The 132,462-nt window shown below is 41.9% G+C and overlaps 1 protein-coding gene across 2 annotated transcripts; it reads left to right on the top strand.

Moving 5' to 3' along the window:
* Positions 1-39,536: 39,536 nt before the first annotated feature.
* On the top strand, positions 39,537-121,459 carry NCALD (neurocalcin delta). 2 transcript variants are annotated; one of them, XM_084619576.1, is made up of 4 exons: positions 39,537-39,636; positions 99,201-99,600; positions 111,116-111,221; positions 115,814-121,459. In XM_084619576.1, the coding sequence occupies exons 2-4, from the start codon at positions 99,223-99,225 to the stop codon at positions 115,909-115,911; spliced, it is 582 nt and encodes a 193-aa protein (XP_084475702.1). In that variant the 5' UTR covers positions 39,537-39,636; positions 99,201-99,222; the 3' UTR covers positions 115,912-121,459. The 2 variants fall into 2 exon arrangements, with proteins under 2 accessions (XP_084475702.1, XP_084475701.1); XM_084619575.1 differs by lacking the exon at positions 39,537-39,636 and adding an exon at positions 40,438-40,832.
* Positions 121,460-132,462: the final 11,003 nt, after the last annotated feature.

Raw genomic sequence — 132,462 nt, forward strand, 5'->3', positions numbered from 1 at the left:
TCATTGTGATATGAAAAATAAGGAAATCAGAAAAATATTCTGACTTATTGTGATTTATTAATATCATGATAAAATCAATTATTCCTTTTAATGGCATTTGCTGTAGGAAGGATTATTTTTAAATGAATTAATAAACTAACCCATTTCATCAGCTAACTTGGCAAACAAGATATGGGGAGTTAGCTTTTCCAAATGCCATTTACAGGGACAGCTCCCAACCCTGAAATCCTTGAGTAGTCCCAGGAGTAATCCAATTGACTATAATACTGTATATCATCATGTATCTTGTCAAACACTAAAGGCAAAGAATAAGTCTCTTCATAAACTATTCACTGCAGCCTGAGATCAACCCCAGAAAAAATGTAAATGATGTTTTAATTCTTTAGCCAATTTTATGGAAAGCAAAAAACAAACTGTCTGGGTATCTAACTTACGAGAAGTTCCTACCCATGCTCAAAACTTGAACTATCCTGCCTCTTATTAGCTAACCTGATGCACCAGAGAGCAAGTCAAATGTATTGAAAGTGACCATAATACAGACAAAAGCTCCAGTCAAGATTGAGCCCTCATGTTGGGGACTGTCCAAACGTAGTGGAAGAGACAGTCCCAAGGACTCTAGCTGGTTTGTAGAGCAGGATCTCCAATGGCCTTTGCAGATGATGCAAACAGGCAAATGGAAGTTGCTTGTTGCAAAGGTAACCTTACTAGTGGAGAGAGATGGTAGAAAAACAACTGGAGGTAAAGGCAGCCCATAAAAATATAGCTTGCAGGCTTGGATTTCCTGCTGGGGGCTTTGATACCATGTTGGTGGGCCCTATGCAAAACCTTGAGATGGATAGATCTGGAACATCCATTCATTGCATGACCTTTGAGCCATGGAATCAAGTTAACATGAAAGTGATAACTTGAATATTGAGGCACATGTCCCCTCATCTTAGAATTGCTGTAGCAAATTCTCCACATTCTACAAACTTGTATCTTCTGAACACAAGCTTCACTAACCTGTGTGACCAAGCATATTGTATATTGACTCATGGTTCATAAACCTAGTGAAGAAGGTTCTCAGGGGGAGAATGGGAACAGAGCCTGATGTACTCCGATTCCTGAAGTAGTTCTCCAGGTCAGAGTTGAGACAGGTTGTTCCAGGATGTGCTGCTGCCTGTATTTGTGCCTGCCCTTTGAATGAACAGAGACCTGCAATCTCCAGCACAGCACGACATGCTCTTTAAAATGTACTTTTAAAAAAAGACCTTGCAAAGGGGCAAAGAGTCTTGCTTGGATCATTGCTGTGTTTGGGGAGAACCCCGCAGAATAGGATCCATATTGCACCATGGGAGAAAAAAATAGTAAATGAGAACACAGGACTCTTCTACAACTCACAATGGAAGCTGTCAGCTAAGGTGCTTCCAAAGGGGCTGCTCTTGCTGCTCCTGAGGTCAGACAATATATGTGTGTGTCTTTTATAAGCCCCCTCATGGAGGAATTAGCAGAAAAGCTTCTGAACTTTTGCTCAGACTTTGCTTTGAGGAAGTAATCTTTGTTAAAGTGGCTGCCCTACCACTGCTCACTTCTTCATTTAAAAATATGCATCTGAGTGGGCCGAATAATGTTGGCAGATTCTGGCAGGTTGCAGAAAAGTTGTCAAACAAGATCTGCTTTCCTTCCAGATAAAACTTTTGCTAGCAATTAGTGGATATAACCATGTTTGCAGCTCTCATAATGAGTTGTTGATCTGCTGTACATAAGAAAACCTTTACCACCCAGATATGTTTACAGAAATACAACTCATTAACAAATATCCTTGTTGCGATGGGAGTGAAATTGCTACTTGGGAATGCATGAGATTTAAACCTGGGAATGCATAACATTTTGTTTTGTTTTGATTCTGGATCCGGGAAGTTTAAATCTCACATTTAAATGGAAACAAGAGAGGAAGAGTGATTTCACTCAAATTTCTTTAGGCTTGCTGCCGTACCACTATATGCTGTAATTCCATTAACTTTCACAAATTAAACAGCGTTGTGCTGAATGGGAGACCTGCAAGGGTATTTGTACACAACAAAGAAAAACCTGCAGCTGGCCCATGCCATCTGACTTGGGCTTGCGGGGGTGTTTCATTGCTGTGTAGACTTCCAAGTGTGATGGGATCCCTGGGGTGCAGCGTGGAACTGTGGGACTGCTGTGCCCCCTTAACTCTCCAACCTGGGCTGTCTCTCACAATGCTTTGCTAGTGATAAGCAGCAAACCCCTCCGGGCGCTGTTATCACTCGGCACAACCGTGTGTGGAGCCCCCACCCAGTTAGATTGCATGAATACTCCCAGAACCACTCATGAATCACACAGAGAAAGGCACCAGCCAAATCCCCCCAGCTCCCAGCCTTGTGCCTCAGGAATATACCGTCTTGCACTGCTCAAGACCCTTTCTTGAGCAATGCAAGTTTATTAATTGGTTCACCACTTCATCAATGGAAAGTGGATATACACCAGCCTTTGTAAACCTGAGCAGATTTACCAAGCACTTCAGGCAAACTCACTGGTAAAGATAAACAGTCAAACAAGGTTATTGATTACAAAAGATAGATTTTAAGTGATTATAAGTGATAGGCAAAAAGTAAGATTTAATACCAAAGAAAACAAAATAAGCACACAATCTGAATCTTAAACCTGTAAGACACTAGGCAGAATTTAGATCAAGCAGTTTTCTCACCCCACTGGATGTTACAGTTCATAATACACAGATTTTTCCTTTGAAACCTGGACCAGTCTCCTCTGTTGGAGTCTTCAGTCTTCTGAGCATCCTTGTTGCTTGCAGCATAGGTGGGGGCAGGAGAAAAGGCAAAACATGGGGCCACTGTGTTCTGTTTTATACCCTTAGTCCATGTGCTTGGAGCCAGGCATGTCTGGTGGGCATTGCTGAGTCACAATGTGAAGCAATACCCCCGATGTGTCTCCTGTGAGTGAATCATTGAATTGTAACTCCTCTGCTGGAGAATGGCCGGTGATGTCTGTTTAGCACCCATCCGGGCATTGGTTACCTCTCTTGTTGTTGTCTCTGGAGAGTTAGTATCTGGGTGCTTCCCAAATCCACTGCATATTTTGGTGACAGTCATACAACACAATTCTCATAACATCATATGCAGTAATGATATACATATTTAGATGGAACCATGGGTTTCAGCAGATCATAACCTTTCCCCTGATACTTTACATGGCATGCTTTATATGCAATATCACAATTATATATAGATGAGGAACATGGGGGTTACCAGGCACTCCCCCAAGGTATAGAGTATCACACCAGGCTTGGGCTGGAGCCCAAGCTGTGGGACCATCCTGCTCTGCAGGGTCCTTGAGACCAGGCGCCACCCTAAGCGTGGAAGTCTACACGGCAATGAAATAGTCCCACAGCCCGAGCCTGAGCTGGCTGGCAGGGGCCAGCTACAGGTTTTTCTTTGCTGTGTAGATGTATGCCAAGAAACATTTAGGTACTGCAGAAAAAGGTGATGGCAACACAGTAAGATGTCATACTTCCCTGTGAGTAGGTATGGAATGAGTCCCAACATGCTTTTAATGGGTACTGTGCTGCTGGAGATGCTGTTTTTTTGGATGATATATAAAGCTGAGGCCCTGAACATTCGTGGCCATTGAAGAACTTTTTTGTGCAAGCTGGAATGTTTAATCTTTGTGTCCTGGCCAAATTCTGATTTGGTTGGTTATGTAAGCAGAGTCAGGATGAGCTCCACCCTGACACCTGATGGTGAGGTGTGGCAAGTTGTGGAAAAGAATTTCAGGGGCTGATCTCATTTGCATAGGCACACCCACCCCACCGAGAATGAGGCCATAGCTGCCCAAATGGTCACTTTGGCTGCTGTGGGATCCCCAGTGTCTCTGTTATTGGGGCAGGAAGAATAAATTGTTATTACCCTGATTATGGGAACTGTGCTTGGAACTGTACTTGACCTTTTGTTATGATGGAGGGACTCGCCATCAACTAAGTAGCACTCGCTAGGCAAGGGTCATGGGTTCCAAAACTCTGTGAATTGAGAAAGGCTGGGGACAGATATTAATACTTGGTAGTATGGGCCCCCTGGTGAGGGCCTTACATGCTAATTGCACTTCCTCCTCTCTCCACAGTGGAATATCAGAGCTAATTTTGATTCTGTTAGGAGTCTAGTTACAGGCTGCTGAGCTCACTTTGGGCTAATGGTGTATTAGTGCTGGGGCTCCCCTACTACAAGCTGAATTCACCAAAGAGCTGAACTGACTAAGAGCTGAAATCACTGAGTGTTGTGTTAAGTAGTGGGGGAGCCTGAAGTTATATTGTGGAGCAGTTTGTGGGACGGCTGGAGCGCCTTGTGGACTGGCTGGTGGAGCAGTTCATGGGACAGCGGGAGCTGCTTGTGGGCCGCGGAGCGGAGCTGAGTGAAGCAGTTCGTGGGGCGGCTTGTGGAGTGGAGCGAAGCCCTATGGAGCTGCGGGGTGGTCAGCTTCAGATCATGGAAGGTGCCCCCATTACCTCTCTCTCTCCCCCCCATCTCCACTCAGGTTGGAAGGTAAAGCTCTGCAGATAAACTTTCGAACTCTGGGGCTGCCCTGACCAGGGACAGAGACTTTTGGGTCATTGGACTTTTGGGACTTTGGGTGATTTGGGGTTGCTGGACTCAAGAACCAAAGGGAAAGAGCATGCCCCAATTTGCTTGGGGTGGGTTTTTGCTCATGGGTTTGGTTATGAATCCTGTTGGTGGTGTTTCCCCAACATAATGCCACATTGTTTCTCTCTGTTATTAAAAGGCTTTTTGCTACACTCAGACTCTGTGGTTGCGAGAGGGGAAGTATTGCCTCTTGGAGGCGCCCAGCGGGGGTGGTATATATTTGTCCCAAGTCACTGGGTGGGGTCTCAAGCTGGTTTTGCATTGTGTTACTGGAATGGATCCCCTAGATACTGAACCCGGCCCTTGTTGCTGCCAACTCTGACGGGCAGAAGGGTTACATTTTTATTTTCTCTACCTAAATCCACCTTGCAGTTTAAGTTGGATACTTCACTGCTTGTGTTAAAATTGTTGTGTATTGTTACTGTGCTATTAGGACCAGGGAAATGTGGGTGCTCAGCACCTCTTAGAATTGGGTGCATAAACAGCTGTCATGTTCTTCCCAAGAGGTGGTTGTGTATCTTACCGATGGCTGAACTAGTGCCTCTCATATTCTTTAACTGCCTCACAGGGAGGCTGTGAACCTTAATTAATTAATCTGTTGTTTTTAAAAGCACTGTAAGATCCTTTAAAACAGTGGTTTTCAGCCTGTGATCTGCGGACCCCTGGGGGTTCACAGACTATGTCTAAGGGGTCTATGAAAGGTTCTTGCATAGAACAGTGGTTTCCAACCTGTGGTCTGCAGGCGAAGATTTCCAAAGGGGTCCGCACCTCCATTCAAAACTTTTTAGGGATCCGCAAATGAAAAAAGGTTGAAGATCACTACTCTGAAAGTGCAAAGTGTTATTGTTTATTGAGGTTGCCCTTTCAAGAGAAAATGGAATGAGAAGAAAAATAATTTCTTTTTGCATAATTACCTCAAACTTGTGACTTTCCACTGTACCTCATTCATTATTTATGTTTAATATATTGACATGATGTGTTTATTTTGTTCAGGTATTTATTTTGGAAAGAGCTCTATTTGCATTTCTCTCTTAATATGAAGTACACATATGGTGATATTTGCTTTGCTGGGCTTGATTCATTTCTCCTACCTCTCCCTCACCCCTTCCCTAATGCCTTCACTTCTACTGAAACATACTCTGAACTTTGACAATTCCAAATGCTCCTTTTCAGTTTCAGTCCAGGTCAGCTCTGGCCAGCTCTTGTTCCTTTTGTTCAAGCAATGGCCTTTCACACCAGAGAATGTTTCTATTTAAATAGTGGCTGACACAATCTTTTAAAACACCTCTAATATTAGTCCCCCTGTCTATCTCCTGTCATTTATACTAGAGAGGAGCAGATGTTATATCCTTCACATTTAGAACATCTGAACTGTTCTCTCTCAGAAGGCCTTTCTTTTGCCTTCTTCTGGTATGTCTTGTATGGTAACCTGAGGTCATCTGGGAATCTCCCATGATATTGAGGCTGTGAGGCCGTAAACCCTGAATAGGCTTTTTCTGTATTTCATGCTGGGTTGGTGGAAAAGTAGTTAATTAGGATACTTTTAGGTCTTGTCTGGAAAGTTAGGTCGATGGGACGTAATTGTCTCTGCAGGAGAGAAGAGCCAGCTGATTATTCCACAATATGTTGCTCCATTTCTGCCTGTTAGTAAGTAGAATGATCTTCTCATGCTACACATCAGCTGTATTTTGGCTTGCAACAAGTCTTCTACCAAGATGTCTCCCACCAAGAACACACATGTGACATTTTCCCAGGTAATGGGAAATGAATATTCATTTAGCTTTGTTGTTTGGATGAGCTCTTTGAGCTCTCTCTCTCTTTGTGACACCTGTCTTTGGCTATACACAGTTATTAAATTGTAAATGGCATACACCTTAATTGAATATAAACTGTTGCGCGGTTTCTATGCATTTTCATCCTTGGAATTTTTTTCCTTCTTGGTTCCTTGGCCACTGTGTGCTCTACACTTCACATTTTACCTCGCACATGAGGTTAAGATTCCTTTTGATTTTAAAATGTACTCTGCTTTTTAAAACTGTTTATATTTAAGGCACTAAATCCTTAACAGCTGGTCATCTGTGGGTAGCACAGAGTGCTTCAGAATAAACTGGTGTGACGCTCAGGAATTGCACTGTGATATTTGCATCCTGACTATTCAGGATACAATGATGAAAGCCAAACATAATAACAACAGCAATGAGCACTTATATGGTATAAACAGAACTCCCTTAGTACAAAAGGCTACAGCATTCTTGTTGGCAGAGAGAGAGCAGTGGTAGAGGTGAAGGAGCTGGTAGCTATAGGAAGGAGGCAGCAGCCACTGTGAGTGGTGGGAGACCAGGGTAGCATGGTGTTCTGCTCTTAGCCTCATGCTTCTTTGTGGTGGAGTTTTAACAATGGGCACCTGTGAGCCTCTGTAAGTACCTCTCTGCTGCCACCTGCTCTGTCCAACCCCTTCTTTCCTCCACCACATCCCTTACTCCAGTATTATGGCTGCCAAAACTATGGGTTTCCTCCAAAGATGGGGTTTTCCAACCTTCCTTTGGGTCTACAGAGAAAACTCATCAATCTACAGAAGAATCCCCACTGATTGGCTGTCATCCCCATTGTCTGAAATCCTGGGAAAGGCAGCCAATCAGAGCTGCAGTTGGCAGAGCTCCTGCCCCCTCTTCTCCCTTCTCTCCCTCCCTCCAGCACAGGGCTGGAGTACACCTGTGCAGCCAGTGCTGGCTCTGCAGCAATCTCTGTCCACCTCTCGGGGGATGTCCACACTACAAGTGCTACAGTAGCATGGCTACGCCGCTGTAGTGTAGACACTTGCTACAGCAGTGAAAGGGTTTTTTTTGTCACTGTAATAATCCATCCCCTTGAGAAGCAGTAGCTAGTTCGATAGAAGAATTGCTCCATTGAGTTGTCTTTCAGGTGTGTGAATATTTCACACCCCTTAATAATGTGGCTCAGTTGACCTAAGTTTTAGGTGTAGACGGTGACTCTGTTCTTGCCCCACCTTTGACACTTGGAAAAGGGATGAGGATCCTGCATTGCTGCTGCCCCCTCCCTGGCCTGGGAAGGAGAGGATCCTCCTGCTTCCTCCTCCTCTCTGGCTGGACTTCTAAGAGTGAGGTGGGCTGGTAAAACATAAATGTCTGGGGGAGTGTGTGTGTGCAGATGTGTGAGAGAGACACACACACATACATCATGGAGACACTGTGGAGGGAGGTTGTGCTAAAAATGAAATGCCTGGGAAAGATATCTGCATGTGAGGTGTGACTTTCTTGAGGGGCTGTTGGGCTGGTGGTGCTTGAAGAGAAAACAGAAAAGAAAAGCCAGAGCAGGTGAGTAAGTGAGTGCTGGAAAAAAAAATGCAGGAGGGAACAATTAAATGCTGGTATCTCACTCTGTTGTCCTACCCTGCTCTATCACCCCTTCTGGTTTTATATACGGATATTTATGCAATTTTGTGCTCAGTTGTGAAAATTTGTACAAGTTTGCATATCTACTGGGATTAGGTTTGATGATGTTGGAATTTAGGCAGTACTGTTGTAATTTTGTTCAGTAATGAAAGAGTTAACTGATACTCATACCACCACATTATACATATGTGGAAACTGATGCACAGACTGCCAATTTCTGCCCCAGGCAAGCTGGCACAACTCCTATTGACTTCACTCTCATTGTGCGTACTTACTCTGGAACTGAATTTTGTCCAGAGGGGCTACGTGACTTGCTCAAAGTCACACTCCAAGTCAGCAATAGAACTGGGATTAGAACTAGGGCTGTTGATTAATCACAGTTAACTCACGTGATTAACTCAAAAACATTAACTGTGATTAAAAAAATTAATTGTGATTAATTGTACTGTTAAACAATAGAATACCTATTGAAATTTATTAAATATTTTTGTATGTTTTTCTACATTTTCAAATATATTGATTTCTGTTACAATACAAAATACAAAGTGTACATTGCTCACTTTATATTATTTTTTATTACAAATATTTGCACTGTAAAATAATAAACAAAATCAACCTTCTGCTGGTGGCATCTGACTCAGATGATGAAAATGAACATGCATCGGTCTGTTCGGCTTTGGATTATCGAACAGAACCCGTCATCAGCATGGAATGGTGGTTGAAGCAAGAAGGAACGTATGAATTTTTAGCACATCTGGCACGTAAATATCTTGTGACACCAGCTACAACAGTGCCATGCAAACACCTGTTCTCACTTTCAGGTGACATTGTAAATAAGAAGTGGGCACCATTATCTCCTGCAAATGTAACTAAACTTGTTTGTCTGAGCAATTGGCTGAAGTCAGACTGAGTGGACTTGTTGGCTCTACAATTTTACATTGTTTTATTTTTGAATCCAGTTATTTTTTTGTACATAATTCGACATTTGTAAGTTCAACTTTCATGATAAAGAGATTGCACTACAGTACTTTTATTAGGTGAATTGAAATATACTATTTCTTTTGTTTTTTACAGTGCAACTATTTGTTTTAAAAAATAAATAGGAAGTGAGCACTGTACACTTTGTATTCTGAGTTGTAATTGAAATCAATATATTTGAAAATGTAGAAAACATCCAACAATATTTAAATAAGTGGTATTCTACTATTAACAGTGCGATTAATTGTGCGATTAATTGCAATTTAATTTTTTTAATCACGTGATTAATTGTGATTAATTTTTAATTGCTTGACAGCCCTAATTAGAACCCCTCCCAGGGTTTGAAGTATGACTTCTGAAATGTCACCACAATGATGGTTGTGTTATTGACATTCAACCTTCCAGATATAATTATGCGTTCTGGCAATGCCACTGCAGCAGTTCTGAATTGTCTTGTTACTTCTCTCCTTACAGTGTGCTCTGATACACAGAAATGACATTATTACTGTATGACAAAAAACAACAAATCCTACTTATTGCTTTTCCTAAACTGTAAAAATGTCATCAACCCAGAGATTCTCCATATTAAACCCATGCTATCAGAATGTTAAGAATCTTGCATATTGTGAACCATTTTTGTTGACAGGGCACCTTAAAACTCTTTAATTCAATATTGCCATTCTGCTCATGAAGAACACAGGAGCAGAGCTTTCCAAATTTGCATTCATAGAATAGAATATCAGGGTTGGAAGGGACATCAGGAGGTCATCTAGTCCAACCCCCTGCTCAAAGCTGGACCAATCCCCAACTAAATCATCCCAGCCAGGGCTTTGTCAAGCCTGACCTTAAAAACTTATAACGAAGGAGATTCCACCACCTCCCTAGGTAACGCATTCCAGTGTTTCACCACCCTCCTAGTGAAAAAGTTTTTCCTAATATCCAACCTAAACCTCCCCCACTGCAACTTGAGACCATTACTCCTCGTTCTGTCATCCGCTACCACTGAGAACAGTATAGATCCATCCTCTTTGGACCCCCCTTTCAGGTAGTTGAAAGCAGCTATCAAATCCCTCCTCGTTCTTCTCTTATGCAGACTAAACAATCCCAGTTCCTTCAGGCTCTCCTCATAAGTCATGTGTTCCAGTCCCCTAATCATTTTTGTTGCCCTCCACTGGAATCTTTCCAATTTTTCTGCATCCTTCTTGAAGTGTGTGGCCCAAAACTGGACACAGTACTCCAGATGAGGCCTCACCAATGTTGAATAGAGGGGAACGATCACGTCCCTCGATCTGCTGGCAATGCCCAACATCCCAAAATGTCATTGGCCTTCTTGGCAATAACGGCACACTGCTGACTCATATCCAGCTTCTTGTCCACTGTAACCCCTAGGTCCTTTTCCGCAGAACTGCTGCCAAGCCATTCAGTCCCTAGCATGGGATTCTTCCGTCCTAAGTGCAGGACTCTGCACTTGTCCTTGTTGAACCTCATGAGATTTCTTTTGGCCCAATCCTCTAATTGTCTAGGGCCCTCTGTATCCTATCCCTACCCTCCAACGTATCTACCTCTCCTCCCAGTTTAGTGTCATCTGCAAACTTGCTGAGGGTGCAATCCACACCATCCTCCGGATCATTTATGAAGATATTGAACAAAACCGGCCTGAGGACCGACCCTTGGGGCACTCCACTTGATACCGGCTGCCAACTAGACATGGAGCCATTGATCACTACCTGTTGAGCCCGACAATCTAGCTAGCTTTCTATCCACCTTATAGTCCAGTCATCCAGCCCATACTTCTTTAACTTGCTGGCAAGAATACTGTGGGAGACCGTGTCAAAAGATTTGCTAAAGTCAAGGAACAACACGTCCACTGCTTTCCCCTCATCCACAGAGACAGTTATCGCGTCATAGAAGGCAATTAGATTAGTCAGGCATGACTTGCCCTTGGTGAATCAATACTGACTGTTCCCGATCATTTTCCTCTCCTCTAAGTGCTTCAGAATTGATTCCTTGAGGACCTGCTCCATGATTTTTCCAGGGACTGAGGTGAGGCTGACTGGCCTGTAGTTCCCAGGATCCTCCTTCTTCCCTCTTTTAAAGATGCGCCTTTTTCCAGTCGTCCGGGACCTCCCCCGATCACCATGAGTTTTCAAAGATAATTGCCAATGGCTCTGCAATCACATCCGTCAACTCCTTTAGCACTCTCGGATGCAGCACATCTGGCCCCATGGACCTGTGCTTGTCCAGCTTTTCTAAAAGTCCCGAACGACTTCTTTCTTCACAGAGGGCTGGTCACCTCCTCCCCATGCTGTGATGCCCAGTGCAGCAGTCTGGGAGCTGACCTTGTTCGTGAAGACAGAGGCAAAAAAAGCATTGAGTACATTAGCTTTTTCCACATCCTCTGTCACTAAGTTGCCGGCCTCATTCAGTAAGGGGCCCACACTTTCCTTGACTTTCTTCTTGTTGCTAACATAGCTGAAGAAACCCTTCTTGTTACTCTTAACATCTCTTGCTAGCTGCACCTTCAGGTGTGATTTGGCCTTCCTGATTTCACTCCTGCATGCCCGAGCAATATTTTTATACTCTTCCCTGGTCATTTGTCCAATCTTCCACTTCTTGTAAGCTTCTTTTTTGTGTTTAAGATCAGCAAGGGTTTCACTGTTAAGCCAAGCTGGTCATCTGCCATATTTACTATTCTTTCTACACATTGGGATGGTTTGTCCCTGTAACCTCAATGAGGATTCTTTAAAATACAGCCAACATCTCCCTCTCCCCCGGTCCTTGTCAGCTTAGATAAGTAACAGTGAAGCTAGTGTCTAACAAATATGTGGGTGGCAAGGCCAATGTTTGAAAATTATACAGTAGGTCAGAAAATAAAGATAAGGCATCCGTTTTTTAGTAGCCTTATCTACAAGAGAGGAGCAAGATGTGTTTATATAATATTGTGTCCATTGTTATGTTCATTCTATGCCTTATTTTTGTGAAGAGTTCACAGGTCTTGTTGACTACTTTGGAACGAGGGCCTGCTGTTGCACAGGTGCCCAAAGTATTGGTTATAGATGCGGAGATAAAGGAAGAAGGAGGCACGCCTTGGGGCCCTATTTTACCCCGGTGTGTTCACTACTTCCCACCACCCAACACAGATGTAATGAGGTTAAGTGGTGTCCGTATAAAATAAGTAAGAACTACTAATTATTCCTCAAGAAAGGCCTTTAATGATTTTTTACTATAATAACAACATAAACAAAACAAGAAAAGGAAAACCAAAGACTGGCACTGAATAAGAATTAATACAAAAGGCAGATTATATTGAAGACAAGCGCAAGTACATGTAATATTGTGGACCATTTGCGAGTTTCTGCACAGTTTCTACATATGCTGGTCCTGGCAGGTCATAATAAAAGCCCCAAAGACAAGCATAAGTAAAGCTATTATTCACCAGCTCTATATTCCTGGTGACAAACTATTTCAAAGGCAACATAAAGCTGATGAATGACAGCACTACATGCATCCGCTCGGACTACTTAAAAGAGAAGCACAAATACATGCAAAGCTATTATGCATCAGCCACCTACTATTGATTTTATACTACAGTATTGATACAAATATGATCAATTTGGCTCGAGCAACCAGACTTCTTTACTCCATAGACTTACCCTGCATTCGTCTGAAAATACGTTACCCTTCAGTCAGTCATTTTCCGCACTGGCCAGGTACAGGCAGTTGAGAAGTGCACGTCCCTTCGGTTCAGGGGGTGTGGGTCAGGTTTACCGAAAACACACACACAGAGTCCCGTGCCTTCATTCTTTTTATCTAATCTGATGTCCATGTTTTAGAACAGACCAACCAATCAGGGTGGGCCACATTCTTTATGTGGTTGCCCTAGTTGTATAATTGATGCGTATTTAATTTTTATGTCCAATTGTTAGTTGTTCATATAATTAAGACCTATTTATTTTCGGTAGCCAATTAGATTTTGAATGTGGATAATTTGGGGTTAATAAGTACATAGGAGTCAGCATAAATTGTTATCTGGTTGCAGTGCGTCCTGACCGCAAGCTTAAGCTTTGTTTTTGCAAGGCTTACATTTTAAAATATACGAAATTTTGAGGCCTAACATTTACAATACTTCTATTTCATTCAAGCTTGACAAGACAGTTGCTCAATTTATTCACAATAGAGTCCTAAAAATTAGCCTACAGTTGCCCTTCAGAGTGAAGACAAAGTGGATACACTGCAGGTGTATTAATGCTGGTGAAGCCAACGAAGCAATTTCTGTAAGGAACCACATTTTAAAAGTACAACCACATTTTATGGTTGGAAACATTTATATTTGATTTGAAAATAACGATTTCCTATCAAATCTGGAAAGCCAAGAAAGATAAAGTTTTTCTAATATGTAAATATATATTCAAATTAGTTGTGGGTCCAAACTCCTGGCCATTAGTCTTTCTGTCCCATAGTGTGGACACCTTTGTATTAGTAGTAGTGTAATTATTTTGTGATGAAGCTTCTTGGCATCTGACTGTGGGCTGCCTCCTGCCATATCTAGGCTGACCAATCTGTTCCTTGTTCAAAAACCGTTGTGTTTTAAACAACCAACTAGTATTTCCCCTGTAGTCTCCTCATCAACCTGTCATCTATAAGACAATTGCCATTAGATGGACTTTCACTACCCCTCCCCTTCCCTTCTGCTTCTCCTAGGAGACTATGCACTTTACTTCTGGAATCCTCTGGAGCTCAAGTGGTTTGGAAAAGAGTCTTCTTTTTGCCCTAAACTAAGTCTCCCATGTGGCCCTCAGACTGACCAGCTCCTTCACTTTTTGCCTCTCAGTAGAAAACTGATGGTCAAGTCTTTTAAAATGAGGCAAGAGAATGGAGACACTGAAACCAGACACCAGTTTATACATCATTATACTATAAACAGTTAAAGTAAAATGTCAAAATCCACTGGAGAACATTAAATGTCAGTTATGAAGCACAAAGTAGTTATTTCTACTTTTCAAAGCGTTTAAAATCTATTTGGGTACGTTAATGGTGAACTACAATCTGATAAACCGTGAACATCCTTAAATAATCTCAACCAAGCTGTTTCCAAACTAGAGCAGTGCCAAATTCACATGAAATATTTTTTCATTTTTTATAGCTTTGAGCTCTTTCCAATTTCTGTCTTTTTTTACATTTTTGACCAATTGATGATTTTTGTCATTTAAAACTTTAGCAAACTCATTTCCTCATAGGTCAGATGAGCTATTGTTTCATTTAGAAACAGGCAAAATTTTGTTCAACATTTTCAGATTCAGTATGTTAGCAAAAATTTATCTGAAATTGGACACATTTTTGAGTTCATTAAAAAATGAAAACATTTTCAGTAGTTTTTCATTTTCTTAGAAATATTTTCCACACCTCTGTTTCAAATATTGTACTTATTAGTCCCTCAGGACCTGATCCAACTCCTATTAATGTCAATAGAAAGACTGGCATTGACTTCAGTGAGAGTTCTCTGAATTCCTAAAATACTGTATCATTTTGTTTGACTTGTATGACATTTTTTTAAAAACCTACTCTGATTAGTATTACACTGGCTTGGGCCCATTCTTGGTTATTTGATTCTTCCATAATGATAGTTTCTCATCCATGACTACCAAAATAAAAATAACAAATATGAAGCACAGGCAGACAATTTTACAGTCCAGTTGGCAGACCCACTAAAAGATTCTGTTATGAGCATCAAAAATATCCATGTACATCAGTGATTAAGTAGATCAAAGATGTTTACTGGAGACAAGTGTCTTGAGCAGCAGTTGACAGTGTATAGGCAGAACCATGAGCTAGCAAATGCCAAATACAGGATCTAAAAGGATGTTAAGTCTTTCCTGAAGAGCAGCAAATGTGTGAAAGTGTAGCTCCTCTGTTACTGGCTTTAAATAATATTTTATCACAGCCCTAGTGCTAGACTATATTTAGTTTTGCTTGAATTTTTCTTAATTTTTCTTAAGCTGTGACTGATTTCTAAGTTTTCCTGTAATTTGGCGGAAAACTTCACATTTTGCATTAAAAAGTAAAATAGAGAGCACATTGTTCTGCATCACAACTTGATGATTGTAATGCAAAAACCTTTTACATTTTATGGAGTGTAAAGGTCAGTTTGTTGTTTTTACCATCTTCAGAAGATCCCAGTGATAAAACTAGAGTGTGTTGCACATGTATCTGATGCCAGGGCACTGGCTGTTACCTTTTTGAGTAACTGTACCAGTTTGCCACACAAAGACGTAGGCGTATGAACTAGCAATCTCCCAGTTTTTTTCCAGCCAGTCACCACTTCCAGTTCCTGCATTATAGTGATAAAACTGTGATCCATGTTCTGTGCTGAGCCCAGGTATGTTGCTGCTGTCCACCTCCCATTCTGGTGTACACACTAGTGGTGCACTGCTTATTTGCAGCACTTCAAATTTGTAACATGATATCTCCTTTTAAATCTTTTACCCTTCTAGTGTTTGCTACTCTCTGATAGACTCTCCTTAAAAGGGACTGTAGGTTCAGTTTAGCATCCAAAATAATAAGAATATAATTAACAATAATAAAAATAATACTTTTATACAGTGAAACTCAGATTCTAATCTAAACCATATATGTAAATCTTTTAGGCCTCCCATTCCACAAACATTTTTGTATATGGTTTAACTTTAAGCAAGTGAGTGATTAAATTGAATTCAATAGACAGTTTGTTCTTAAAGATGAGCATGTGCATAAGTATTTGCAGGATGAGTGCCTATGTCTACAAAATTAGCCATAAATTCTCATGAAAGGAGGTTTTGGAGTTTGTCTTTCAAATACATTCTGTTACCATTTGGCCTGGGAATCCAACAAGAGCAGCCTTCTCTTATAGCATTTTGGTGCTTTTGGTCAATGTGGAATCAGGTTGTGCAGAACGTGGCAAAAATGAATAGTGATCACATTTTAAAACTTTTTTAAAAATCAACACATTTTCTGGTCCTTAATTGGCTCAGTTGCCTTTGGGTTGGTTAGATTTTGGGCAAAGGCTCAGGTCCTGTAAAGTCTTGCCTGCACTAACACTAATAAGATCTAATAACATCAATTTGAAAAATTAGCCATCCCAGGAAGAATAAGAGGTACCTTGGGATGGGTAATATTCCCCTTCATCAACAGGATTGCTTCAAGGATGGGGAAGGAGACAGCCCTCCTAAAGGATAAGAATATACATGTGATAGAATATCGCTATATCAAGCATTCTTCATGGCTTAGTCTCCAAAAGTGCAAAACAATTTTCCAGTAAAACTTTTCAGTGATAACTTCTTTATGGAGGCAATCCCTTCAGTAGGAGTATTTCAATGTTTGATGGATCCTCAGGGCTTGGGATTTCTCCAAGGCAATGCCCTTTTTTGGTGTGGGAGAATGTTTCACGGACAGCATCTGAAAAAAGTTAACCCTTTGTTTAAGGACCTTCTACGTGTAGCAATATAAGAAATAATGTACCAGAACAGATGTGATGTCTCAGAGCTTAAAGCAATAATACAACCGCAGGGTCAAGAATTTAGCAAGATTCAAAGAGGGATTGGACATTTTTATGACTAAGAAAAGAATAACCATAGTTATAATAGTAAATATTTTTTAAAGGTTAGGAAGGGATATAAAACCTCATGCTTTAGGGCTTACGCAATCTCTGACTATTAGGTCAGGTCTACGCTACAAAGTTTTGTCAAAATAGCGATGTCCGTGAAGGATGGGGGGAAAAAACATAGCTAAAAAAACCCATAGCTATGCCAGCAAAACCCCCAGTGTTGAAGCAGCTATGCCAACAGAAGAGCGCTTCTGTTGTCATGGCTAATATCATTTGTGGAGATGGTGCTACTGTACCAGCAGGAAAACTTTTTCTGTTGGAATAGACTGTCTCTACACTAGGGGACTTGAGTGGAACAGCTATACCTGAATACCTGCAAAGCACTTGTAGTGTAGACAAGAACTGAGGGGTAAAGGAACTTTTAGGGGCTTGGGGCTTCTTAGGGGTTTCCTGGGAGGCAGACTATGCCACATCTGCTTACTGCAGGGGGTCTTGTACTTTCTTTTGAATATCTGCTGCTGGAATGGTAGGCCCATGAGTCTGATCCAGCTTGACAATTCCTTTTGTCCAGATTTTGCCACCCTTACACATGCTGAGTGGTCCTTAATCCATAAATTTCCCAAGTGGTTTCAATGGAATTGTTTGAGGTGTAAGATAGCGTGAATAAGGATAGCAGAATGTGGCAAATAATGTCTAGAAGGTATAGTAAGTATGGGACATAGTAAAATAATATAACAGCATACTGCTATATTGCCAGGGGGCATGGGTAAATAATTGGTATGAATGCCATGAAATTGGTACAGACTAATTTGACTAGTACTTCTCCCTATTCCCCCAGTCCAACATCTGTCCCAAGCTTTGGTGACCTTTTATGTATTTGTGGAAAGCAGGTCATTTCCAGTTGTTAAAAGTCTGCTCATAAACACTGACCATATAAAGAGATCTCTCATAAATAACTCTGGTCCTTTACTACTAACCTCTAAAATTAACTAATTAACTAATTAACTAATTTTTGTTGCCATAAGGAAGGGTTATTGGATCCTTTAGAATAGTCTTGTCTCTGTCCCATAATTCTCTCAATTAATTATTGATTACAGCTGGACAAGCTGCATTGTTCAGGGAAACTTAGTAAGTGAAGGAATTAACTGTGCATGTTGAAGATACTTCAGACATAGTGACAGTGTTAGAGCTACATTACATTCTTCTATATTCATGTAATAGTGTCTCTGGTGGTATCACCAATCAAAGTAACTATACAATTTAATACTGTACTATAGTCTCTCCTGTACTGCTATAAAAGTCATTTGCATTATAACAGGCAGCACAACTGGCAATGGAGTAGGAACTTTAGCACCCCCAAACTGAACCATTTTTTTTCTACTCAGACTTTGTGAGGTGTAATACACTCTGAATCCGTTAATGGCCTGGTTTTGATCCTGCTTACATGTTTTACACACCTGTGAAATACTGACTTTTGTCGAGTTACTCCTTATTGGAAGTAATGTAAGTGAGATCAGAATCAGGCTCTAAATTGCATATGTTTATTTTTAAAAGTTGAATGGTTATGATGCAAAAAATAAAACACAGTGATTATATATAAGGATCCTTAGCTCTTTCCAGTCTTCCTAATACACCAGGTAGGATAAAAACTGTAACTTCAGATGTGAAATTAAACAGCTTGTTTAGCACAGAAATAATAGGAGCTAATCTTCTAAACAACACTACAAACGAGAATGCCCTCTGAGCTAGATCAAAGCACTTTCTCTGTTAATGTTTTTAAAACAGGCTAACTGGGCATGATGTATGTCAGTTTCAAGCTATTGCAGCTGCAGGGAGGGTTTGTAATGAACACAAAAGAAGAGCTCCAGCATCAGTCTTTCAGAGTCTGCAGGCCTGGAGTTCTGTTATAACTGTGACCTGTTTTTATTTTCTGGCATGGCCTTTCATTAAAATGGCAGTTGCAGGAACTGCTTCTTTGGCTGATAATGTTTTACCTTCCAATAGTTGTTCTAGCAATGCAATGCAATACAATATAATGCAAACCTCACTTCCATTTAGAAGTGAAGGTAACAAGCCCTCCTCAAAAGAAAGAGCAAAGTCTGAGGCCAAAACACCCACAAAATGGATGTGGTTAACCTGGTAAAGTTGCTGTAAGAACAATCAATTACTCATTTAGCCCAACCCACAACAATATAACCTTATTTACAACGTGTTTTGCTCTTTCAGAGTCCCATAAGATTAAAGGACCTGTTCCTGCGAGATGCTGAGGAGTCTAAACTCCCACTGGCTTCGGTAGAAAGGCCCCATACCTTGCAGGATGAGGTCTGAATGTTGCTATGTTCAATACAAAAAAGAATATTTCTCCAAGACTAATACACGACTGGATTCAGTGCCACCACTGGCACCTAGCGGTGCGGCTTCTAGAGAGCTGTACTTTTGTGTAGCAGAACTCTCAAGAGTGCAGGAGGTGGTTATATTGTCTTCCAGTCTCCTCTGGGGCTCAATCCCCGCATCAGCACAGCTGGCCTAATGGGCACAAGGACAGTAAAAAATGGTACCCTATGTATATACAGGAGCGAATCTGGCCTGGACATCATTCGTAGCATTGCAGGCTATAAAATACTCCGAGAAGTGGAATAATGTTGTTGTTCTAAACATCCTGACTTGTGCCATTGTTCTTACACTGATGCCCAGAATGTGCTAGGTTCCTAGGAAGAGGCTGTCCCTGCCCTGCTGAAGAGCTGATGTTCTAAGTAGACACGAGCTGGAATAGCCACACACACTGAGGCAGTGTTAAAAGTATTGTGGCTTCCTTATTGTCGTTGGCAAGTCAAGGTCACAGAACTCTTCTCTGCTAACCCATTTACACCATCCACTGTGTTGCCCGCCATATCACCCAGTCTATTGCTAAAGTGAAGAGGATTGGTGATGATTCACCCCCTTGTCTACTTTCAGTCACAGTATGAAACCTCTGACCCAGGCCTGTATCCGATCTCTCTGCACATCTACTTCCAACATGTAAACTCCTTATGCTGGTCAGTTTGTCTGGTATCTGGTATCCCTTCTAACAGCAGTCCCCGGGTTCTCTGGGTGGACACCATTGAATGCTTTCTTAAAGTTGATTAAGATGGGTTTTTGCCACACAGTAGATTTTTTGATGATCTGTCAAAGATTAAATACAGCATACTCCTGTTTATCTGAAACCCTGTTATCCTGCCCTCTATATTATCCGACTCTCTTCCTTGTCTCCCATGTATCTCCTGCTGGAGGATGAGGAAGGGATTCGGATAATGTGGATGTTTGGATAATAGAAGAGAGATCACTGTTCCAAGACTGTGAGGAGAAGGAGCCCCCAGCTGTGGAAGAGGCCACCTTGGTGCTGAATGGCTTCTGCAGCCATGAAGGGGGCCTCTGAAGCCCCACTGTCGTGTGTGTGAGTGAGTGGGGCCCCGACAGCGGGGCCAGTGACTTCTGATTCCTGAAGGTGCAGGAAAGGCTGCAGTCCTGGCTGGGCAGAGCAGAGTCCTGGCCAGGGTCTCTGCTCTGCCCCACCAGGACCACAGCCTCCCCCGCTCACCTCATGCCTGCAAATATGTGGCATCACCACCCCTGCAGCAGTGCAGGGAGCCTTTTGCAGCCCCACTGTTGCAGCCTAATGGTTAGGTCAATGTGTCCCAGCTCTCCCCGTCTCCGGAGTCCCTCACCAATAATCACTCCAATGCTATGGCGGTCCACCTTTCAGTAGGTAGCAACTCGGCCCTCTGGCCAGATGTCCAGTTGAGTTAGCCCCCTTTTCTTTGAGTCCAACAAAATATATACAGCTCAACAGTCCCACAAAAGAAAGAGTCTTCAGCCCCCTCCAGTCCCTGAGGGATGGCACACTCTTGACTCGGGACTTACAATGCCTCTATCCTCTCCTCCTCAGTGGGGAGATGTAGGAGGAAGAGTTTTATGCCCCTTCCACAACAGGGAGGTTGGTAAGGGAACCTGGGCCCTCCCGCTCTATTGGGCTCTAGCCCAGGGCCCAACAAGAGGCAGTGATAGCAAACACCCTGGAGTGTTTTGGGGCTGCCTTTCTGGGCCACTTCCTACCACTTTCTTCCCCACAAGGCCTCAAAGTCCTTCCATTAAAGTGCAACAGAAAATAGCAAAAACAACTGAATCTTCTGCCCATTTGGGGCTCAGCTGGTAACCGTCTCCTTTGCAGGTTTGCCCCAGCTTCAAAATGGCCCAGGTTCCTGGGTTTCCCACCCACTGCTCAAAGCTGTCATGCTATCCCTCTCCCCAGGGTTTCGGGCAGGCTCCTGATAGGCCCCTGTCTCCAGTCAAGCTCCCAGCTCAGGGCTCAGTCTCTCAGCCCAAGAGAGAAAGCTCCCAGCTACCTCTCACCTGGGTCTCTTCCCTGGCCCCTCCTCTAGGGCCTGGGAAAGCTGCCACTTGCAAATCCCTCCCATGCAGTAAGGACTTCTGCTGTGCCCTTACTTAGGAGCTCTCAAGTTAGGTCTATCCTCCTGTCCTGTCTGCCCCCTTCTGAGTGGTCTTGGTTCCCTTTCAAGCTTCTCCTGCAGGAGGACCAGCTCTGCAGTGCAGTGGAGCATAGTCACCTGGGGCAGAACTGCTCCTTAACCCCTTCTGTCTCAGTGTAGGTTTTATACACCCCATCACAGAGGCCTTTGATGGCTGCTCTAATTTCATTGGGTGTTATCAGTCCATCTTCTATTTTTAACTTTGCTTTTACTAAGAATGACACGGAATAGAAAGATTGCCCATACATCAGAGGTAGAACAAGAAGTAAAAATTGGACTGCAAGTAAATGCAGAGAAAACCAAAATTATGAAGGTAGGAAACTGGACATAAGCTGCAAAGTTGTACGTGGATGGAAAAGAAATTGAACAGGTAGAAGAGTTCTGCTGCCTGTGGAGAGTGATGACATTTGATGGTGGCTGTGATAAAAATATTCAGACGAGATTAGGAAAAGCAAACACCAAGTCTGAAAGTATGAACAGCATGTGGTCAAACCACACCAACCTAAGGGTCAGATTATACCATGTGATTGTACTGAGCCCACTACTGTATGGAACAGAGACTTAGCTGATGACAGTGGCTAACAACAACAACAAAATTATTGGAGGCTGCCCATCGCAGATAGCCGAAGAAGACGCTACACATTTCATGGAAGGACAAAATAATAAATGTGAGATTAAGAGAGCTGACAGAGCACTATGTGTTAGAAAATATCATCAAAATTTTCTATTGTAGGTGGGGGGTTGTATCCGTTAATATTAGTTGTTTGTGTTAAGCTTTTAAGTAGTTGCAGTGAATATTATACCATCTGCAAACATGCATTTGATTTAAATGACAAACTGCATCTATTCTGCTTGTGTTCTCTTGCCATCTCAATATTTTAAGGTTTTGCTGCTGGGTCTGCAGTATATAATTTTTAAAAAAAAGAGTTTGAATGGGCTAATTTGGCTGAATTATCCTCAAATGAGCTTGAACTGCATTTCTTAAATCATTTTAATTTGTTTGCAAATGAATTTTAAATAGAATTTTGCTACCATTAACACAGGTAAGTCCTATAGTCATTTGGCCACGCTGGCTAACAGGCTGAGGTTCTACAATACAATACATTATGAGTGGAGGAATAGCTCATTTTTAAACTCCAGTTTCTTGTAGCTGGGCAAATTGTATGGCCAAACTCTTGCCTTTGTAAATAGATGGCTAGGTTAACATTTTACAGCGTTTCAATTTTATTGGCCACACTTAATGGCAGATACCAAAGAGCACATTTTTTTGTGCAGTAGTTTTTCTTTAATAGTGAGTTTGCTTTGACAGCCAACCAGACACTGTGACAATCCTCATTGATCCTAAAGACTGGTTTAGACAGTATTCCCTTAGTATGTTTTCAGTGTGGATCTTTGTTTTTAATTGCTTCTCTGTTTAGTTGGCCATAAACAGAGAAGCAGTTAAATAATGCATAAATATGATAATTGTCTTTATTCTTTCCTATTAGGCTGCGTACCATAATATAAATAGCTGTATAAGATTTCCTGCTTGCTTTGCAGTGTCCAGGATGGCATTGACTCATTTTTGCTCTATGTGCTATTTGGATACAGTTTACTGTATACCTTCAGCCTCCCTATTTTATTTGTTCTTGTTCCATATTAATTGTTGCTAATCATCCAAAGATCCCAATATTTTTTCCTCTTAGCAACATGAAACTCTCTCTCTCTATCTATCACTGGATACATTTTCCAGCATGAACTTTCCAGTGGGTGAATCCAGTCTCATTCTATAGTGTTGTGTTGTTGCATTACCTAGTTATATGTTGCCCTGCAGAATATTAAAGAGTGCAATTTACCAACCTGGCCTTTTATGGATTTGTGTTTTCCTCCCTTTTCCAGAACAGAAGTAGAGTACAGTAAACAAAAGAGGAACTATTCAAGAGGCAGCGTATAGCAGGCGGTATGTACATAAGAAAACTTATGTTCTCTCTTGAATGAATTAGGGTAGACTATAGATTAGGGGTGGGCAAACTTCCATGTCTGGGAATAGACATCGTATGGCGGGCCATGAATGCTCAGAAAATTTGGGTTGGGGTGCAGGAGGAGGTGAGGGCTCTGGTTGGGGGTGTGGGCTCTGGGGTGGGGCCAGAAATGAGGAGTTCAGGGTGCAGGAGGGGGCTCTGGGCTGAGGTGGGAGGGTGGGGTGCAGGGGGGAAGGGGGAGGGCTCCAGCTGGGGATGAGTAGTTTGGGGTGTAGGAGGGTGCTCTGGGCTGGGACCAAGGGGTTCAGAGAGTGGGAGAGGGATCAGGGCTGGCGCAGGAGGTTGGGAGGGGTGAGGGCTCCAGCTAGGGATGCAGACTATGGAGTGGGGCTGGGGATGAGAGGTTTGGGATGCAGGAGGGTGCTCCTGGCTGGAATCGAGGGCTTTGGAAGGGGGATCAGGTCTGGGGCAGGGGATTGGGGTGCAGGGAGAGGCTCAGGGGTGCAGGCTCTGGACGGCGCTTACCTCAAGCGTCTCATGGAAGCAGCGGCATGTCTCTTCTCTGGCTTCTATGTGGAGGCACAGCCAGGCAGCTCTGCATGCTGTCCTGTCCACAGGCACCGCCCCTGCAGTTCCCATTGGCTGTGGTTCCTGGCCAATGGGAGCTTCGGGGGTGGAGCTTGGGGAGGTGGCAGCATGCAGAGCGGAGGCCCCTGGCTGCCCCTACGTGTAGGAGGCAGAGGGGGGCCATGCCGCTGCTTCCGGGAGCCATGTGGAGCAGCCTTCAACCCTGCTCCCTGGCTGGAGCTCTGGAGTATGGCGAAATCATCTGTAGTTTTCACCTGCAGTTGGGAGATGAAGGATCTCTGTTGTGATTGACTGGGTAGTATTATTGTGACAAAGGATACAAAAGTACTTGATGCAATCAGGCCCCCTTTTAATCTGTGTATGGAATAGTTTGTAGTTCCCAGTTAAATTCAGGTAAAAGAGAAATAAATATTACTTGTGTATACATTATTTATATATTAAATATTACAAAGTCAGTGCCAGCTGCCAGCTGTCTTTCATTTATCTTTGGCGAGCTCCAAGGCCCACAGACGTTAATAGAAAGACTACTATTGACCTCTCTGGCTGTAACAATGGGCACTTAGCGTCATTTAGGCATTGAATTCAATTGAACTATTCACAGAGTAAAGTTAAGCATGTGCATAAGTGTTTGCAGGATTGGAGAGTTGTGTTGTGTATATCTCTGCCTATGAATTGCTGCCTGAGGCAAACAAATCATAATTCTATTCCTTTTTTTAGGGGATTGATGATAAAAAGTGGTACAAAATATCACCCCATTGAGAGCTTTAATGCAGATCTGTGTATTTATACAATCCAGATTAAGAGTTTGGCAAAGTGTGAGAGGGGATCATGATAGTCCCTATTGTCTCCTAAACTTTTTTCAGGGGTAGGGTAGGAAAAGAAAGAGAGTCAATTTTTTTTGTTTTCTTTCTCTGTGGGGCAATGCTGTTTGTTTTATGCTGCAAATGCATGGGGATGTAGTCGTTGCTAATATTGTAGTAGTGACTAATGTAAGTCTCAGTGTCAAGGCAATGCAGGATGTGTAGGTTCTACTATGAAAACAGCCCCTGTGCTTGGATTTATGCAGGTAAAACACATTCATGGTATGGATATCTAAAAATCAGTGTTTTGAAGCGTGTGAAAAGATGGATATGCACGTTTAGAGAATGACTTAAGGCTTCTTTGGTCTATGGCAACTGAGGCTGTTACAAATAAAGACTGTAACAGTTCATCTTCTGCAGATTTGTAAAAAGGTAATAATAGAAACTTACTTGTCAAAGAAAGTGGTTATTTTCACCTGTTTTCATATATGACCAGATCCTGCTGTCCTTACCTCCTATTGAAGTCAGTAGGAGTTTCGCCTGTGTCAAGCCAGCAGGATCAGCCCCATGATGGCTAAACCCATAGAAATTACTCCTACCGTACATTTTAAAAAAACTTTCACTCTAATTTAGCAACTTTTGAGTATTGGAGGGAGAGAAAGATGGAAAGAGCTTATTACCAAAGAATGGGGAAAGTTGTCTGGTCTAAGCCAGAAAACAGATGCCAAAAGTGCTGTCATACTGTCTTTTCTGCGAAGACTGACACTATGAGACCTTTCTCTATTATCTCTGGAGGAAAAAGTTAATGAAGCATCTCCCAGAAATATGGCGTAACAATGTGTACTAGAACAGCACATTCCCATGTCAAGAATGAAACTATGAAGCACCCTCTCAGATGAGCCATTCTTTTTATTCTGGTCTGAATTGTGCTTGTCCTGTAATAAAAGGGAAGGCAATCAACTAACTCTGGCAATTTAATCTGACAATTATAATTTATCCATCCAACCATGTGAGGCACAAATTAGCTGCTGGTGGTGAGTTGGACAATGATTTAAAGGCAAGAAATACAGAGATTCCATGTTCAGTACAAGCAGGGAAAGGAAATTGTGTTGGTTGTTTATTGTGTCCAAATTCAGTACAGATGGTATTTTTTCCTCAGCTAAATAATGCCTTAGGAGGAACATTGAAAGTGAGGGAAGAAGGAGGAGTGACAGTCAACAGTGTGTGGACGATTAGCCCATTTCCTCATTCTGGGGGCTCCCCGGATGTTCACACATCATACTGTATATTTCTGTGATGGTAACTCCAAAAAGTATAGAACCATCTAGAGATGATTGGCTGAAATGCTTGCCCATGTACTAGTTCAACTAGGTTCAACTAGTTCAATGGCATAGGCATTTCAAACAATGGGGCCCAATGTTACAGGTAAAAATGAAGCATTGATAAACAGTACCCAGAATGCTAACTGTGAATAATTTCCTCTGTCACATGGAGCAGCCACGTCACTGACTGTACAAGGAAGTTTGGGTCAGGTACGCTCAGTATTTGTCTTGTAGACATTTCTGTTTGTATGAGAATGCACCCTTACTAACAGCTCTACATTTCTTATATTTACTAAAGCACTGAAATCAGGTGACATTTTAAAACAAACTGTGTGAATCCTGTGATTAGCTTTTCATGCTTTGTATGGTTACTAGGGGTTTGTCTCTCTGAGATGGTTTCTGTATCTTATTTCCACCAGTTAAGGGTGTGGAAATATGCTGCAATTGGCCACCCATGAACGAGTTGCAAAATACTACAGTCATTTACAAAGGAAAACAGTTTCCCATTGCCAAAAGCTAATCTGCCTTTAAGTGCTTCAGTGTAATGGAAAGAATTGTGCCAGAATCAAGAAGATTCCAAGAGGGGAAAAAATAATGCAACAGACTGGTTTCTGAATGTGGACGATGAAACATAATGTCAAATATGCTGTCATCTCATTTTTCAAAAATAAAACAGGCTACTCATCATGAGCCAGTTCATGTAACAATGACATTGAGTGTTGCTTATATGAGAGGTCTCAATGCTGGCAAAAAAAAAACCCTCTCAAAAAACAAAAGAGAAAAACCCCTAGTATTAATTAGCTATTATAATATTAAGTAACAGCAGTTATTTGAATAAGATAAACTCCACAAGAGTAGACAACAGCAGCCTCAGAAAACTTCCAGCGCTGTTCCATATACCTTTATTTATAAGTGGAGACTTGCAGTGAGCAAGTTTTGAGCTAAGGATTATTTAAGTGTTGTCATCCACCTTAAAATCAAGCTCCTGTGTGATTTTTTGACCCTAATATATATTTGGAATGGTGTGTCACATTCTGGGGAGCATTCGAGACTAGTAAGGGGTTGTGTCACCACCTGCGCTGCAACTGTGGGTCCTTCACAATGTTTTGCTGCTGTAGCTCCCAACCTGGGCCCCTCACAAACATCCAAACAGCATGCAGAGCACACCCTGAGTGTCTGTGTATAGCTGTAGCCTGCCAGCAACACTCCAGTCACACTCTGGCTTCCACCAGCCTGGGTTACCACTTGCAGGGTGATCCCAACACACTCCCAGTCCTGAATTTTTCCAAAATGTGTGTTCTGCGCTGTCCAGATGTTAGAGGTCCATTGCCCTTGTAAGGGGTCAATCCATATTCAACCATTTGCTTTTTAACTGCAGTTACCCAAACACTGGATCAGTTTTGATTACAGAATAAAACAAGTTTATTTAACAAAGAGAGATTTTGCGTGAGTACACGTACAAGATATTAAAGTCAGAAATGGTTACAATAAAAATAGAGAGAAAATGCTTTCTGGTAACTAAAACTTAATAAACTAGACTCTGTTTAAGGTAGAATCCTTACCACATGTTCCCAGCAATAGGGCTGACCAAATTCTCACCTCAGAACTCCTCCCAAAGTCTGATTCCTTTGTTGTCTTAGGTGAAAGAGAATGAGAGAAATAGGGAGAGAAAGAAAGAGAATACCTGGGGGATTTTGCCCCTCCCTTTTATAGTCCAGACACCCTTTGAAATGCATTTTACTGAGGGTTATCCCTTGATAAAGGTCCTTCCAGCTGTGAGGATGGAGACATGGAGTCTCATGGTGAAAGGGGTTCCGTGTTGTTGGTTGTTAAAATGCATATCGATCTGTTCCTGCCACCCTTTGCTGCCAAAGAATTCCCACCTAACCGGTGATTGCCAATCAGCTTTGATGACACCTGGCTAGAGGCAGCGGCTTGTTCTTTGTTTTTGAGAAAGAAATTCACCCCCTCCCCAGACCTGTCTGGTAAACACATTTCAGTCATAATTTCAGCTTACGTTCAACATGTTGCTTACACAGATTTCACTATGATATTATTGACCAGTGAGTTATTAGTTTTCAAATGATACCTCACAAGGCATATTTTGTATAAAGATTATTACAATAGTGTGTAGGGTACGAATACCGGGATACATTCAGACACTGGGTGCGGGGGGGTTGGTTTAGGGTGATTGGGTCTTGGTTTTGTTTTGGTTTGTTTTTTTTATTTGGGGGTTTCTTATTTCCCCCCCTCTTCTTTTTACCCACCCTTTTTCAGTGACAAAATGGAAAAAAGAAAAAGAGGGAATAGAAATAAAGAGGGAAAATGCAGGGGTGGGGGATGGAGGGGAAGGAAAAACAAAAGTTTTCAAAAATAAAAATGCTTGCAACCCAGAAGTTGTGATTTTAAAAAATTATGAAAAATTTTGAATAAACAAAAGTTGTTCCTGTTCAAAACTTTGGAACTAAAATATTCTGTGTTTTGTTTTGTTTTTTCAATGAGCTCTTGTTATAAGCAGCACCTGAGATCATTGTAACTGAAGGAGATTTGAGAGAAAAATGCCTATTTTGTTTTTTTCTTTCTTTGGTGTACTTGATGGCACTTTGTGTATAGTCGGTTTCCACTGTAGTTGTCAGTCAGTAAGGCTCTGATCCTGCAAATACTTAAGTGTACCTGTTTAACTGTACTCACCTGAGAAGTCCCAATGGGAATAAGGTTATCCATGTGCTTAGGTGATTGCAGGATCAAGATCCTAGTTTTCCCTGCTGTTTATGTGGGTCTTCCACACAGTAAAAGGAGAGAAAAATATTTAGAAAATTGGAAAATATGATTGTAAAACCACAAAAATATTAGCAGGAGGACTCAGGGACAAGTGTAGTACCTGAAACTACTTGTAACACAATATAAGTAATTAATTAGCTATGGCCCTTGTATATATTACCCTTAAGGATATCCAAATTTAACACTGAATTAAGTATTTTGGATAATGCTATAGGATTTACTGATGGGGTTAATAAATTATGGCATTTTTCCAGCAATTAGCACTAAGGTTTTTCATCTGTTGTAAATATTAACAGTGTGTCCTGGTATTACAGTGACAGCAGTGTGGAATTCATGCAAGAGCGCTTTCCAGTTCAGCACAGCTGCTACTGCTCCAGGGCCAATTCCTAGAGACAGGGCTCTGTAATGAGCTACTCTGGGGAGCAGGACTGGGGAGGAAAGAATTCTCACTCCCCTGGCCTCAGAGCAATAGCAGAGCCTCTTCTAAGATGTCACTGCAGCTTCAGAGCTGTAGAAGCCACGCAGCTTGTATTTGCCTAGAGTATTTGCAAAGCCACAGACCTACTGTCCCTCTCCTGTCTTGCTCTTCAAAATACATGTATACTGGGGGGCAGAGACCACCGTGGAGCAGAGCATCATGGGAGGAGGCCCCCAAAACCTATTCCTTCTCCCCAATTTCTGCAGTGTAACTGCATCATTTCCATGTATAGACGTGAGGGCAGGATTTGGTACTTAGTGATAAGCTGGTGGAGTTTGTATTTTCATATCCCAGTACAGGTCTCAGCTGCGGGGCTGGAATTAAAATTAAAACTATTGCTGCGATATTTTTAAAACCTAACTGAGGAACACAATTCATCTATCAAAAAAATCTCGCTATTTAAATATAAGGAATCAGATTCATCCCTGTAACTATAGTGCAATCAGTAGGCTAAATTCATGAAAACAAATAAACCAAATACGCCAAAGCATAAAGAATGAAGGATAATGTACACCAAGACTATTAGACTGAAAGAGGGAAACAGCAAAGCAGTAAATATCACTTACATTTGAGTGTGTGCTGTGACCTGTTCTGCATGATTCAGAGAGAAAACTCACTGTTTTTTTCACCTGGAGTACCCTGCTTCAGAGCATAGACACTGAATTGTGCCATACAAATACACTAACTTTTGAACTGTGCTTACAGTACCACAGCCAGGTGCAAGACAAAACCTGCACATATTTTGGCTATTGTGCAGACCCCAGTTTGTCCCAGTCTGTTCACATAAATCAACAGCCCTAAAGGTAGGTGATGACAAAATTTTAGAATTATTCTTGTTAATCAAATAATCCCTTCTGTGAGACATTGCGTCAAAGCAGTTTATAGGTCTGCTGGAGTTTCTGGAGGTCTCTACAATTCCCTTATAACACATATTAGAGAACTTTATCTTGGGAATTAATACTAGGTGTTATTGCTCATACTATAAACCTTATATTTGCTGGGTCTTCTCACTGCTTGAAAAGACAACTTTGATTACAGCTTTTGGGTTTTTTTATGGAGCTATCTGACCATTCTGTAATTAAGAGTACAAATTGTTGATTCTTGAGAACTGAATCATTATTGCTCCTTGAGAACAGAAATTACTGGTGCTAACGGCTATAACAAAAATGGAGAGCTTGGGATTTTCTTATAATGCTGCATTCATGAGAAACCATCTTCCACCTGATTTGACTTGAACAATAATTCTTTCACTAGCTCATCATTTGTGCATAGGAAGTAGTGAACCACTTTTGTTTTATGGTTTTCATTTCAAAACCTCCGCTGCTTGTAATGCCTCTTAGCTGTTTAAAAAATAAAATGTCTTTTCCCATGGGTTTTGTCCATCCTATTTGTCAGAGAGAGCAGAAGTTAACATGACTACATTTGCTGAGCTCTGTCTCAGTCTCTCTTTCGGTATCTACTTTATTGGTGCCAATAGGAACAGAAACAGCTCTTTTAAATACAAAGCTAAACGTGTTGGTTTTGATATGTTACCATTTTCGTTTTGTTTGCTTTTGTTTGCAACAGAATTGTGGATATTTTAAAAAGGACTTTAAATATGTAAGAACTTCCATGACAATTTTTAGATGTCGTTATAGTGTAAAAAAAAGCGGGGGAGAGGGTTTTCAGATCCTTATCTGGTGTGAATTGTTGTAAAAGTTGCTATGCTGGTTTACACTGGCCTTCTGTATGTACAAATGTCATCTTGTGCAGCATGCCTGCACCCTGTAAGTATTCTACTTAGCTTATGGCCAAAATAAAATGGATCTATTGTTAGCACTGCAAAGCCAGTAAAGCGATGGGAGAATGAACTGGATTCTATTCCTCCTCCTGTACCATCAACAATCAGCAAAGCTCTGGTTGCAGAATCTTATTACTGGTGGTGATGATATAAAAGGCAGAAAGAACACAGATCACAAGGTGAGTTTACAGCACCAGAAGTTAGAAAATTAATTAATGCAGTTGCAAGTGGAGGACGTTTGAAATGGAGTCTCTGCACTGTGTTCAGCCAGGATCTTTGGCGACAGAAGCAAGCAGAGACTTTCTAGTGATGCTCTGTCCTTCTGCTCTTGGAGTTCAATGTGTAGAAAAGACCTCTCTAACACCCAGGATCTTATCAGGCACGAGATGGCTGATCTAGCTTGCATTAATGATTCCTGGTGGATGATACAGCAGGCCCGATTCAGTTCATCACAAATCAAGGAACGATGGATTATTGGATGTTTTTCTAAAAGATCTGCTCTGGGAATTATTTTGGGGAAGTTCTATGGCCTGTGTTCCACAGTAGATCAGACTAGATGATCACAGTGGTCCCTTCTGGCCTTGGAATCAATCTATGGCTCTGAGAGGAGATGTGTTGTAACGATTACATAAGAACGGCCATACTGGGTCAGACCAAAGGTCCATCTAGCCCAGTATCCTGTCTTCCAACAGTGGCCAATGCCAGGTGCCCCAGATGGAATGAACAGAACAGGTAATCATCAAGTGAACCATCTCCTGTTGCCCATTCTCAGCTTCTGGTGCACAGAGGCAAGGGATACCATCCCTGCCCATCCTGGCTAATAGCCATTGATGGACCTATCCTCCATGAACTTATCTAGCCATTCTTTTTGCATCACATCTCCAGTAAGTAGGAGATCTCCAATCCCAAAATCCCTTCCTAGAACTGAGCAGCCATACACCACTGATCCTGGTGTCATCTCTCCTTGTTAACTTATGGTACAGGAATCTGCTGATGCAACAGACTCTGTACTACTATTCCAGCAAAGAGAAGAGCACCAAGGCCTCTAATTTGGTTTTGAGATGGTTGGGTCTTCCTTCCCTTCCTCCTAATTGTGGAAGGCTAGATTTCTTTACCTCAACATGCTAGCTTCATCCCTGTCCCTGCATTCTCCCCAGCTGTCATCAGAACCCCACACCTGTTCCTGTTGGGAGGTCAGGGAGCTGATATTCCCAGGGAACGAATTGTCACAAATGACAATCAGACTGGGAAGAGTCATGGACATTTCCCCAGGGAGCTGGATAGGTTGGGAGTCCAAGGAATTGCTCTGCAGTTACATTGAATGTGTGAGGAGGTAGAGCTCGAGTCTTGCAGTAGCATCTGGGGTTGTTCAGTCTGGAAGCCTCTGACTGAGAGTCTCTGCGTCTCCAGGCGTCTTACATGAAAGAGCTGGAATATAAGGCAGCAAGAGCTGCTAGCACAGAACTAATGTGCATATAGTTATTTCCAAGGGTTACAGTGGGTGGAGTTGCATAGCATTGCAGACCTGGCCTGGACAATAGAGGGAGAGCTCTGCGTCAGCTCTCAGAAGATTGGTTGCTTTTGGGATAGCATTTACATTTCAGCAAATTATTTATGCCCTAAAATTTTGTTGTGAGTAATCAACTTCTATTGCATGGACTGTCTAGCTTCTTAGATTAGTGTCTATCCCTATAGTTTCTGATCACCTGGCATTTCTGGAGGCCACCTTAAGCCCCGGCTAATTCCTTTGTTTCCTTTTAACATCCCCAAAGCCCTACTCTCTTTTTTCTTGTCACTACAACTTTCTTTCATTTTCTCCTAGATACTACAGTTAATAGCCCACTCTAAATTCCAAGAAGGAAAAGGATGTTATGGTGGAATTAAGGCTGTATCAATAACATAAGGGTAAAAACCATTACAAGGTTGTTGTAATTATCCCAAAACCACGTTCAGGAAATTTAGTTACGGTTACAATTAAAAGGAAGCCAAATGTGTTAAGGTATGGAAATGCACAGGTAAAGCATCCAAACAACCTTCTGCCCTGTAATGACACCCAGCAACAAGGATATGCCTTTGATTAAGGCATCATAGTGTTTGTGGTGCCAGGATAAATTAACCTGTTTTTTTTTTTTCCATTTTTCCCCTGTTGGTGTGTCTCTTGCTGCGTAGCACCCAGCTGCTGCTATGTTGACCTTATGAGCAAAACTAATTTGGAGTTTGGGATTTTACCATGTAAAAGTTAAAATAGTAAGTCAGGGGAATGATAACTTTTCTATCAGTATTTGCAAGTAGATATGCTCTGCGCCCTCCAAAGGGTGAATGCTGTTGCTTTCCTTTTCTGTATGTTTTACTGATTTCAAGCTTGTCAGTGCTGCTGGAAAACGGTTTTGAATTACATTTAAGCACTGGGGAGAAGCGAAGCTTTCAGTCACATTATTCTGTGGAGAAGCTCTTTTCCAGTCATTGTTGGAGGCAGGCCTGACAGGATTTCAGCTGAGCCCTGTAAAATAGAAAGGTTGACTTTTAGGCTTCTCTTAATTTCTGTGGCGGACTGTCCCTGTCCCCCGCACCCCTCACACTTTTATATATCTTTGAGCTGATTGGAAAAGAATTATAATATTCACATGCATATAATTAGCATATCCTAATAAACAATATCCATATTTACAGAACTTTGCTATAGGCTGCCGTTCCCCCTTTCTGAATATCCGCAGAAGGAATAAATTTTAAAAAGGAGTGGGAATGGGTGGGGAGGGTTCATTTTACATTAGAAGAGCAAGATTCAGTGGAGACATATCAGTTGGGCAGGAGACAGAAAAATAGAGCTTAAGTGGAACTTAAAGGCAGTCTAGGCCTTGTGCTGGCCTTCTGTACACACGTGAATTTCACCTGAAGGCAGTGGCTGTAGCTGCTGTTACTATAAAGACCTGTGTTGCTTGGTACGTAGATTAAATTGTCGTTGCCCAAACAAAAAGCGTAGATATGATTACAATAAAATGAGGAGTCTGCAATGGAATTTTTCAAAGATAAGAGTTTGTTTAAACATAATGATCTACTTTCATCTAGTCAAACATTGTTACACCCAATTTGTGTTTTTGGTTGGAATCACTGCAACTAATGCTTCGATGCCCATTAATGACAGGCACTCCCAGTGCTCACTGTGTCTACACTAGCACTTTTGTCGGTAAAACTTATGTTGCTCAGGGGTGTGAAAAAAGCACACCCCTGGCCTAATGCACATTTAATTATTTCACACACAGTGGAACAGCTTTAACAGGAGAGGATTTTGTGTGGAGTTGGGAGGGCACTGCCACTGTTCTATCAAGAAATAGCATAGGCACCTGGGAAGAGAGAGTCCCCAGTGGAAATAGTTGCCTCCTTCCAGCGGGGAGTTAAGTGCCTAATTTCCCTGATGGCTGGGAAGGTGCACAAGACACAGCCCTTTTGTCAGCATCAGCTATGGGCTAATGTAGGCAGCTCCCTGCCTAGTGTGCTAGCTTTTGTGGACCCCACTCTGAGGTGCTCCATATCAGGCAGTAGAGGGATTGAACTCATGTCTCCCACATCCCAGGTGAGTGCCCTCATCACCGGGCTAAAGATTATAAGGGTAGTAGCTGCCCCTCCTCAGACATTTTGTGTGGAATTAAATGTGCTCTGAGAACACCTACTGGATTGGGCTCTGCAGGCAAAATGGGCAGGGCAATGCCTACTCTGAGGATCCTGCTGGGTCTTAGGTATGAGATAGGTGCCGAGCTGCTGGTCAGGACTGAGGCAACCATACTCATGCTCAGCAGCTGAAATTTAGGCACCGTGGGGACTTTAACAGCTGAAAATTTAACACTTAGGAACTTTAGGCACTTCCAGGATTAGGTTAGTTGAATGCCAGTAGTGCCTAAATGTTGGATTTAGGTCCTAAAGTGGCAGTTAGGTAGCTAAGTCCCTTTGTGAATCTATCCCCAGGCCAGTGAGAGCTTACTTTCCACAAGAGCGATTCCAAACAAGACTAGTTCTCATCAACCATTTTCAAGCTTACCTAAAAACATCAGTGAGAACATGTCTCAGACTTCTAGGTCACGTGGCCTCCTGCACTTATGTCACCCAGCATGCCAGACTTCATCTACACTGCATGCAAAGATGGTTGAAATCAGTGTAACTACCCATTAGACACTGAAAGGATATGGAGGTAACAGTCCCTCAAAAAGTCCTCTCTTCATTAAACTGGGACAGAACCACTGCAGGTGTGCAACCAAGTACCTTTTGGTGTTCCTCTATCTATCCAGACTTTGGTGATAGACATCTCCATTCTGGCATGGGGGCTCATTTAGATTACCTTCAAATTCAGGACCCATGATCCCCTCAAGAAGTTCACCTCCATCTTAGAACTTGAAGCCATTCACCTGGAGTGCCAACTTTCCTACCTCCACTTTAGGGATCCACAAGATAAAAGTCTGACAGACAACACCACAGCTATGCATTATGACAGCAAGCAAGGGGGGAAGCAATATTATCCCCATTCTGTCAGGATTAGAAACTATGCGGCTGTGGAATTGATTCATTCCAAACCAATTCACACTGGTGGTTCTGCACCTTCCCAGCCTTCAGAACAACTTGTCAGATCAATTTAGCATGCAGTTCTCCAACTCAGTGCTACAGAACATCTTTCACAAGTGGGAATTCACAGAAATAGATTTGTTTGCCGCAGACCAGAACAACAAATATCAGATGCTCTGTTCCAGAGGGGGCTCCAGTCCAGGCTCCCTGATAGATGCCTTTCTGATCCCCTGGACACCACGACTGATATATGCCTTTACACTGACTCTCATGATAACAAGGACACTGAAGCAACATGCAGGACTGATGATTCTGATAGCCCCAGCATGAGCTAGGCAGTTTGGATACTCAGATCTGATGACCCTTGCAATACAGCCCCCCATCACCCTTTTGGCTGAAGCTGACAAAGTCTCACAGAACAACAGTCAGATCCTACGCTCGGACCCAGCTTCATTACAGCTGACAGCCTGGATCTTGGCTGGATGATGCCCACCAAAAGAAGCTGTTCAACAGAGGTTCAGAGCATTCTGCTCCAAAGCAGGAAACCTTCAACCAGAGTTACTTACAAAGCTAAATGGAAGAAGTTTTCTATTTGGGCATCTCTGCACCAGTTTTCTCCCGTGACATCACCAGTTTCAGCAATATTGGACTATTTGCTAGCCCTGAAACATTCTGGGCTTTCCATCAGCTCCATAAGGATCCATCTAGCATCACCCTCCTATCTAGGAGCATACAATGGCAAGATTCCTTAAGGTTCTCGTACAAATTTTTGACTTACTTTGGGAGTCCCTTCCTGCTTGGGACCTCGATATACTTTCAGGGTGATGGGTCCCCACTTTGAGCCCTTAGCACCCTATTCATTGTACCACCCATCAGTGAAGACTGCCTTTCTGGTAGCCATTACATCAGCTCAAAGGGCAGGTGAGATTCAGGCCTTCATGGCAGGTCTTCCTTATAAATAGATTTGGCAGAATTATTATTTTTTTAATATAATTTCAGTGGATGTAATTGATGTTTATTTTAAGCCTTTTTTAAGATTTTTATATATTTTTAAATTTTCACAGTTGTGGGAAATTATGGTGGTAGAAGTCAGACATTTATTTAATGACAGACATTGAGATTTAAAGTTTAATAAACTGTTAAAACACAAGTGGTCAGCATCACCTATAAAAAGCAAATGTACACAAAATATATAATACACAATTAAATATCCTTAAATCAACAAATCATCAACCAATCATACCTACTTTTACTATTCATTTGCTAGTCCATTTTTAATAAGCCTAATTCAGAAATCCAAATCACTAGATTTTCACTCTAAGAAGTTCTTATGAAGAATTTTTCTTACCTTGCCTATTTGTAAATTTTGATTGCTGTCAATGGAAATATTTTTTCATGGATTTGTGTGTGTACAATGAAATTGATGTTTACTGATGTTTATCAATAAAAATCTAACCCTTCCTAGCCCATTTATAACTGTTTCATAAGGACAGAGTCACTCTTAGGCCTCCCCCACACTCCCCCTAGTTTCTGCCCGAGGTTGTCTCAGTTCCATATCAGTCAATCCATCACCTCCCAATTTTCTTTCCCAAACCTTGTTCAACCCCCGGGGCAGCTAAACTTCAACCACTAGATGCAGTGGGGGCACTTTCTTTTTATGTCAAGACAACAAAATCATATAGGAACATGCTCAGACTATTCAGGGCTTTTGCTGATAGAATTAAAGAACAACCTCTATCTTCCACGTCTCAGACGACAATGCCACGTGATGATTGGAGAAGTGTATCGGCTGCCACTGAACATGGTGCGAGGAACGCCAGGACTGGGAGTCCTAGTGCCAGAGGTGAAGAACACGGAGCACACAATCATCACTCCAAGAACTAGAACCATGCTGGAGAGGATGCTGAAGGATACCATCTGCTGCCACTACGTGAAAAACCTGAAACGGAAGCTGGACCAGAGCAAGGCCTTTGCGGTGATGTGCAAGTGGGATGCCAGCAACCACTTCCTCCCTGGGTGCAGCTTCACCCAATTTGCTGACTGGAGATTCATCCACTGGCCCCGGCTCAACTGTGTCCCGCTGAACGGAGCCGTCCGCCACGGGAATTGGGACAAGCGATACAGGAAGTGTAGCTATGCCAACAAGATGCTACCCCACGTCCTGTGTAGCTGCAAGGCCCATTCCAGAGCCTAGGAGCTGCGGTACAACGCCATCCAAGATCACCTAGTCAGAGCCATCCCGCCACCCATGGGAAAGGTGGCTGTGAGCTCCACCATCCCCAGAACGGACAGCCAACTGCGACCGGACATCGTCACCACCAACAAGGAACGGAAGAAGATCATCATGGTGGACGTCACAGTTCCCTTTGAAAACAGGACCCCGGCTTACCATGACACCTGATCTTGAAAGCTGGAGAAATATGCCCCTCTGGCCGCCACCTTGAGAGCTAGGGGCAAGAGATTCAAACTCACGTTCTGATCGTTGATGCCCTGGGCAAATGGGGCCCCAATAACAAGCAAGTGTTGAGAGAATGTGGAATCGGTCAACACTACACTCGGCTGATGTGGCAACTCATAGTGTCAGGTGCCATCAGGTGGTCAAGGGACATCTACATAGAACACATCACTGGATATCGACAATACCAGGAGAGATGAGCTGGAGTGCTGATGAGAAGGGAAATTGGAAAGTAACTGAAATACTTCTCTGATGGATTATATCTACTAAGGGACAACCTATCCTAAATGCTCAGTTACTGAGGGACAATCTATACTCATTCCTATATTTGCTTTCTACAACTAACTTTCTGTATAACTTTTCATGAGTGATGTACCCGAGTATTCAGATTCTAATTCCCAAACTGTATTGTTAAATTTATTCACCTAAATTGGGGTTATTGCAGATTATCTACTATATGTAGTTTAGGGCTTTTAAACCAGATTTTGTACTTTTGGATAATCTAAACACTACACCCAGATGTACAGACACTCTTTTCTTAACCTGTGTATTATATAATTTTAACATTAGTTTTTTAAAAAAAATTTACATCTGAGCACCTGTCTTTTTTCTATTTATCCTCACCCCCATGAGATAGGGAAGTGCTCTTATCTCATTTTACAGGTGAGGAACTGAGGGAGAGAGAAACTAAATTACTTGCCTAAGATCATGTAGGAAAAGGTGGAGAAACCCCCCCCCCCCGAATTTTGGTCCCCTTAGCACCAGGGAGCACCTTGATACTGGATCAGCCTCATCTCCTGGTGCTGGTAGTGGCTAATGGTAGCTGCTGAAAAGGAAGGCAATATCTCCTTGAGAAGGCACCTAGTAGTTGTGCCATACTGTTGTTCTTGGCAAGGGATTCTTCTCTAGCTGGTGCAGGCAATGATTGTATGCCCTGAAGCATGAAATTTGATTACTCACTGTTATCTCAGCTTCAATCGCTATTGCACAAATATTTCTGGTAGTGAAATTATTTGGGTGTATTTTAAATCTAACCACAGTATTTGAATAGCTGATAACCTCTTCCAGAAGAGAACTTAATACGTTCACTAAAAACTGAATAAAATAGTTGGTTTTGGGTTTTTTTTTTTATGTTCTAAAGATTAGTGTCCTTTAATTTTATCAAGTTGTCTTGTTCTGTAACAGAGTGAAAAGGAGGGCTGGTCAGTTTTCAACAGTCCCTTCATAACTCTTTTTACTTCAGTCATCTCCCCTCTAGCTCTCCTCTTTCCCATACTAAACCTTTTGTAGTCTCTCCCTTACATGGATGAAAGCCTTTCCGCTAATGCTCTTTGTTATCCTTTCCTAGGTCTCTTCCATTTCTGCTATAGCTTTCTTAATGTGAGGTGGCTAAAACTAACTTCAGAGGGACTTCCATTGTTTGATTTGCTGTCACCATTCTGTAGGATATTGTGTCCCCAATTATGATCATGCAGCCCGTGTGTATGTGGGTTTTTGTTTGTTTGTCTTAATCTGCTCTTCTGCACTGACTGTCATCTGCCTTTATTCAGATGAGCATAAAAATAATTTCCAGTTAGAACCCCTCTTTCTCCTTGTCACTTAGGAAAGGTGAAATTCTCCCACCCTGCCCCCTTCTGCAGCAGCTACAAAGCTCTGGATGTGTGGCAATGTATAGACAGAAGGAAAGTGGCAATTTGACTAAAAGAGCTGATTTAGGTCCTCTAAAGTTCCAAGAAAATCGGCGTCTGGTGCTGTATCTAGGGCGCTAGAAGGTGGGTAAAGACTGGATCCGTGTTTGTAAGGTTTTTATTTTATTTTTTGGCAGTTTTCTTCCCACGACATATCTATCCAGAGCAGCAGGAAAAATACAGGCTTTCTTTTCTCTAAACAATGTGCTTGGAGCAGGATGGCGGGGGGAGGGTCCCCAAGTCATTCGGATGTCAGCGGGGAGCGTAGCTGGGGTCCTACAGCTGGTCTCGTTCAGGCTCCGCACAATGTTGCTTAGCCACGCTGCCGTGCGTGGTCTGCCTCGGCGCGGGGCTCCGCCGGCCGCGTTCCGCTTCACCGCGGAGCTGGGCTCCCCGAGGCCGCTGACGCCCGGCAGCGCCGCGGCCAGGGCGGGCTCCAGGCAGCCGCCTTCCAAGCAGGTGCACGGGGCGGCCGTGAGCCCCGGGGGCGTTTCCGCAGCGGCGGCACTTCTGCGGCAGCCTCTCTCTCTCCCCCCCGCCGCTGGCGGGGGCGGCAAGCCGGCGCGCTGCTTGGGGCGGCAGAAAGGGTAGAGCCGGCCCTGGCCGGGGCTGTCAGTAACCGCGCCGCCGCGTGCGCTTTCCCGCTATGTTCGTTTCACACCCCCACCCCCGTGGTGCAAAGCCCGGTGCGGGCGTTGTTCGGGCCGGTGACTGTGCAGGGCAGCCTGCAGGCCAGCCGCCCAGACGTGCTGTGAGGGCGGCTGCTGGTTCCTTGGCGGCGGGGGTGGAGCGGGGCTTTTTTCATCGGACTGCTGACGGGCATCGAAGCGAAGTTTGGGGAGGAGGGCTTTATTTTCTTCTATTATTCTTTTTTTTCCCCTGAAGTGCCTTTTCCTAAAGGGACATGAGCAAAAACAGCCCCGAGCAACGACTCCTCCTCCTCCTCCTCCTCCTCCTAGCGAACTGAAGCGAGCTCGTGGTGTTCGGGTTGTCAGGGAGCCCGTGATGGTTCAAATGTGCACGCAGTATGACAGATGACCTATTGGAATAATTTCAGAGCCGTGCTGTGGTTGCTACGACAACCACTGCTCTCTTGGCTTTCATCTGGCCATGTGACAGTGACTTTGACGTCAGCTGGAGGCAGAGTCTGTGGTTTAGTCCACACAGCCAAAGGCTTGTGAGAATCTAGTGGATGCTGGACTTATCCCCCTTGCTGCTGCTGCTGTTTCCCAGGGGCTGCCAGGGCATGGACTACTAACGCCTTGCATTTCTAAAATCAGGTATTATAATATATATTATTATACAACACGCTTGTATAATATATATATATATATTTTTTAAAGTGTGTTGTGGTTGGGGTTTTTTTTTTTTTTTGCTGGTTTGTTTTGGCTGCAAGTTTGCCTTGATGAGCAACTACAGACAACTGCAGAGCAGCTTCCAGCTACTAATTCTGTGTGCAGACAGCAAAGCAAAGTTAAATTTGGATTAATGGTCCGTGAAGGGAAAATAAAATATAGTAAGTAGTTCTTGCTTGACACTTTAAACCACTACATAACAATATAGAGGAACATCAGCAAAATATTCCGTCTTGGTTACACAAAAATAATTTTGTTAGGAATTTTGTTGGTTTAGGCATCAGTACAGTTTTGTGTATTGTTGGAACGTTTTAAAATTGCTGTCTTGTTCAGATTAAACTGAGAATCTATTTTCTTTTTTTAATTCCCGATGTGTTTAACAAGCCAACAATAGACACTGATAGGAACATTATTCTACCAGACTCCAAAAGTTCTCTGTTAAATCATCTGTGTTCATGCATGCTCCTAGCACATGCTGCAATCATATAATGTTAAAGCCTTTTATCAGAGACGTGGGGCATGTGATAGATTGACTGTATTATGTTTACGGAGGAATGGGTCAACAGCTTCCTGAGAAATAATCTGAAATATGCCAAGATACTAAGATAAGTGTAATGTATGCTCCTACCCCTTTTCTTCCCTACACACGAGCTATTCTAACCACTCTTTATCCCACAAAGAGAAACAGAAAAGATTAGCTTAAAAAAAAAGAGTTGTAGGATGAACAATGCAGTACTAGTTGAAAAGTAAAATGCTACATTGGCTTTTTTTTTTCCTGAAACTTTTTTTTTTAAATTACGTTTCTTGAAAGGAAGTTGTTACCAAGAGCAGAATTCATCACTTCTTAAAGTTGTAAATCTTTGGCTACATTAGTGTGTGGGTACATTTATATTATTAATTCTAAGAATAGATCACAGATGAAGCCGTGTGTGTTCTTTCCTGGAAAAAATATATTTGATAATTCTAGCATGTCTATGTGCCACCATTTCCCTGTTCCCGAGCTAACAATAAAACCTTTAAACTTTGATCATTTTTTTTTAAACCTGCCCCTCTGCTGAAGCACTCAAGGAGCTGCGCAACAATTTAAAATGCAATGCAGTAAGAAAGATAACTATATAGAAACATATATAGATGCATCTGATGAAGTGAGCTGTAGCTCACGAAAGCTTATGCTCAAATAAATTGGTTAGTCTCTAAGGTGCCACAAGTACTCCTTTTCTTTTTGCGAATACAGACTAACACGGCTGCTACTCTGAAACCTATAAAGAAACAGATACATATTCAAGTATGGTGGCATTAATAATTGTTTTTAAAAGTGAACCAATAGATATTAAGACTGAAAGCACCTCTGAAAAGAATAGTCTAGAATAAATTTGCTTAAACAGAACGCCAGAAATAAATGCATCTAAAATCTTAAAACAGTTGTACTTGGTATTAAATCTATACTTTGGAGTTTAAATCTTCTGCAAAAATTCTATATTTTTAAACTACATTTAAAAAAAAATTTCACCTAATGGTAAAGCATCAGATTTTATGTACACTCTATTTTTTTATTTAGGTAAATTTAATTAAGATCTATAATGTTGCAACTACTTTGAAATACTATATGGTTAATATATTCTTATTAACGTCATGATCATTTAAAATCTTACATGAAAGTTTGTTCGTCCTTGGAGTGGAGACTTTCTAATACCACTCTTATCCACACTGCATAGTTACTCTGCCTGTTGTCCTGTTTCATTAGACTGTGCACCCCATACACAGGTGAGCCATTTGGACTACTATTATGAGTAATTGCTCACCATATATCCATGTATGAAGAGAGATTACAGAAATCTGGCTCACTGAAATCAAGGAGATTTATTCATTGAGTAAGGTACTACACAACAAGTAGTGGCAGAATCTAGCCCTAAATATTTAATAAAAGGCATATATGTTGACTCATTTATAGTGACCAGGTCAGAATCTGAAAGCAATTATATACACCAGTCAATTACTTACTTGCATTGAGTAGGACAACAAATTATTTGTATTCACATTTTCAGGATCCGTCCCATGTATGTAAACTATTATCTACCAAGCTTTGTGTATTGTTTCACTAGTGCCATACCATGAGTGCAGAGGCACAATCACATTAATTTATAGCATGAATAAAATTTCCCATAGATTATATTGTGCTTAATATCATTATAAATGCCTGCTTAGTGGGAAATAATTCATATGGTGGTTGCCACATGAATTATTCATGGATCTATTTTAAAATTATTTTAATTAACGGCACATCAATTCCATCTTTTAAAGATATGTTTTACTTTAGCAATAATAACCAAGTCTTAATAAAAGGATTAGATTGATCTGTGGAAGGAAGACAAACAGTTCCCCATTTGACCAAAATGGTTCTAGCAATATTATTACAGAAGGTGTGAAATACAAGAGTATTGATTAAACTGAGTGAACCAAGTGTTGTCCAACTCTGCAAGGCGATGAGAGCTATTGTCTCTCATCGACTTCAGTGGGATCTAAAGACACTCAGTCCTTCTCAGCATTGGGTCTTATATGAACTTCAGAAGAATGCCTTGTTTTTATCTACTATTAAGAATCCAACAGTGAGGAAGTTGGTTGTTTGATAGACCAACCTTGAGTTCAGAATGCAGAAACTGTGGGAAATGCACACATCCTTGCTTCATGTGAAATGAGGAAGATGGCTAGTGATAAAGGTCCCTAATGCTGTGCACAGCTCCCAGGGACAGAGTATTTTAAATCTGGTTAATCCTGTATGTTATGAAGCATTTTTCTGACTAACACTTGATTTATCTTCTGTGTTTGTGACGTTAACAAGATGGCATAATTTAGAATTTGATTTCTCAATCTATGTGATAATCCCATACACCATACCCACAGGGGGAAAAAATATTCAGGCTTCCCCTTCCTGTATAGGAGGGTGGTTGAGAACCCACAATTTAGATCACTTCTCCGTGTTCTGTCCTTTGCACACATCAGGAGACTATTCCTTTTTACAGTCTTGTCTCTTTATCCATAAAGAAGGGTGAACTGATTGGTAATTACTGTAGAATCAGAGTACTTCACCTTAAGGGAGATGTTGGCTAAAAATGGAATATAAAGCTCATTGCAAAACAGGATTCAACTTGTAAAATTAAACACCATGCTCAAATTGTTGATACATTACTCTAGAAATAACTTTATTGTTTTAGTGACTGTACCTTGAGCTGTGTGAGTTGATGGACAATGACAATCTAAAAATAGGCTAGAAAGATAAGTCAATTCTTGCCAATACAATCTAAGCCACTTTTTTAATAAAAGCTTTCTACTTGCAATACTCTGAATCTTCTTATATGGATTTGAAAACCTTTCAAGAGTGCCAATTCTGCTTGCATTTTAAGGGCCCAATGTTCCACTCTGTTACACCACCGTAAAACCAGTGTAACTGTGTTGTAGTCAGTGGAATCACACCACGGGAAAACCAGTAAAGCACCAGGCCCTTAAATCACATTTTTTGCAGAAGTTAGTTTCAACCCTGTTAAAAGTAACTAAATCGTGATAGGTTTCAGAGTAACAGCCGTGTTAGTCTGTGTTCGCAAAAAGAAAAGGAGTACTTGTGGCACCTTAGAGACTAACCAATTTATTTGAGCATAAGCTTTTGTGAGATACAGCTCACTTCATCGGATGCATACTGTGCATAAATCATGATAATATCTCTCACCCACATTAACAACAAAGAGTTAAAGTGACAACTGAGTAACAATGGAGATTTAAGTGAGCTGTAGCTCACGAAAGCTTATGCTCAAATAAATTTATTAGTCTCTAAGGTGCCACAAGTACTCCATTTCTTTTTAGTGGAGATTTAGCCTTTTAATCAACAGTATCCATATCTAGTTGGCAGCCGGTATCAAGTGGGCCGGTTTTGTTCAATATCTTCATAAATGATCTGGAGGATGGTGTGGATTGCACTCTCAGCAAATTTGCAGATGATACTAAACTGGGAGGAGTGGTAGATACGCTGGAGGGGAGGGATAGGATACAGAAAGACCTAGACAAATTGGAGGATTGGGCCAAAAGAAATCTGATGAGGTTCAATAAGGATAAGTGCAGGGTCCTGCACTTAGGACGGAAGAACCCAATGCACAGCTACAGACTAGGGACCGAATGGCTAGGCAGCAATTCTGCGGAAAAGGACCTAGGGGTGACAGTGGACGAGAAGCTGGATATGAGTCAGCAGGGTGCCCTTGTTGCCAAGAAGGCCAATGGCATTTTGGGATGTATAAGTAGGGGCATAGCGAGCAGATCGAGGGACGTGATCGTTCCCCTCTATTCGACATTGGTGAGGCCTCATCTGGAGTACTGTGTCCAGTTTTGGGCCCCACACTTCAAGAAGGATGTGGATAAATTGGAGAGAGTCCAGCGAAGGGCAACAAAAATGATTAGGGGACTGGAACACATGAGTTATGAGGAGAGGCTGAGGGAGCTGGGATTGTTTAGCCTGCAGAAGAGAAGAATGAGGGGGGATTTGATAGCTGCTTTCAACTACCTGAAAGGGGGTTCCAAAGAGGATGGCTCTAGACTGTTCTCAATGGTAGCAGATGACAGAATGAGGAGTAATGGTCTCAAGTTGCAGTGGGGGAGGTTTAGATTGGATATTAGGAAAAACTTTTTCACTAAGAGGGTGGTGAAACACTGGAATGCGTTACCTAGGGAGGTGGTAGAATCTCCTTCCTTAGAGGTTTTTAAGGTCAGGCTTGACAAAGCCCTGGCTGGGATGATTTAACTGGGAATTGGTCCTGCTTTGAGCAGGGGGTTGGACTAGATGACCTTCTGGGGTCCCTTCCAACCCTGATATTCTGTGATTCTATGATTCTAGTTGCTTTTTTAACTAAACCCAGATGCCATGCATATGATATTGGGAAGGCAAAGTAAATGATTACTCCATGATTTGTACCAAGTTCAAGTAGAAAAGCCAAACTCTGGAATGTTTTTGGTATTCACATTTCAAAAGGAACCATTTGCAGCAAGCTGAAATCTGTGCAGACAACTATAGTCAGATAACAGTTAAAAATAGTGTATTTTTGGCTCTACTCTTACTGCTGTTAAATTTAAATTCTTAAATAGCAGGGAGTAAGAGTTGAGGTTTGAGAAACAGTAATTTTGTGATTATTTTACAAGGATTGAATTGTTCTGTCATCAAATTTGCATTTCAGTCAGCATTACAGTATGAAAGTATAATTAGAAACTGCAGCTCAAATCACTGAATGCAACATTTTCCCAAAGGGAGCACAGAAAAGAAGCTGCTCTTGTTAAAACTGGAGCTGATGGTGAAATCCTATATTTGGAAAATATGAACATATAGTTGTAGAGTTCCTTTAATTTCTGTGGTCTCAACTCTCCTTTTGACTTTCTGCTGAACTTCATTTTTTGGTGAGATTCACTTCCACAAAAACATTTAATCATTTAAAGCAAAAGTGCCCAGTACCTGTTCTGTAGGATTTCAGCGTGACACTGCTATGAGTTACTGAATATTTTTCAACCACAAAATGACATTGAGATAACGTTACGAATCTGACTTACACCCAGAAAAGCCAGGAAGCTTGTCACTTGGACTGAAACGTTGCCTTTAATCTGCCCCAGCGGCAATGCCATAAAATGATCCAATGTCAGGAATCCCCAGCAACATCTGGTCTCAGTGGGATGAGTAAAGGATGGAGTTCCAGGTTTTATTCAGTAGTTGTTTGCTTCTGGAAGTTTAAGACTTAGTAGTACGTGTTCACAATGTAATTGCGTGAGTCTCACTGATTTCAATCCCTGAAGTTATTGAAACTTCTTGTTGTTTTTAAAATTGTGCTGGTATTGACTGGAAATACTAGAAAAGTATTAACTGGAAAAATATGCATCTTTGAAATACTAAAGGTTCAGGGTATCTTTAGATCTGGATTCATGTTGATAGATACCCTCTGAGTTTACTCAGCTCATCCCTTTGGAGTGTGCTTCAAGGAACAAATCCTGCCCACCACTTTAGGTATACGGCAGAACCAGAGCAGTCTCACTCCCTAGAGGATGGGGTTCAGGAAATGGGGAACACATTCAGTGCACAGACACTCTGCACACACCACTCACCGGTGTGTCACAGAAACTCCCTGTCCTCCACCAGAGGGAGCTTTAAAAATGGGGCACGGGTGGGACAGAAGAATAGAAAAGGTTCCTGTGGATCTGTGACAGTGCAGATAATGGGCAAACTTGCTATATTTGCCTGTGTTGAGCCCGGTTACGGGTGACACTAGTGCAGCTATAGAGTGTTCTGAGGAATAGGATTCTGCACCTGTGACAGCCCTGGGACACCTTTCCACCATGACTGTCCATATACTTCTGCTTGGCACAGGGGAGAGAATTTGCATCAGGGTTACTATTTAGAGAAGTGCACGTACCATTATCTGGATCTATTTCATTATATTTAATAAGTAATCACAGCATACACCACAGTGTGTACTGGGAAAGAGTTTTCATTACAGGTAAATGACCCTTCCCGCTGTCAAGGCTTCATGATTGTGGTGCACAGAGGGGACTGAGAATGCATGCAGGTTGCACAGCCCCTTTTTGTCTACTCTGTTAGTCTGGCATAGACGGGAACGCTCATTGGGCCTGAATTTATGTGGATTTGGATAGGGGATGCAGCAGGAGCAGCTGTCACTATTCCAGCCCATCGAGAAGTTCACTTTGAATATGCATGGAATTATAGGGGTGCCAATTTTAATTGGCTGTATTCCTGGAGCTTTTATCACATAACATCTTTGATTCCTGGAGACTCCAGGACAATCCTGGAGCTTGGCAACAGTAAACCAGATTCAGTCTGTGGTTAAAAACCTTTGACACAGTCATTAGGCCTACTTGGTATGTGCTTTTAAATGTCCGTAACTGCTGTTCAATTTTTTTAAATCACAGCATAGTTACACTGGGTAAAATTTTAGTGGGCCTTAGGCACTTTTGAAAACTGTACCTGCTGTGTTTACTAGGGTGTGCTATGGGCCTGCTGAACCCCATGTAGAGAACAAAACTGTTTGAAAAATACGGAAAACAAAAGGCTTCTGAAATTAGTAAACATTTGTAACTTTTGCTGACCTTTAAAAATAGCTTAAAAAATTGGTTTGTCTTTTCGAAGATACGTAACATAGAAATGCTAGAAGTTTTTCTGGGGCTGAAGAAAAACACAAGCAGGTGCTGCTGAAGAATCAAGAGTTTGTTCTTAAGGGCTTCAAGGTGGCTCTCATAAAAGAGTAGAGTTTGAAAGAACACAAGATTAAGTGTCCGTGAGCTTTTGTTAGACAAGTATATAAGATAATTTAAGTGCTAGCACTTGTGTTCCAAAGAATTTTAAAGCAGAAACATTTCAAAATAAATCTCGGCTAGATTCTTCATTCATAGGGTTCCCTCAACCAATGAAGGCAGTAGAATGAAGCAGCTTTTCCTAGTTAATTGAGGGCTCATTTGTAACTCTTACAAAGTTGCTAAAACACAGTGGGCAGGTCTCACTTGAAGTGTCTAACTTAAAGGCACACTCGTAGTCATTTGAGCTGTGACGCAATCCTGAAAATGTTTCATTCCAAAATATTCTGTTTGAGTTTATGTTGTATGAATATTCCTGATGGCCAACTCCAAGATGGGGGACGCCGCGGGAGGGGAATGAACTTGAAGCTGTTTATTTCTACAACTCATTTATGCCTGTTTTCACAGCGTTATTCTTTTGTATAGAATGGTAGCACGATTGAAGAATTCTCTCTAGCTTTGCCATATTAGTAAACACAGGTCCAATTAAAGCAATTATAATTCAGCAGAGATGTCTGCAGTCTTCTGTATATGTCTGTCAAGTTTTCTAATCACAACTGTTTTATGTGTGCGTTTATATATAAACCCACATGGACCCTGCTAATGTATTGACAGTTAAGGGTTCATTTGCATCCTCGTAGAACTTTCCCATGTGTATCTGGGCTGTGGTGCATGAGAGCAGAGTATGACATTGTAACTGGCTTGGAATGAATCTTGAAACCCGTCTTTGGTCTACTCCTTGCTTGTGTGTCATCATGTAGGTCTGATCTTAAGAGGTGCTGAGAACCCTCAATGCCCACTGACCTCAGCCAAGTGCTAAGAATGTCACAATATTATAAAAACTTGCTGTTTCATTCTGGTATGCTGGAGGGCTTTCATATCTGAAAATCCAAAACTATGTGGCAGAGTGAGTAGTGTTTCATAGCACACTGTATGTTCCATCCCCTCTAATTCTGACATATTTGATAGGATTGTTCAATTCTTGGATTATCCAATAATTGAGCTGAATAGCAAATCATTCAGCAGAAAGTCCTTGCAGCAGACAGTATCAAAAGCTGATTATCCACCAGGAGCCCCCAAGTCTTTTTCAGAGTCACTGCTTCCTAGAATAGAGTCCTCTGTACTGCAAGTCTGGCCTACATTGTTTGTTCCTGATGTATATATTTATAGTTAGCTGTATTAAAACACATTTGCTTGTTCCCAGTTTGCCAAATGATTCAGATAGCTCTGTGTCAGTGACCTGTCCCCTTCGTTGTTTACCACTTCCCCAATTTTTATGTCATCTACAAACTTTATTAGTGATTTTGTTTTCTGCCAGGTCATTGATAAAAAATGTTCCATAGTGCATGGCCAAGAATTGATCCTGGCAGGATCCCACTAGATACACACCTGCTTGAAGATGATTCCCTGTTTACAGTAATGTTTTAAGACCTGTCAGCTAGCCAGTTTTTAATCCATATGTGTGCCGTGTTGATTTTGTACTGTTCTCATTTTTTTAAATCATAATATTTTGTGGTACCAAGTCAAATGCCTTACAGAGGTTTAAAAATAGTACATCAACACTATTACCTTTATCAATCAAATTTTGTAATATCCTAATCAGTTTATTTTGAGCAGATCTGTTTTCCATAAACCCATGTTGATTGGCATTAATTATATTACCCTCCTTCAATTCTTTGAGTCCCATGTCAGCTGCTCCATTATTTTGCCCGGGATCAGTGTCAGGCAGATGAGCCTATAATTAACTAGGTTGTCCTGTTTTATCCCTTTTAAATATTGGCACAGAATTAGCTTTCTTCCAGTGTTCCAAGAATTATTGAAAATTAGCATTAATGGTCTAGTGAACGCCTCAGCCGTCTTTTAAAAAAATTCTTGAATGCAAGTTACTCAGATCTGCTGATTTTAAAAATGTCGAACTTTAGGAGCTACTGTTTAACATCCTCCTTAGCTACTATTGGAATGGATAGTGAGCTTGATGTGTGCCCCAATGTCTTGTTCCCGACGCGGGGGGATTTACCAGTGTTGTATGTGTATTAAAAAGAAAAAACTTGCAAAATGCTTGGGAATATTGGTGGTAAATGGAGGTGAGAGTTAAAGGACAGTTATGTGAATTCTGCAGATTTTGCTGGACTAAGTGCCATCTGTACACAGAAAAGAAAACTTTCCTTTGCCGTCCAGTCAAGACCAATGACTGTGAGTTGGCCTGTAGTGGTGTTGTCCACCTCTCAACATGCCCGTATAATGTATGTGAATGTTTGTTTGAGCAAACCATGTTAATTAAAAAACAAAGTTATTTTTAAAGGACGGTGATAGAAGAGTTGCTGATGTGTGTGGCTGTTTGCTCAGCATTTGGTCAGCCCTTCATTAAACACTGAAGTCTTTGTGGGAAAACTCTGCTTTACATTATTCTAAAGATCTCACTGAAAAGCAAATTTTAGTGTGTAATTAATTGTCACGTTACAGCTTCAAACATGCCAGGTACGTAAGGTAAAATGCACATTGTTCTTGGTACGCTTTTCAGCACAATGGTCCATTGTGATTTCAGTAGAAACTTTGCAAACTTGAGCAGTGTGCTGGTTCCACAGTCGCTGGAGAGGAGGAGCAGCAGCAAAATGGTAAGAGATTTATTGTTAACATTGTAAAGAGTTACAGCATTTTCCAGACTGGCATTTATTCCTTTTGTTCACTTAGTTCTCCTGTGCTTTTACAGTATTTTTCCCATTACTCATTTCTTGCCCGGAATAACATTTTTAACAGAAGGAATTGCTTGAACTTGAAGAAGAGGGGAACACATAGCCAAATTGGACAGCTGTATGTCTGGTGTGTCAGTGTGAGGGCACATTCTGCACTAAAATTCTGTCATTTTAGTTTAATTGGAGATGATAAAACAACTGCCCATTCGCAGTATTTGGGTGATATAATAACTTTCATATCCCCAGAATTAGCTTGATAGTTCATAGAACCATAGAATATCAGGGTTGGAAGGGACCTCAGGAGGTCATCTAGTCCAACCCCCTGCTCAAAGCAGGACCAATCCCCAACTAAATCATCCCAGCCAGGGCTTTGTCAAGCCTGACCTTAAAAATATCTAAGGAAGGAGATTCCACCACCTCCCTAGGTAACACATTCCGGTGTTTCACCACCCTCCTAGTGAAAAAGTTTTTCCTAATATCCAACCTAAACCTCCCCCACTGCAACTTGAGACCATTACTCCTTGTTCTGTAATCTGCTACCACTGAGAACAGTCTAGATCCATCCTCTTTGGAACCCCCTTTCAGGTAGTTGAAAGCAGCTATCAAATCCCCCCTCATTCTTCTCTTCTGCAGACTAAACAATCCCAGTTCCCTCAGCCTCTCCTCATAAGTCATGTGTTCTAGTCCCCTAATCATTTTTGTTGCCCTCCGCTGGACGTTTTCCAGTTTTTCCACATCCTTCTTGTAGTTTGGGGTCCAAAACTGGACACAGTACTCCAGATGAGGCCTCACCAATGTCGAATAGAGGGGAACGATCACGTCCCTCGATATGCTGGCTATGCCCCTACATATACATCCCAAAATGCCATTGGCCTTCTTGGCAACAAGGGCACACTGTTGACTCATATCCAGCTTCTCATCCACTGTAACCCCTAGGTCCTTTTCTGCAGAACTGCTGCCGAGCCATTCGGTCTCTAGTCTGTAGCGGTGCATGGGATTCTTCTGTCCTAAGTGCAGGACTCTGCACTTGTCCTTGTTGAACCTTATGAGATTTCTTTTGGCCCAATCCTCTAATTTGTCTAGGGCCCTCTGTATCCCTACCCTCCAGCGTATCTACCTCTCCTCCCAGTTTAGTGTCATCTGCAAACTTGCTGAGGGTGCAATCCACACCATCCTCCAGATCATTTATGAAGATATTAAACAAAACCGGCCCGAGGACCGACCCTTGGGGCACTCCACTTGATACCGGCTGCCAACTAGACATGGAGCCATTGATCACTACTCGTTGAGCCCGACAATCTAGCCAGCTTTCTATCTACCTTATAGTCCATTCATCCAGCCCATACTTCTTTAACTTGCTGGCAAGAATACTGTGGGAGACAGTGTCAAAAGCTTTGCTCATTCCCCGAGTCTACAGTTCCATGGCTATATTGATATTTTGCATGCACAGCTACAATTGCTCTAACTCCATAAAATGATGTAATATAGATGTAAGTAACTTTTTAAAAAATTGAACCTTTAACATGTATGAATGGTTTCTAGCTACAAAAAAGATGTGTTTACTGTACATAGTGTGAGGCTTCGTTGCAGGATCATGTATATCTCCTGGAGGGCACCTTTGTGTTTGCAGTTGACTAGAATCATTGCTTCTTGATGGCATGCAACAATTAGGGACAGAAAGGGTTTTTGTGTGGAGAAATAATGGCAAAGAAACATAACCGTGGAGCCAGGCAGACAGCCCTTGCTGAGTTAATTTTACTGAACCCTATCTTCAGTTCTCACTGTATCTCCTTTATACCTCTTAAAGTTGACCCAAGAGGACAGCTGGGATTTCCCATTATAAAGGAAAAGGGCCAGATGGCATAGAGCCAGTGTATGCCACCCATCCATTAGCCCCTAGAGTGGGTGTGTGTGTCATGGATAGGAGGAGACCTAGCCATATTTGCTAGCCATCTATACTGGAGGGAGGCCAAGGAAATGCAGAGATGATCCAAAGATGAAAAAACTAATACCATAGCAATGGCTTCCCATCCTCCTGTATAAAGGATCTCCCTTTGTTACTTCCTTGCTGTCCTAGAAGTGTTGATTCACTTATCACTTAGGGTATGTCTACCCCACAGTGTTACTACAGCAGGTGTAGACACACCTGAGCTAGCTTTGATCTAGCTAGCTCAAATAACAACAGCAGTCAAGCCACAGGCTAGCCCTCCAGTGCATACCCAGGACCCAGAGTGGGCTTGTATAGCCCAGGCTGCAGCAGCTGTACTGCTATTGTTGTTCAAGCTAACCTGATCAAAGCTCAGGTGTGTTTACAGTACCACACAGTCACACCTCAGTCTGCAGCATAGCTGTACCCTTGGATTAAAAACAACAACAGATTCCTGCTGAATGTGATGCTTTGGTAGATTAGACAGGCCACCCCATCACCATCACTCACCCCACCATATGCCACTGTGGAATTACCCATACAACTGGCAAACCAAGCCCAGGTTTGGGCTCAGATTGACTGCAGCTGACAAAAAGAGGTATAACTGACACCCCTGTGTAACAGCATGGCCCCCTGCCCTGGAGGGGAGGATTCACTGAGTGGAAGGGCAGGGAGTGGCACCCCAGCCTACTCTCCCTCAATGCTTCTGTCAGAGAGATTCTTGATGAAGGCTCTGTGAGGACCTCTGCCATTACAGGCTGATGTGGTGATGTGTTGAATCTGAACATCCCTTAGCCATGCCTCTTTCCTGGCCAGCACCAGCCAGGGTTGGCTTGTACAGGCCCCAAGGCATTCCCTCCTCCCAGAAGAGAATAAATTGTGGCCAATTTCCACCCTTTTCATGTGTTTTGCTGCTGGGTTTTTCTGTTTTTCTCTTTCTAAAGGGGAGAAGGGAATTTAGCCCTAGGATTTTTTCAGTCCTGATTGCTGGTAACTTCAGAGTACTCCAAAACGCCACCACCAGTACCACCACTATTCACAACAGGAACAGAATACGAGCTCTTCTCAAAAATCATGCCCGCTAAAGTGACTTTAGGCATCAAAAGTAATAATATGATTCCATTTCCACACTGATATAGAGTTAAAATAGGGGAGGATAAAGCTTCATCACCAAAGTCACGATCCTCTAGATCTTGGGTTTGATAATATGGGCCTCTACTTGTTTGTCCATTTGAAAGACTACCTGACTGCTCCTAAGACTATTCTCCCCAGACTCGAGGGCCTCTCTTCCAGCAAAATGGGAAACCTCAGAGAAACTACAAGTCTTTCTGAAACTCAGCAGTCAGGTGGGTCCAATCCCTTACAGTGGCTACTGTGCAGCAAATCTGCCACTTCCTCCTACTTGAGTATAGATAGCCAAGGCAAGCCTGAAAGAGAGCAGTTCAAGTCACCAGAAATACAGTGATGAACCTTTTAAAATGTGGATTAAGTGAAAAATGTGATGAATATGACATGATTAGGAAAAATAGCAACAAACCACGGAATGACTAAACACAGATATTTCAGGATAGTTATTCTGTAAATGAGTTGGCTCTCTTATTATCGTTTATAATTTGTATTATCATAGCATCTAGGAGCCCTATCCTAGTCATAGACCAGGACCTCCTTGTGGTAGGCACTGTACAAACACAGAACAAAAAGATGAAAGCTTACACTTGAAGTATAAGACAAGAGACATCAGATGGATAAAGACAAATGGGGGAATTCAAGGAAACAATGAGACAATATTGGTCATCATGATAGACAGTGGTCTCAGCAGATATATTAGTAGAGGGATAGTATCATGTATGCCATTGACCTAAGCTTGTGCAGAATAGGTTTATCCACTTTGATGATGGTTTGATATACAGGTTTCACTCAGTTTTAGGGTTTTCTTGTTTATTGGGTATCCATTTTAATAGTTATAAATATGTGAAAGCGTGCAGACGTGTACAAAACTCTCATTTTGTTTTGTTTTTTGTAATCTCTCTAGAATGAGTATCTGGCTTTTGTCCATATTAATCATCTCAATTATAGATTGACAGGACAACAATTCTTTTGAAAAAAGAAAAAGGTATAAGAGAAAGGACACACTTTTTGACATCTTCCTGCTATGGGTCAACAGGTCTGTACTGTATCACATGAAAAATTGGCTTAATGTCAGACAACAGCTTGACACCGTGCAGTACATGATAATGGCTGTGTCTTCGCAATGCTTTACAGTGTTTGTATTTCAGTCCAGGGAGGGATGCTATGCGGTAATGTCAAGATGCTCTCTTATGGCATTGACTGAGGAAAAAGAAAAGAGTTCTGGTTGCAGTTTACACTCATTGCTCCTGGTTTATTGAACTCAACCCTTATGTTTTCAGTATTGGGATTTAACTTAAATTGAACGTAGCTCTAAGGAGAGTCTTGTGTGGGGAGCACTTACTTATTGCTGTTCCTTGCAGAACTCTTTTTAAGACTGCTTGATTCCATTATTATATTCCACATTTGACATGGAACTGAGATGGACCATTTTTTCCTTCCCTCAAATTTCCCAGTAAAATCAACCCTCCTTCAGTGACGTGCCCCTCCCATCCTAAAGGTGTGGCAGCCTCCTTTACAGCGGGCATGTCATTAATCCTACAAGTCACAATACTGGCCTGGTTTTAGGCTTTGTTGCAAACTGGAAACTTGGATCAGAGTCATTAAAAGGTTTGTTAAGGTGCATGAAGAGGGTGCATTCAGGAGAGGTGGTGTGGGTTGGTGGCTAGGATGTTAGACTAGGTGTCTTCAGGTTTGGGTTCTAGTCCCACCTCTTACCCTGACTTCCTTTTTGATCTTAGGCCAGTGAGTTAACCTCTATAGCAGGCATGGCCAACCTGTGGCTCCGGAACCACATGCGGCTCTTCAGAAGTTAATATGCGGCTCCTTGTATAGGCACCAACTCCAGGGCTGTACCTACAGGCACCAACTTTCCAATGTGCCGGGGGGCGGGCTGCTCACTGCTCAACTCCTGGCTCTGCCACAGGCCCTGCCCTCACTCCACCCCTTCCTGCCCCCTCCCCCTCCCCTGCAGTGCCCTCGCTCCTCCCCTCCCCCCCATCCTCCTGCACACCACAAAACAACTGATCGGGTGGTGGGGGAGGGAGGAGGAGGCATTGATCAGTGGGGCTGCCAGTGGGTGGGAGGTATGGGGGGGGGTGGGCTTTGATGGCGGGGCTGCTGACGTATTACTGTGGATCTTTGGCAATGTACATTGGCAAATTGTGGCTCCTTCTCAGACTCAGGTTGGCCACCCCTGCTCTGTAGCCTTTATAGTGAAGTGAAGATAACTTATCAAGTGCTTTCAGTTTTGTTGCGTGGAAAGCCCTGTATTGGTGCTCCTTGTTTTTATTCATGGTCTTACATCAAAGTCTTGTGAAAGTCAGTGATTTTGGTTGAGCTACATTTTTGAGAGTCTTTGGGTTTGTTGAAACCAAAACCAGGGACATGAACCCATGAAAATGAAAAGGTTCAAAACCTCCACCTGAAAACAGAAACTGCAGTGTTCTGCATTCCTCTAACTAATTTAGGGGACTTCTTGGAAGTAAGTCTGTCACTTTTTCCACAGTGATTAAATATCTTTCACACAACACAAACTGCTGTCTGTGGTGAAGGGCTGATGTGTCTGAGTGAAATCCAAGGAAACTGGACAACGTGTAATAGTGCTCCTTTATTGCATAATAAGACAGCTGATAAATTTGGTAATAAACACTATTCAACTGGCCTTATATTTCATCAGTGTTTGTACTGATTGTTCTTTAGCCTTTGCATTTTGCTAAGATTGTTCTATTAAGCTATCAGTGTTCTCCAAATTGCCATTGCTCAACTGCACATAATTCACTATTCCTTACTAATTAAGTTGGTTATCAGATTTTGCTGATGGGTAATTTTGTTCAAGACTTCACAGGCGCTGCTAAATTTGTTCATGTAAACAAATAGTAGCATGCTTTTCTCTGTTATTATGAAGATTAGATTAGGAAAAGTTTTTATCCCTTTTCTGGAAAGCTTAATAATAACTGCCATGTAGGCAGATATTTAGAATTTCCACAGGTGTCTAGCACAAAAGGATTCAAAACGATACTGTTGTCTGACATGCTTATTCCTGAATGTATTAGCCTTGACAAGCTCTGGGTAATTGGATGGCTTGTCATGTCTGTAAAATACATTATTTCTTTTAAAAATAGAAAAGAATACATTATTTTCCCCCACTGCAAGGAAAAATTGTCAATAGAAGACTGGTTTAAATTGGTTTAATTTGTTAAGAAAATTGCAATGCACTGTGGAAACCTTTATTGCATTTCATTTTAAGGCACTGTATCTAACATCCAAAGATCATCAGTTTACTCTTAAGTAAACAGCAAGATCTATTGTACAAGTTTTAACAACATAGACCTTCTCCAGAAAACATGCTCCCATAAACTAATTGGGTTTAGGGTTTCTAATGGGAAAACTGGATAATCAAATTACACTTCCCCTGAGAGAAATTGGCATCAGATTATTTCATTTAGGTTTTCTGATAACAGCTCTGACTGAACAGATAAGAATCAACACTTTTTTTGTTCCTGCCCTGAAAGATATTCATAATATAGCCAAACTGTGGGCAGTGAATTCAGCTGATGGGTAATATATCTATCACTCTTGTTTTGAAGAAGACAGTTTCATTTTATTAGGCTTTGCTCCCATGTCCCAGTAAGAAAGCAGCAAATCCAGTGGTGAGCTGGAGCCGGTTCGCACCCAGTTCGCTAGAACCGGTTGTTAAATTTAGAAGCCCTTTTAGAACTGGTGGTTCCACGAGGGACAACCGGTTCTAAAAGGGCTTCTAAATTTAACCGACCAAAAGTGGCGCCTAAGGCGCCGACTCTATGGGTGCTCCAGCCCTGGAGCACCCAAGGAGAAAATTTGGTGGGTGCAGAGCACCTAAGGCGCCACTTTTGATGTGATCAGTGGGGGAGCGGCTGCTCCCCCCTAGCTACCCTTCCCCACCCCTAGAAGCCAGAGGGACCTGCCGGATGCTTCCTGGGAGCTGCCCCAGGTAAGCACCTCCGGGACTCCCCACCTCGCCCTCTGGCAGGTGCCTCTGACTCGGCGGGGCAGGGCGGGGTGGGCACCCACTACAGTGGCCCATGAGACCCTCCTGCCCGGTTCTGGGGGCAGTCAGAGGATGGGAGGGGGTGGATGGGGCAGCGGTCCGGGGCGTAGGGGTGGGCAACAACCCCCTCGTGGGGTGAGGAGGGAACTCGTTAAGATTTTGGCAGCTCATCACTGAGCAAATCTCTTTTCATTTGAACACTTCTGGAGTGTGTTCCACTTAAAAGAAACACAATGAGATACATTGGTAGCACTTGCTAGCTCATCATGGTGTGCTGATATTTCAAATCCAGGACAGGGAATTTTAGAGGGCAGAACAAGAAGCTCAATCCAAGGTTGCCTCCTGGAGCTATGACTCCCTCCCAGCCTTGTTCTGCCCTGCATTATTTTGACCAATGGCAACCCTTCAAACAGGTTAACCTCTAACTATTTGTAATCACATGATTGCTATAGATCTCAGCTGGACATATATACTATATGCAGCAGCATCTGAAGAGTTTTTTAATGATTTATAACCATGGCTCTCCTGATTAAAATTAGCATTCACATTGTTTGAGGGATACTGGGAGTGAGAAGGCTCATGGAAAGGTAAAAATTTTTGCTCTTCTACTAAAGTGCTGCATGTGGACTGCTCTGCTATTTACTTATTACTACCATCTACAAAGCACTTTTCAAATATTAATTATCTGAGGATCATTTTTTTTTCTAAATGTAAAGAAAGCGAGGATTCACTGGTTGGTGACAGCAGAATCTGGCCCACAAACAGCAAGCTAGGCAGCAGCTTGGTCTTCGAGTTAGAGCATAGACAGGGGAGTAAGGAGATGTAGGTTGTAGGCCTGACTCTACTGCTCTTTGCTGCGGCCTTGGGCAATCGCTCGATGTGAGATTTTCAAAACTGCCTAAAGACCTCACTTTCATATGTGTTTTTTTTAGGCACCTAATGGTGCAGACTGAAAATCTTACTAGGTGTTGATCTGTTTCAGAGTAACAGCCGTGTTAGTCTGTATTCGCAAAAAGAAAAGGAGTACTTGTGGCACCTTAGAGACTAACCAATTTATTTGAGCATGGAAAAGCTCATGCTCAAATAAATTGGTTAGTCTCTAAGGTGCCACAAGTACTCCTTTTCTTTTTAGGTGTTGATCTGCCCCTATTGGGGAATGAACATCTTTGAAAATCGGAGCCAAAATGATTTAGGAGCACAGGTTCTATTGACTTTGAAAATTGGGTGCTTTTTGAAAACCCCATACTTAATCTCTGTTTTCATTGTCTTCACCTCTGCAATAGGGATAACACTTACCAATTGCTATAGAGTGCTCTGAGATCTTCAGATGAAAATGCTAAGTTGCTTAAATACAAAGTATTCTTACTGCATTCCATAGAGCAGGTAAATAAAACATTTTTTACAAAGACAGATTTTTATATGAAGAGTGAATTGCCCCTGGATTAATGCTATATGTCCTGTGGGTACTGAGTGGAAAATTAGATAAATGATTTCACTTATAGAGAAAACATACTGTTTAACAGATTTGAACAACGTACTAAGCAAAGTCTCTTGGTTTTAAGGTTAAATTCTATTGGCTATGTTTTTTTATTAAGATTACCTTTAAATCCTAATTTCAATTAAATTTTGCACTAATTGTATTGTTGCTTCTAATGCTCTCTAATGCTTGAACTGACATAGCTTACTGACTCTTTTGACCTATCCAATTTGTTACGGTATGTGATCATCCTCTTACACAACACTGTTTTACACTTTTGATGCAACGGAGTATTGATTTGTAACTATCAAATGTTATCTACTACAGATGAAGGTTGAGATCCGATAAATACAGTCCCTTTACATTACTGGCTTTGGAGTGAATATTGATAACATTTTCTGCACTGGATGCAGTAAGAACTGGACAGTTTGGATAGCTCCTTCTTTTTCAAGGTACCAGCTGTTTTTGAAAATGCTACTTCATGGCCTCGAAAAGGAGGCATTTATCAAACTCAGTCCCCAACCTACACCACCTATGGGAATTATTGACTTTAGATTTACACTTTGGTTTTGTTTGATTTGTTTTTTTTTTAAATGTACCTAAATGTTTTTATTATAGCTAATAAAGTGAAGGGCCACTGCACTAATTTGAAGCTTATTACAAGCAGGGTCTATCGAGGTTTCCATATCAGGTAGTTCTGCCAAGACACTTCACTTCTGACCGGCAACATCTCTACAACTTCAATGTGGGACGTTGCTTAAACAAAACTTGTGAATTGTGGAGATATAGATTGGGTGTTAGATGATGTGGATTTTGCTCTACGTACATTCTTATGTCAGTGGGTGGTTTAAAACTAAATTCTAGATTCAGATTACTAAACTCATTATTCAGGGTCAGTGTTTTGAGAATGTGGATATAGGAGTGAAAATTCTTTCATGCTCTGGACTATGGTGCGGAGACCTTGTTGAACTGCAAAGCAGAAACGAAACATGGTGGTTGTCCTTCACTAGTCCTGTATGTTCCTAAATGTCATGGCCAGGTCATTGGTGGCCAGATCTAGTAGTCAGAGCCAGAATCCACAGTCCTCAAGATAGGACTCAAGAGTCAGCTGGCAAGGAATCCTGGAGGTCAGAAGCAGGACACCAACTGTAAATCAGAACCACGAGTTGGGAACCAGAGTCAGGCCAGGTCAGGATATCTGGGGTTCAGAGGCAGGAGCCAAACTGAAGGTTCGGAACCACAAGTCAGATGCCAGAAAATCAAGCCAGGGAAGCAGGAGTGGGTAAATAGGTAGCACAAGGCATGCAGTCCAGACCAGGATGGAACCCAATGATTCAGGAGTTTCCTGTTCCTGCTGCTAGTTTAAGTAGGGCCAGTGGGCCAATCAGCCACTCTGGGACTCTGCCAGTCATACCTCAAGGGAGGAGCCTCACTGTGGGGCTGGGCTTTGTGGGTCTCAGATGAGCTGTTGTCAGCAGGCTGCTAGGTAGAGGGTTGGAGCATGGCTGCTCCTATGGGGAGGGACTTGAGACCTATAGGTCATAATAGTAAAATGATTTTTCTGCTATTTCTTACATTAAACTTGTAACACAACCCCACTCCCCACAAAAAGCTGGCTTCCTTCCTTCTTTATTTTGGAGGGCTTTGGCGGACATGGATGGATCACAAGAGCCTGAAAACTGAGTGTGTCTTGTCCAGTCGCAAATAGAGGAAGGAGGGGCTGTTGAGTCTTGGACTGTATAATCCTTGTAATGTCGCAGGTCCCAGCTTTAGACTGAGCCAGCATATCCTCTCCTATACTTGGCCCTGTTGCTCTGTTCAGGCAGCACAAGGGGTTGGATTATGGCTGTAAACGAATAACTGAGGATTCCCCTCATGTTGGGAACTCCCTGCAAGCATAAACCCAGAGGAGGCAGCCCCTGCGCCAGCCACCCCTCCACTCCTGATGTAAGGAGGTTGGTGGACAGTGTGTAATTGAGCTTCACTCCACCACTGAAGTGAGGTCCTCAATGGACTTTATATCAGTGGCATCAGTTAGAGAAGCCCCTAGTCTTTATAGCTCCATGTCACTGAGATTGGGGCTGGGCTGGTGCAGAACCAGAGCTGTAGACAGTTCTTGAAGATCCCTCCTTCCCTTCCTTGTGCTGAGCGAAGCTCAGATACAGGGAAGAATCAAGCCTGGAATTTTGGGGTTTTGACATGAGAGTGGAACTTCTTAGAACTTGGTCTTTGTGTTGATGTGCTCTGTATCTGGCAAAATCAAGATTCAAAAAGTCACTTCATTGACAGAATGAGTTCAGATTTCAGTCCATCATATGCATAGTTAATGTGCTAGGAGATTAAGCTACTTACCAATAAATTTGCTGACCTAATTTTGAGAAACATACAAGCTCCACTCAAGTGAGGTTTCATGGCACGATACATTCCTTTCTTAATTCATAATGTTTCAGACGAACAGTAAATTAAGATCTCCCCCAGGTAGCTGTTAAGCTGCTAGATGTTCTCCTCTTCACGACACAGGCAAATGTAAGCAGATCTTGCAAGAGGAAGTAAATAGAGCAGCACTAAAACTTCCCTCTGCCTGCATCTGAACATCTGTTCAAACTTTTCACAGCCCTAATGTGAAAGTAAATACAAAGTAGGGATGGGAGAAATGGTTTGAGCAAAGTAAAAACCACCCCAGACCTTTGTACACCCATTGAACCAAAATGAAATATTGTTTCAGGTTCAGAAAAAGTCACCCCTACTCCTGCCCTTTCCATCCATTTGCCTTTCCTTTCCCCTTCCTCTACCATGCCCAACCACCAGCTCCCATTGAGCTCCCCTTTCTTGTGTGTTTGAATATCCAAAGAACGCAACAAATCTTGCAAAGCCTCTGAGCAATCCCTGATTACAGCACTCCCAGAACTCTATGAATTCCCCACTTCACTTTATTTGCAATCCAGGGTGAGGGGCTGTTGTGTGTACTTGCTGTACATTAAAAGTGTATCTATAATGTGTATTTGCAAAACTAATAGGTCTAAATATTGTGCAAATCATATCCTTCTCCCACTCCCTGAATGTTGCTTGTTTTGGGGTAAAAAAGGAACAGCTATTGGAACTAACCAAGACTAACCATGCCTATTGTCATACTGGGATACAATATTCACTTTGCTTTTATATTGTATCCCAGTACACCTTCCACCCTCCCGATTTGTCCCTTGTCATTCTTGTGAGCTAATGTTCCTGGCACAGTGGTATCCAATTCTGATTGGCTACATCAAGGATACATCTGAAGCTTCAGAGCAATCAATATAAGCAAATCTAAATCTTCTCTGTTCTGGGGCTTTGGAGATCTGCTCTGCATTTGGGGTGCAATTGACAGGAAAGCCCCAACGTGCTGGGAGTTGCAAATTGAGACGCAGCAGCCTAGAGCTCAGCAGAGAGGCTGCCCTTGCTTGTCCTCAGCAGAGCCTCACAAGTAGAGGGGTGGGGGAATGGAACCAGTGACACACGTCATGGAAAAGGAAGTGGCTAGATGTATATAGGGTTGTTGTGGAAAGGGGGTAGGATATGTAATTTCAGACTCCGACCCATCTAATATATATTCTGTGGCTTAAAAAATTTCCCTCCTTCCTAGTTTATTCGGCCACTGTCTTTCACAAAGACATCTGCAGGTCTTAACAGCTGGTTTATTTTCACCTATGATTAGACTGTCTTGTATGGTAAATTGGCCTAGTTTTCCATTTGTAACTTTAAATACATTAAGCTCTTTATCTGGCCAGGCTATTAGGGAAGTGCTGGTAGGCATGGCCTCCAGGTGAAGTTGGTGCTTGTGGTTCTATCTGTTTTGGCCACATTTGGGTTGGTTGCAGGCTAAGATGAACTTTCCCTTCCCTCCAACTGACTGGCTTTACATTTTAAAAGGTAATATTTATATTCTAGACTTTAGTAATGTGCCTTGTAGGTACTGTTCTGACACTGGTTCTAAACTATAATCACTATATATGAGATGATTTGTTTGTTTGTGCTTTCTTTATACAAGATCAAATGTCCAGTGTACATATAACTGCACATTAAAAAGTGCTAATTGGAGTCTTATTGACACGAAAAACTCCAAGAGAAGAAGCTCCCGTTTTCTCTTCCTCCCCCACCATACCAAATAAAGCTCATGATTTAATTGTCATCAGAATCCCAATGAATTACGCTTGTGTATACTGTTTGAGCATGCCTAACTCATCACAGTCCATGGGAAAATCAAAAGAAGCTTAAAACTTTTTGTGATACAAAGGCCCATTGGCAACAATTCTGTGTTAGCGACTCTTGTCAGGCCTGCCATACTCACTATACCTAATGCACTGTTGTCATGATATATACCCAAAAGGTGGCATGTAATATAGCATTGGAAAACGAATAACTCAGTGATCATTAATATTATTGCATAAGGTCTGTAGAGGGTGAGTACAAAGAGTTATAAATATGTGCTAGAATTATGTTCTTAAAATGTGTTTGGCAAGCAGAGCATAAGCACAGTCTGCCTTAGACTAGAGGTTCTCAAACTGGGGCACACCCTTCTGGGGGGTGCAGAATGTATTCGGGGGGGATGGGGAGAGAAGGACCTTTAGTGTGGGGGAAGAACTTGCTGTGCACATTCAGAGCTGGGTGGCTGGAGAGTGGTGGCAGCTACTGGCCAGGCACCCAAAGAGGTGAGGCGTATACTACTACAGACGCAAAGAAGGAAGCATGATCAAATGCATTTGACACCCACTGCCTTAGACAACGGAATGTGTATTTGCTTGTCTGACCAGCCTGGTCATCAGGCAGAGACAGTGAAGATACATTTACATAAAAGGTCAACAAAGCCATCAAACTAGCAAGTGGGGGAGAGCACCTCTTAACTGTAAAGACAGGGGGTCTGAACCTCAAATGATAAGCAGTTGTATCAACTGATTGTATACAGTATTACTGTATTTAAAAGAAAGGTCTTTTATGAATGCTGGTGAGACACTGGTGATTAACATAATTGTGAAATGTCTGCATTAATACTATATGTGGAATTATGGATATTATGGTTTAAAGCTTATGACCAAACACAGGGAGAAACCGGTTTGCTCCCAGACAGGAGGGAAAGCAGCTGTCTACCTGTCCCCATTGTAAATTAAGCAGTGTGAAATCAAAACAATGGAAGCTCTATTTACATATGAATCAGCAGGGAGATAGGATGTCCATAAAAAGGGAAGAACAGTAAGAAGCCTTCCTGCCTCCTGAAACAGAGAAAGCGAATTTTGGAGTGGTAAGGGTGGGGCAAAAAGACATTTAAGTTATCCACCACTGGACACAGCCAGAGCTCTTGTAATCTGAGGAAAAAATGGGTCCTTCGGGGTTGAAATCTCTGGGAACTGAGTTTAGGTGAGAAACCTGCTTAATCAAAGAGTGTAACTTGCTGAAATTAAGTTTTTATTTTAGAAGGATATTTTTACTTCTGTTTGCTTTGTAACCCTTCCTGTCTTTATTCTTCATACTTGGTATTACTTAAACCTATGATTTTTTGTTTAATAAACTTGTTTTACTTTTATTATAAACCAGTGCAGTGCTGTGATTAAAATTGCAGTGTTTATCAAACCTGAGCATCCTCTTTAAGGGGACAACAAACCCAATAACTTCTGTGACTGTTCTAGCAGAGGGCTGGATGCTGCAGGAAGACATCTCTGGGAAACTTAGGAGTTGGGGTTCACTGTTTTTGTAGCCTGCATGGCAAAGTTTTGCCTGGCAGAATCCTGAAGAATTTGCTGGCAAAACAGATGAGTTGGTTTGTCAAGGTGTTGTCACACAGCTTATCAGAAAAACTCTCACTTGCTGAGGCTGAGGTGGTAATATAATAACTCTCAATTCTGGGAACCTCAGCAGATTGTCACATTTGCAGATGATTTTGGGGAAATTCGGGACTTGGAGGGTTCTGGCCTCACTTTGCAAAAAGTAACTCTTTGGTGAAAGCCAGGGTGTGACCTGGATGCTGGCTATTGGCATCAGGGCAGTGAGCACAGAAGCATGTCATTTAAGGCACGCAATGTTGCAGGGCAGGCAGTGACACAGCCCCTACTGTCTAGGTTGAACCCCAAAATGTCACACTCTTACTGACTGTCATTCCTGCCTATCTAGCAACTTGTCTGACCTGTTTGCTTGAGCCTAAGATGGAGGCAAGCCCCTGACCTGATCAGACGTAGGTTGGGGTTTAACTAGGTTGCACATACAAACCTCAGACCATGTTCTCAAAAAGTTCAGGAGTATGAGCTGAGGTTTATCTTTAAGTAACCAGCCCCCCAGCTCCCCTTGTTTCCCCTTACCTGTTTATTCCTAGACCTTCTACCATTTGGGATTTGGAAAGGTATGTTTGGTAAAGAAAGTATAATATTGGGGTTGGATATTAGCTGGACTCTGTGGAAGCATACTTTCAACCTTGTCTCTCGGTGGAATTATGGATATTATGATTTATATGCACCGTGTTTGCCAGTTAATATGGAGAGAGGTTTCTTAATGGACTATGGTTTGGTACAATACCTGAGCAGGCTGAGGTTCATTGCTAGCCTACGCGCTTCCCCTCAGTGCAGTCCATTTCAACAGTCTTTTGTCTGTAAGTATTTTTTCACTTACATGAGTCCTGATCCCAATTGTTTTGTGAGCACCAGGTTTTTATAGTCACCTACTGCCAGAGGCCGTCTTGCCACTCTGTTACAACTTTTATTCTAACTGATAACATGGATTTTACTAATGATCCTTTTCCTCTCCAGTTGTGCATGATCGGCATGCTGCATATATGGCAATTTACACTTCAGATTAGAATATCTGATGCATAATCTTGGGTGGTATAGCAGAAGCCAAGGGGGACAGCTCAGATGTCTTGGAGGTGAGGAGTATAGTTGTGGGGGGGGGGAACTTTCCACTATTTATTACAAAGTTTTCCAGTGATTTTCTGAATGGTGTCATCAAAAGTAAGGATTTCTATTAGTACTCCCTTTGTTGGAGTAAGGAATTCTGGATATAGACTATGTTGATATGCCTGGCAATGCAATTTTATGCCTATCACACTAGATCCTCAGTTGGTGTAAACTGTACAACTCCATTGACTTAAAGGAAGCTACATCACTTTACATCGGATGAGGATCTGGTCAGTGAAACCACATTACTATTTTCAAAGTCAGCCTTTACAGTTTCCACAATATGATATCAGAAAGACTACAATTTCCCATTAGTTAGAGCAGCCTTTGAGAGAGACTGTTGTATGGAAAATGTTGCCTTCTCCCAATAACCATGCATCGTATGTTTTAAAAGAGATTATAATAGAAGGACAAGAGCATGCATTAAATCTTTGATATTTTTCAGCTCTGGTAAAGAGATAAGATTTTTATCTTGAATTATAACTGCAGATTTTTCCTTTTTTACTAGGCTAGTTTGTCTGTTACCATGACGACAGCCTTCAGAATTTTCCAGTTATTTTACATTCATTAATAGGAGTAAGAGAACAGATGTATAATTATGCTATTCTTATTCAATCCACCAAATTGCAGTTGACACTTCTAAAACCTTTTCAGTTAAAAAAAATATATATTTTTACTGTTTATCATTTTCCTAGCAACAGATATGGGAAGATAATTCTTTTAGGACAAATGCATACAGAGGGAAATGGAGGTGAGGAACACAAAATAAAATTATACAGCTTTTGAGAGAAGTAATCAAAAGAGAAACAGTAGCATGGACTAATAAATAGGATTCTGGGACTGGCAGTCAGAGGAGTAAGTTCTAGCTCTAGTCTCCATCTCTGACCTGCTGCATGACTTTGAGCAAATCATTAGACCTCTTTGTGCCCCTGTTTTCCCTCCCAGAGGGAAGGTCTTTACAGCAGGGACTGTCTCTTACTATGTGTTTCTTTAGTGCCCAGCACAAGGAGGCCCCAGTCTTGGGTAGGACCTGTAGGGTATGTCTACCTTGCAGCGGGGAGTGATGCTCTGGGTAGCAAGACTCATGCTAGTGGGGCTCAAGCTACTGCACCAAAAATAAGTGTGGACACAGTGCCGTGGGCTCTCAAGCCAAGGGGGTCAGGTGTAGGGTTGCCAACAGTCCCTTATTACAAAGAACGTCTCTTAATTTTTCATCTCTCTACAACAAGATCGGGAGTTGCTGAGTGCTGCACCAAAAAAAAAATAAAAAAGCAGCAGAAATACCTCTGGTGAATGTAGGTGAGTACTGCTTCTTATTATTAGTATTGACGATGATGATGATATCAGGAGGAGAGATGGGGCGAGGTGCTAAGAAAACAGTCTCTTATTTTTGAAATATAGTGTTGACAACCTTAGTCGGATGGGCTTGAAAGCCCAAGCTGCAACCTTCATATTGCTATCTTTAGCATGCTAGCTTGAGCCCTGCTTAAGCTGTCTGTCTTCCTGGCCTGGGAGGCTTGCTCCCAACTGTAATGTAGAAATGCTCCTAGATCAGGGGTAGGCAACCTATGGCACGCGTGCCGAAGGCGACATGCGAGCTGATTTTCAGCGGCACTCACGCTGCCCTGTGTGGCCTGTCCTGGCCACCGGTCCGGGGGGCTCTGCATTTTAATTTAATTTTAAATGAAGCTTCTTAAACATTTTTAAAACCTTATTTACTTTACATACAACAATAGTTTAGTTATCTATTAAAGACTTATAGAAAGAGACCTTCTAAAAACGTTAAAATGTATTACTGGCATGCGAAACCTTAAATTAGAGTGAATAAATGAAGACTTGGCACACCCACTTCTGAAAGGATGCCGACCCCTGTCCTAGATGCTACTGCAATTTTTTATCTATATATTTTAAAAAAGAGAGGAAGAACAGTTTGACTAGTAGCTTTTTTTCCTCTTAAGTACATTTATGGATGTAATTCCAGTGTTGAAACAAAAAAGAAAATATTGTTTAATAACGATGGGAAAACTTAATGTCTGTAAAACTGGGGACCTTGCATGCAATGTCTTCTCCTTGTGTTGTGATATTTTTGATGTATGAACAGAAGTAGTAATCAAGGAAATTATTTCATCACTAGGACTACTATAACACACCCTGCTTACTTACCTTTCCCTTGGTTTGATGCTATTCACTTACATAATGTTACTACATCAGTGTATTACATAGTGACTGCTTTAGAGTTTTTTTAATAGCGAAAGCTGCATTTAGAGTATTGCTACCCTTTTTTTTTTTTCTTTTTCACGTGCCCAGAACTAAATTCTTCTTTGGGGCTAATGTTTGGCCTGAGCCTGAAAGCAAACAGTTCTGGAAAGGTTAAGAAAAATTCAGCCATTTTTGAGTGGAGAGAAATTCTCAATTGGAAAAAGAAGAGTCAGGTTTTCCTCTAATGTAAATCAGCCTAGCTCCATTGACTTCAGCAGAGTTGGACTTCAGAGTTGCTAGGAGAATTTATAGCCTCTGAGGATACAGCACTCAATTTTTTCCCTTAAAAATGGCTGAACAAAGAACACCACACTTGGCATTTTGTTAGTTCTCCATAAGGAGGAAACTTGTTGCAAACTTCAGGTGAGGGGAGAAGAATTGAAAATAAAGTTTAAATGGATTTGAAAAAAATCACTTGTGAGCATGGTCAGTAGCATCAGCTGAGATTTTAGCAGGGTGAATTGCAGCTCTGCTCCTATGCAACATTGGTGACAGGAGAACTGCACATTCTACGAGTCTGGCCTGACAGGCACTGGGGTTACTACTGAGACAGTTTGCATGAGAACATTGGTAAATCACCCACTACCGCAGCTGAAGTTGGGATATCCCTTCTTTTAGTTCCTAGAGTAAATTTGAAAGTTATGGCAGAGGTTTTCCAGGTGCAGGTGCTGTCTTTGGAACACCCTTCGCTCGATAGCTTACCAGACCTGAGCTTGGCAAGCTTCAGTGCACAACATAAGGCCCATTAATTTTATTTAGCATGTGAGTGCTTTTTATTTGTTTGGTTGCATTTGTTTTGTTTGAGTAAATGTGTTACTTTGGATGGACATCTGAGCTATGAAAGCAATAACCTATAGAGGCAGTTTGAGTGCCACTGTTTGAGCAGCTTATGTAAATGATGTGTGTTTATAATACTCTTGTACTTAATCTGCCTGGCTTTCCTGGACATAACTGCCTAACTGAAACACCCCCAACGCAAGGTACACTTATGCAAGAGAATATGGTAGACTTCCGACGTTGCATTATTCCCTATCTTTGTTGTGTACTGAGTGTTTCATTAAGTACGTAAAGTAATAAGAATTTATTTAAAAATCATTCAGCTGTCAGGCACTGGCCTGCTGGTTAGAACACAAAGCGTTCTCTATGCACTTGACCTGACTTAGTACTGGGCTTATGTCTCGGGTTTCCGAGACCAAAATTCCAGACAAGTCACAGAAAGGAATTGCTTCCTTTTCCTATGACAAGGTGGGGTCTGGCAGCTGTTTGCCCTTTGCAGATAATGGGTCTGTGCTAGTTAGTGTTGGGGGGCGCTCACAGAGCTAGCTGCCTGTAGCCCCATATAGACACTCTGGGGGCTTGTCTACACTACCCACCAGAATTGGCAGGCAGCAATCGATCCAGCGGGGGTTGATTTATCGTGTCTAGTATAGACGTGATTGATCGACTGCTGAGCGCTCTCCCGTCGACTTCAGTACTCCACCAGAACGAGAAGCGCAAGCGGATTTGACGGGAGAGCGTCAGCTGTCGACTTACTGCAGTGAAGTCACCACGGTAAATAGAATCCTAGAATATCAGGGTTGGAAGGGACCTCAGGAGGTCATCTAGTCCAACGCCCTGCTCAAAGCAGGACCAATCCCCAATTTTTGCCCCAGATCCCTAAATGGCCCCTTCAAGGATTGAACTCACAACCTTGGGTTTAGCAGGCCAATGCTCAAACCACTGAGCTATCCCACCATCGACTTCGGCTACACTATTCATGTGGCTGAAGTTGTGTATCTTAGATCGACCCCGCACGATAGTGTAGACAAGCCCTGAGAGAGAAAGGATGGGCCTTCAGGAAACCTGGGTTCAATTCCCTGTTCTGCAAGTGATTTCTAGTGTGACCTTGGTTAAGTAGCTTAGTTTCCTACGCCTCAGTTCCACAGATAATACTTCTGTGCTATACTGAGGTGTTGTGAGGATAAATACACTGAAGATAGTGAGATGCTGTGATACTACAGTGAGGTGGGGCCCATATAAGTATCTTGGGTAGGTAAGATGAGGTTAAAAGGTTTCTCTGGGAAGGGAGTGAAATGAAAGGGAGAGGAAAGACAAATAGATTGTGTATAACATGATCAGATAGTTTTGGGGCGGCCTTGTTTTGTTTTCACATTGTGCTCTCTTTTGCTGACGTTCAGGATCCTGTGAATGTAGAAGTTTTTAGCCTTTTTTTTCCTGAAAGTGGGCAATATTGGTGTACTAGCTTCTACTGAACATGGTGAATGTGCAGATATATAGGCAGCACTGTCTGCATTTGAGCTTTGGGTTAGAAACTACAGCCAGTTTTACACCAATATAACTCCACTGACTTCAATGGAGTTACGCCAGAGTGACATTGCTATATCGCAGATATGAATCCCATCTTCGGCCACTGATTTACTGCGCAGTTGTGGTTTAGCCACTTCAACAGAGAAGTTTATTACCCTGTCTGTAAAATAGAGATAAGAATACTTCCTTACGCCACAATGATAGGTGAGGAATGGAGCTATATGTGCTGCACTTTGAAAACACATTGCAGTAATAGGGCTGCTATTAGATTGGTCTTGAAAAATTTTACCCTGCTAACCTGAGGACTAAGCCCACTCATGAGCCAGTATGAAAAGAACTGTGCTGCAATGTTCCCTGCAGTGCAATAAAATAAGCCAGCCACGTGCTATATTTAATTGTCACCTTGTCAGTCAGCTTTCTATGTAGCTTTTTGGTAACTATGTCCTTTCTTTCTGACCCAGAGCCACCTAGCTACTGAGAAAGTGGTGGTGGTGGTGGCTTCCCTGCTAATTTCTCTTTCTCTTGTGTTTTTGTTGTTGCCTTGTCTAGTCGTTTGGTGTTAAAATGCTATATAATTTGTGATAGTGGCTAGACTGTGTTTGATAGAGTAGGTTATGGTGATGTGATTAATCTTAATGTATAAATTTTAAAGAATAGGGTAAATGACATGCCGCAAAAGGTTCTTAATTGGCTAAGAATTCCAGAGTAAAGAAATCCCATTGAAAAGTGTTATTGAAAGGTTTGGTAAAAATAATGTATTTTGCCCTTTTTTAAAGATTATGTAACTTCTGCACCACCACTACATAATTATTACACCGAAGCATGAATAGAGAAAGTGCACTATAGAGAAAGTGCACTATAAGGTGGGTAGAAAGCTGGCTAGATTGTCGGGCTCAACGGGTAGTGATCAATGGCTCCATGTCTAGTTGGCAGCCGGTATCAAGTGGAGTGTCCCAAGGGTCGGTCCTGGGGCCGGTTTTATTCAATATCTTCATAAATGATCTGGAGGATGGTGTGGATTGCACTCTCAGCAAATTTTGCGGATGATACTAAACTGGGAGGAGTGGTAGATACGCTGGAGGGGAGGGATAGGATACAGAAGGACCTAGACCAATTGGAAGATTGGGCCAAAAGGAATCTGATGAGGTTCAATAAGGATAAGTGCAGGGTCCTGCACTTAGGACGGAAGAACCCAATGCACAGCTACAGACTAGGGACCGAATGGCTAGGCAGCAGTTCTGCGGAAAAGGACCCAGGGGTGACAGTGGACGAGAAGCTGGATATGAGTCAGCAGTGTGCCCTTGTTGCCAAGAAGGCCAATGGCATTTTGGGATGTATAAGTAGGGGCATAGCGAGCAGATCGAGGGACGTGATCGTTCCCCTCTATTCGACATTGGTGAGGCCTCATCTGGAGTACTGTGTCCAGTTTTGGGCCCCACACTTCAAGAAGGATGTGGATAAATTGGAGAGAGTCCAGCGAAGGGCAACAAAAATGATTAGGGGTCTGGAACACATGAGTTATGAGGAGAGGCTGAGGGAGCTGGGATTGTTTAGCCTGCAGAAGAGAAGAATGAGGGGGGATTTGATAGCTGCTTTTTTTTTTATAGATATTTAGGTCAGAAGGGACCATTATGATCATCTAGTCTGACCTCCTGCACAATGCAGGCCACAGAATTTCACCCACCACTCCTAAAAAAGACCTCACACCTATATCAGTGCTATTGAAGTCCTCAAATTGTAGTTTGAAGACCTCAAGGAGCAGAGAATCCTCCAGCAAGTGACCCGTGCCCCATGCTACAGAGGAAGGCGAAAAACCTCCAGGGCCTTCCAATCTGCCCTGGAGGAAAATTCCTTCCCGACCCCAAATATGGCGATCAGCTAAACCCTGAGCATATGGGCAAGATTCATCAGCCAGATACTACAGAAAATTCTTTCCCGGGTAACTTGGATCTTACCCCATCTAAAAACCCCTTTCAACTACCTGAAAGGGGGTTCCAAAGAGGATGGCTCTAGACTGTTCTCAATGGTAGCAGATGACAGAACGAGGAGTAATGGTCTCAAGTTGCAGTGGGGGAGGTTTAGATTGGATATTAGGAAAAACTTTTTCACTAAGAGGGTGGTGAAACACTGGAATGCGTTACCTAGGGAGGTGGTAGAATCTCCTTCCTTAGAGGTTTTTAAGGTCAGGCTTGACAAAGCCCTGGCTGGGATGATTTAACTGGGAATTGGTCCTGCTTTGAGCAGGGGGTTGGACTAGATGACCTTCTGGGGTCCCTTCCAACCCTGATATTCTATGATTCTATGATTCTATGATAAGTGCACACACATCTTATTTTGCTTCTCTTGCTATCTACCTTATATAAAGAATGTGCATTCAAAAGGACTCGACAATACCAGTATATTAAAGCATTCAGTGCAATAGTAGAATAGCCAACCAAAAGAAAAATAAAGATAAATCAGGTCATTGAGGCAGGTATAATCTACAAAAATCAGATGGTAGTGACCCAAAGTTGAACCCAAACAAAACCCATAAATGATCAAATGTAGCAGTTGGTTGTTTTGACAGAGTAGTTACTCATAGACATAATTCACAACGACAGAAAGGGGGAGCCAAATAGAGAAATAATCTGAAATAATCCTTGGGACAAAACAAAGAAAAGCATCCCATTGCAGATAACTGGCATTCTTCATCTAATGAGAGTTTTCATATTATAAGCCATGGCCCTGTGTATTATGCAGGAAGCAGGACCTGAATTCTGCAAGAAGGTCCCTTGTTTCTGCAGTGCTCTGCTGCTGGATCCATGCAGCAAACTGAAAATCCTGCAGCAGCTTCACTTGCACTCAAAAGGGAGGGTTTTACTGAATTCAATATGAACATATAACTAATTATTACTTATTTTTGAGGACCTATAAGTGGTTAGGCACTTAATGGAAATAAGGTGGGACATGGACCTTACACCAGAGACTTTACAATTTAACATCAGACTGAACCAGACAAAGGAAGGGCATCTAAGCAAACAAAAGGAGGGGAGAGAGTAGAAGGACAAAGTTGCATTAGTAAAATTGCATCATTCTTTTTCAGTAAGTGGTTCACACGCCTCAAAGCTTCCGTTTAATTAGGGCTGTTTCTTTTAACTCCCTGCTCAAACACCACCATTGGTTTATTTATCTTATATTAAACGCAATGGGGCAAATTCTGTTCAGCGAGTCCACTGTAAATCTGGAGTAATTCCATTGTTATAGTTTGTTGTTTTGCATTTCTGGTGGTGCCTATAATACACTAGGCATTTTACAAACATATGGGAAGGCCACGCTCCTGCCCCAAACAGCTCACATTGCCCCTTTATTCTCAGGTTTCAGAGTAGCAGCCGTGTTAGTCTGTATTCGCAAAAAGAAAAGGAGTGCTTGTGGCACCTTAGAGACTAACAAATTTATTCTCAGTGTTCAAAGCGTTACATATTTTTAGTGACAAGTATCAGCTGTCACTGATCCTGTGGATATCTGTGTCCACAAAAACAACAAGGAGTCCGGTGGCACCTTGAAGACTAACAGATTTATTTGAGTATAAGCTTTCGTGGGTAAAAGCACCACTTCTTCAGATATTTTTTTTTAGTGGTTGCATTTTGGAGATTGTTGAGAGAGGAGGGAGGAGCCAGAGGTTTTGACAGCTGAATCAAGGACACCTGGGACAAGGCATAGGTGCTGATTTGGGTTTTGGACCTCCCAAGGTCTAAGTGATTTTGTTTTTTGGCACTAGGAAGAAAATGCATCTCCTCTTGCTCTCCCCGTTTTTGGGCAGGGGAGAAGATGATGATGGTTGTGGAGGGCTTGAACTTCCTTTTCCCTGTCTCAGCAATCCTTGCTCTAACCAACGGCCTGCCACATCCCCACTGTCTTGATACTGCAGCCAACAAGATGGATGAGCAGATTAGTTGAGTGCTGCTGCTGAAATATGCAGTGGTGGTGTAGCTATGTTGGTCCCAGGATATTAGAGACACAAGGTGGATGAGGTAATATCTTTTACTGGACCAACTTCTGTTGGTGAAAGAGACAAGCTTTCCAGCTTACACAGAGCTCTTCTTCAGGTCTGGGCAACAATTTTCAGGTCTGCTGAAATAATCAGGAGTGAAATAGTTACTTCTTCAGTAACTGTCATCATTAGGCTTCACAGATAACACGCCACTGAGATCAGGCAAGTCACACATCTGGAAACACTGCATTGGTTTGCATTCAGTTCCTCTCTGGAAGATTTATCTTCACAAACATAAAGGCTAGAATTTTTTAAAAGTAATTAAAGCTTTGTTCTAACACAACTCCCTGGTAAAGGCTGGATTCTGTAGCAAATTCTATGACAAGAGCGTTGTGCACAGTATATATCAACTTGCAGATTAAAGCATTTTGCAAACTCTTACATACTGCATACAACATCACTGAAATGCAGCCACCAATAATAGAGGGAAGGAGAGTGGCTAGCTAGGATCTGCTTCATTTCATCATGTATGGGTTTAGTCTGGCTTAATCTTCAGGTCTCAGTGGATGATATATTTTTTTCCTCCTTATTTTGGTTGATAACAGTATCTAGCTCCTGAAGTTGTAATACATTGGTACTGCAAAAGGCTTCTTTTGTGTATATCCTTTACGTAATGTAGGTGAAACCTCCTCTCAGTATGGCACAATCTACTCGTATTAGTAGAACTGTTCACTGGTTTCCCACTCTTGATTTCATACAGAAGCATCTTAGAAGGGTCATTTTCCTAGTGGCAGCAAGTTCAGCTCATAAAGTGCATGAGCTTCAGGCTCTAGAGACTTTATACTATATTTTATATTGATTAGGTGATGCTAGAGAATCATGCCCCGAAAACTGCCATCCTAGAGCTGGTTGGTTAGGCTAGCACATGGTTTCAATGAAAAATTCCTGTTAGTCGGTTCAACAATGTTCGGACAACTTGGTTTCTTGCCAGCTCACCTGGTGGCCTGCTGGGGACCCCAAGACTTCCAGAGTCTGTGGCTCCATCATGCGGCCTGGCCTAGGGCCAGGGACCTCAGAGCTTCCAGGGCTTTTGCTGAGGAGTGGGGAAACCCTGGGGACTCTCAGGAGGGGATATGTGAATAACTGGTCTCTCGGTTTGGCAGCTGATTTGAAAAAAAAATGTTTCGGGTCAACCGGAAACTATTTTTAAAATTATTTTCAGCAAAATGAAAGTTTTTTTAAAAAAAAACAACCTCATTTGAGATTTTTACCTTTTTTTAAGGGAAAATTCTAAACAAAAAGTTGTTTTAAATAAAAAAAATCAAAGTTTTATTTAAAAATTGCCAATGTTTTTCAGAATTTTTTTTCCCTTTGGCCAAAACTGTTTGTTTGAACTTGACATGAATTCACATAATGTTTCAGCTGACCCAAATTCAGTTTTTGGCTGAGCTGCAAGCCTAACCACTTGGGCTATAAGTGTATGTCTGCATTGCAATTAGAGACCCACAATTGGTCCATGCCAGTTGTCTTGGGCTCAGGCTACGGGACTGTTTAACTGCAGTGTAGACATTCAAGCTTTGGCTGCAGCCTGGGCTCTGGGACCCTCCCACCTCGCAGGGTCCTAGAGCCCAGACTCCAGCCCAAGCCCAAACATCTACACCACATTAAACAATCCCTTAGCCCGAGCCCCACGAACCCGAGTCAGTTGGCACAGGCCAGCTGCAGGTTTCTAATTGCAGTGTAGACATACCCCCAGAGCCAGATTAATTTCACTTTTTTAAATGAAAAAAGTTGATTTTCTAAACAACATTTTTTCCCCTTCCATGTGAAATTTTGAAATGCTTCTTTTAGTTCTGTTTCGGAACAAAATGTTTTTCAGAATTTCAGGAGTTTCCGCAGAATGGAAATGCCAACTTTTTACGTGCCTTAGTGCTGTCCTGCACAGGAGACCTGGTGAAGAGGGGGAAATAATCTGCTACTGTCATAGACCAATAACAGATTGTGTCTCCATGGGGCAAGGAAGAGAACCAGGAAATAGTTGCACTGCCCATGGAACAGAACATGTGCTGCCTGTTACTCGAGGCATATTGTTAAGTCACAGAATATCCCGCAATGGATATCTGATTGCGTCTCACAGCTAGGCAGGTCTGCAGCTTGAAGGTCATGTCAAGGCTCAGTAAATTCTGTTCAAAGCAGCTTTGGCTGCTAACCTCAGATCTGCCCCTAGCCAGGAGATTTGCAGAGAAGCCACATGGATTTCTCCTCACACATATGTAAAGCTTTATTGCTTAGTTTTGGCATCTAGTCAGGAATCCAGAACCTATTTCTCACTATTCAAAGACTCTTGCTCTTTAGAATGTTGTTCTCACCTTATGAAAGTACTTCATCTTCCCCGTACACTCCATGCTATCTATGCATGTTATTACTTCAAAGAATTTAACATTAAGGTTTGAGTCATGCAGTCAAAAGTCAGGAAATGCCAGAACTAAGGTTGCCTGTGCTTTCATCTTTTGCACTCTGTTAGTCTTGTTTTTTCTTCACTGCCATACTAGCAGGCAGTTTTTCAGTTGTGCTTTCTTTTTGACCTATCCCTTGAGCTTTTATAGTAAGTTTCCAAGAGTGGGACCTCCATTAGATGGGTATTTTTGGGAGAAGACAAATAATTAAAGGTAAATAAGTCTTGTTCTTTGAAGCTACACGCCTCAGTAAATCACAAGTAATCTTCTCCTCAGAATGAGAAAGATTGTGTAACTATAAACAGGTAGAGTTCCCAAGCTTGCTTTGAACAGAATATACTCACACAACACACCTGCAAAATCTTTTCTATAACTGACAGTCCCTCCAGTGCTATCCGCTGCTTAGAGTTAACAAGATGCATCTGTCACTAAGTATTTTAGACAAAGTAGAACAGTTTCAGAAGGAGCTATTGAGAGCTACCAACCCCAGAATAGCCAGATTAGGGCACTCCTCTGAGAGGTCTCTGTTTAAATTCCTGCTGAGACTCAGACAAGGTGGGGATTTGAACCTGGATCTCCCACATCCCTGCTGAATGCTTGAACTACTGGAATATTAGGTAAGAGGAAGAGGGGGGGAACTACCTCCTCGGCTCTTTTTTGTGTGGGACCCTATCTGGTAGCTGTGCTCTTAGGCAGCCTCTGAGACTGCCTACAGGATTGAGCCCCAGCGGTGAGATTGGCACAGCAACACCTAGTTTGATGATCCCTCTGGGGCTTAGTCACTGAGCAGCTTGGCAGCACCAGGCCTTAGGTGGCTCAGTGCATGCCCATCAGCAGAAGTTTAGGTGCTGAGAGATCTTCACTCGTGGTAAGTTAGGTGACAAGGAACTTCACGCACCTGCAGGGTTAGGCAGCTGAGCTGCGGTTTTGAGGATCTAAAGTTTGGAATTAGGTGACTAAATTCCTTTATGGATCTAGCCCTTAGCATCTTTCTTCATTTTGCACTAACACTTTCCATATATTTTCTGTCATTTTAATCGGCTTTTATTTGGGAGTTATCAGCTGATTTTGATTTTTGCAAATGATTTTGGAATGTATTGCAACAGCCTAAATCACTGACTAATGTGTGCGCAAGACTTTCTGATACAGATCTTTCAAAGTTATGTGAGTTTAAATCTGATCATGTGCTGGAAGCAGGAGTCGTAATCCATTGAGATAGACTTCTGGAGGAAAAAAAGAACAAGTATTTTTCTTTTTTATGGATTTATTTTTAAAGCAAACATTGCATAACATGTGATGATATTAGTTTAGTTTAGTTTTGTTTTTTGTTTCTTTGCTTTGCTTAAAACAAAAGATTAGATTTGGAAACACTGTTGGAAAAATTGGTCTGCGCATGGCCTTGTGTAAAGTGTGTGTGTACATGTAATAAAGCAGGGTATTACACAAATTTAAAATCACGTAATCTTTCTAAACCCATGGTCATTAATGTGTTTCAGTTATGTAGTATGTGCATATAGGGTGAATCATAGAAATCAGAGATGGAAAAAGGCCAAATGGGTCATTTAGTCCAGCCCCTTACTAACGTAGGATTTTTCCCTATAATATTTTTTTTTGTACTTTCTCCAGTCCAGTTATCAGGCACTGGGGCTTCTATCTCTTGGAATACCAGCAGGCTTCTGGAAAACAAATTAATTTGTAATAATTGTGGTCTGTTTAACCCTCTAGAAGCGCCAGTTGTTTCCAGTGACAAACATAAGCCTGTACTTCAAAGGATTTTGATCAGGGCCGGATTAAGATCTTTAGAGGCCCTAGGCACTGAAAAGATTATGGTGCCCCCCCCATATGTAATTCAAAATAAAAACAATACTATACCATAAAATAAAATTTTTTATTTTTCTAAATGACACAAAACTTACATGTGTGCTGAATTAAAATAGCTTCTTTCTAGATTTTCTGATTGCAAAATCTGATGGCAAAATTCTGGATAAGTTCATCGAAGCTGACTCAACAAAGCATGTCTGCTTCCATACATGATAGGGAAAGTGAATCAAGTCTGTCCTGACACATTGTTGTTCTCTGAGGGTTTTTTATTCTTTTCAGCTGAGAAAAAGAGCGTTCTGCGGAGCAGTTAGTAATCATCAATGTTAGAAAAATACATAGTACAATCTCTACATTTGGAAATACACATTGTATTCTGTCTTTCAGTAGTGTGTCATGAAGATCAATGTGACTGAATTTCATTTTTCCTGTTTCATTAAACTTTGCATGCATATAACAGTGGAACTGCCATACTTCTCCACAGAGATTCATGTTCAAGTCAACAGGGTATGAGTCAACTAGCTTTTAGGAACCTTGTGAATATTGTTTGTCAGATAAGTCCATATCATTTAGAAAAGAAAATCTACTTGATACTTCTTTGTACACTTCACCTCTCCTCTTCATATGAGCTTCAAGTGTATCAATTATAGCGTAGTAAGTAGATACGTGAAATTTCTCTCTAGGATTCAATGCTGTTTCTGTTGCACTGCTATCATTTGCTTGTTTTTTCCTGATTCGCTTACTGGACTGAGCTTCTTTGTAGTTAGTATCAGGCAAGATATCTTTTGATATGTCTTCAAATCTTTCAAAATCATTCCTCAAAGTGTCTAAGTGGTTTGCTAATGATTATCAGAGGTCTGTACATGTTTTCAAATCCAATTCTTTTTCTTGGAGAGCTTGACTTGTGTGGTAAAAGTATTGTAAAATTTCATTCCACATGGTCAACATGAATACAAACTCTAGTTCTTGCATCTTGTTTGCAATGTTTTCTGCCTCTCGTATAGTTTCTCCCTTTTGTGATTGGTCTTCAGCTATACTTTCTAATGTATCCACAATCTTTGAGTAGAACTCCAGAATTGCACTTGTTGCCACTGCATGTGCCTCCCAGCGAGTATTAGAAAGAGATTTCAACACACCATCATTGCCCAAATATGTTTTAAGAACTGCCCATCGGTGTGTTGAGGCAGAGAAAAATGTATAAAGTAACTGGACTGTTGAGAAAAAACTTACTACCACCGGACAACAATCAACAGCACTGCGGCCAACAAGATTGAGAGAGTGCGCAGCACATGGTATGAATATGGCATATTTGTTCTGTTCTAAAAGCTTCTTCTGCATTCCTTGATAACGCCCTGACATGTTGGCGGCGTTGTCATAAGATTGGCCTCTGCACTTTGAGAAATCTATTTTGCAAACTTGGCACAGATAATACAGTACTCGATTTGCCATTTCTTCACCAGTGTGGCTTTTCAAATTGAGGAATGTTATAAATCGTTCAACTGGTTTTCCATCTGTGGGGGAGACATATCTTAGTAAAATACTCAATTGATCAATATGTGAAAGATCAGGTGTAGAGTCAACAGATAAACTGAAGTACCCAGCACTACTTATCCACAATAGCTGAACGAACTTTGTCACTCATAAGACCAATGAGTTCATCAGATATTGTCCTGGATAAGTATGATGGGTTACCTTTGCCAGCATTCCTATATTTTGAGATATGGCCTGCTAAAAATGGGTCAAACTGAGCCACAAGCTCCAACAATGCCAAGAAATTTCCATTCTGCAATGATCCAGAGGTGTCATTTGATTCCTGGAAAGGCAGACCACATTCAGCTAATGTTTGAATAACGGCTATAACACGCTGCAAGACATTTTGCCAGTGTTCACGCCCCACTTTAATTTGTTCTTCCAATTTTTGTGTCAATCCAAAGCCCTGTCTTTGATTTTAAATGTCAACATTGAATCTCTGTGAGTAGTGCTATTTTCATGTTGCTCAATTAAAACAGTATTCCGCCAGTCACTAAATCCATCTGCAGCAAACCGGGATGTTGAAGGTTTATATGCAAAAAGTTTGCAAACAAAACAGTACACAGACCCTGCTGATGGAGAATACAGTAGCCATTCTCGAGTGTATTTCTCACCATTCGCTTTCATGCCGAAAAATATTTTTTGTGGACAATATCTTGTTTGTTTGCCATTGGTAAAAGTCCGACGTGATTTCTCAAATGGTCCATTGTGGTGTTGACAGTCATTTTGGTCCACGATCTATCCAGTAAGCTACATCATCGGTACTGAAATCAACCCCTCATACCAGGATCTTTTCTCCTATTATTTACAGCATGAGCAGGTTCAGTCTCTGACACATCCACACCTTCTACAACAATGTCTGTTTTACCACCAGGAGTAGGATGATCAGTTACAGTCTCTGACACATCCACATGTTCTGGAATGGTGTTTGTTTCAAAAATAGAAGAAGGATCAGTCTCTGAAACACCTACAGGTTTTGGAACAATGTCTGTGCTACTGAGAGGAGATGTTGCTTCTGATGGATTCGCTTTGAAAAATGATATCAACGTTCGAAGATTTTGGAAAATTTCACTAGTTTTTTTGTTTTTGTTCCACCAGTTTAGGTTTCTGTGCTCCACTCAATTGGTTATGTTTCATCCTGCCCCTTCTCTGTTATCTGAACTTTAAAAAAAAAAAAAAAATACACAATGTACACTATTTTTGTGTGTGTATAAGAAAGAAAAAAATGAATCAAGTACGTATAACTCAGAAGAATATATCAATAATAAAACATAAATTTATTGCAATACATGACAGGATCTGATTTCCTCGCATTATTTCGATCTACGTTAGTAGGACACACCTCTGGTTTAGATGGGGATAAGTAATAAAAAAGAGAGAGAAAAACGGGGAAGAGGGTGTAGTGGAGTGTAAGGAAGTCTCACAAAGTTCTGATTTTTCCTATGATGATTACTTTGATGCTTTTTTTGAAATATCAAATAACTTTTTTTTTTGGGTGCCCCCTGCTTTGCTGGTGCCCTAAGCACGTGCTTCGTCTGCCTATTGGGTAATCCAGCCCTGATTTTGATAATGAAGATAGATACACTGTAGTAATAAAACTGGATAATGTGAAGACTATCAAATACTGAGAAATTGGGACAGTTTAAAAATGCCTCTAATACAGAGGAGTGACTCTTACTGTTTTGAGATGCATTACGTGCTCTGCTTTTGGGCCTGCCATTTGGTGTGGAAGAAACATAGAGCTACGGCCCCACAAACTTTGGGACATCTAGCATAAGTGTCCAAATTCTGGCTGCCTCTCATGTGAGGTAGAGGAGGAATCTTTCGCTTAAATATGTGTGTAAAGAAACATCTCAAACCTTTTAGCTGCCCAGCTGCTGGCAATAGTAAGACACATCTAAATTGAGTCAAACTTCAGTTGTTAGATGTCCAAGTTCAGAACCATTATAGAAGCCATGGGCTTCCTTCCCGGTTCCTTCCGGAACACATTAGACAATCGGAAAGTGGGTATAGAAGCTATACGTAGAATGTGACAAGTCATATTGTCCCTTTTGTATTGAAAATTGTCTCTGTGGGACTGAATTGTGGTGCACAATTTTTGCATCACTAATAGAAAAGGCCTGTTTACGAATTTCTGCACATATGAAGAAGCTCATGCATGTATCCAACCCACTTATATACTCAGGTTCTCTGTTATTTGGCAGGCGTTTACAAAAGTGCATTAGGTTTCTTTGGTGCACAAAACTCAGATAAGAGGGGATCGCATCACTTTAAGTCCGTTACTTTTAGCTGAACTTTGGCCTTAGCTGCTTCAAGTGCAGCATGAGAGGGGCCTATAAATAACTTACCCATAATTTGCCTCTTTGGAAGTTTCTGAACAATTAATCAAGCAATTCTTGATGTTTCTGCTCCTTTCAGCACAGAGGCAGCTGTCACAGTCAGAACTTTTGAGTCTCTTTTGGAAAGTGGGAATACTCATTTGATGAAGCTGCCTGTGGAAAAGTTTGCTGCCAAAAGCAAGGCCTACTGCTCCCTCCCACGCCCCTCTGCAATTACAACCTAAGTTCTCTGCTCTCTTCCAAAGTTTAATATATTGATTTCAGGTACTGGAAAAGCTTGTCAGCTGTTATGAGCAGCATAGCCAACTCCAAGCATTTAGAATTATACAATTGCCTTAAACGTTTTCAAAAATAATACATTTGGGTCTCTTTTCATTTGCCTTCTGGTTTTTTAGACTGGACAAGCAACATTTTCAACATTTTTGCAACCGTGAGAGCGAGAAACTTACTTTTTTTTAAATGAAGATTGCGATTCTCAGCTAGCCATCTGACTACAGTGGCTGGGGTTTGTGGAAGAACACCATTTAATGCAAGACTTGCAGTAAAACGATGAGTGCTGGCAATGCTGGAGACTCAAGAAGCATCTTTAGACTTAACAAAAAGTGAAGCCCTGCAGAGAGTGGTGAGCTGAGCAGAGTTAGCTGCAGGATGAGCTTCAGTGTCTGTCGAAACTTCCAAATCTGCTCCGACAGGAGCACGTGCAGCAGTTCTCTGTTCTCCTCCCCCTTCGTTGTACTCTGCTCTGCCACAGACTTAATGGCTCTCTTTCATCTATAAGTTCTGTGGTAGCTGATCACACTTGATTAGCTACATCTTCCTAAAGTATTTCCCTAAATCTTGAGAGGTACTGAGTATCCACAACTCCCATTGACTTCCTGTAAACATTACCTCTATGCAGTCAACATCCACCAGTGGGTGTGGTCAGGGCTCAGCCGTTTTCGCCATTGTATTGAGACAGTGGTAAATACAGGGGCGCTCCGCTGACACCATTGCTTACGCTAGTGCATTTGCACTGTTGGTAGCAGTTACTGTCTCATCCTTTCTGGCACTAATAAAATCCTCCTGCCTGAATGAGTCCTTAGTAATAACTCTTTCTCCTTATACAGTGTTCTGTCGTGATGATTATTTGAATTATAATTGTACCTAGAAACTCCACCAAAATGGGGACCATATTGTGCTGGGTGCATAGCCCTGTCCTATCATGAAGAGCTTACAGTCTAAATAGCTGGATCTAAATAAGAATGGAAGGAAAAAGAATTATCCACACTTTGTAGATGGGGAACTTTGCTCGAGAGAGATTAAGTAACTTGCCCAAGATCACACAGGACTTCTGGGGCAGAGCCAGGAAAAGAATCCACATCTCCTGAGTCCCAATCCAGTGCTTAGCCACAATGCCATCCTTTCACCTGCGCTCAGGGCCCTTCAGAGGAGGAGCCTTCATTAATACCAGGTTCTGGAAGCTGCCAGCTGTTTATAGCTGATACATAGTAAATTTAAAAACTGTGGAGTTGTTTAATTATTTTAGCCTGCACATAAACAAAATGCAGCAGAACATACCTCACTCAGACTGATGTATAGAATGAGTAATAGATGTTATAGTCTAATTTGGTTGTAATACTTGGTGGGAAATTTTAACACAAATAGGAAAAAGTAGTATCAAGTGCTGTTCTGAATAAGGCATTGTGATTTGTACAATATTTTTTATAGGAGCTGTGATCAAACACAATTGCAAACATCCATTCTGATGTTTCATTTTTATGTTGAGGCTTGTTCTTTTGGATAAACTTTTTTAAGATTTCGTGTAATACTGGACCATGAGGAGGGGAGAGTAGAAGTTTCACATTAACTCACCTTTCTCAAGCAAGATTTAGTGACATTTGATTTCACAAATCACTAACAGTTAATTGAAACACCTGTTCATCTGAGCGTGAATGATTGAACATCACATGAGTGTAAATTGTGCATGTTACATGATGAGGGATGATGCAGATTGGTCAAATCTTTAACCTATACAAAGATCAAATTGAATGCCTATTGCTAAATAGTTGAAAAATGAATGCCCTCTAAACTAATAGTGAGGGAACAATGTGAAAAAGTGTAGATACATTCCCCAGTTTAAATTAGCAAAGTAATGGACTGTGGTGTATAACTGATGTGTAAAGGGTATATTGCTTCTTAATGTATGGTACAATACACCTTGTGTATTTTTCCTAGAACAGCCATTCATTAGAAGTGATTAGTCTCATGAGTAACTTCCTGGTTAATAATGCTTTTTAATAAAGAAAAAGCACATAGAAAACCAGAAGTCCACTTTTCTTTTGAAATTGTTATTGATATCTTTCTCTCTCCTGTTGGATTCCTTTGGCAATCCTGTGTTTCTTGCTGATTTATGTGACTTTTCATAGAAGTCATCAAAATGTTACGGCATAAAGCATCAGATGAGTTCTGTTGTGTCTATTATTTTTTAATATTCAACAAGTCATTTATAAAGTGATGTAAATTTACATAGTACTTTACAAATACTGGGCCAATTCTCCAGTGTGTTAGGCCAGTTCCACACTGGTGTTACTCCACTGATTTCAGTAGCTATATTGGCATAAAATTGGTGTAACACAGTGAAGAACCAGGCCCATAGACTAAGAAACATTTTCTGCCCAAAGATCTTACAATGTAAGGCACAGACACCAGACACAGTGTGGGATGTTCAGGTAGGGGACACTAAGGAGAAAGTAGTTGTGAGAATTACAAGGAAGGGTTGCTTAAAAAGTAGGCTTTTAAGGGGTATTTGGGAGACAAGGAATGAGAGATGATTCCAAATGTTGGGGGCTACATTGCTGAAGACACGAAGTTGAGAGTACAAGAAGATTGAGACCAGTAAAGAAAGAGGAGTGTGAATAGCACAGAGCACAAGAAAGGAGGAGGGAGGAAATGAGATCAGGTGGAGGTCAGATTATGATTATATACATGTGATGAATGTATCTGAAGTGTTTACCAGCCTGTAAGTCATGAAACAAACACACACCCAACCATATTCCGGCTTTGGAGCTTGTGGTTTCCCGTACAAACAGGCCAGATCACTGGTGGACGATTCTTTCATGCGACCCTACTGATAATGCTGTGAAAACCAGTATAGGGAACCGTTTCCACTGCCAGCTAGGCAGCAATCCACCTAATAGCAAGACTTAGGCAGCCGAGCAGAAGCGAGGTGAGAAATAACTGAGAAGGAAGTGGTTGGGAGGAAAGAGAAGACTTCTTGAGCATGGGTTCTCCCACTAATTTCTTCTGCAGACCATTTCATAAAAGAGAGATGCTACCACAGAAGGCCTCCCCTTCAATATTTCCAATGCCCTGTTGTTTGGGTCTCAAAATATTCCATTGCTTGCATGACCAGAACTGGCACCACAGACCATACACTGAGATTCTGAGTTAGAAAATAAAGCAAAAATGAGGAGAAGAAAAAAGTAAAAGGGACATGGCCAAAGATGATATAAAAAGAAAGAAAAAGAGGTTAGGTCGAAAGGATTAGGGAAAGAAAGAGAGGGGAAACAGAGCAAAAACAGAAGTCAAGAGAATAAAGAATGAAAGAAATACCAGGGTTAGCAATATTGAGTTTAATAAAAATACAGAATGAAATAAAGTGCCTGGGTAATGAAAAGATAGGGGAGAATGGCAAACTGAAATCTCAGGGAAGCTGCCACAGGGAGCACAGGAAGGAAGGAGGCAAAAAGTAAACAGGCACAGAAAATATAACTGGAGCTAGCATTTTTAATTTATTTGGGACTGCTAAGGAGTTATGAAACATGACTTTTTGTTATGCCATGTTGAATACATTCTGGCATTTCTACAGCTAAACCGTGGAAAGAAGGGTCAGAACATTTTCTGGCTCTCCCACTTAAACTTTTGGCAACAATAAAAATTGTTTGTACTTACATGAGAAAAAAAATGGTTGGTTTGTTTGTCTGAAAACAGTTATCTGATGCATTTCTGTTCATTTCCTCAGTGGTCAGTAATAATGAACACTGAAATGGTGTCAACTCATCCAATGGAAATGAGTGCATCCTGGTGGGATTAGAGGAAATAATAATATTCAGTGAAGACTGAGCAAACATCAGATACTCAATCTAGGTTTTTAGCCGTGGCCATCACTATGGTATTTGAGCAGCTGTGAATATGGGTGTGCAGTATTGCTGAAGCTGTGCGGGTCCCAGGGCATGACAGACAAGGTGCGTGAGGTAATATCTTTTACTGGTCTGACTTCTGATGGTAGGGGGGACAAGCTTTTGAGTACCCAGAACTCCTCTTCAGGTCTGGGGAAGGAAGAAGAGTGTCTGAGATAAATACAAGCTGCGACAGATTGTTAAGCAGAAGGGGTCACACGCTGTAGGAGGCCACTTGAAATGGAATGGGCATTAAGGATCAGACTGTTATGGACAAGGGATTTGAAGTGGGCCCTTAAGGGTTAGCAGGAAGGTGTGTGTTACAAATCATTGTAATGAACCATGAAACCAGTGTCCCTGCTAAGTCCATAGTTTTTAGTTTCTAGCAGCGTTATGAATTTAAGTTCCCCCGCTCACCTTTTGAAGATGTTGGGGCAAGTATAGAACGATGATTTTAAGTGGCTTCCTACAACAGTCATTGCCCCTTATGCTTAACAATCTGTCGCAACTTGTACTTAGCTTTGACATTCCGCTTTCCTTTCCCAATCCTGAAGAAGAGCTCTGTGTAGCCTGAAAGTTTGTCCCTTCCGTCAACAGAAGTTAGTCCAATAAAAGCTATTATCTCATCTATCTTGTCTCTCGGCTATCACTATGTAAATGTTTCTTGACTGAAACATCACCCCTAATGTGTTTTATTACAGTCTAAATTATGAATGGATGCTGTTAGAAAGTTTCCTTTTACCTTCATACTGTTAGGTAAAACAATACTAATCTGTTTCAGAGTAGCAGCCATGTTAGTCTGTATCCGCAAAAAGAAAAGGAGTACTTGTGGCACCTTAGAGACGAACAAATTTATCTGAGCATAAGCTTTCGTGAGCTACAGCTCACTTCATTGGATGCATTCAGTGGAAAATACAGTGGGAAAATTTATATACGCAGAGAACATGAAACAATGGGTGTTACCATACACACTGTAAGACTGGGAGTAGATGGGTCATTACACAAAGTAAAACTACTTCCCCATGTTTATTCCCCTCCCTCTCCCCCTTTCCCCCGCTGTTCCTCAGACGTTCTTGTCAACTGCTGGAAATGGCCCACCTTGATTATTACTACAAAAGGTTTTTCCCCCCAGCTCTCCTGCTGGGTCACCTTACCTGATCACTCTCGTTACAGTGTGTATGGTAATACTCATTGTTTCATGTTCTTTGTGTATATAAATCTCCCCACTGTATTTTCCACTGAAATGCATCCGATTTGTTGTAGCTCACAAAAGCTTACGCTCAAATAAATTTTAGTCTCTAAGGTGCACAAGTCCTCCTTTTCTTTTTGTGAATACTAATCTGTGTGAGCAGCTAGTCCCTCTGTTTAGAATGGTCAATTCTGTCAGTACCTTATTGTAACCCCTGCTTGCTTGGTGTGGCACTTTGTCCCCTCTAGCGGTGGGTAGGCCAGCTAGAGGTTGATGAGCCTGCTACAGCATTGGCTAACAGCGATGTGTCTTTTAGCTCATGCAGTAGGGGCTCATGTATTAAGCTCAAAAGGTTCCAGGTTTGGTCCCCGCTGACAACGCCGCATATGGGTCAGCGTTACAAGTGATGTCCCGTACAGGGATTTCAGGCAATTCAATTGGGAAGTCACTGAAGCTTGGGGACGTGCTTCTCTGCACCTAACCCCTGCTTGCTCGGAATGGCACACTTTCCCCCTCTAGTGGTGGCTAGGCCAGCTAGAGATTGATGAGCCTACTACAGCCTTATATAACAGAGATGTGTCTTGTAGTTCATGCAGTAGGCTCTGCACTTAAGCTCAAGAGGTCGCAAGAGGTCCTGCTGCTGATGCTTGTGTGTGTGTCAGTGTTACATTATCTAATGATAAAAAGTAAAAGAGAGAGAAGCCACTGCATACACAGAGAGAGTCACAGCAAGTAATTTGTAAAAATGTAGTTAAACTCCTTTTGCAAGAGTCAGTGTATTGACTCGCAGGATGTTGTCCAAACCTCAGTTCATACTGGTAGATATCGCTGCATATTAGGTATGGTCCTAGTGCCCATGCATGTATAAGAGACATATCTGTGTCTCTCCTTGCATGTGAAATCAGAACTGGATGTCGTCATTTTCAAAATTAATAGATAGATGTTGCTACTTAATTTTTAAAAAGCTTTACATTATAAAAATTTTGTGTTTGCATTTTTCAGGAATGAGTCTTCTATTTCATTATAAGAAAACTAATTACTGTACCTCACTTAGAAACCGTTGACCTAGTGAAACAAGCTAGCAGGAAAAAAATCAAACCACTGTTGTCTCAGTTAGTTAAATCTGATATAGAAAGCTATAAAGGCTGATCTTCTGAAGTCTCATATATGTAGTTGAATTCACAGTGTGAATTATGTGCTCAGTGTAAACTTTACATGGAATATATCTCAAAAGACAGAGAAGAGTATTCAGGCAGGATATGACATACAGCAGGGGTTGGCAACCTTTCAGAAGTGGTGTGCCAAGTCTTCATTTATTCACTTTAATTTAAGGTTTCGCATGCCAGTAATGCATTTTAATGTTTTTAGAAGGTCTCTCTCTATAAGTCTATATATTATATAACTAAACTATTGTCGTATGTAAAGTAAAAAAGGTTTTCAAAATGTTTAAGAAGCTTCATTTAAAATTAAATTAAAATGCTGATCTTGCACTGCCGGCCTGCTCAGCCCGCTGCCAGCCTGGGGTTCCATTCACCTAGGCCGGCAACGGGCTGAGCGGGGCCGGCGGCCGGGACCTGGCAGGCAGCAGCATGCCATTAAAAATCGGCTCATGTTCCAAAGATGGCATAGGTTGCCGACTCCTGACATACAGTATACTGTGTTAAACCAATTCCTATTATATTCTATCACACACGTTTTATCCATATATTCCATTATGTCAATTTGAGGTATCAACATAAATACACAATTCTGAATGTCATTTTAGTAAATTAATAATTTTGATAGTATAAAATTAAATTTTATAAATAGGTTTATCTTCCATTTCAATGTACCGTTCATCAGTTACTGTACAAAAGTGACAATCTGTAGTAGAGACTGATAACAAATATTCTCTTTTTTAATATTGGTTGACTTTAATGTTTTTGTGGAGTAATATTAGAGATAATGGTGACTAATTGAACATACAGCTTGGAGATTCTAATATTTATATGAATGGCTGGACAGCTGCTTTGTCTAGAGTAGACTATTAGAAGCTGTAGGCTGCGCCACAAGTTATTGGAACGATATTTTCCCATAGACTCTCAGTAGAGTTTTGGATTTCACATGTGAATTCCATGTCATGATCTGGCACTTCTGTCTGTACAATCAGAATGGCTGGCCTTGAACTTCACCTAGACTACTAAGAGCTGGAAACTTGTTAGATGGCATTGACTTTAATAAGCTACACTGCATGTCAGTCAGTACAGAATATTGCCCTAAGTCATCATAGAAAGAAGTTGGCTTTATTGTTGAGTAGAGCTGGTCGTAGACTGGAATTCCCATTCTGTAGGAAAGTCCAATATTTTGAAATTCGTTTTCATTTTGAATCACAGCAAAAAGTCTATCTTTTCAAAATCTTCTGTAGAACAGAAATTCCCCCCAAATTTGATTTGGAACCATCGAATCATTTCAATAATGATAAACTGCTTTGTTTTGATAATATAAAAGTTGAAACAAAATAAAGAGAAATGATAAAGTCAAAACCAAAACCTTCTGACATTATCAGAGCTGTGCTGTGTATCTGAAGCTCTTCCCACTCAGCACTGAGTAGATGATCTGGGTAATAAATGCTTAACCAACATTTTTTGCATAATTTTTCTTACATGCTCATAGAGTGAAAACTGCACACCTCCAAAAGCCAAAATAACTGGAGGGGCAGGATTGGATCCACTCTCCCCATATGTGGGCAGATCACAGGCTGAATCACCACATCTGCTGTTTCAGCCCATCCCACACTTCTGTTTGTGGGATTTTGAGGCACTGGATTGGTGTATGTATAGATTGAGCAGCCCATTCCCTGACCCACATCACATTCCCTGATCCACATCATCAGCCCTTTTTGCCCAGCCTATTCAGGGTGATGCAGCAGGTCCCAGGTATCTGCTGCACCTGTACTGGTCCTTATGGAGAGGAATTGGGCCTTAAGTGATGTAGAAGGCACTCCCAGTGTGCTCTGTACCTGGCTGCATTGCATCCTAAATGTCTGAGATTTTGCATGCTGTCAGATACTAAGGTGGGGTTAACAAACGAACAATCGATCAATAGATAGATGCCAGTTTCGCCTAGGCAGTGTCTTTATGACCAAGCGATGACCTCCTAAATACAGGTTTTTGGAATGGGCTGGGTGACAGACTATGAACTAGAGTGGAGTCACAGTTTAATATGCAGCTCTGCAGAGCATGAATCGGCATAATATGGACTTGTCCCCCTCCTTCCAGTGCTATAAATATTCATGCTTGGTTATATTTCACTGGTGCAAACCATCAGCCTTACATGAAACACAGTGGAATCAGGAGACCGTCGTTCTGGCATCTCTGATTAAACTGAAGTCAGTGCAGCAGTGGGAATGCGTGAGGGCATTCCTATTGCAGTCCAGCTCCGGACACATAACTGCCATATGTCTGTCTGTCTCCAAAAGATTCCAGAGTGGAACAAAGAGCACAGCTGCTCATAACATGACAGACAATAGGTGGTTATCCAGTTAACCATTGATGCTGACTATTCTGATAGTAATAAATTAGCAATTATTGACAGGAGCACTGCCTCCCCGTGCCGCCTCCCCCCCCCCCCAAAATCTTCGAGATAGTACAAAGTAATTATGAAAAAGAGAAACAGGAGACAACACGGTTGCAGCTGCAGCCCTTCTGTGCTGGAATAAATCTAGAGGGACTAGGAACTGACTACTCTTTTGATGTTTGATATCCATATGAATCTCTAAGCTGCTAACACATTAACTTGGGCAGCCCAAATAGGAACAGCAGCTGCACAACCTCTCTCACAGGACATTGCTACAAATTTTGGATTTTTGTTTTTAGCTTTTGTGGGGTTTATATGATATAAAGGAAGAGCACATCATCATGTTGTCTAAGTAGCAATTGAGGGCACCCTGTATTTGGGAAGGATTCGTATGTGTAATATGGTAAATATAATTTCAAAAAACCCCTCAGCAACAAAAATTTTAGGACATTGGATAAGACTACAAGGCTACCATGAAAGAGCAAATGGTATCATTCACTAAACTAGCTTTGTAAAAGGGAATTACAATAGATTACTAAATAGCAAAGGACAATCTGATAGTATATGAGGGCTGTATCTTATGTTAATAAATAAAGTATAAGTGTTTAATAATGCTCCTGATTGCAGATCTTCTTCCTTTTCTTCTGTTCTTTTTGCCTCTCCTTCATGGATTGTTTTTACTTCCTGGTCATTATAAAATTTAGTTTTATCTAGCATATTTCTGCATATTATACCTCTTTTGTATAGTGTACTCCTTTTGTTATATTACAGTTCTGTTTGCTGAAATTACTTGTGCACAGTCTCAAAAAGAATCAGATTTTTTTTAAAATGCATCCTTCCTGTGAATTTTACAAAGTTTGCAGTTTGACAGTTTAAAGGGATATAGTCAGGGAGGCTAGGCCCAAATTTTATTTCTGTATCTTTTTTCCCCCTGCTGTTTGCAAAGCCTGGGTAGTTTTGAATAAGTTGTTTTTTCCTTCAAAAAAAATGCTGCAGAGATGTTGCTTTAAAAAAAAAAAAAAAAGGCAGCCCTGTTGGCCAGCACTTATGAGTACTGCTGCAGCAGTTAAACAAACAGTATGGATGCAAAACAGAAATGGTAGTAAGGAAACAAATCACAACATTCCAAGAGATTCTTTCTTCTTGAATTGTGGCACCGGGGGACGCGGGTTGGGGAGAAGCTTGACCCAACCAGATTTTGCTCTTAATTGTAGGGGGGTAAAGTCTGAGTAATTCCATTGATGCCAATGGATTTACTGAAGAAGTTAAATCCCTTGAACTGAGTATATAATTTGCCCCACCAAGGCTGGGAGTTTGTGTGGTATTCACTTGCAGTTTATTCACTTATGGTGAGTCTATGACTGCAAAAAAACACCTGTAGCTGGCTTGTGTCAGGTGACTCTGGCTGGTGGGGCTACAGAATTGCAGTGTGGGTATTTTGGCCTTGGGCTGGAGCCTGGGCCCAACGTCTGTACTGCAATTTTATAGCGCCATAGCCTGAGCCCTGCGAGCCTGTCAGTTGACGTGTTCCAGTCATGGGTGTCTTATTGCAGTGCAGACACATCTTTAGTTCACCTACACCTGAAAGAGGAGAGGGCAGTTGGAAAAGGTCATGAGGTTGTGAACTATACAAAGAAAAAAAATGGAGAAATTTTGAGAGAGGCTGAGGAAGAAAAATGCTCAGGGGTAACCTGTTGTGGAGATACCAGTGAGTATTTACACAGCTCTCTGTGACTCTGCACTGCGGGAATTACTGAACACAAGTTCTTATCTTGGCAACTGGTGCCTCATGTGACACATTTGTGTGATTTACAAGATGACACACAGCACATTGCCCACATACTGTCATATTTACTTTTGGATTTGCATTAATTATCAGGCCATGGCAGCACCAACCTTCCAGCCATCAGTGATGGGGGCACAGAGAGAAACAAAATACGCAGATGGGAAGAAAATGAGTTATGGTAGCTAGCTGCTTCTTGGAAGAGAGAGACCTGATTATTCTAAAGCATGGCTAGCAGTTAAACGAATGCAAGTCTAAAGGAATAACTGCTGCTACAAGGAAAACATGCCTTACAGGAGTGTGTGCATTAATAGGCTGGCTTAGGTAAATATTCACCTTCCTGTGTCCTGCAAGAGATTTTAGGAGGAATGGAAGAGAGACATGCATGCACATGGTGGATCAGGGACTGGTGACCTGGCACACTATATGAAGGAAGAGTAGAAGTAAATATGTAGCATTTTACTAAGCAATGACAGCAGTTGAGGGAGGGTCGGGAGGGGTATAATAACACACATATCTGAAAGGTGTTGACAGCAAGAGACAAATCCTGACCCTGTGGCTCAGACATAAACTCTGTGGCCATGGAGCCCAGGCAGAGTGCCATAACTTGCTGTGCATTGTTCTTACAGACCTGGTCTGTGAATGCCCAGTTTCAATCCATCCCCTGGAGTAGGGTCAGAGAATTCCCACCCACACGTACTGCCATGCCTGGCAATGGGATTACTGGAAAGTGATACTGGAAGGAAGCTGTGCTTCCCCATTATACCCAGGTAGGCGAGTTAAACAAGGCAGTCAAACAGTGAAGGAGCTAAACAACTCCATTTCTCTCCCCTGCACCAGCTGCTACCTGTGTCATGAGGCTGTCAAACATATGGCCAGGGGCCCGTCAGGCCCTATCTTCCAAAAAGAGGAAGTGGATAGTGGGAAAGCCACAGAGTGCCACAGACACTTCTCAATTCTCATTCTCCACATGTGTGGGAGGGGGGAGGGTTACCCACATTGAGCCCTCCTGTTACCAAGTCCCATCCTGTAGGGATGAGTCAGGCCAGAACACAGCGAAGACCCTCCTATGAAGCGAGATCTAAAGGACAGGAATTATACAGGGTGATAAATGGGGCTATTACCAGAAGTAATGAGAGAGAGAGAAGGAAATTTAGGAAGAGGAAGTGTTCTATACTATATTGCAGAGACCAGAGGCCCATGCTGCAGTGATAGAAGGATGGATTAGGTGGCTTCATAGGCTTTTCACTAATTTATATAAATTTTGAGTAGATACCAGTCAAGTTGTTTTGCTTATGTGGTTCTATCCCATGGTTGCTGCTTGCCTCCATATAAGATGCCTTAAGCTCAGATATGGTGGGGAAATATTCTTCACAGTTAGCCCCATGTTGCTGAAACTGTCCACCTTCATATACCAGAAACTCTCAACATGTAAATCCTGTATTCATAGCATTGTAGAAATTAAAGCTGTAAAACCCCACTCAGTTATCTTGTTCATCCCACCATCAGTGCAGGATTGTTCCCTAAGGTATAGTCTTAATTGTCTTGTTCATTCTGGTTTTAAATAGCTTGGGAAATGGGGCTCACATAAACTCTCTTGGGAAGGTTTTCCACACTAATAGTACTTCCTGTTCCAAGCATGTGCTTAATCATCAAGTCTATATTTTCTCATGATTTGCCTTATCACCACTTTGAACGCTCCAAGGAGTTCCTGTCTCAGAACTGGCTCTTCACGCCTTTCAAACTTTGCAGGCTGTTATATCTCCCTTGTCAGGTGCCAAGCGCCCACTGAGCCTGTCTCTCCATTCTGCCTGCACCCCATCTCTACTCTTTAGTCCACTAGCCCACCCCTCATTATATTTTCCCTTCTCTTCCTTTCAACCTTATCCTTTCCTCCAGTTTTAAACTACCCTCCCCCGAATTAAGGAGGTCATGGCTATCCCCAGCAGCAGAAGAGGAAGGTGTGACGGGTTCCCTCTGGGGTACCACCTGGAACTGGAGTACCACTGAGCCCCCCGACCCACCAGCCTGGGCTCCCTCTTACACTGTACTGCTGTGGCCAGCTGCAAAGCCCTCCAGGCTTCAGCCTGCACTTTCACCAGCCTACATACAGATAGGGACACATCCAGCTGCAGTTACATGCAGGCACTTTGACCAGCCCCTTCATGAGAAGGCGACAGCTAGGGCAACTCCCAGCTTCTCAGGCACGCATCCCCAAAATTATACCATCTTGCGCTGGGAGCTCTGAACCGCCGTGGGCAGCGGGGGTAACCTGCCACTTTTAACTTTTAGGCACCCCACTGCCCAGTCCCCCACACACAGTCCCACTACAACAGCCAAGTACCCCACACTGACCCCTCCCCCACTGCTCAGCACCCCAACATACACAGATCTCCACCAACCCCACTGCCCTGCACCCCCACAAACCTCCCACTGCCAAGCGCCCCCATCCCCTCACTGTCCAGAGCCCCCCCACAAACCCACTTTCCCAAGCCCTGCCCCTCCCCCCCACCCTCCTCACCGGCCCAGCTGGGAGGTGACTCTGTCCACTGGGTTGAGTGAGGAGCACTCCAGCAGGGCTGTGTGGGGCTCTCTCCCCTTCAGCAAGTCCCACCCCCTGCTGGGACCTGGGCATGGCAAAATTTGAGTTTTTAGGCACCACTAGAATGTGCCTACTATGCCTGTGTGAAATCTGGCCCTGCAGAAGAATGCTAGTTGTTCTAATCATGATGCTCAGTAATTACTGTTGTAACTTTTTGTGTGTGTGTGCGCGTGCTATTTTATGTTGTGTTTTTATTGTCTGGTGCAAGTATATTTCACATGCATTTTAGTATAAATTTATAAAATAACGTTTGTACTTCTGTAACCCCAGAATGAGGCACAATTGCAAAAGCTATCTGACGAAGGCCGCTCTCTCCATTTATTAACATTTGATTTGATAAAGCCTTTGGATTGAAAATGTTCATTCCAAGTTTCAGTCAAATGGCTGAGATATTAAACATCACAAACTAGGGATTATAATGATTATAAATGCTTAACACATGCTTTCCTGCAGCTTTCTTGTGTAGTGTTCTCATAGTTCAGATGAGAGTAGCGGTTACATCTCCAATTTTATGCCCTGAAAGTAGCAGAACCTACAGAACTGTGTAATAATGGCAAGCCGCGGGTATGAATGGTGCCAAACCACCAAAGGGGTTTTGGGTTTTATTTTTCAATTAAAGCAATACTGCTTTAAACTGATCTACATTATTTCACCTGGCTGTTTGATCCTCCATGCTGCTCCCAGAACCTGCATATGTCATTTTTCCTGATATAAACTCCAAGATTGCAAGCTTGAAAATGTCTGGTTTTTTTAATGTAACTCATTCACTCTGAAAACTCCCAGGTTGTTCATTATGGACCCAATCAAACATCCATTTGAAATCACTGAGAATCCTTCCACTGACCTTATGAATATTAGATCTGGCCCATAAATCAATGGTCTTTGCACCATCTCCAAGGAATTCAGGCCTTGGGCTTTATAATGCATCACTTGACAAGGATGAGTGAGGAAAAGGTGGTAGCAATATTTACCGTTAAAATGGCATTTTCCATCTTCAAGTACTTCACAAACATTTTCTCTTTTAAAGGTCAGTTTGGTTTTATTGTTCAGATCTGTGGGGAGGGATAGCTCAGTGGTTTGAGCATTGGCCTGCTAAACCCAGGGTTGTGAGTTCAATCCTTGAGGGGGCCATTTAGGGATTTGGGGCAAAAATTGGGGATTGGTCCTGCTTTGAGCAGGGGGTTGGACTAGATGACCCCCTGAGGTCCCTTCCAATGCTGATATTCTATGATTCTATAAACATTAGATTTTAAGGGCCCAATCCTTGAAAATATCTCCCATCGATTTCAGTGGGAGTAGCAGATGCTCAGTAGCACCCAGGAAATGCTCAGCACCAATAAGGACAGGCCCAACATTTTCACCTTCTCTTTCCAGGGATGAAGGGGGAGAGGCAGGATATAAACTCCCCCGAACATTACATTTCCCACTGACTACTGTTGTAAATTTTAAATAGTGAAGAAGAAATTTGTATCTTGAACCTGCAGAGATATTTTGTTAGAAGTTCATCAGCCATTATAGATATTTTTCACAAGTTCGACCCAATGAAATAGTGAATGTACCACAGCATAACAATATTGAAGGCTTTTACAGATTAAATCACAAACAGCCATGACCCATTTAAGGTACATGTTCATAAATCATATTTCATGGCTTTCATTTGCATAATGACTCTGATCATTTGTGTTAATTTTTGTTTGTAAAGAATGGCTTTCCACAATTCAGTAATGCACTGGAACTCAGTAAGAGCTGGGGAATCTGGCTATAAATGCACAGCAATGAACAGGAGAAGCACTTTTAACAATGAAAATGAGGTGGGTTTTCTTTTGGAGATGTGCTTTTTTAATCTGCCAATAAAATTAATGATAGTGTCCTTTGGAGTAGCATGATCAGGCTCTGAAATTGTATTTAAAAGCCAAAGGCCATTAATCCTTACTGCACCTATAGCACAATACAGTACATAGTAATTTGCCTTTAACAAAATGTAACTAAGGTGATTTAATTGAAAAAGTGGACATATGAGTTGTATTCAGGAATATTTCTTCATGGTTAATGTAAGGGAAATGACTTTCCAATATTGTAAATGAGGTAATTAGCAGGTCACTTTTTCCCCCCATAAGAGATTTTGAAAGGACCTTAGCTAAATAAATTTATAATTATCTGATTGCTCTGATTCCTGGCTACAAAGGAGTATCAAAAATACATTTAATGGTGTATGCAAAAGAATCCACCCCTGGCTTCTATCCAGATTCCACCCCCTGTAATTTTAATGTTAACTAAAAAGGGGACTTATCATAGAATATCAGGGTTGGAAGGGACCTCAGGAGATCATCTAGTCCAACCCCCTGCTCAAAGCAGGACCAATCCCCAGTTTTTGCCCCAGATCCCTAAATGGCCCCCTCAAGGATTGAACTCACAACCCTGGGTTTATGCAGATCCATACGCAACAAGAAAGGTATCTCATAAGCTACTGTGAGCAGCATGGCTGGCATTCCACTGAAGAGCAGAATTTGTTTCTAGAGTGAACTAGCATTGAAAGATCAATCAGAATTTAATTTGATTTCACTGTAATTCCTAGGAAAAGACTCAGAAATCAGTGCATAGGTTAGTATTTACTGGTAGTAAATATGATGGTATTTTTCAAAGCAGGAAAGATGATAAATCTACTTACTGCCCCACATTTTGATCTAGCTTACACTGGCAACAGTTTAGAGTAACTGCACTAAAGTCAACCAGTGTCAAAAAATTCAGAATCTTTGTTCTTCCCTCCTCCCTCCCCCTCCCTCCCTGCCCAAATTTAAAGCAAAATTAATTTGTTTTTTTTTTTCCTCCTCAGATAAAAATTTTTTGACACCAAGATGGGAAAACAGAACAGCAAACTACGTCCTGAGGTCATGCAAGATTTGCTAGAAAGTACAGACTTTACAGAACATGAGATCCAGGAGTGGTACAAAGGCTTCTTGAGAGACTGTCCAAGTGGACATTTATCTATGGAGGAGTTTAAGAAAATATATGGGAACTTTTTTCCTTACGGGGACGCTTCTAAATTTGCGGAACATGTATTCCGCACTTTCGATGCTAACGGCGATGGAACAATAGACTTTAGAGAATTTATCATAGCCTTGAGTGTAACATCTAGAGGTAAACTGGAGCAAAAGCTGAAGTGGGCATTCAGCATGTATGATCTGGATGGAAATGGATACATCAGTAAGTCAGAAATGCTGGAGATAGTGCAGGTATGTACTGTTCAGGAGGATTTTACATTTTCTCTTTCACTCTCTGATTAAATTACGGGGGCCGTATTGTGAATGTTGGGTGTGCAAAAGGTTATTGTGATATCTTCTCCCATGTTTTTAGTCTACTATATATGTTTGCTTGAACATAAAAAGATACTGTTAAATTTGGCAAAGGTGGAACACCAATTAGAGTAGAAATGGAGATGTTTATAGATACTTGAAGCTTTACTGAGTAGACATGCTGCTTCTCTGTGGGTTTCCCTATGCTGGGAAATTACCTTGAGTTTGAACACGGTAACTAACATAATGATAAATATTACAAAGAACTCCATGTAGACAAGGACTGTCATATTTAACATCATGTCAGCTGCTAGTGGGTCATCCTAGTGGGGAGCCTTGGGTTGACCAAGACTCTCTAACACATTTTTAAATGGGACTGGCCCGATCTAACTAAGAGCAAAGTCCTCTTTAAAAGCATATTGAGTACGAAGAAATAGCTAAAATGTTTGAAAGCTCTTTTCCTAACCCGGACATGGCCTGAGCGCTTTACATTGTGTTAGTTAATATAATTTTCCAGTGTAGACAAGCCCTCTGTTTTGATTCTATGCATGGCTTCAGATATATTATCTAATGTTGCACTTATGAGTTCTTCCCCATTTTCATCTTTCTCTAATGTGTCTTTCCCCTTGAGGGCACATCAAATTCATTGAAAGCTTCATTTTTTTTTTGGTTATAATACACTTGCATAGTTAAATCTGTATAATCCACCTCTGCTAGGGAAGCGCCTGCCTCCTCGTCACTGGAGATATTGAAGTACTAATTAGATATGATACTATTCATGTTTAAAGATCTGATAGAAATGGAGGAAATGGAATGCATACTAATTACAATTTATGATTGTAGAATCATTATAATGCATGCCATCCTACTCCTTTTTATTAGTCTGTCTTTGAACATCCTTCCAACAGGAACCAGTGATGACACTTGTTCTATTCCATATACATCAGACCGTATACTTGACTCAGTTGCGGCCACTTTCGTCTTCTTTTATTTTTTGTATTTTGTATGCTTGTTTGAGAGTTAAACAGGACTTCATGTAGCTAACTCTAAGGGGCATGAATGAATATTTTAAAAACTGTGTGCCAAATTCAGACTGGTATAAATGGTACAACAACAATACCATCAGTGAAGTTGCATCTGCTTACAGGGGACATTCAGAAGAAGTATGAATAAGGGCAAGAGGACAGAAATTCATGATGAGGGGACAGAAAGGCAGGGTTGTAGCAGGAAAAGCAACTAATAGGAGGGTATAAAAGTGTATGCAGAGAGTCTTCTTTATCTTGCAGCTTCTTACATCTCCTATGAGTTGTTGACTTGTTTCACCGCTCTTTACATCCCCTCAGTGTATAATTGGCACCCATTTATGGTCATTTTCACCAGCTGACCAATGTGTCACTTCTTAATTTGACTCTATAGCAGCTAAGATCATTTTGAAAGTGGACTAGGGCATTACACTTCATTGGACAAATAAAACATGCTTTCCTTAGCCAAGGAAATCACTTTTCTTTCTTTCAAAGACATACACATAACCTTGCCGGTGTGCCATAATAAACTATATGAAATATTCTAGTGAGAAGATACTGGCCCGCTTACAAATTTTCCCTTGCAAAATAAACCAAAAAAAGAGTCAAAACAAATAAAAATTGTCCCTCACGCAAACAGATTTTTTATCCCTGAAAATTGAAAAGATCATGAAACACCATAAAGCACACTTGGAATCTAACTATTGCCTATCTATTAGACAAGGAAGGATTGCAATGGCCAGCATTATAAAACCCTAAAATAGATAGATTTAAAAATATGGAGAATGTAGTTCACAAAATTCGTAGTTTTCCTACAAAGGAAACTACTATTTTTTCAGTTGCCACAGATCTGCTAATCAGATTGCTTAGATACTAACTGACTTTGGCTCCTCTTTAGTCATGTAAGCACCAAATTCTGGTCTCATTTACACCCATAAAACCCCACTGAAATCAAGGGGCATTGAAGGGATGAAACTGAGATCAGATTTTATCCATTTATACGTCAAAAACGGAAGGATGGAGAGTGTCTCTTCACTCATATCAATATGAACGACTGTACAACTCATTAAAGAAAACTCATGCACGAACTGCTAGATGGAGAATTCGGCTGGCTGTTTGCCACCTTGTGTGTGGGGGGCATGTACAACCATAGTTATTTTATGCATACCTGAGACTGCACACTCCCTACCCCCTCCCCCCACCCCCATGGGCCACTGTACTGCATTTGGAAAAAAAATGTGGCTCTCAAGGCAAAATAACAAAACACACAAAACCGCAAATCAAATAAAAACTGACAAATAGGTTAGAAGGTGGGCAAGAAGACCACTCAAGAATCCGTGTCAGACTCTAACCAGCCCTAGCTTTAAAAACAGCGAGAAATGAATACAGTATCAGACCTCTTTTGAAATTTGTACAGACAGACTCCTCTCCTCTTTCTCTCTCTTTTTTTTTTTTCCAGACTCCTTCTATAATAGTAACACACAGACTTGAAATTTCATAAAACGCGTTTTGCTGCAAGACACATCATCACATCACTGGAGGAAAAAAAATTAAATGAATTAAAAGTATGATACCTCTTCCACCTGTGTTATTTTTCATCATGTAGGCCAGCAAAGCACTGGATTTTTAGAGACAAATTCCATTAATTAATGTATTCAACAACCATTCAGTGTTGGCACCAGAGCTGGATATAGGGAAGGTGATCCAGGCGACTGCCTGGGGTGCTGGGCTTGGGGGATGCCGGGCTCAGAGTGCTGTTTTTTGTTATCAGCAACAAAAGGGAAAATAGAATGTTGGAAGTAACGGTTTTATTCAATATCTTCATAAATGATCTGGAGGATGGTGTGGATTGCACTCTCAGCAAATTTGCGGATGATACTAAACTGGGAGGAGTGGTAGATACGCTGGAGGGGAGGGATAGGATACAGAAGGACCTAGACCAATTGGAAGATTGGGCCAAAAGGAATCTGATGAGGTTCAATAAGGATAAGTGCAGGGTCCTGCACTTAGGACGGAAGAACCCAATGCACAGCTACAGACTAGGGACCGAATGGCTAGGCAGCAGTTCTGCGGAAAAGGACCTAGGGGTGACAGTGGACGAGAAGCTGGATATGAGTCAGCAGTGTGCCCTTGTTGCCAAGAAGGCCAATGGCATTTTGGGATGTATAAGTAGGGGCATAGCGAGCAGATCGAGGGACGTGATCGTTCCTCTCTATTCGACATTGGTGAGGCCTCATCTGGAGTACTGTGTCCAGTTTTGGGCCCCACACTTCAAGAAGGATGTGGATAAATTGGAGAGAGTCCAGCGAAGGGCAACAAAAATGATTAGGGGCCTGGAACACATGAGTTATGAGGAGAGGCTGAGGGAGCTGGGATTGTTTAGCCTGCAGAAGAGAAGAATGAGGGGGGATTTGATAGCTGCTTTCAACTACCTGAAAGGGGGTTCCAAAGAGGATGGCTCTAGACTGTTCTCAATGGTAGCAGATGACAGAACGAGGAGTAATGGTCTCAAGTTGCAGTGGGGGAGGTTTAGATTGGATATTAGGAAAAACTTTTTCACTAGGAGGGTGGTGAAACACTGGAATGCGTTACCTAGGGAGGTGGTAGAATCTCCTTCCTTAGAGGTTTTTAAGGTCAGGCTTGACAAAGCCCTGGCTGGGATGATTTAACTGGGAATTGGTCCTGCTTTGAGCAGGGGGTTGGACTAGATGACCTTCTGGGGTCCCTTCCAACCCTGATATTCTATGATTCTATGATTCTATGTTTTAGGTATTTCATATTTGCTTATATATGGCATGAATAAATACAGATTTACAGCTCCTAGCATGCAAATTTATCTTCTTATATGACAGGGATAAATCATGCATGCAATTCATGCATCAGAGTTATGAAATGGGTTACACATGCAATAAAAAAGTGGGTATTCGAAAGTTTAACACATGTAGTGGCGTGGGCACCTGGGGTGACATTTGGTCTAGGGCCAACCCTGATTAGCACCCTTGCCCTGCTGCTCTGGTTCCCCTGCTCATAGACCTTGACAGCTCTTCATTCTACCTGTTTCTATGCTTCCAACTCTCCCCCTCCTGCCAAAATTTTGAGGGACTTTCTAAGGTTTGACGGTGAGAATCTAAGTCTAAAAAACCCAGTAAGTTTTGTTCAGCAGTTGCTCCCCTATTGCAGACTAAAGGGAACTTCCCAAATAGAGAAGCTGCCTTCTACATAATGCAGCTATAAGTTCTGTTTGCCAGGCAACTTTGCCTGCAAGTATCCCCCGTCCATCCCAATTCACAGAACCATAGGAATGTAGGGCTGAAGGACCTTGAGAGGTCATCTAGTCCAGCCTCCTGCACCTAGGTTCGACAGAGCACTGCTGAATAGAGCAGGACATTTATCTCCCTTGTCTTACATGTGACACTCCTGGCACCCCAGAGTGATATTAGCCTTTTTTTCAACTGCATCACAGTTTTGGCTCATACTTAATTTTGCAATCCACCATAACCCCCAGGTCCTTTTCAGCACTACTGCTGTCTAACCAGTAATTCCCCATTTTGTAGTTGTACATTTGATTTTTCTTTCCAAAGTAAAGTACTTTGCACTTGTGTTTATTGAATTTCATTTTGCTGATTTCAGACCAATTTTCCAATTTGTCAAGTTCCTTTTGAATTCTAATCCTGTCCTCCAAAGTGCTTGCAAACTCTCCCAGATTTGTCATCTGCAAATGTTATCAGCATGCTCTCCACTCTGTTATCCCAGTCATTAATGAAAATGTTTAAAAGTACTGGACCTGGAACAGCCCGTTGTGGGACCCCACTAGATACATCCTCCCAGTTTGAAGGCAAAAGATTGATAACTACAGTATTCTTTGAATGTGGTCTTACTACAGTTGTGCACCCACCTGATAGTAATTTAATCGATATCACATTTCCCTAGTTTGCTTCATGCCTCATCATTAATAATAATAATACTGTTATAACACTTCTCATCTGTATATTTCAGAGGGCTGAGGCTTGATGGGGAGGGCTCTGTGAGTGTGTTTGAGTGGCAAAGGCATGTGAAACTGAGATTGATATGGATGTTTTGTTGTCTTATTGGAGATTAATTTTTAGTGGTTCAGTTGATAAGAAATGTCCTTTAGCAATCTGAGCTGTAATTCAACAAAGTTATGCGTGCGGGGGGGCTGTTTGGTTGTTTTTTAATTGTGGGAATAGAGGATACTGTATCAAATGTGTTCCACTTGGACATAAGTCATCAGGAACCTCCTCTTTGGGGGAAGAAAAAAAAAGAGCTATGCTTGCATCATTGATATATCCCTCAGGAACCTATTACAAGTCTCTGATCTATGATACATTTGCATATTGATACGGTAGGATTTATTATATTCTAGGCTGATATTCTGCATGAGAGAACACATCAAGCTAATGCATAAAAGGACACTTTCAAAGTGAAAATCATTTAAATGGAAATCCCCCACCACCACTGGAGCCCCCCACTTACAAAGAGCCCCAGGGATTACTAGAAGTGAAATCAAGGAGAGGAAAAACATTTCGTTTCTCTTTTTGTCAGTCTGCTGACTTTGTGTGCTTTAAAGCACTTGGGCGCAGATCCGCAGAGGGAATTAAGTGCTGCAACACCTGGCTATTAGGCAATGTATGCACTACAAGGTAGGGGTGTGACCTCCCTGCCTGTGTACACATACTTGCAGGAGTGGTCATTGAGCTAGCGTGGGCATAAATAGCAGTGTAGCCTGGAATGTGACGTGCTGTACTGATGAAAAGTGCTAGGTGGGGGTATTATTGTATGACATCAGTCTGGTCCTGGTGCAGTGCTTGGGTGGGGAGAAGGGAAGCTCACATGCATGCTCTTGCACATGCTCTGTAAGAAGGCGTTTACCAATAGGAGCAGAGCTGAAACTGAAGAGACACTGGGCAGATCTGTGCACAGGGAAAGAAGAGGGTATAATTTTAGTTAGTGTGTGTCTGGATGCACAGGCGTCGACTTTCAGCTTTCCCAGGGGATGCTGCACCCCTACTGGGCCTCGAAGCCCCGCTCCCACTCTGCCCCTTCCCCCAAGGCTCCACCCTGCCTCTTGCTGCCCCCACTCCTCCGCACAACAGCTGATCCGCAGCGGGTGGGAGTTGCTGGGGGGAAGGGGAAGGAGCTGATCGGTCGGCCCACCAAACAGCTGATTAGTGGGTGACTGGTGGGTGCTGAGCATCCACTATTTTTTTCCCAAGGGTGCTCCAGCCCCAGAGCACCCATGGAGTCTGTGCCTATGTCTGGATGTGATAAATTCCTGAGTCTTTTGTAAATAGCAACTCCAGCCAATTGCCAATTATCTTGGGGTGACATTTTCTTCTCCCCAGCCCTGCAAAAACCTAACTTAGCAGGCTCTATGGGGAGCTATGCAGGATTGGAGAGGGAATAAAATCAATACTGCAGCCCCTGCACAGCAGCTACTCTAGCCTAGGCGTTGCAGTAGAAGCTGCTTCCACCACCCCTGTGAGGAGGTTCCTGGCTGCTGGATCTATAAGCGATGATCTCATGGCCCTGCCCCAAGCCTGTGCTCGCTCCAGTGCTCCCATATGTTTCAGCCTATTCAGAGCCACCATAGAGACCATGACCTTGGTTCCCACAAGACACAGAAATTCCATGTTACTCCTGTTCAGTCCTGTCCTAGGGGGACTGTGTGGCCCTATGCCTTGAGGAGCCTTTGTGCAGGCCATCCACCAAGGGGTGAGCACCACTGACAGTGCAGATCGCCCTGTAGAACTCCATATTCCCTTCAGGCTGATGGGTTGGCTGGCAAAGCTCTTTTCTCATGTCGAACCCTATTTATAGCATGCTGCATGCAATACGTAGCAAGTGACTCACATGGGGTGAAATTCACCCCTGTACAAAGAGCCTCTATGCGCCTCAATTAAGTCCTGTTGTGAGAGACTCTGGAACCAGCTACAGCTATGGAGTTATTAAACCAGACGATTATTTCTAAAGTATATTTGGAAAATGCCATGTTTTAATCTAGACACTTTTTGGGAGTGAGAACTCCAGTCCTTTAGCTCCCTCATCGATTAAGCTGCAGCACTTCATTTTTGCTGTAAGGATGGAGTTTGAGGCTTAATTTTGAGTGTCGTGACTTTTGTCAGCCACTGACATCCCCAAAGGAATTTCCCCCAAGGTGGTGGCATGATCTGGAAGACCATGTCTGGTGTGCATCAGCCCTGCATGACAGGTTGGCAGCATGTTGTGGCTGGGTTGGGGGAGAGGGGGCTGATGGCTGGAGTAACTATTGCTCAAGCTGGAGCAGGATCACAGCGAATGTATGGGCTACTGAAGCCTCTTGGGTGCAGGAGCAGGCATAGAGCATCCACAAAGCTTTGTGGGAAGATTTCTTCCATCCCAGTTTCCCACCGGGGTCACAGTGCTTTACCACCCAAACATTACAATGCCAGATACCCTCTCAGGCTCCTCGCCTGCATAACAAACTCCTTTTCACTTCCAGCATATCTCCGCCCACAGTACAAACAACTCCTTTCAAGCTAAAGCTGAAATCCAGCTAAAGAGTTCGAGTCTGCCCCCTTGCTGAAATAGTACATATTTGGAGAGAACCTGAGTAAAATTGAGGGTTTAAGTGAAGTTTAAACTTTGCCATAAGTGTAAAACTTCAACACAGCCTTATCCTGTGGAGCTGCTAGGGCATCTTCCCAATACTTATGCAAGGGACAAGTGTAGCACTTTCAGCTGTCACACAAAAACAACAGAAGTGGCTTTGGCCATCCCTCTTAAGCCTGGTCTACACTAACGAGGTAAGTTGATCTAAGTTACACTAGTTAAGTTACGTAAGTTATGTAACTTAAGTTGATGTAGCGTAGATCAACTTACAGCGGTGTCTGCACTGTGCTATGTCCACAGGAGAGCATCTCCCATTGACATAGCTTCCACCTCTCAGGGAGGTGGAGTACTGAAGTCAACGGGAGAGCACTCTGCCATTGACTTATCATGTCTTCACCAGACCCACTAAATCGACACTGCTGCATCAGTCGCAGCACCACCAATTTAGCCAGTAGTGAAGACAAGCCCTTACTGAGCTAACTGATCTGTAAGACGGGGAGAAACTGGGCTTGATGTGGCTTCCTTTAAAGGCAGTAGCAAAACTCCCAATGGGACTTCAGTGTGTGGTGGATCAGGCCCTTGTTCTCTTCATTAGATGTCCTGTACTAAAACTGCACTAAAGTTTAATAGAAAGAAATTCGTGCTGTCATCACTACCCCCACCGCTGGCTCTCAGACACTTTGTCAAATGCAGGGAGCAGGTGCAGCCCCCATGGAAATTGCTGTGTCAAATTCAGCAGTGAAATAAAGGCTGGTGCCAATTACATGCTGGGTGTCAATTGGTCATAAACAGTTGGGTAAGTGGCAGAGCAGTGACATTTGCACCCATTTGTCACTCAGCACATGTAGAAAGCTGAGGGTGAGAGAGTTCTGCAGGAAAATCAGCCAACAGCAAAGTAAGATAAAGCTGGTGTACTTCCCTCTCCCCCCCACCCCTGCTCTCCCCTCCTACGCAAACCACCTGATGCACGTCTGATGCAGGGATTACTAGGTGAAGGTCTATGGGCTGTGTTATGTAGGAGGTCAGACTAGATGATCGTGATGGTCCCTTCTGGCTTTTAAAATGTCTGAAGTTATAAAGTATATACCTGGCCTGTGTCCCATTGGCCTCCAAGAGAGCTGCGCCTGCTTCTCTCAGGACTCAGTTTGGTCCCCATCATGATTTTCTTTACTCCAGGGTTATGCCAACTTTAGCTGCCCTAACCAGTGCCGTGGGCCTGTGAGGGACAGTCTGCACAGATGGAGGTTGCAATAGCCCAAGGTATCTGTGCTCCCCTTTGTGTATAGTCAGCAATCAGCAGTGATTAGTACCAGTGACGGTTCCAAGAGCCCAAGGACTCCCGTTATGCTCCGTCCCATGCCAGAGGCACAGGGAATGAAGAAGACTCTTGCACCCTTGCATGCCCATGTAGAGGTTTGAGCAGCATTTGGTCCCAGATTAAGGACAATCCGAACATTTTTACAATATTACATAAACCTGCTTCTTTTGAGAGCATTCTCATTTAAAAACACAGTATAGTGACGGGGCAAATCCTGAGTTTTTTAATCAGTTTTCACTTGGCCATTACATAGGAAAACTTCCTACTGAACAACTGAGTAAGGCCATAAAGATTTGACCAGAAACATCATTTTCAGCACAAAAGGAACATTATATTATTCCCATCATGCTCTGGCTATCCTAGACCATCTCATGTATTATTCGCTTAACACGCTTCTGTTAAAGGGACCCTGTAGGATGAGGACATCTTTAAACAATTTCGTTCTAAAAATCTGCATTTTCTTACTATGGTTACGTGGAGTGTAACCGTGACTGTGAGCCCAGCTAATGTAATTTTGCTCCAGGCTTTCTCTTTACGCTATATGGGGCTCTAACATGCTGGGATGGCCTAATCTCCCCTCTAAATAAAAGTTTAGCTATTTAATGAATGGAAGATTTCTAAGGATCAGTGCTGCTGTGATCTCTGCAAACCAGAGCTAGGCAGGTGTAAGCTCTGAGTGTCCTCCTTTGCTTTCTTTCCTTTGCCTCTTCACTCCCCATTCCTGCCATCACCATGTTCATTTGCTTGTGTGTTATCCCCCCATTCTCTGTTCTTGTGTCTGTTACATTTGTAACCTCTCTGGGATAGGCACTGTGTCTTCTTCTGTGTTTAGACATTGTCCTACAGTGTGAGACTCCAATCCTCATTGGCGCCACTGGGCATTTTTATTATACATCATGATGATAATGAATCGGGTGCTCATCACTTTCCCTATTCAGTTGTCAATTAATATCTAAACATCCTTTTCTGATCCTACAATCGTTTTTATAACTTGCATCAAGGAACTATTAGAGGAACCCCAGCGCAATCTGTTACCATAATGTTAGTGCCATAATCTAGGGGACAGATGTTTGATTGCATTCATCAAACAGATGAATATTTCATTAAACAGGCAAATGTCTTTCTCAAGGTCTAATTCTGTATATGAACTTATGAGCTCTGAAAGGTGAGCAGGTTTTGTCACCAAAAGGAAGTAGTGGTGAATGCTGGGAAAGCAGGACATTCGTCATTCAGAGAAGGAAGTGTCTTGCGTTGTTTAACAGTATCCTCCAGGTGATGAAGCTGTGTTGCTGTGCTCCAGACGCAGTTCCCTTGAGTCCCCTTTGACTTGATGGTTAAAACCTCCAGAACAAAGGGCCTTCATGAAGGGGCAGATGGCAAGCTAGAAAGTGGAATTAAATTAAGTGATCTTGGGCCTACACCCAGGACGAAAAACTCTGAGTGGGAGAGGAAATAACCAAAGTGGTGATGCCTTGGGCCAAATTTATAAAATGGCTGCTACAAATTTTGCATGTTCACCTGTGGTATCTGGAAAATACGTATTTGTGCATGTGCAAATAGGGATTTAGGTGCACAATTACCCGTTTTGCATGCAAAAATACAGTGTGCATGTGCAAACACAGGTTTGCATGCACACTCAGTGTGTCCACATTTTGCAGGCACAATTCAGGGAGCCAATTTAGAAAATATGGCTCTTTTTGTCATAAGATTAAAATTCTCTAATCTATCTCTCTTAATAGGAGGAATAGCAGAGGAACGTAATATATCACAAATAGAGTATATACATAAAATATGTTGAAAACACTACAATTTTGGTGTGGCACCAGGATTTCTCTTTGTGGAATGACCCAGATGAGGTTGTTGTATCTAAGTCAGTGTACGCACATACAAAACTTGGTGCAGTAAAATATCTTATTTTGTAATGTTCTAGGCACTTCACAGGCATGCAGTAAGATGGGTTCCCCTGCCCTGGAAAGGTTATGGCATAAACAGACAAAATAACTGACAAAAGAGTGAGGAAGGATGCCGAACTGGGGGCAAAGTAAATAATGGGGAATGGGAATGGAGTGGGAGGTTGGGGAAAGGATGTGCAAAAAGATTAAAGAGTTGTCTGCATGGTACAGTGTGTGTATCGTGTTATATTTGGAACCATCCATTCGTTAGTTTATTGATCTAATGTATTTTGATGATTTGTAGTAATGTGCTGTACGTATGATAAATTGTTCTGAAGTATATTGCAATAGGGAACAATACAAGTCCCAAGCCAGAATTATATTCAACAGCAACTAGATAAGGAAACAAGGTTATTTATCAGAGAGTCTCCAGTGTAAAAGAGCAAATGTATGTATAGTTTTGTGCATTGTCACTCTCACTAGGAATCTGTGGTGAGAATCCAGGCTAAGGTTTATGTGATGCTATGTTTGTTTTTTCAGCATCTAATAATTGCTAATAATCTATTCAGATCAGATATCTATTATCAACACTTTGCTTCTATCACCTCACTTAGGCAATCTATAAGATGGTTTCTTCGGTAATGAAGATGCCAGAAGATGAGTCAACACCAGAGAAAAGAACAGAGAAAATCTTCCGTCAGATGGACACCAATCGAGATGGTAGGAATCTTAGGCATTTCCCTTTAACCCTCTGTACTCTGCAGTTACTGACAGCTGGATTTCCATCAAAGAGCTAGACTGATTTAGGAAGTAGAGAGAGATCACTCTGATGTCAAGACAGTCAGTGGGCTCAATCTCTCCCCTAAGGATTTTTAAAGCAGTGACTCCTATGGCCGTGGGGAAGTCACTTAGGACCTGATTATGCTCTAGCTCTGCTAAATTCAGTGCAAAGAGGCTCTGGATTCTACTAGTGCAATTGAAAGCAGAACTTGGCCCTTTAACCTGTCTGCTGCAGTTTCTCCATTTATCTAACTCACAAAAGGTTAGGGGAGGGTTTATTAGTTAATGTTGATAAAATGCCTTGAAGATGAAAACACGAAGGGCTAGATCACAAAGGGACTTTGATGTTGTAACCCCTAACTCCTAGGCTGCATAGTGGAAACCTCAGCCCCAGGTTAGGTGCCCAGGCTTCCCATATAGCACATGGAGCAAGTTAGGCACATGAGAGAGGGATCTTCTGAAGCCAGCAAGCTGAGCAGGGCGCTGCCTAAACTACCCAGAAGTGAAATGCAGAAGAAAGGGGTGGGGCTTAGGGTCCAGATCGGGCCCTCTAGGCACCAGACTGATGAGATGGGCTGGAGGAAGATGCCTATCTCTGCTTGGGATTCTCAGCCGTAAAAACCTCTTCTGGAGTTAGATGCCTAAACCAGGTCAGCCCTTTCTTGCAAAAACACACACAGAGAAAAACCCACCCAGTTATAGCCCTTAGCCAGGGCGCACACCTGGGATTGGGAGACTCAGATTCTTTAGAGCAGGGACATGAACTCAGGTCTCCATGCTCTACACCACCAGGCTGTGGGGTTTTCTGGGGCAGGTCTTGCTCTCTCTCTCCTGTTGAAGCTGTTCCACTTGATATAAATAATTAAATAGTCAGTGGAGCAGGCACTTGAAGAGGACACTCCCACATCCCAGGTGAGCCCCTAACAACTGGATATAGAGTCAGTCTCTTGCTGTCTATTTCTCTGGCCCAATCAATGTTTAATTATTTGTAGCTTAATCAGGAGAGTTAGAGTGAGCCCCCTGAGTACCAAGAGCCTGCTCTAAACATTCACTCCTGGAATGTGGGTGCTGTGAGTTCAAGTCAGGCAGCGGGTTTCCCACATCCCAGGTGAGTGTGTGTATGGTAACACCCATTGTTTCATGTTCTCTATGTATATAAATCTCCCCACTGTATTTTCCACTGAATGTGTCCGATGAAGTGAGCTGTAGCTCACGAAAGATTATGCTACAATAAATTTGTTGTCTCTAAGGTGCAACAAGTACTCCTTTTCTTTTTGCGAATACAGACTAACACAGCTGCTGCTCTGAAACCTATCTCCCTTTAGTCTCCTTTAAAATTCCCTGTCTAACAGCATAGCTGGCTCTTGAAGAGTGTGTTGAATTAGGAGCTTTGATCAAGTGTGTTAGGAATCTCATTGTTTTGGGAAAAACAGAAGTATAGTAGAACCTCAGAGTTGTGATCACCTCGGGAATGGAGGTTGTTCATAACTCTGAACAAAACTTTTATTTTCCAAAAGTTTACAACTGAACATTGATTTAATACAGCTTTGAAACTTTACTATGCAGAAGGAAAATGGTGCTTTTAACTATTTGAATTTAAATGAAAAAGTCACAGAAACTGTTTCCTTACCTTGACAAATCTTTTTTTAAACTTTCCCTTTATTTTTTTAGTAGTTTACATTTAGCATAATACTATACTGTATTTGGTGAGGGGTTTGGGGGTTTTTTGGTCTCTGCTGCTGCCTGATTGTGTACTTCCAGTTCCAAATGAGGTCTGTGGTTGACCAGTTAGCTTGTAACTGAGGTTCTACTGTACTGCCTGTTGAGCAGATGAATTTGGTCTTCATTACTTATTATGATTTATTAGTATTGTGGTCACACTTAAACACAGCAGTCGGGATCGGAGACCCGTTGTTCTAGGCACTGTGCAAACACATAGCAGTAGACAGTGCCTGCCCCAAAGAGCTTACATGCTACAGGCCCAGTCCAGCAAAGACTTAGATATGTGCTTATCTGTGTGCACCGTGAGTAATCCCATGGTCTTCTATTAAGCACATGCCTAAACCTTTGCAGGATTGTGGCTTTTCTAGAAAAGACGGGGAAAACCCAACAACGTAGAACCAGAATGTCAAGGGTATATGGCAAGTCATTCAGCAAGTGCTGTCCTGGGTCCCTCCTCTCTAGTGATAGGATACAAGTAATACTCTGTGGCTGCAATGGGAGTTACTCACACACTGCCATGGGAGAGTAGAAGCCCATCTGGTTTGCAGAGCAGCATCAGCAATGTACTTTGGAGAAGATGCAAATTAGAGTTGAGCAGAATTCAGAATGTCTATCCCACAGGGAATTCCAACATTTCAACATTTGTTTTCATCCCAGCTCAGGACAAGAAATCGAAATTTTGAAAGAAAAAAAAGTGTGGGGGGAACAAAGATACTGAAGTGTTTTGATTTGGAAATGTAGAAATGTTTCTTTTTGACATTTTCAGTCCAAATGAAACTTTTTACACTCTCCAATTGAAATGCTTTGTTTGAAGTCAGTTCAACAGTAAATTGCATTTCCCATTGTGGCATATTACCTCGTGGGAGTTCAGGTGAGGCACAAATCCACATTGTATTACGGGAGAGGTATTTTCCCGGGAGCTCCGAATGGGGGCCCAAACTACAAATCCCATAAGGCAATGTGCTGAGAGGGAAATGCAGTTCAATGTTTTATTGAACAAAACAAAACATTTTGGGTCAGTTCAACAAAACAGAATATCTGATTCTGGTCAACTCAACCCAATCTGAAATATTTGATTCCAATTTTTCCCAATGGAAAGTCAAATTTTCAGCTAAATCAAGATTTTTCCCATAGAAAATTTTGATTTTTGCAGAAACAGATTTTTTTTTTTTTTGGCCAGAATGTCATAGAATCTAGAAATGTGGATCTGGGACATCAAGAAGTCATCAAGCCCAGTCCCCTGTGTTGGATAAAGTAAACCCAGGCCATCCTTGACAGGTGTTTCTCCAACCTGTTCTTAAAAACCTCCAGTGATGTGTATTCCTCAACCTCTCTTGGAAGCCTATTCCAGAGCTTAACTATCTTTATAGTTAAAAAGTTTTTCCTAATATCTAACCTAAATCTCCCTTACTGTAGATCAAGCCCATTACTACGTGTCCTACCTTGAGGGGACACATGGAGAACAATTGATCACCGTCCTCTTTATAATAACCTTTAATGTATTTGAAGACTAATCAGGTCCCCACTCAGGTGTCCTTTTCTCAAGTTTAACCATGCCCACTTTTCTTAACCTTTCCTCATAAGTCAAGTTTTCTAAACCTTTTACCCTTTTTGTTGCTCTCCTCTGGACTCTCTCCAATTTGTCCACAGTTTTCACAAAGAGTGGCACCCAGAATTAGACACAGTACTCCAGCTGAGGCCTCAGCAGTGCTGAGAAGAGCAGGACAATTATTTGTCTTACATATGACACTCCTGTTAATACACCTCCAGAATAGCAGCCTTATTAGCAATTGTGTCACGTTATCTCATATTCAGTTTGTGAACCACTATAACCCCCCGATCCTTTTCAGCAGTACTATCACCTAGCCAGTTATTCCCCATTTTGTAGCTGTGCATTTGATTTTTTCCTTCCGACATGAAGCCCTTTGCATTTATCTTTACTGAATTTCATCTTGTTGAATTCAGACGAATTCTCCATTCCAGTGGAAGTTTTTTTATCTGCTCTATTGCACATGAGCTTCTGAGATAGAGGTTGCCCTGTAGTGATAAAACCTGCCGTTACAAATTTCCTGCTCAGCACCTAGATACTACTGTAATGGGCACTGTAAAGAAACCCCAGGTGAATAGATGGATATGGGTTCTTAATTCAAACATACATTTGGAAAAGGCACTTGTGTGTACTCAGAGCAAGTCCATAGCTTTTAGAGCCTGCCTGTCTCCTCCTGTGATTCTGGGTCAGTTGCAAGGAACCAAAGCACTTGTGCCACCTGCCTTCACATTTGAATGGAGGGAGCATTCTCAGAGCATGTCTACACTTATCATGGATCAACGCTGTGGCAGTCGAACCACTGGGGGTTGATATAGAGGGTCTAGTGAAGACCCACTAAATCGACCACAGATTGCTCTCCCGTTGACTCTGGTACACCACCGGAACTAGAAGCCTAAGGTAAGTCAATGGGAGAGTTTCTCCCGTCAACCCAGTGTGGTGTAGACACCGCAATAAGTCGACCTAAGCTACATTATTCACGTATCTGGAGTTGTGTAACTTAGGTCAACTTAACCCCAAAGTGTAGACCTGCCCTCAGAGAGGGTTCTTCAGATCTGAAAGTCTCTCCACACAGTATTGATCCACCAGAGCCTAGATTTTGCTACTTTCAGGCAGGCTGCAAGGCCTAACCATTTCTCCATGCTTTCCTTGTAGTGACAATTTGTAAATTTCCAGATGTATCCATAGTGTTAAAGCATTGCATATGTGCTGTGATTGATTAGTGCATTTTATAATGCTAAACAAACTTTTTTTTTTTTATTAGGCAAACTCTCTTTGGAAGAGTTCATCCGAGGAGCCAAGAGTGATCCATCCATAGTCCGTCTCCTTCAGTGTGATCCTAGCAGTGCAGGGCAATTCTAAAACAGTTCTTTGGATGAATTGTGTATCTGCTTTTTGTTTTTTGTTTTTTTTGCCAAACAACATTCATGGTGGTGTTGCCTCTGTATGACCAGTTATGCCTTCTTTTGTGGCATCTTTTAGCTTCTTTTGTTGTGGATTAATTATAAGAATGCTGAATGCTCTTAATAGTTTGTCCAGAACACAGACAGAATACTGTTTTAAATGGACATTGTGGTGTTAACTTGTTTAGAAGATTTTATTTTGTTCAATTTGTCTGTTCTCAAAAGTAAACCACAAGAAGGAAGAAACCTTCAGCAACATATTATTGCCACATTTAGAATGCTACTTTAATAGTTGAAAATTCACCCGCAGGATCTGAAGCACAATAGTGGTTGAAGTGCAAAGTGTTACAACAGGTGCAGTATTTGATTTGTACAGTCTTTTTTTATCCAGCAGGCACAAGAGAAACTACAAAACAGGATGAGTAAGAAGTGTTAATACAATAAGTTAGCAAATTCTAGCCTACTTCAGTCTCCCTACAATGCCACGTTGTTTCAATACTGTGAAAGTTTTTAAGGTGCATTGAGAAGGGGGGGAGGGAATGATCAGCTGTTTTTTTTAACAGGCTTATGCTGGTTGATTTAACATGTGTTTGATTTCCAAATAAAACCAATTTATAATTCTAATTAAAACAAAAAACCAGGTGGATGTTACCTGTTGCCATTTAGAATTAGTAAGTGTAGTTGTGTATATGACAAACTGGGTATTGAACACAAATTTAAGCGAGATGTGTGTTGAATGAGAGATTTTCAGATTAGTAATAAAGCAGTTTCTACTGCAGGAGACTGGGAGTTGAGCTCAGAAATAACAATTGTGCAACCTTAAGCAGCTGACACTGAGACATGTCCACTGTCATGAATGTTCTTGTCTAGATTGGACTGCTTGCGCGCGCGCGCTCTCTCTCTCTCTCTCTCTCTCTCTCTTCCTGTGTCTGCTTCTAAAGGTTGGAGAGCTATCACAAACTGTTTTAAAGCTAGAATTGTAGAATTCATACTTCATTTACTTTAGTGGGGTTGAAAGATCTGTACTGAAACAAGGAAATGGTACGCTTAATGATATATATATATATAAATGTTTAAAAAAATTAGATGTAAGAGAAAACTGTTGAATGTTTATCTTTTCACTTGGATGCAAAAGGATTTCTGAACCTTGCTGCTGCAAAATTCTTTCATTTGGTCAGGGTCACTATATTCCAAGCAGTGTGTACGTTTGGGATCTCTTAAGGAATTTGCAAGCACTGCTTTGGCAAAAAAGCTTAGCAATGGGAGGTATTATGCTGACCAAGTTTGAGATAACCTGTCATTTGTTGAGTCTGCTTTGTGATACGGTAGGTGATATATCACTGCAGTCACTGCCCAATATCAGGAACTTATGAGACTGCTGTAGTATAATCATTGTGTGAGGGGTGAGGTTGATATTCTATTAAGTGACCTTGTAATGCTAAACCCCAACTAGCCTTAATTTAAAATAAACTGAGTAAAATAGGTTAGATCTGCTGCTGCAGACTAGTTAAATGCTGATTAGCCATCAGATAAAAGCAGTAGAATATATTAAGAAGTTTTTGCTTATCACTAGCTAGGAGAACATATGTACAGTAATTTAGGAAGGAAAAAGATTCTTGACTTAATTCTCAATACCATTTTGTCCTGTCATGCTTAACATATGGTGCACAATGAAAATTAATTATAGATAACATAGTTAATCAGTTCTTTCAAATTTACTATAAGTGGCAAAGCAATCCTGAATAAAAGGTCATCAGGCCCATTTCTTTGTCTCAGATGACCTAAAGGGCTTATCCAGAATCAATTTCAATTTAAAGTGGTTACAGAAATGCCATTGATGTAATTCTCCTGCTAAATGAGCTAAAAGACTAGACCGAGTCGTGTGTGAGAGACAGACAGAGGAATACACAAGTGCAGGTTCAATACATAACTTTTTTAGTTTTTGGCATAGTCACTGGAAATACTACAGTGAAATTTTCTGGTTGGCTGAAATGGTTTTTGCCTATTTCCCATCCCTGTCTTATCCACACCCCATTGGAGATACTATGCACAAAATAGAACATTTAAAGCACTTGTGCTCTTTGAGATAATTTTTTGTTTGCCAGTAATAGACCTTAGAAAGGCTTTGGCCCTAAAAGAAATCTGCAGAGATCTCCTCATGCTGAGTCAAGGGTCAGTTCTCGCCTTATTGTCTGGAGGGTCATTTTTCATTTGGACAAATCTGGCTAGATCCTTGGTTGTTGTAAATTGCTGCATTAAGGTGAATGGATCTACACTGACATATACCCACTAAGGATCTGCTCCTTAATCAAACATAAGCAATCAGTGTCACTGTATTAAAGCCCTTCTTTGGGTCACTTCATCACATCCACTACATAGGAAAATAAATTGGAATATAAATTTTCTTAGAAATCTGAATACATATTGAAAAATTCCAATCCCAGATATCATTGCAGGCTTGTGGATCAAAAGCAGACAAGCTAGAAAAATTGACGTTTATTAAAGTTGAAGTAAAGTATGCAAAGTGGATAGCTCCTACAATTAATTTGTTTCTAATACAGTGAAAGCAGTTGCATGTGACTGAAACTATTAAAATTTTGCCTTTTTTAAGCAGCTGCGTTCCATCTCTTTTTTTGTATTATGACAATCCTTTGGCCCAGAACCTAGTTCCTCAGTTTGGTGTTTGGCTGTTTTTTGACAGAAGCAATTTGTGTATTAGTACTTTAAACTATGTGCTTGAAAATGCAACCTGTGATATGACCCCAGGCCAGTGGAATTGTAATTCTTTCCACTGAAAGACTAGGAATGTAACCCACAGCTGCAGAGGACATAAATAACTGGAGATATGGTTATTGTATAAACATTTACAAAATGCATGAAGATTATTCCTTATTCCTGCCTGCCTTTCGCAATTTATTTTGTTTCAAAATATTAACTGTTCCTTTCTTACTCTGCAAGTAAAAATTGTAGATATTTTTAAATGATCGATAATTGAATTTGTTAAATGAATATCTGCAGTTTATTGGTTAACAAAACATACATAGTACTGGTATGCATCATTTCTTTGTCTTGCTAATTGTCATTATTAACTTCAGTGATCTCTCAAAAAAAGAATGACCAAAACTATATGTCACAGTAGCATAGCTGTTTTTAAGGGAATGAATTAAAATATCTGACTCTCAGACTGTAGACAGTACAGGCTGCTTGATACCACTTACTATAACTGTGTAGATACATTTTCAATAATACTTGTGTATGTTTGATAGGTAAACTTGACTGATCTGGCATGCAAAAATGTTTAGTGTTTTGTAGACCTAGCAACTGTAAAAGTACATAAGTTAGAACTCTATTTACATGGAATTCCTAGTGAACAGAAGGGGTGTTAGTTCCTTGCGGAGGGCTTGCCCTTAAAGGAGAGTACCAGACATCTGTGCAGACTAACTGGTGTACAGAAGCTATAGCAGCCAAGCTGTAAAGCCATTCAGTATTCACTTTACTGAGCTCTGAGATTGGGAACTTGAAACAGCCCCTATAAAGCCAGCTAGCATACTCTTTTGGACACTCTGGGTTTGAGGGGAAATGAAGCACAACCCTCTTCCAACATCTGAAACCCCATGAACCCAAAGGATTTGGAGGTCCTCTGAGACCTTCAGGTAAAGTTGTAGTATACTTTCTACTAAGCTTATGACTTTTTTGAACGTTTCTCACCATCATTGTTGAGTTGCCTCATGCTTCATTATTTTCTGTTTTACCATTTGACCTGTACACACTCTCATGTTTAAATATCCTAAACATTACCGTTGTTTTAGAACAACAGAAAACTATGTATATAACTACTTTAAATGGAAGATGTATAAGTGCACCTTGAAATGTGTAAGATGTGCACCTAGAGACAATTATACTATGATGCTCTAAGAACAGAACAGTTCCCCACACCTTTCTCAGTACATTTGTACTTGCTAATGTGGTACTTGGTGAAGTTCTGTTGCCTGCAATGTACAGGAGGTCCCACTAGATGATCACAGTGGTCCCTTCTGACCTTTAAAGTCTATGACTCTGAGGTAAACCTGTACATTCAAAGCTAACTTTGTAAGATCTGAGATGTCCCTTTTTCTAAAACAATGCTTATTTTGTGAGCTCAGGAAAAAGCACAGCAACATGAGCAGAGCAGCCCAGACAAGGTAAGGGAAACGTCAGTAGCAGAGGCCACCAGCCAGCCATAATTCCTAGATGTTTCATATTGCAGCCCGGTGTACTAACATTAGAGTAGGGTGTAGTTACACCCTATGCTGGTGGAAGTGTGAGTTTGAGGCTAGGGTCATTTTTCTAATGAATCACTGTTACAGAACCACCTTTTCTACATAACTCTGCTGATTCAGTTAGTACCTGTGGTGGGTTGGTCTTTTGGCTGCAAGATGAAGTGACAGGTGCAAGACCTGCTGGAAGGAATATTTTACCCACGGTTTGGTAAGTAGGGCTTCAAACTACAGCATAGCAGGTTTAGATTAAATCTCAGGAAAAACTTCCTTAGTGTAAGAACAGTAGGGCAATGAACAGACACCTCAGGAGGTGGTGGAAGCTTCTTCACTGGAGGTTTTCAAAAGCAGGCTGGATAGCTATCTGTCTTGGATGTTTAGCCACAACAAATCCTGCATCTTTGCAGGGGGTTAAACTAGATGACCCTTATGGTCCCTTCTAACCCTAAGTATCCTGGATCTTTCTTTGCTCTGTGTTTCACTGTACATTTACACACTATTTAATATATTTAAAGAAGGAGAAATTGTTTTTTATAGATGTTAAGGACACTAATTATAAAAGCATAAAGAAGCTTTGCAAACACTGGACAAATAACACTCAAGGGCGGACGGACAAAGGCAGAACAGTAGGTTGGAACCTTATTGTCTCTACCACCAAAACCAAGTATATTTCCAACAAGCTACAGGATCACAGCAGGTGCTTTTGAGAAGAGTGGGTAATTAGTTCTGCTTCTCTAGTATTTTCCCCATGGTGCACTGGCACATTTTTGGTATATTTATGTGTTGTTTACTAGCTGTTTTAAAGACAAAGGGCCCTCCCTTGAATATTGTGTTGTCATTTACACCTGTGCAAACTGGGTGTACACTGCTGCCAGTTCAGAATTGTATAGTTCTCCATTCGCTTTGCACAGCTGTAAATGGCTACCCAAGATGCAAAGCAGTGGAGAATCAGGCCCAAAGTGCTGAGATTCAACTAGGCTTGGCAGAATTTTGAAATTTTTTTATATAATTTTGACTGATCAATGCTTATTTTTAAGAATTTTTTCAATATTTATCTATTTATCTCTTGAAATTTTCATAGTTGTGGGAAATTGCGGGTGGGTGGAACCAGACAATATGGGTGGCCAGGCAATAATTATTTAATGACAGCCAATGTTGGCAGACAAAATGTTAAAGCTTTATAACTGTTAAAAACACAAATTGTCAACATCACATGTCAAAAATAAACAAATTAAATATCCTTAAATCAAATGCTAATAAGTTCTCAAGCAGCATTTTTCTTACTTTACCAATCTGTAAATTTTCCTTATCAATAGAAATATATATGCATATTTTTTAAATCAAATCCTTCCAACCCTAGATATTACTACGTAAAAAATGGCACCTTCTTACTCAGCAGATCTGCTCCCCGTGTCTAGTCAGAGTCAGAGCTACTGACTGCAGTGACATAAATAAGTTTTTAATACTTTTTGCCTCAGAGTCCACGTCTGGAGGAGAGGCAGGTGGATTTTGTGCCTTCATGTGCATCATCAACAGAACTGTTTACTGTGCTCCAATTAGAACTCCAGCCAGGTTAGCAGATGTCACTGAGGGCATAAATGGAAGATAATGGCATTTCACAGGTGTAACTGAGGGCATAATTTGGCCTTCAGAACTTTGTTCCCCATCATGATACACAAGAAGGAAAGAACTCAGCTTGACTTTTGAAGGTCAGCTTTAGTTTTCAAGCTGACCTTGAAAAAAACCTTTACTTGTAAATTGAGAACATTTGATATACAATTATTATGAGGCAATGGGCATAGAACCCCATGATACCTATTTTACAGAATTTTTTCAGAGACATATTGCACTTAAATAAACAGCTATTTTTAAAAACATAAGGAAAAATGAAGAAGGGCCTGCAAATCAGCATGAAATACATTCACACTCTAGAAATGAAGAACACTGCAGGAGATGTTATATATGTATTCAGGTCATTTCGAAAAGTAGATCTATGTCTTTCCCCCACTCCCACCCTATGAGACTGTATCTGACTATAATACATATGACTATCTCACTGTATCTCTTCTTTCAGTGTGACTTTGGCTGGTGGTGTTGGGTTTCTAAGAATCTATATTGTTTGAGGTGGAGATAGTTTTGGAGCTGAGGTTGGTGCCACATTTTAGAGGTACAGGATGCACAAACTTCAGATCCTGCTCTGCCCACCTTTAATTATGTTAGTCTATGAAGCAAAATAATATCCATATAGATTTGATGCATTTCTTTGGGAATGCACATATTAAATTCCTTCAATCCTGCCCCAGAACATAGCATTATTTAATTGTACAGTAGGGATTAAAAAATCCCTCCTAAAATGTTTAATACACAATGAACAGGACAAATCAGAGCCCTCATATATAGTGAACAATATGATCAGAAAAATGAACAGATATTAATTGTGCCTTTGTCCAGAGATCAAGGTTTGAATTCACTACAGGTGCATTCACTCCTGGACTAAAGGCCATGCAGAATCTTTGCACCACTTCCGTCCTAGTTAAGGTCTAGCATTTGCCCAGGGGCGAATCTCTCCCTGTGTGGTACAGACTGAAAGACCCAGGAAAATCAATGTACAAAAAGTGAGAATTCTGTGTCCCTCAACAAAGCTTTACACTGGGGAATTTTTCAATTCAGTTGGTTAGTTCCATATTCTGAGGTAAAATTTTGCCCACCTTTTTAGTTGTGTTCCTTAACTGTGAGGTAAATGGATATTTCCCTGTCCACCCTGATGTAATCCCAAATAAACACCCTCAGCACAGGCACTCAGAGTATTAGGCTGAGTCAAGTCACTGGGTTTGGGTTCTCACTTACATACAGTACTTAATTACCATCATCTATTTGACAATTCTTCCCCTCCCAGTCAGTGAATATGAGGCACTAACGCTATGCCTTTGACATCTGGAAGTGCTGGTACTGGTGCATCTCTATGGGTCGACTTTTGTTGGGCAGGCCCAGGTTTGGGAGCCAGTGTTGTTGTGTTCTGCTCACCAAACCACAATATGTATTATTATTAAATATTGAACAAAACTCTAATCATCTGAAACAATTTGTGGGTTACATTATTTTGTTTCTATTAATCTGCTGCAAACTGAAGCTAATCAGTTTTGTTAGCCATTCCCATGGCTTATAGAGTATTGATTTCTTCAAGGTAAGGACAGTGTCTTCCTATGTGTCAGCTAGAGCTGGACAAAATTTTTCATCAGAAACTTTTCCCACTGAAAAATGCAGATTTGGGTTGACTGAAACATTTCATCGATTTGTGCCAAACTGTTTCAGTCAAAAAACACAAACAACATTCTGAAAAAATCTAAATGTTATATTTTGTTTGACATTTTTAAAACAAAACCTTTGGATTTTTCAGTGTAAAATGCCTTTTCATTTTGACACTGCAATTTCATTAATCTTTAAATAAAACCCTCAAAGCCAAAACAAAACTGCTTGTTTGACCCAAACCAACTTTTTTTTTCTTTCAGTTCAGACACCAAATAAAAAAAAATATCAGTTAGTTGCATAGCTCTAGTGTCAGGATCAAGGACTAGAGACCCCTGATCGTGACTGGGCCTTCTGAGCCTTCGATAATGATTTAATGCTAAAACGTACTGGGACACAATCTCAAAGCTACATATTAAAGATATTTTCTTTGCTGTTCTCACCCCATAAGAACATTGAAGTGAAGAGTGTGGATGGCATTTTCAAGAGTACTCAGCACTGACCTAGCTCTATGCCTGTTGAAGTGGATGGAGTTTTACTAGTGATTTCAACAAGGGCAGAGTTAGACCAACGTTGAGCACTTCTGAGAATTCTCATCCCATCTGCCCAAAGAGCCATGCCACGGTCACTTGATTGGCTTGATGGCCACCTTGAACACTGAAGAAGCAGATGATTAGCAAAACTGTCTGAGAAAATCCACTTTAATGCTAACCTGCATTTGCCCTACAACTTGGATACCCACTGTGTGTCGATTAGTGGAGCCCTACACAATCATTTGTTGGGAGATTGTGTTTTTTTATTTTCTCATGTATTCTCTGCAATTAAATTATTATTATTATTAAACTGACAAGAATGACCCTCATTTGTGTGACTTCATTGAAACTGCATTCCACTGCAGCCAAACCCTGATTTGTAAAGTGTTTGGAGGGGGAAAAAAACAATAACAGTGGTTCAAGCTGATAAAGATCTAAAGAGGCCAATGAAATATTTTGTGTCTCATGCTGGCCATTTTCATGCTTGAGACGATTGTGTTCTTTTTTTATTTTATTATTTAATTTCTTGATTAACATTTCTGCTTATTGTGTTTTTCTCATAGCTATTCTGAAACAGAGTGAAATCCATTTTACTAGATCCAGTCCTGCTGTTTTTATTTTTAGTTCTGACTCCAGCAAAACTTCCATTGATCCCAGTGGTAGCTTTGCCTGAGTAACAGAAGTGGGTTGTGTGTAGTAAAAATGGAATTTTAAATTGATCTAGGGATTGTTTTTGTTGTTTGGTGGTGGTGGGGTTTTGTTTTGTTTTGTCTGCACAATATTTTCTGCATAGGTTGAACTTGTGATTGGTTTGACTTGTTTCTTGCATTAGCACTTGCTAATTCCTCCATTTATCCATGCCAGCCTCTTTGGGTTTTCCACTTTTCCCTTTTATGGTTCTGCAGATTCAGTCCTATTTAACTTTAACTTTAAAGAGGTGATAAGTATTATACTTTGGCAAAAACACTTGCGGCTGATCCGTTTAATAACATTACTAGTTATGAACATATGATCTTGATGTAGGGTAAAAATTTAGGGCCCAATTGTGTACGCACACTATACATATACCGCCACACTGAAGTCAGTGGGCTTTCCACAAGTCGACCACTTGCATCTCCATCTCTTAGGTTGGAAAATTGAATACCCCTTGGATTAACCCTTTGTAAACTAATCGATGTAATCCAAGGAAGAAATGTTACATTCTGAAAGAAGGGCAAATATTAATTAAACTAGCGCAATCTGAAGTGTTTTATTACAGTTTTCTGAAATCATTGGTCTCCTATGTATATTCACATCAGAATGTTGTGGGTCACCTCTTTTTGTTTCTGCTGCAAACTCATTTGGCCACTTGTGAGACTTTACTCAGTTCTTACACAGACAAAACTCAATGAAAGTGATGTCAGTGGGAGCTTTGCCTGTGGAAAGACTTCAGGATTTGGGCCCTGGGTAGTATTCATAGGTATGTGTTAGAAATGCCCAGGGTCAGTGGTTAAACCAAACCTCTGAAATGAAATTGGTCAACAGCCAATTAAATTAAAAGAGAGAAGGAGTGTGATAGGAACTAGTGTATATAGTCTGTGTTTCTAAGCATGATCACTGTTTGCTATTTTATAAATGTTTAGGACGTTTCTGGAATTTTTAATGTGAAAGGAGTAAACTTTTCTTATTCTGCTAATGTACCTGCATTATGTATTATTTCTTTATTGACTATGCTTTTCAATATGTCAGACATTTTCTTCTGTATATATGACATGCAGTTTTACGGAAGTCTTAGACGCATTCATTTGAATTTTTTAAAGACTGTACTAATGTGTGGTAATGTGTTTTAGAAATGGCATCTTTGTTGTAAGATGTACAAACTATTTAAACTGACTTCTTTTGTTGTTGTTCATAGAAACAGCACTAAGAAATGCATGTTCTTGTTCACTTTTCCTTGTGCAGCTGCGGACAGTCATTATAATGATGCAATTGGTTTACATCGTGTACAAAACCCGCATCCTTATTTTTAATAGGGGTTAGTTTAAAACTCGCACAGACTTTTCCTGAAAAGTCTATTTTTGTGTATTTATCTCTCAGCTTCAAGTTTTTTTGGTTTTTTTTGATCACACATTCTGTGCTGCTCCCAGTGCTACTTGCCTGTGGCCAGGTCTGCATGAGGGCAAGACTCGGAAGTCTTCCCCATAGACTTATGCCCCACTCCCCATGTGACACGGGTGATGAAAGAGTAGTGAGGCGTGCTCAGCTATCTCAGTTTTTCAAGCATGATGTCATGACTAGATCATTCAGGCCTTTACCCCCCCCCCCCAAAAGACAGACTGATCAGTCACTTTTGCTGTCACTTTCCCCTCATGCTTCATTGGCTAAGTCAAAACAAAATGAATGTGTTACAACCTTAGCTTAGCCTAGTGTAGTCCTTTTTTCATGCTGATGTGGGTAACTGACTTAAAAACTGTATCATTTAAATAAGAATGAGCCTGAATAGCTAACTCTGGGTCTGAATCCTGCTCAGGGTTTAGGTTCAGCCCATTACCCAGATGGGACCAATTATGAAGTTTAGATCCACATTCCTTTCAAGTTTCGGGGGTGCTCAGATCCAGGATTTTGGGATGGGCCAATCTCGATATTTAACAAATTTTCTGAGAGGAATATGGATCCATTTTGCACACTGTGCCACTGCATCTTATGGATGTTTTTATGAGAAAACAGTTTAAAATGCACCTGGCCAAATGATAAATTTAGCAACTGTTTTTCCTTGTTATACAAACACACACAAAACAGCATTGTGTGGTTAAAAAAGATACATTTGTGACAGTTTCTTTTTCAGTGCCAAACATAATGAGCAGTATTGTTTGAAGGGAAATAAGAATTTTTTACTGTATTATTATTATTGTTGAACAAATCTTGTTTTTTAAATATTAGATTTTTTGAAGAATTTTGTATTGTAAACTGTTTTGTGACATGGTGCTTTTTCATACTGGAATTACTGATTGCACCGAACTCTGAATTGTTTTTCTTATATAAATGTGTAACCTTGAACAATCTTTATGAACATCAGTGTATGGTGAATACCAAGGTTCACAAAGAAATTTCCCTATTGAAGCCCCTAAATGTTCCTGCCTACTAATAAATACTCTGCTGCAGCTAGTTTTCTGGAAAGTGCTGTTGTATTGCTCCTGAAGAACAAGCACTAGCTCAAAGTACTGAATCAATATTGCACTGCCATTGGAAGCACTGTTTCTTACAAACTGGAAGAAATATGATGAGGTGACCTATGATCAGTGTTTAAAAAATCCCCTGCCACAAAAACTCCCCCTCCCCTTCCAGTACCTGCTTGCCAGAAATGAAATGTTAGTCATTTTAAATTCAAACCTATCTCCCTCTCTCACAAGTCTGACTTCACCTCTCTGTTTGTCATTTCTGATGTCCATACCTCATAGCAACAATCTGTGAAGCTGGGTTTAGAGAAAACGACACATCTTGGCATCATTGCAAGCTTCCTTCTGGCCCATTTCATTTGTTGTCCCTCAATTTGGGTCTTAGTTACAGATATGTGACTTCAGTGGCTGAGAGCTTTCTACACATGTGAGAGGAAGCAATGAACAAGAATTTCCAGGCTATATTGGTTTTACAACATACACTTATGCAGAGTTAAAACCTGCTGGCCTCCTGCAGTCCTGCTGTGAAACCAGCATCCTCCAAAGAGGATTAAACACGATGCCTCTACATTTGGACCCAGCTGGGATGACTGGGCTTGGAAATTTCTTGCTGGGAAAAGCATAGAGATAAAGAGAATGAATAACCTTAATTAAAATTAAAATCTTTGCAGCAAGGTTGAACTATTTCTTTAATCCGATACCTTTCTTAAGCCTGACATGTGTATGTAGAGAAATGAGGTATAGAGTTGCTCTTTTCACAATCTGTACACAGTGGACCTTAAGTTTAAGTAAAGTTTTTATAACGTTCCAGAGTTTAAATACTATATTAAGAAGGGGCATTAGAATTGGGGTTTCCTACTAATGCATTTAGGGTGGAATTCATCTGAGGGCACAGGGCCAGTGTAGTCTGTGCATCTCTTAAGTCCTCCTTAAGACTATTTTTAGACTGAAATTATTCCCCACATGCATTATTTGAAACATTTTGGGTACAATGTCCCTGCCTGTGTCCCAGCACTAGATGAAACAACTAAAGACCAGTTTTGTAAAAGAGAGAAGAAACACTAGGAGTATTTGAACCATCTCCTCAGGAACTGAAAAGGGAGGAGGAAACATGAGGATCAGAGAATGCTTATCAGCTGAGAGAGAGCAAATAGCTGCCAGGTGCAAAATGGCTACAGTAGGGTTACAGCCACTAGGCTCTGTCATATTTAAAGGGCCAGCTTCAAAAAAGCATGCTGGGAACAAAAGTTCCTATAAAATGGCCCCCCTGTACGAAGGATAGTGGTTGGGACCAGGTAGTCAGCCAAAGAGAGGCAGGGTCTGTGTCACCACGGCATCACACTGCGGCAAATGTGTAAAGGAAAGGGGGCAGCTGGAGATTCAGTAGCATTTAAGCTCTTCTGGTATTATGTTTCTTTCAGACTAATTTAACAATCAGCCCATTACTTTCCCAGCTGTCCCTGTTGTAGGGTGCCACTAATAAACTGGTGGATTAACAAATAATATTCAAAATATTAGAAGATACCAAATGTGCAGCAATAATCCTTCCCTGAAAATGGCAAATATCTGTGGAAGGGCTCTCACCAATGGAGATGCGTGAATGTGGCTGGAATTTGGTATGGATCAGATTCCAGTAGATCAGCGGTGGATCTGTATGATCCAAATCTCTGAAGTCTACAAACTGGACTGGAAATTTTAGAACAGCCTTTCTCAAATATCCCTGGGCACTTCCCTTTCAGTCACAGCTGCCAATGTAGCACAAAAACAGCCTCTCACATGGTGGCCTGTTCTATTCCTGGCCTGAAGTGTGGGCGGGGGGGAGAGGATGTTTTCAGACCCCTAAAAAGTTTGAGTTCGGACATAGGAAGCCAAGCAGGTAGGGTGAGTAGAGGTTTTCCATCGTCTCACATCTCCACTGCAGCAGGCCAACTCCTTTCACACTTTTGAGCCAGGACTAAAAATGCCCACTTGGCCAAGCAAGATGCAGTATTTTTGCTATAACAGGGACTCACCTCAGTATCTTCTCTTCGGCAGACAACAAACACTGAAAGTGATCGTTTCAACCCTTACAAAATGGCTGGGACAGTAGGTGCAAGTTGTTTGCCTTTGAAGGTGAACGTTGCAGCTTGATTGTTACGCTAGCACAGAGACAACATGTAACTGTTGATAGTGGGGGTGGGGCACAATTTAAAGGTTGGGGGTAGGGTGACCAGATAGGGACAGTCCCAATTTTGGGTGTTTTTCCTTATATAGGCTCCTATTACCCCCCCACCCTCTGTCCCAATTTTTCACATTTGCTGTCTGGTCACCCTAGTTGGGAGGTGGGGGGAATGTGACCACCGCATGCGTTGCATCTGGCTGTAGCACAGAAGGTTTCAAACTGGGGGACGGGTCCCCCTGCGGAAGGCACAGAAGAACGTTTTGGGGGGGGAGAAGAATCATAGAATATCAGGGTTGGAAGGGACCCCAGAAGGTCATCTAGTCCAACCCCCTGCTCGAAGCAGGACCAATTCCCAGTTAAATCATCCCAGCCAGGGCTTTGTCAAGCCTGACCTTTAAAAACCTCTAAGGAAGGAGATTCTACCACCTCCCTACGTAACGCATTCCAGTGTTTCACCACCCTCTTAGTGAAAAAGTTTTTCCTAATATCCAATCTAAACCTCCCCCACTGCAACTTGAGACCATTACTCCTCGTTCTGTCATCTGCTACCATTGAGAACAGTCTAGAGCCATCCTCTTTGGAACCCCCTTTCAGGTAGTTGAAAGCAGCTATCAAATCCCCCCTCATTCTTCTCTTCTGCAGACTAAACAATCCCAGCTCCCTCAGCCTCTCCTCATAAGTCATGTGTTCTAGATCCCTAATCATTTTTGTTGCCCTTCGCTGGACTCTCTCCAATTTATCCACATCCTTCTTGTAGTGAGGGGCCCAAAACTGGACACAGTACTCCAGATGAGGCCTCACCAATGTCGAATAGAGGGGAACGATCACGTCCCTCGATCTGCTTGCTATGCCCCTACTTATACATCCCAAAATGCCATTGGCCTTCTTGGCAACAAGGGCACACTGCTGACTCAACGATGCCAGGTGTCTTGGGCCAGTCCTGTGTGGGGAAGGGAAGAGCACCTCCACCTCCTGACTCACCACAGAACCTATTGCTAAATGGAAGACAGAGCAAGCCCCACTGCAGTGCGAGGGGAGCAGTTTCCCAGGGCAGAGCCCCTACTGTAGGAATGGGAGAGTGGCTTCTGCTCTGAGAACAGGCACGCCGCATTTGCCCCACCAGCAGTAGGGAAGGAGAAGCAGCCCCAAGTAGCTGTGGGGGTGGGGAGAGGGGCTGACTCAGCCCGCAGCCAGCTGCCATGCTACTGTCTCCCTCTCCATGGGGCACAGACACACAGAGCGTGCTGCCAACCAGGGGGAGCTGCTGGGCATCCTGGCCAGAGGCAGCCCAAGGCCTTGCTCACCCCCAGTAGGTCAGTCTGCAGCAGCCCCTCTGAGTGGGTCCCCTCAGAATATTTAGCTGTTGCTAAATGGAAGGCAGAAATCTGGGAGAGGGCATGCCCCTGCGTCTTCCCCTCCCCTGCCCTGCCCCTCTTCGCTGCTGCATGGTCAGAAGGGCATGAAGGGGAAAGATTTAGTTTCCTCTGATGATAGTCTTAGCGCCCCTGTGGCCCAGTGCATTTCACCAGTTGAAAGGTGACTCAGGGCTGCTGTATTTGGTGGGGAGGGAAGGGCAGGGGAGCGGATGCCATTAGGACACAGTCAACAGCTCCTCTTAGCCTTCTAGTAGCCACACGCTGAACTGGGCCGAGTGTGAAAGCTGCTAAGCAGCTTATACATAGACAACATGCAGCTGATTTACAGGGCAGTAGAGTCCTTGCACTAACCCTCAAGGCAATCTCAGGCTCTAGGTAAGGTTTACGTGCCAGTGTGGCTGCATTTACGCCCATAGTGCTAGCTCCGACTAGAATTATCTTAGGTACTGACAGGCCTGCCCCCCGCTCCCATCACCCTAGTAGCTGAGCACCTCACAGGCTTTAACGTATTTACCCGCACAATGCCGCCATGAGGCCGGGCAGTTTACAAATGTGGCACTAAGCAACAGCAGAACTAAGGGCTAGTGTCACAAAGGGCCTTAGGCACCCACCTGCCATGTTAGGCACCTAGGTCCCTGAGTTAGGCGTTCACTGGCATCCCTGCTCAGCTGCCACCCAACCTGGCCAGCGGCTATGTTTTTCTGTAAAAGTTTCCTGTCCATCTATGGTTCTGCCCCAGGCTTGTGCTCTGCAGCGCCCCGGCAGGCGGCCAGAGGCCTGAGCCTCAGAGCAAGTCACAAAGAAGTGCCGCCACCTGACTTGCCTGCAGGGCCTGACGAGCTGGGCATGCTCAGAGACCCCCTAATGCCACACAGCCCTGTCCCGGGGGGCTCCCGCATAACCTTTAGTCCAGGGGGGGGGTTAGACCACTCACCTGAGGTGGGAGACCTCCCCCATCAGGTCTCCCCCCGCCTAATAAAGAGAAGGGCTTGAAGCAGGGCTCTGCCATCTGTCAGGTGAATGTTCTGGCCACTGAGCTATGGGATAAGCTGATGTGGAGCAACCTCAGGCTCACCTTGCACTTTGGCTATTGCACTTCGCACTTTGGCTAATTAATTAGTGTCATTGGAGCAGGGGCACTGGAGCGTGGGTCTGCCACCTGCTAGATATGCCCCCCCTCCCCCTCCAACCCAGGCTGGAGGCAGTCTCGCTTGCAGGCCCAGCGACGCTTTAATTAGTTAGCTGCAATGGAGCGGCTTCAGCAGGCGAGCTTGAGGGAGCTTCCACATCAGAATAGCCCCAAGTACAGTGGTTTGCGCACTCTCCTGAGAGGCAGGAGACCATGGGCAGTGGGTGAAGCTTCCCCTTGGGGAGGCTAGCCCCTGTCCTGCCTCTTCTGGCTGAGGCCATGCTCCCGCTCGCTGCTCTCATTCCCTTGCTGCTCTTCTTCCCCTCCCCACTGGGGCTGAAAGCTGGACCCCTGGTGGGGAGGGGGGGGGGCTGTGCTGAGAGCTCGGTGGGGGGCCATGGGGTTGGGAGGGGAGGAGCTGAGCGGTCAGCCCTGACTGAGCCTGCAGCAGACCTCTCAGGCCTGGCAGGAGTTCTGAGCCCAGACCCCCCACCCCATTCCATCCCTTCTCCCACAACCCTGCTCCTGTTGCACCTCCCCCCGCTTGCTCCTTTCGGACCCCCCCCCGCTGTGGCCCCAAGACCGGAAAAGCTCAGGGCCACAGCATAACACGAGCACGCCTCCAGTCCCAGGGCAGCGGTGGGGAAATTTTTC

The sequence above is a fragment of the Lepidochelys olivacea genome (genome assembly GCF_965140295.1).
Source record: "Lepidochelys olivacea isolate rLepOli2 genome assembly, chromosome: 2".
In the NCBI taxonomy this organism is placed as follows: domain Eukaryota; kingdom Metazoa; phylum Chordata; order Testudines; family Cheloniidae; genus Lepidochelys; species Lepidochelys olivacea.

Bases quoted from the DNA above. Each gene is read 5' to 3' on its own strand.
- NCALD (XM_084619576.1), top strand. From the start codon at position 99,223: ATGGGAAAACAGAACAGCAAACTACGTCCTGAGGTCATGCAAGATTTG. The intron at 99,601-111,115 runs GTATGTACTGTT...CACCTCACTTAG, and splicing joins AAATGCTGGAGATAGTGCAG to GCAATCTATAAGATGGTTTC. The intron at 111,222-115,813 runs GTAGGAATCTTA...TTTTTTTATTAG, and splicing joins GATGGACACCAATCGAGATG to GCAAACTCTCTTTGGAAGAG.